At 43.7% G+C, this 144,179-nt stretch overlaps 1 protein-coding gene across 1 annotated transcript; it reads right to left on the bottom strand.

Annotated features, from left to right (window-relative positions):
* Nucleotides 1-10,709: 10,709 nt before the first annotated feature.
* BCAS1 (brain enriched myelin associated protein 1) lies at nucleotides 10,710-107,012 on the bottom strand (the record flags this gene model as incomplete). Its single annotated transcript, XM_082857356.1, has 12 exons — nucleotides 10,710-11,867; nucleotides 14,785-15,045; nucleotides 20,968-21,033; nucleotides 28,988-29,161; nucleotides 36,622-36,663; nucleotides 47,878-48,054; nucleotides 54,534-54,668; nucleotides 57,087-57,131; nucleotides 58,151-58,297; nucleotides 78,708-79,279; nucleotides 104,352-104,430; nucleotides 106,941-107,012. The coding sequence occupies 12 exons, from the start codon at nucleotides 107,010-107,012 to the stop codon at nucleotides 11,793-11,795; spliced, it is 1,845 nt and encodes a 614-aa protein (XP_082713482.1). The 3' UTR covers nucleotides 10,710-11,792.
* Nucleotides 107,013-144,179: the final 37,167 nt, after the last annotated feature.

The following is a 144,179-nucleotide window of genomic DNA, read 5'->3' on the forward strand; positions in this document are numbered from 1 at the left end:
ATACTACTCAGCCATAACAAAGAGTGAAATTTTGCCATTTGCAACATGGAAGGACTTGGAGGGTATTATGCCAAGTGTAATAAGCCAGACAAAAACGAATGTTGTATGATACCACTTATATGTGGAATCTAAAAAGTACAACAGGGACTTCCCTGGCGGTCCAGTGGTTAAGAATCTGCCTTCCAATGCAGGGGCCATGGGTTCAATCCGTGGTCAGCGAACTAAGATCCCACATGCCGAGGGGCAATTAAGCCCAGACGCCGCAACTAGAGAAGCCCTCACACCGCATTGAAAGATCCCACATGCCACAAAGAAGATCCCACCCGCTGCAACTAAGACCAATGCAGCCAAATAAATAAATATTAAAAAAAAAATACAACAAGCACGGGCTTCCCTGGTGGCGCAGTGGTTGAGAGTCCGCCTGCCAATTCAGGGGACAAGGGTTCGTTCCCCGGTCCGGGAAGATACCACATGCCGCAGAGCGGCTGGGCCCGTGAGCCACGGCCGCTGAGCCTGCGCGTCCGGAGCCTGTGCTCCGCAACGGGAGAGGCCACAGCAGTGACAGGCCCGCATACCGAAAAAAAAAAACAAAACAAAAAAACAAGGTAGTGAATATAGCAAAAAAGAAACAGACTCACGGATATAGAGAACAAAGTAGTGGTTACCAGTAGGGAGAGGGAAGCGGGGAGGGGGGCAATAGAAGGGTAGGGGATTAAGAGGTATAAAACATTGTGTATTGGGCTGGCCAAAAATTTCGTTCGGGTTTTCCATAAGCTCTTGCAGCAAATCCGAAAGAACTTTTGGGCCAATCCAACATTAAGTGAGCTACGAGGATATACTGTACAACATGGGGAATATCACCAATATTTTATAATTATAAATGGAGTATAATCTTTAAAGAAATATATGATTTCACAAATTTTTTTTTAAAAGGATAAAAATGTTTGAAGCAGCATAACGATAAGAGCTGCAAATGCTAATTTTGTGCTAACTTAATCCCAGGTACTGCTCTGAGCAGGCTGGGAATTTCATCTGGTTACTTCTACAATGATGGTATTGTCAACATCACTGCCATTTTACAGTGAAGAAACTGAGACGTGATGTTTTATACAAGCCCAATGTCTTAGGGATAGTTCATAGGAGAACTGAGTCCTAGAATGTTCTTCATTACTACTCCAAACATATCACACAAGGGTACGACACACAACTATGCATGTGGGATTTCCTACAGCATTTCCTTGATATATGGCCTTGGGAATGGATCCCTCCTTAGCCATACTGGAGTGTCCTCTGCTTTTCTTGTTTACCACTCTCCCAGGCCCAGACTCACAACTGATACTCAATCGGTCAATGAATAAACCAATCCCACATTGATAAAGGCGGCCAGGAATCGGGTCATCCACTCCTTTTTTCAGAAGTGTCTGTCAACGTCATGGGACTTTCATAGATTTATTTCTGTGTGTCCACCATTCCAAGTTGAAACAGATAATGTCAACCCAGTTCACAAGACAAGCAAACACTTAAACTGAGAAGACGATGATAAAACCAGGGACTTATTTCGCCCTGGGAATATTCCAGAAACCAAGTTTGAATAATTGGTTCATGTTCAGTTGGACACAGGTTCACTCCCAGGTTGACTCACACATAGAAATACTCCGGACTCTCTTATGACTGCTACACACACACACACACACACACACACACACACACACACACACCATCTTTCCAAAATGGTAATTATGCAGCATGAACCAGTCACCCTTGACTTCAGAGCACCGAGTCCTTCAATGTCAACCTTGATTTCCGTCTCTTTCTGATACTCTTATCCAATCTAACAGCAAACACTGCCTGCCCCATCTTCTAAATTTTAGGCCTACTGTATGGCCAGCACATACAGTCAATTTTGGTAAATATTCCATATGTACTTCAAAAACATTATATATTCTGCAGTTATTGGTTGCTTTGTTCTATAAATGTCAGTTCAACCAACTGTGTAAATAGTGCTGGTCAAATTTTTTTTTTAATTTTTTTTTTTTTAATTCCTACTAATTTGCTTTTGTTGGTTTGTTTATTAGTTACTGATAGAGGAATGGTGAAGCTTACAACTACCATGGTGGATTTCTTTATTTCCCCTTCTAGACCTGGGGGTTTCTGCTTTATACATATCACAGCTATATTAGCAAGAGTTTCTAGATTTAAAATTGTTCTGTCTTTCTCCTTGTCTCTGTACAGAACAAGGGCAGAATAGGCCCTCCACAAATGTTTGCTGTCTGTGTCAAATAAAGGGTCAGATGGAGACGATTCAGAGTCTCTCTGCTTCTCGTCTCTAATAGTCTCTGATAGTCTCTCTCTTTTTTTTTTTAATTGGATCCAATAGTCTCTATTTAGCCCCTGAATGAAGAAGCCTACGTTTCCCTCTGAGTCAGAGTCAACAGCAAAAAAAAAAAAAAAAAAAATTCCTGGCTTGGTCATTTTTCCAGAGTTGCTATCCAAGGCTGCTATGGCATCGAGGGATGAAAGAAACATCACCACCGGCCCCCATTCCAGAATTTCCTGTCTTGTCTTGTGGTTAACTTAAAACCTTTCACCTCCCGCCTCCCTCTTTCTCACCATCTCTTCTTTATGGTTAAAGAAGTTATAATTCTGCAAAGGGCATGATTAAGCAAATCCAGAGATCTTGGCTAGGGGACCTGATTTTTCAAGGCCCTATTTTTTTGTGAGCTGAAGAAATCTGTATGTTGCAGAGTTTGCACATGAGTGTTTTAGCCTCAGTCAGGACTGGTGCACAATTTCCTGTTTTTGTGTCCTCAAAACTGCTAAGCTACTTGTGAACAACTGGCCAAGAGAGGGAGGGGACAGGGGCTGTGGAGAGAGGGTTTTGAGCCAAGAGGGGTGGAGAAGGCTGCTTCTCCCCGGGTTCTGGCAGAACTTCTGTGAAAGTGGAAAAGTTCCTTGGTGTTTTATTTTTGTTGTTTAAAGGCAGGGAAGTAGAGACTGGAGGCAGAGTCTCAGATTCTAGACTTGAAGTTGGGGGTTTGTGTGGTTAAGAGAAGAAGAAACAGGTCTGAGCAGGAATTTTAATCAGTTTCCAAATACTCAAATGACAGTTGAATCTCATAATGTTCTGATAAACGTGAACATTTACTAAGCACTTATTATGCGCCAGGCACCGTGTTAACTGCTTTGCAGGGAGTGTGCTGTTAAATCCCCGTAGCAACCCCAGGAGGTGGATTCCACTCTCAGCTCCATTTTATGGATGTGAAAGTGAGCCTGGGAGAAGTGAAGTGATCTGGAATTCCAACCCAGGCCCTTGGACCCAGAGCCTGTGTCCTTAACCACTCCTCTGTCCTGAAGAGACAGAAGGTGACAGGGCTGTCACAGAGACCATAGTAGATGTGCTCTTGTCTGTGGAAACAGGGGAGGGGATGGGTCCCTGACCAAAGCTGCTCCCTGCCTTTTTCTTTTTCTCTCTCAAAGCAGGGCCTCTGATCGGGCTGGGCATTTGCCTATCTGCTCCTACTTCCTCTCTCCATGCTGCCCTTCACACTGCCTTTCCCAGGTTCCATTGCCAACTGGCTCCTGGTTTGCTTCAGCCAGTGGAAGGCTCTGGCACCACGATACTTTTCCCTCCCATCAGCAGAAAAACACTGCTTCCGGACCCCCGTCCCCACAGCTGCCCTCAGGCAGTCTTTCCCCTCCCGCACCTCCCCACATGGCGCTCCATTTCCCACAGGACCACCGGGTTCCCTGGTCTGGTAACACCACCTCTTCCTTTTATCTGTCTGGCCCTAATAGTGGTTGTGGCTTCCTTCTGTGTCTCATCTCTGGATGGCCTCCTTGTCACATGCTTGCCTTGTCAGCTCTTCCAGCACCTTTAAAACCACTCCCCATATTAATCCTCCTCTATTAGACTACTGGCACAAGCGAGGTTCCCTGAGAGAACCCTAAGTGAGACACAGACGTTTGCGCTTTAGATACAGACCCTGAGACAAGAAGTTGGACGCAGGTTGTTTATTTGGGAAGGGGTCCCCGGGAGCGTGAATGAGGGAGAGTGTGTTTCTGAGTGTTACTACTGGGGCAGTTGGGTTCAGTCTTGCTGGGGACACTGTGGGAGCATGCGGAAGACCCACCCCAAAAGATGGCGAAGCTGAGATATTTATCCACCGTTTTCTACCCCTCACTGGTTGAGGGTAGCCTCTGGGGACATGAACTTTCAGGCATTTCCAGGATGCCCTGCATGTGGGCTGAACAAGTTCTCACAGCCCCTGGAGGAAGCCACCAGGAAGAAAAGCAAATCATGGAGGGATCACTGAGGTAGGAAGTTATCAGTACCGGTGAACTCAGAGCTGGACTGAGGAGCAATGAGGCGGGGCAGCCATAGCATCTGTTACTATAGCAACCTGGCTAACAGTATAAGTAGATACAACCAAGGAAAGTCAAAGGCAGACCTGAGTTCCCTCCCCCACCCACCCCCAATTCTACTTTATTTTAGAAGGGGATGGACACCAGGGAAGATCAGCATTTTTCTCCCTCTCTCCTCCCTCCTTTCTCTTTTCTTGGATGAGCCAGACAGACAAGTGGTTACCAGGACGGGGAAAGACAGGGATGCGGCTTAAGGGTGTCCCAAAGATTGGATGGGCTTTGAGCCCTTGAAAGAGAAGACGTACACTCTACCTTGCACAGGTGTCACCAGCCTCATCAATAATGCTGACTGAGTACTTAACACTCGCCGGGCACTATGCTAGCAAGCCATAAATGCGTCGTCTCATTTACCCTTCTCAGCAAGTCTCTGAGTTAAGTTCCATTATTATTCCCATTCTACAGATGAGCAAACTAAGGTAAAGTAACTGACTCAAGATCTCACAGCCTTGGTTCATAGATGTGGGTAATCTGGATGGACTGTGGGACAAAATTCCAAATTCACACTTAACGGCGCTTGGGAAGAAGCATTGAAGCATTCTTTTACGGACCAGTGCCATTTAGAGGTTTTATCTGAGTATTTCTTACACTCGTTAAAGAGTCTTAAAAACAAAATGATTATACTTTATGGTATCTAGTAGTTCAGGTCACTCAAGGAATCCAATGAATATTAGTTGAATTGAGTTTGCATTATTAGATATGCCTGCAACAAAATACAAATCTGATTATGTAACCCTCCAGCTCAGATCTCTTCCATGGCTCCCTACTGCCCTCAGGAGAAAGTTTAAACTTCTTACCATGGGCTCCTTACTGCGTGTCCCTGTTGACCTGGTCTGGCCTTCTCCCCAGCCTTCACCATCTTATCTATCCTCCCCCCGCAGCCTCACTCCAGCCATGCTGAGCTACTTGCCATTCTCTCTGTAGACTCCGGGCTTTTGAACTTCTGTTCTGCTGGAAACCCCTTTGGCCATTCTTTGAGAGTTAGCTCAACTGTCGCCTCCTCCAATGGCCATCCCCTGTAGTCTTGTAGCAGTGCCTTCCTCTGAGTTCCACAATGCCCTGCATTTACTTATCTTACATTATATTATGATTGTCTTTTTGTCTGCCTGTCTTTCCCACAGCTATGAAGACATGCATTTAAGAGCTTAGGCTGGGTTTCAACCTTGGTTCTGACCTGCGTGTCCTTGGGCAAGGTTGCTTCTCCTCTCTGAGCCTTGGTTTTCTCATCTGCAAAATGGGCAATAAACAAGGGAATTCATGTGAAGCACAATACCTGCATATAGTAAAGTCCAGTGTTAGCGAGCATCATCTTTGCATCTCCTGCTCTCTTTTAGTTGATGCTCAGTGAAGTAAGAGCTCAACCTAGACCAGTGGTTTTCAATTTTTTCTGCATCAGAACCACCTGGAGCACTTGTGAAAACCCACATTTGATCCAGTGGGTCTGGAGGGGGCTTGAGAATTTGCATTTCTAATTGGTTCTCAGGCGATGCTGATACTGATAGTTATGGGACCACACTTTGAGGACCACTCAGCTGGGCACCTGAGGAGGGAAGATGTCTGATTAGAGTGATCAAACACTTGCAGCTCAAATAAACTCATACTAGAGCATAGGGCAACCCTCTTCCCAATGGACGTGGCCATAGAATATTTATCTATCAATTTACCCATTTGGTTGCCATTTATTGAGTATCTACTATGCCCAGGCATTGTGCTAGACACTGACGATAGAGCAGTGAATGAGACAAGAAGGTCCCCGGTGTTGACGAGCCCACGGTCTAATGGCCCTGGTTTGCAGGGCAGGCATCATAATTGCTCAGGTCCCATCAATTTGAATTGAAGGGGCCTGGTTGTTTTGGGGAACGGCTACCTTTAAAAATACTGAGATTAGGGCTTCCCTGGTGGCACGGTGGTTGGGAGTCCGCCTGCCCATGCAGGGGACGCGGGTTCGTGCCCCGGTCCGGGAAGATCCCCCATGCCGCGGAGCGGCTGGGCCCGTGAGCCATGGCCGCTGAGCCTGTGCGTCCAGAGCCTGTGCTCCGCAACGGGAGAGGCCACGACAGTGAGAGGCCCGCGTACCGGAAAAAAAAAAAAAAAAAAAAAAAAAAAAAAAAAACACTGAGATTAATGCTTGCTTTACTGTTTACTGCATTATCCTAGTTGCCGTCTCAATATTGATTTCACCAAAATGATAAATCAAAACTGATGATGGTAATCCCGTCATTCCCTTGTCTGGCACTGCAGCCATCATCCGGCACTGGTTTTAGGATGAGGTCAGCTCATGGGACATGGCAGAGCAGAGTCCCAGAGAATCAGAGGCAGGCTGTGACAAAACACCTGTTATATGAACTGATAAATATCCCTACTGTTTTTATTATTAATTAGCCACTTTGAGCAGGAGTTTTCAGCTACTTGGTGCTAAAATGCCCTGTGCTCTATCAGCCCTCCTGTACTGTTTTTTATGCACCAGCCACTGCAACGAAGCGTTTGCCTTGCTCCAACATGCTCCATGCTCACAGCAACTCCATGAAGTTGGCACTTTTATTATCCTCCTGTTTAGGGAGGAAACTGACGAGGTAAGTCACTCGCCCTCTCCCCTAGTTGGGTGTGGAGATGAGAGAGGCAAGGCTGCTTTGTGGAGCGTGGTGAGCTGGTGAGGGTGACTTACATGCTTAGCAATGACACCAACTTAAACGGTTTGCAATCACACTACCCTTCCTCAAGCTTCTTCCAAGACTGAGCTGATAAGAATGGAAAAACCAACCAACAACCAACTTTACCTTTGCTTGGGGGACTGAGAATCACAGAAGGCAATTGACTTACCCGGTTTGGCCCTCTTTTTCTAGTTCTCTTCATTCAACTTGACCACTTTCTAGAAGTTACTTAAGAGTAACATATTCTTAAAGAGTTGCTTCAGCCCAGCCTCCTGGTCGGGCAGTCAGGGAAAAGGACCAGGCTAGAGACTGTGGGACGCCAGCTCTTGGAACTCCCGGCTGTGGCCAGATTTAAAGGGAAATGTCCTTCAACGAGAATAAATCACGTGAGCAGTGAGCAATCATTGCCAGAGATCCAGCTGGAGGCCATTTTGTTAAGGAGTGCGCCTCTGGGGGGAAAAGCCATACAGGTGCACACCAGTCCCCCTCATAATAAAATATAACAAAGGAGGCAATTAAGTTCAGTTAGGGGCATACAGCTTTAAATTAGATAATGTATTCAAAAGGCAGTCTATAAACTGTGAAGTGTGTTAATGTAAGGCCTTATTATTATTACCCTTACTTCTGTGAAATTGCACGGGTTGCTACCCAGGCACGGGCTATGGCTAGTTAAAGGGCCAGGGGATAGAGAGGCTTGAGTGAATAGGTTTCTGGGGAAGGGAAACAGAGGCGAAAGAGTTAAGCTCCCCAGAAAACCAATTTATGCAAAGGGCTGGATCCTGACTGGCATTCAGGCCAGGGCTAAGATCTGAATTACAAATTTACAGAATTTGCTGCTCTGTAAGTAATTTCTTTTCTTCCTAATGGAGCCTGTAATTTCCAGGGGGGCTGGACTCCCTTTATTTCCACTGATAGAGTGAACAAGATCTAGACCACAGAGGAACCTAATCCTACTCACCGAGCAAACTGCCTTTTTAAAAGGCCGAAAAAGGGACATTGGGAGGATAAAAGCTGATAAGAATCATCTTACATTTCTGCAAAGCGCATTCCCTGCATTTGCAACCTGGGTGAGTTAATAATGGAAATCATTTTGCTTTCCTTCTAAGGTAGGGTGGCGATCTGATTTTATTTTGTAAGGCTTAAGATCAACTTGGGATTATTTGACAAAAGAAATGATACTCGTCAGGTCTGCTCCCTTCCAGGCACTTTGAGAGAGAGCCAGCAGAACACAGATTCTAGCCTCTTGGAATCTAATTAAAGGGGACCCCAGTGCATCTGTTTGCAAACAAACAACAACAGTCCAGCTAGAGAGTCTGCGTGTGTGTGTGTGTGTGTGTGTGTGTGTGTGTGTGTGTATTTAAATCCCCGATAATTTGTTTAAAGGGCAGGGGGGTACAATAAAACCAGTTTGGCATTTCCTTGGGTGGTATGTGTCCCTTTCCCCAAGAGGATGAATTCATGAGAGACCTCAGGGGCTGCTGAGAACAACTGTGCCTTTGAATGAATTCTTTTATGGATATCAGTCCAGAAGTCGCCGTTGGCTGGAGCTGGAAAGCAGAGTTTTTTGATTTTTGTTTTCCCCGATTGCAGCCATTTCAGCTCAAAGGCCCAGTTCCTGGAAAGGGTACTTCTTCATGACATTGGAGAAGACACTCTTCCATGTGCACCTAAAAATAAAGAAGTCAATAATTTAATGAGTACGTCAACTTCAAAAAGGTACCTTTGCCCCCTCCTCCAGGTCTTAATTTCTCTTTCAGTTTCAGGGTGTTCTTAACATTTTACTGTGTGCCGTTTTGCTATCCAAATGGCATTCCTGGGTTCTGTAGTTTGAAGAACTTCAGTCCTTCTGTGAATCCGTGTCCTGGGAGCTTTCCTGAGCTCACTTGGGAACTGTGTGCTCTTTTCACACTAGGTCAGCAGGAGCATGGAAATTAGTATTTATTGTAAACGCATCAGGAATTGGCTCGCCAGTCAAAACCAAACAAACTCCACAAAACTCAAAAATGGAGTTTGAACTTGCTTCTCAGGCTACAACTGGCTTTAGAATCCCCCCAATAAGCCATTTATTTGAGTCCTATCTGGCTTAAATTTTCTTAAAAAAAAAAAAAAGCAATTTCATTACAAGATTGTTCTCTTTTTTGGCCAGGAGGATGGGAAACCAGTTACAGAAACTGTTGGCATGCTTTCCAGCAAGATTCGCAGCAGAGAACTTCTTTTTAAAAATTAAAAAATGTTTTTCTGGGGCGGGAGAGGGTGGGAGGGCTCCTTCTGCATTAGTGACTCAGCCCTGCCTGGGGACATTTCTCTTCAGGGCAAAAAGCCCCTGTGTCCAGTGAGGTGAAGCTTGCAAATAATACTGTCACCTTTCTCAATAGACTGGTATGGTCTGGAGCCCAAAGGTCACACCAGGCAACCCCCCTGGTGTTTAGAGACAAAGCAGTAACCAGCTGCCTGTTTGCCTTGAATCATCCCATGTACTGTAATGGCGATGGTGGAGGTGGAGGGAAAGTCACCCCCCACCAAGGGCTTCCCCAATGTTTTTTTTTTTTTCCTTCATTTGGGCAAAGTTAAGCATGCAGACATGAAGCAGCATGAGGTCATTCTCAGCTGGGTGAGTCACAGACACTGAGGACTCTCCAGGTTCGGGCAGGAGGGATGAAGAAACCAACCCCTCTGCAAGGAAAAGGCCTCTGGTCTTTACTGGAAACTGAGCATTCAGGCAGCCCAAGCTGGGAGCCAGCGGGTTCCAGGAGCCAAGGATCTCCCAATTTGTTCTTTTAGAAACATTTTTGTCCCGAACACATTTTCCAAAGGCCTTTTTGCCTAAGCCATTGTTTTATTTGCCTAAGGTATAGACTTGTCAGGAGAGGATGTTCAATGTTATTTCTAATCACTGTGATGGATTGTACATGCAATGGACTTGTATGAGTCAGTGTATGCATGTGGTTCTGTCAGTTACACGTGTCTGTGTATGATTATGAATGTGTGCATGCACTTATCTGTTCCTGTATAGAAGTAACTATGTTTATAAGTATGAATGTGTGCATATGTGGGTATAAATACACGCTTGGACGTATACATGTGTACCTGTAGTGGACACTTGGGATGACCCTCATCCTCTAGCCGGTAAGGGATCCAGCTTCTCAGCTCAGTGGGAGCAGCTTGCCTGTCCTGACACCTGCCAGGGTGGCCCATGTCTCACCAACAAGTGGACAAACCCTGCCTTGTAGGTATGACCAACTTTATGGTGCAATTCATGCTCCAGGGCCCCCTGGCAGATCAGGACGAAACTCAACTCCAGCTGAGACCAATCCCTGCCCTGTCCTTCTCTTCTTCCCTTTCCCCTGGGAGCCCTCCTTCAGCCTAACACGTGCATCTGAATCCCTGTCTCAGGCTCTGCTCTAGGCGGCGTGGCCTAAGAAAGTGTTTGTATATATGTGCATGTGTGCGTATATACAAATATACATGTGCACACATTTGTATGTGCACGTGCCCACATACAAGGAAATTGAGAAGGATCTGGGAGAAGAGATAAGATGGAAAAAGAGCACTGATTTTCTACTGTGGAAGATAAAGGCATCTCAGACATAGAGCACGAGAGACCTGCTTTCAAAGTTGAAAATTAAAAGATCCTTCAGATGTAAATGTACTTTTTATTAAATCAGAGAAAGATACAGTATACATGGTATCAGTCAATCATATGGCTACTTTGGATTACATTCTAATACACTCATCGTTCTATGTACTCCTCTGTACAAGTATTAAAAAAAACTCAGGTATTTGAATAATCTTCTGTAAATTTTTATTATTAACTGGGGTTATAGGGAGGGTTTTATCAGAGCACATCCTGAGAACATTAGGAAATTACAGACAGACTTGAGATAAGTGTCAGACAGAACAGATGAAGCAAGCCCCTCAGCCATCTGAGAAACATTAATAATGTAAGATTGCAGAGACCGAAATCTTTGTTAGGGATGCAGGATGCGGGATGAAAATGGAGACCTTGGCGCCCCCTAGTGTTGAAAAATAAACTCGCAACTTCACTTATTCGGTTTGGTTTGTTTTTTTTTGAAGTTGTAATCCCCGCCCTTGTCACTGAGCCCCAAAAAGCAATTGTTTTCCCAAATTATGTCAAGCCCTCTCCAGTCAATCTTTTCCCGCTCGTCAGTAACGTTCAAGAACCCTATTTGAAAAACAACTCTTATTCATTCCTTTGTCATTCCCCACACATTCCGTTCCAGAAAATTGGCAACCTCCCAACACAGAGCCCACGTTTTCCCTCCTTGAGACATGAACTTAAACAAACGGATTCTTGTCTCTCCTCTTCAAGCTGAGAGGATGAGCGTGTATTTACTACAAAGCTTAATCCCTTCAGGCAGGCGTTTTCCTTCTGCAACTTACTCATCACCGGCCATTTTTCATAACTTCACCAGAACGCAGTCCTCGGCCCCCTCCCCCTACCTGCTTGGCAACCATCGACTCTTCTGACCTGGCTCGTTAACCTGCTAAACCATCTTGACAGTTATATTTACCAGGAAAGACTGGACCAGAGACAGAAATAATACACCTCAATATACAACAGCTCAGGCTTAATGTGTAAGCAGAATTTCATTTCGTGGCCATCAGAAGAAGAAATATATACATGGAGCGGGGCTGGGGAGGAGACTGAGTGGGGAGAAGACCTCTTGGTGGCGGAACTTGGTGGGAACCGTGGTGATTTGTTTACTTGGATTTGCCAACTGGTCCGATGGATACGGGGTCTGTTTGCACTTGAGCGTCCAACATCCGCTTGGGTCCCTGGAGAGAAATATACAAGAAGTTGCACCCTAGTGAAGAGCTGTAGTATCAACAGCAACTGCCATTTATTCAGCACCGACTCTGTGCCACATAAATACACCTCATTCGTGGGCAGTGGGTAAGAGGACGGTTTCCAATGAGATGCCCGAGTTCAGTGCCCAGTTATATCACTTTCTAGCGTTGTGAAATCCTGGACAAATGGCTGAACTCTTTCTGCTTCAGTTTCCTCATCTTTAGAATGGAGGTGATAACATTTATCTCGGAGGGGTTGTTCCAAGATAAAGTGAGTCCTGACTTGTAATGTACTTAGTACCTGGGGTGTAGAAAACCTGCCACAGTTAGAGCTCACTTCCGTCACCCTCTCTAATCACTTTCTAATCACACTGCCTGTTTGCTTTTCTTACAAAACGTATCTTTGCAAAGTTTTCATGTAATGCCAAGTAGGCTGCTTTCTGTTAGAATCCAAGCAGCATATGGAGGAGGAGGGAAAAAGGGGCAGAATGAAGGGGATGTCACTAGGAGGGCAAAGGTCACGCAGGGAGTGGTTGGCGGTGCAGTCTCTGAGAAGCTGACCTGAGGGCTGAGGCTGGGCTGGGCGGGGATGAGGGGGGCCAGAAGCTCATTTCCTGTAGGTGACAGGGCCTCGATGGGTCCCTGGCTGGTGCCAGTCCCGCTGCCGGCACTGCCCTCTCAGGAAAGGGGTCAGACAACCCCAGGGAAATGTGTCCAGCCTGACAGTCCTCAGTGCTTGATCGGATCCTTGCAAAATGGCAGGAAACCCCTCCCTCCTTCTCCACCACTGTCGGGAGTCTCCTAACAATGGGAAGATGGAGGACTTGAAGAATAAGCACTTCCACCTCAGAGGGACGTTGCCGTAATTAAAGAGATGATGAATATAAGTGAAGCACAGCCTCAGAGGAAGGGCTCGGTGACTTGAATTGTAATTATTATCTAGAACCTGCCCACATCTTGGCATCTCTGCAGGCATCACAATGCCACACCGCCACTGGCTCTCCCAGGTAACCCTAGAAGTGTTACCCTGGGCATCTGTTTCTGCTCTTGCCACTCTATAAGCCATTTCTGCACTATAGCAGCAAAATAGTCTTTAAAGGCTATAAACAAAGGTCCTTGCTTAACACCCTTTAATAGCTTCCCAATTTAAGTAGGATTATGTCAACATTCTTTGCACAGCCTGTACAGCCAGCCTGAGCTGCCCACTGCTCCAACCTTAGCGACTTTTATTATTCACCTAGCTCACCAGCTCCCAGCAACGGGGCCTCAAACATACAAAGCTCATTCCCACCCCAGGGCCCTTGCACATGCTGTTCCCTCCTGCTGGAACAAAGAGCCTTGCTCTCTTCCTGTCTGGCACCGATAATCAATCCTGTCTCATCTCAAATATTATCTCCTCAGAAACACTTTCTGGATCCACAGATTCCAAGCTGCACACGTACTGCTGTCCTCATCCCCAGCGTAACCCGTCACATTACCATGTTTATTTCCCCTCCGTGACTTCCCACACTAACATTTTTGTGTTTTAATTTATCTACTTTATAGTTCCATGTGTCCCAGTAGAAAGTGAGCCTCAAACTGAAGTTCTACACACAAACTCAAGGACACAAAGACGAGACAGAAATAGATGACACTGATGATAAAATTTTAAACTTGGCGCCTGAGAGTCTGTATTTCTAATAAACTCCCCAGACATGCTTCTAAAGACCCAACTGGGGCCAGAGGAATCACAGCCCTCGCCTAACCTCTACTATAATATTAGAGGGCACCAATGTCTACAGATACTCATGAAACGGCATAGTTAGGAGTGATTAGGGCAGTTTGCTTCACGTAACTACCCCATCTTCACTGCAACATGAAGGTGAACCCCGGTTCACTGGCCCCATAGCTGATGCCAGTAGTATTGCCTTGCCTGGCCCTCCTGGCTCAACTCACGTTCCCACGGGCCCTGGGTATGATTTCACTTGTCTCTCTTTCTTATTATTTGGGTGATGATTCTTCTCCCTGTTTGCCAGGATTTACGTTATCCCAGATATAATGAAACCTTTACTAGTAGCGTATTTCACTCCATCTATTCGTTCATCAACAGACACTGCTGGGGTGTCGACTGTGTTCTAGCCACACGCTGGCGGGATGGAGGGGACAGCACATCTGCCTGTGACAGGTCTGGTCACTGCCTTCCCTAAGCTAACAGTCTGAAGAAGGAGACAGAGAAGAACCAAATGGACACAAATAAAGAACCCCAAGCTTAATTCATTATTTAATGTCTGGCCTCCACTCACCCCTCACTGGACTTCCCCAGAGGGAAGGCGCTAATAAGTTTTAGCCTGGTCTGTATACCCACCACCCAGGGCCAGGCTCACAGCAGCTTCCCTGGTGCAAACTCCACAAGGCTGACTTTGGCCACAGATGAGTATCCCTGCTTCTCATCATCACCTGTTCCTGCCAACCTACCCCATCCTTGTATTCCCTCTCCTCCAGCCAGACTGAGCCTCAGATCCGTGCTGTCTCCTCCCCACACCTTTGTTCCCATGGCCTGGACCTCACCTGCCTTCAGACTTCCCCTTGCCTCATCCCTCTACAGGTTAACTTAAGTTACCTCCTCACATGGAACCTCTGAGAAGCCCCCGCCCCCCTCCTCCCAAACCCAAGGCCAGGCCACGTCCTCACCCTCAGGCTCCCTTGCCGTGCCCGCCCCTGCCTCCCACCCCCCACCCCCCCACCCCCACCCCCGCCATCAGCGTCACACCTGCCTGTGGCCGCGGAAAAGCGATGCCTGCGCCCACCTTGCTCTGTGCGCCTGGCACACAGCAGGTCCTCGGTGTTTGGCCAAGGCCCAGCCACCCCCTGGCCAGCCGGTCCCCTTTGGAAAAGCCCAGAAAGAAGAGCCGAACCGTCCACCCACCAGGCCCTTGAAGAAGCCCCCGAGGGGCGGTCGCCGCTTCTCGAGCCTCTTCTGGGACTTGTCCCCGTCCCGCAGCGAGTTCGCCTCCCCCGGGGCCTCCACGCGCGGGGCCGGCTCGTTGGCTTCCTGCTTGCTGCTCTTCTGCTTCTCGGTCTCGGCAGACGCCTTCTTGTCCTTGCAGGCGCCCTCTTTGCCCTTCTGGCCGGCGGCTGCCGGTTCTGACTCCGGCGGCACCACCGCCTTCTCAGTGGCCTCTGGGGCCTAGAGCAAGTTCAAACAAAATGCGTTTTTAGTGGCTGCAAGACAACGCTCAGTGGCAGGTGAGTAAACATGTTAAAACAGAGATGTTCAAAGGTTGGATGGTGCCTACGTGTTCAGGATTCCTGGGTGAGATGGAAAAAAGTAAGAAAAATGTGTAAATACTTTTTATGGTATGAGGTCACAGTGGGGACATTTATTTACCAATCTGGTCATTCATTCATTAATGAAAACTTCCCCAGCAAGCATTCTTTACTCCTTCTTCGGGAACTAGAACCTGGGTTTTCCCTGGAGAACCACCCTTCTCGCTGGTTTATTCCCTGTGGTTTCGACACACTCATTTCATCCCTGGACAAAGGGCACACGACTCAGGCCTGGCCGGTCAGAGCACTGCATGTGATTGGGCTGCTGGGATTGGTTCCAGCTGGCCAAAGGCAGCTAAACCTGGGCTAATCTCAGGGCTTTGCTAAAGCAACCGAGAGAGAGGTCAGTTCCCTTTCCATGAACTTGAAGCTGGGAAGATGAAAGCCTGGAGCTTCCAGAACCACCACCATTTCCAAAGAAAAATCCTGGAAGTGGAATTTCTTTTTTCTTGAAAAATGAACCATGAGGCACAGAGGAAAGCAGAGCTGAGAGATGAAGAGAGAGAAAGGGGAAAAAAGAGCCCTCGTATGGATGGCATTACGCATGCCCCTGGATCTAGCCGTTCCTGAAGTCCCTTTTTGTATGAGCCAGCTTTGAGGGGATTTCTCCCACTTGCAACCACACGTCACTCTTCTTGGGATGCCTGGTCTTTTCTTCATGATTATGTCTATCAATTTCTAGTGTGAAACTGTCATTTCATAAAACAGTGGTAAAAGAAGATAATGGTTTTAGTTGTGAACATACATCTTTTCACGGTAGAGTGAAATGTTTGCATTCCTACTTGGTTCCTACAATTTGGAGGAATAAGGCTGTAAAATCCAAAATTCTAGGTAAATTACAGACAACCAAAAATCTGTTAGGAAGTAAAAGACTTTTTCCCATAATTTGCTTGAACTGAAATGACTCTGGGGGTCAGACAGATAAAACGAAAGCATGAAAGAGCCTAGGGGTAAGAATAATCATATGGTGAACTTATTTCCCCAGTTGTGAAAGCAGCATAAGGCCAAAGAAATATTTCTCTAGTGTACGAAAAACAGTTCAAGCTCTGCTGGCTTTGATGCTGGGGAGACAATTTGCAGTAGGGGGCACTGTGGTGAATTGAATGCCACATGCCTTGTCTAAAGGGGCCACAACTGCTCAGACCCACCAAAGATACGATGTGGGATTACAGCCCCAGTGCTGTCATATCTTCTATGTTTTCAGATGGAAGCTTGAAATCGAATTATTTCAAATGCAAAATATGTCAGTTTAAAAATATTGACATCGAAAGTTTTAAAGCCCTGTTCACAGCAAACAACCACAGCACAGTTATCCCTGTGGGCTGCATTTGGCCCACTGGATACATATTGACAACTTATGATTCATAAAATGTATGTGTTGTCCCCAAGTCACAAAGTTCTAGGACAAAGTGACAGTTTTGATTCAGAGGGCATAGAACTGTCATTTCACATCAGTGAATCAAACACACCCCTTAGAAATGAGCAGGAAGACAGAGAAAATTCCCCTGTCCCGAAGGCCTCCCCAGGCTGCAGCGCCCTCCTGGAGGGCAGAACTCCTTGGAGAACAAAGCCTCAGACATCCAGTGCAGCCCAAGAAGATGTTTTACAAGCACATATCCTGAATATTTCTGTTGGATCCCAGTTGCCAAAGTTGTAGCAAATGCTAAGATACAGATGTCGAGTATAACAGAGGGCCTAGAGCAGATACTCGCCTTAGAAAGAGACAGAAACTCCCACCGTGCTGCTCTGCACAAAGGCCAGAAACCAGTGACCCTGCTCAAACACCCTGTTAACTGTTTTTGTTGCATAGAAGATTTTAAGATACAGTGAGTAGCTAAAAGCTCAGTGTCTGGAGTCAAAAGAACATGGTGTGGGGAATTCCCTGGTGGCGCAGTGGTTGAGAATCCGCCTGCCAATGCAGGGGACACAGGTTCGAGCCCTGGTCCGGGAAGATCTCACATGCCGCGGAACAACTAAGTCCGTGTGCCACAACTACTGAGCCTGCGCTCTAGAGCCCGCGAGCCACAACTACTGAAGCCCATGTGCCACAACTACTGAAGCCCGTGCGCCTAGAGCCCGTGCTCCACAACAAGAGAAACCACCGTGGTGAGAAGCCTGCGCACCGCAACAAAGAGTAGCCCCTGCTCGCCGCAACTAGAGGAAGCCCGCGTGCAGCAACGAAGACCCAACGCAGCCAAAATAAATAAATAAATAATAAAATGAAAAATTAAAAACAAAAACAAAAACATGGTGTGGTTCTGGTTTCATCACATCCTTGCTGTATGACCTGGAATAAGTGGTGTGATCTCTCAGCTTCCTCTTCTCTATGGGAGTAACAAACAAACAAACCATACTTCATGGTGTTGCGAGGATGAAATTAGCTAGTAATGGAAAGCCCACTGCACAGTGTCTGGATGCCAAGCATAAAGGGACCAACCGTCTTGGTCTGTCTGGGAGTGAGGGGGTTCTAGGACATGGAACCTGCCTTTTTAAAACCAGGAACGTCCCGGGCCCACTGGCATGAGTTGGTGGTCCTGGCTTAACACTAGCAGCAGCGACTCTGAGTGGCTAAGCATCCGAGCTGCGGGTGTAGACAAGGCGCTCAAGAAATACACACACCTGCTGAATCGAGTCCCTGTGTCTCTCCAGCCTCATCTTCTATCCCGCCCCACCCCCCATCCCCCCACTTATTCTGCTCCAGCCACACGGTGCTTTTTTTTCTTGAACAAACTTATTCTCAATTCAGAGCTTCCTACTGGCTGTGCTTCTGCTCGGTCTGTCTCCAGGGCTTCAGATGACTGCTTCTTTCCCAGAAGGTCTCAGCTCAAATGTCATCACCTCCTTGGAGACACAGTCCCTGATTAGAGGGTCTAAAGATGCCTGACCCCCCTTCTTGTGGAACACTGCTGAATTTTCTTTTCTTTTCTTTTTAACTACCTTTCCCTATTGTATTTTTTAAAAAATATTTATTTATTTATTCAGCTGCGTTGGGTCTTCGTTGCTGCACGCGGGCTTTCTCCAGTTGGGGCGGGGGGGGGGGCTACTCTTCCTTGTGGTGCGCAGGCTTCTCATTGCTGTGGCTTCTCTTGTTGCAGAGCATGGGCTTCAGTAGTTGTGGCACATGGGCTCAGTAGTTGTGGTACGCAGGCTCAGTAGTTGTGGCTCGCGAGCTCTAGAGCACCGGCTCAGTAGTTATAGCGCAGGGGCTTCGTTGTGCTGCAACACGTGGGGTCTTCCCGGACCAGGGCTGGAACCTGTGTCTCCTGCGTTGGCAGGTGGATTCCTAACCCCTGCACCACCAGGGAAGCCCCTGAATTTTCTTTATGTTTGCAGTCATCACGGGGATTTCTTTGCTCACCTGGAAATGTTCTGATTCCCTCCGGAGCACGAAACTCCTCTGTGTCTCTTCCATTGCTTTATCCCCAGCACCTCACCTGACACATGGTAAGTCGCCATCAAAATGGGCTGGATAAATGGCCAGCAACTCGCCTTCCAAGTGTTCCCAAAATACTTCCCTTAGCACATCACTCGGGTGTGAAGTGGGAAGTCCCTACAAACCAACAGCTCTCATGGGACACTGATTTTTTTTCAAGAGGGGAGCTTTCAATGGGTCATATCCATTTACCACATGGTTATTACTCCATCCCTATTAGGCCTAATTTTTTTTTTTAAATGGCTTAGAAACGAACTTCTGGAAACAATACATGGCCGGTTCCTTACCTTCAGAGTGAGCTAAGAATCGGAACTGTGCGTGACTGCTTTGTCATGAAATGCAGAAGATTTAGAACCTTTGCTTGGGGCTTGACGCTGTCTCAAATTTATAACGAAAATGATTCCCATCTGAATAATCCGAGTGTCTCCTCTCCTAGAACCCAGGGATGCTGGCAGGAAGCTGGAGGACAAGGTTACTGGAGCATCCCGCTTGATTCAGACACTGGAAGCCAACCCAGGCTGGGAATTTCTTGGACTTTTTTTCATGGAAACATCAACTAAGGCTTTTATAACTCAGAGGGCAAATCTAACAGGAGCAGAGAATGTCGGTTCCCACCCCCCAAAGTTAAACGAAGCATTTGTCATCTCCCAATAGTACACACCAATCTTCTCACGTCTGGATCCAAAGCCCTGGAAAATAGAATGCTCAAAACATTTCTAGATGAGTGTAAATAGAATGACGTTTCCAGCTCATTCAAATTTCCACTGACTGTTTTCAGATTTTAGAATCACCAAAATGACTGGCATAACTGTTTCACTGTCAGATTCCAGACAAAATGTACAAACATATTTCAGTGTTTCATGGTGAATGACGTAAGTTTATCATGTTTCCAAGGTAGTAACCTTTGGGATTTTTGGTTCCAAAGTGGTCCAGAGTATGGGTTTGGGGGGGCAGGTATAGTAATAAGTTAAAAAAGAAAAATGAAAATAATTTGAATGCACTAAAAAGCGATATATTCCGTGTCGAAATATACAGGATAAACTAATTATTATGGCAGGAGAAATATCATAAATTATTTAGTAATTGCTGGAATTTGTGTGTGTGTGGGATATGAACAACATTACAGGGTGATAATTTCTCATCAGAAGCACAATAATAATAGTAATAAAACAACAGCAACAGCTATGGCTTTATATGGTGAAGCCATATAAAGCCAATGTGGAAGTATTTGGAGTAAGGAAGTAATTAAGGTTAATTGAGGTCATAAAGATGGGGCCTTGATCCAATAGGATTAGTGTCTTTGTAAGAAGAGACACCAAAATACTCATTCTCTCTCCTCTCTATGGTATTTTGTTATGGCAGCTCATGCTGATAAACACAGCAACTAACACTTGTTGAGTCCCTATACCAGGAATGTTCTAAGTGCTTTACATGTATGGATTCACCTAAACATGACAGCCCTATAAGGCAGCACTTTTCCTAGCTCCATTATACACATGAGAAACTGAGGCATGGAGAGATTGGTAATTTGCCTTTGGTCACACAGCTAAAAACTAGCTGAGCCAGGATTCAAACCCAGGCAGTTTGAGTCTGCAACCCGTGCTCTTAACTACATCTCTGTATTACCAAAATTAGAACAAGAATATTTGATGACATTTTTGTGGAGGTATATTTTGAAGTTAAAAAAGAGTGCAGGTTATAAAATAGGGTGTTGAGCATGAGATGATCCCACTGGGGAAAAAACAATACATATATTTATAAAAATGTCATAGCTGTCTCTTTAGGATAGAGAAAATGATAGAAACGAACCACCTGACCCCATGTCTTTCACACATCTATTCCAGAAAAAGCTCCTACTATGTACCAGGCACCATGCAGTGTGATTAAAAAAAAAAAATAGAAGAGGCCCCTTCCCTGCTCTACAAATACTCCAGACAGGGGCGGGAAGGGGTAGGGGAGACAGATAACGAATGGACAAATGACTTATTTCAATGTGTGACAAGTGCCATGAAGTAAAAGGACAGAACGCAGGGATGATGGGTGGAAAGGGAACAGCTTTTTGAGGAGGTGACATTTAGGCCAAGATGTGAAGAATGGGAAAGAATTGTCCATGTGGAGAGAGGGAAGAGCACATGAAGGTGCTTTGCGGTAAGAAATAGCTGAGGAACTCTAGCTTGTTCGTGCTTGCATCTGCAAAGCCCAAGATGGTGCCTGGTATACAGCAGGCACCCAACCTAGAGGCATCAAATGAGTTGGCTGCGGTTGAGAATTGCATCAGAAATGAGGCTGCAGAGACCCAAGAACATGCCAGCTAAACCCACCATTGAACCGAGTTCACAGATCACTTACTTGGTAGCTGGAGTCTTTCCCATTTATTTCTTCTGAGTGGGTGATCCCTCCATCCCCTTTCACTGACTAAAATAACAAACAGACAATGGCCTTTCAGCTACCACAAGCACAGCAACATGGAGAATGCAAGGGAGGTTGTGAACTGGATAACCTCAGTCATTCATTGTTGAGGTTTAAGGTCAGGACAAATGGAAGACCAACTAGAAACGCATTCCTCATGAGTCACATGATTTCTATGTGGTCTATAACCAGAGTCTGATTAAATTCAACTGTTGGTCTCCAAAAATAACTACAATAAAAGTCTTAAACCCTGGGATTAGGTAATTCTGGGATAAATAAATGATGATGAAAATACTGATGTTGGAACCAGAAGGTAGCTGAACATGTAGAATGAATGAATAAGTAAATAAACAATTAAACCATTGGTAGCTATCTATTGGTAACATTTAAGTGGTGGGTGTTTTGCTGTAGTATTTTTTGCCCCTGGCGGAGTGATGGACTGTCGAACATTCTATTTTCCAATCTTTAGTGCCCCCTGTGGCCGGCGGCATCAGGGACAGGGCTGAATGGGGCTGACGTCACAGATTTGGGTCCTTAAATCAAAACTCTAAGCTAAAGGTTCTACAAGTGTGACACCGGGACCAGCAGCTTCAGCGTCACCTGGGAATCTGATAGAAATACAAACCCTGAGAACGACACCAGATCTACTGAGTCAATAACTCTCGGGGTTGGGACCCAGCAATCTGTGTTTTAATAAGCCCTCCAGGCGATTCTGAGGCATCACTGCTTTAAGCTAACTGGCCATAGACAAATACAGACCAATGCTGGAGTCTGCAGTTTTAGCTGTGGATTTAGTAATGTTCTATGCTTGACGCTTGATAAAAGACCTAAGAAATCTGGCAATGAATTGTTCAGTTATTAACAATTTGGACTCAGGTCTAACCCCACATATGTTTTCAATGCTTATGGTCTCCTCCTCCTGGCTAGAGGGAGGGATTGTAGAAGTGGAGGTTAAGCTCTGTGGCACAAAGAGGAAGACTTTAGATTCCACTGTTATTATCTTGGCTGTTCTGCTTGCGGACAGCAAGAACCTATATAACACCTGCACGGAGAACAGTTACAAACATTAAAGCATTCAGTACTTTTTTTTACTGGTTAATATTATGCGCCTCTATAATCTGAGATAGGGTACTCATATTAGCAGAGGTAATAAAAATTATTATTTATGAAGGCTAACTTTTAGTGGAGTGCTAAGTGCCCGAACTGTACCAAATGAGATAATAACATGCGTTAGTTCATTTATTTATCACTCCACAGTCTTCAGATAGAGGAACAATTTTATTGCTCTTGTTTTACCAGCAAGAAAGTGGAAGCTTCGAGAAACTAACATGGGTCATGGAAGTAGCAGGTTGGGAGCCATGATTTGGCACTATGGCAATGAGTCCATCTTCTATATTCTTATTTATTTTTTTATTTCTGGCTGCTTTTGGGTCTTTGTTGCTGCACGCGGGCTTTTCTCTGGTTGCGACTTCATTGTAGCGTGCAGGCTTCTCATTGCGGTGGCTTCTCTTGTTGTGGAGCACCGGCTCTAGGCGCGCGGGCTTCAGTAGCTGTGGCTCGTGGGCTCTAGAGCGTAGGCTCAGTAGTTGTGGCACACGGGCTTAGTTGTTCCGCGGCATGTGGGATCTTCCCGGACCAGGGCTTGAACCCGTGTCTCCTGCATTGGCAGGCGGATTCTTAACCACTGCACCACCAGGGAAGCCCCATCTTCTACATTCTTAACCTCCTCCCCACACTGCCCGTAGAAGGTAGGAGGTACCATTTAACGAACAAACACTTATTGAGCATCTACTATGAAGCTACCTAATTAGGAAAAATGATAAGGGCTTGGATAAGGTGGAGGTTGAAAATCTCAGATAGGGATATTTATGGGACATGCCTATCATCAGGGCACAAATATGCTTATCTTTACTGCTTGGTGCTGTTCTCTGATTCAGAAGACTTGACTAGGACTGTCTATGATTGAACACAGTATGAGAATTCCAATATCCTTCCTACCCCCAAAGCAACCTTTCCAGAGCTAGGCTACTAGGACCTTGATACCTACTTCTTCATTGATTAGGAATGGAGAAGCCATTCCTGAACTCTTTTCTTCAGCCTGACCTCCCGGTGTCTGTAAGTTCCATGCACTTTTCTTAGAGAGATCATTGTCATGGGTTTCCCCAAGCTGCTCAACCCAAAGGCCAATAAGGATCTGTTCTCTTTGTACAATTTAGACCCATTCAGATGGAAGGTGGTTTTTTTTCTTCCTCTAGGTCTTCTGCATTGTTCTATTTCTTGAGAACAATTTAGAAAATTTCTTGAGAACATTTAGAAAAAGAAAGGGCTCTCAGTTATTATTTCTCTCCCTGCAACTAGCTCTTTCAGCTCTCACCCAAGAGTTTTACCACTTTGGGATTTCACGGGGCCTCCAGAATTCAGGCTGTGTTGTAACTGCCCTGCCTACTCAAACATACTCCCTAGGGTCCTGTAGAACACAGGGTCCTGTCCTCATGAGGCGGCCTTTAGGGAATGCTGAAAGGCAAAAACCAACCAACCAACATGGTTTTTTAAAGCAAAACCTGAATGGATAATTAGGAGTCATGTTACACCCGCTAAGAGAGAGAGATTTTTAACTTCCCTTTAATTGTTTCAATTTGCTTAGTGTTAGGTACCTGCCCGTTTAAGGTTAAAATTGATTTTCTTCTTCCTTCCTTTCCTAGCTAGCCCTTGAGGGAGAATTTGGATTGAATCAGAAGGCTCCCTTGACAGTAGTGGATCTAGGCTACTACCATCCTGAAAACAGACCGTCATGCTGCCAGGGAAATCATTGCAAATAGGTTAAAAGTCTTTTAAAAAAAAAAAAAAAAAAGAATACCTCGAGTTTTTCTATGATTTTTCTCTGTTGTTCACTTTGAGGCATATAAAACGGTATTTATGCAAAGGTGGCTGTATGCTGAGTTTAGACTAAGGGTCTTATTAAGTCCATCTGAGGTCTCTTCAATACCTGCAGTTATTAACAATTCCTCCCCTCCTTCCTCCCTCCTTCCTTCCCTTCTTTCCTTTCTCCTTCCCTCTCTCCCTCTCTCCTTTGTTTTCTTTCTACCCCTCCTCTTTCCTCTTTGCAGAGCCCTCTTTCAGTGACAAATTAAAATAGTTCCTGTTGGGCTTTCTATTCAAAGGACCATAACCTCAGAAGCTTATTTTTCCCAGCTGTCACAAAAAACAGAGTTGCTGTTTAAAGAGACAAAAATGCTTTCAGAGACTATTTAGTACTTTAAAGAACAGTTTGAAGACTATTAAGTAATTGTGGAGATTTCCCAGTATGATACTGAGCAAGTTTCTTTACAAAGAGTTTATTTTTATTCACGAGAATCCAAGATGAAGCATCTCAGGGCGTCCAGCCTGCGGTGCTGAAATGGGATCTGGTTGTGAATCCAAGCCTTGCATATTAATGAAATCACTTTTAAATTTCTTTCATTGTGTCATGCATTCCTATAGCTTGATACTCTGAAGAATGTTGGAAGCATCTCTGATATATATCACTTAGGTACTTAAAATTCTAGTGGAAGTGTTTGATGGTCAGTTCAAATCTCTTTGAAAGGAATACAAATGTATTTTGATAGAGATCTATCCCAACTGAAGTTGCGATTTAAAGGAAGAATTGGGATATTTTAATTTAGTGTGAGTAGAGGAGCCCGACTGTTTACTAAATCAACCTCGTTACAACAAATCTAAAGAACTGGACCTGCTAGAAAGTTCCAGGATAAACAAAGGTTGAGTCCAATCTTTGTGTTTTACCAAGACGCTCACCTGAAATGGAATTGGACAATTCACACAAAATGACACAGCCAAGGTATATCTCGCTTTAGTGACAAGTATATTCAGAAAACTTTCGTCCAAGCTTTATGTAAGACATGTATGAATTCTGCTTTCTTGCGCTTTGTTGTAATTTCAGGTGGAGAATCACAAAAATGGAGCTCTGGTTGTTCTATTTACTCTCAGAGAAAATGGCTGCCAGAAGCAGCACAGGAGGCGGCAGGAACAAGGCTCAGCTTTCGAAGCAACAAAAGCCTGACTCTGACTTCTGGATCTGCTGTCGACCAGCTCCGCGACCTTGGGCAGGTCACTTAAACACTGAGTCTTCGTGCCCTCATCTGCACAGTGGGGCAGGAAGAGTGTTTGTTTCACAGGGTTTTTAGAACAGTAGCTATTATTATTATTACTATTAATAGCTGAGACCCACCAAATGACTCCAGAGTCCCCTTTTAGGGTAGGAAAGAATGCAAGTCGCTGATGGAGACAGGAATTGCCCCCAACAAATGCTACTTTCAGAAACCTTACCTTAAAGAACAACTCAATATTCATATCTTAACACTCAGGGAAGAAGTTGAGATCAGAAACTTTGGCTAAAAGACTCCTGTTTGTTGTTTTATAATTATCCTTACAAACGATTCTCCTTCTTCCACAAGACAGTCAATTTCAGCAGGTTTTCTTAGATTTATTAGATTGAGTGTAATTAACAAAATCCCTCTGATTTCATGGCTGTCTCACTTGGGCCTTTAATTTGCCCAGTATTAAAGTTCAAGAGTCTTTCTTATCTAAGCCTGAGAAGGTTATTCCAACAAAGAGTTTCTTACAAAACTAATGGTCTAGAGAAAGAGACAGGAGGAGGATTAAATGAAACCATGTATGTGACAATGGTTTGCAGGAGAAAGCACTTTTCAAGTGTCAGGTGTTATTAATATTGACAAAGTATAAATCTATTATCTTTGTACTTCCATCCACCACCTTTTCTGGTTTCATCTGCCTACCTGGTTTGTGGGTACATGAATACAGTTCTCCACCCACGCACTTTGTAAAAATATACTAGTGCTTCAGATAGCCAATTTCTTGACATACCGTTGAATTAATACACATAAGACTCTTTTTCTATTTAGGGCGTGACAGATGTCTTTGCTATTCCTTGCAATTTTTTCGAAAGTCTGTAGGAGCCCATAGGATTTTTGTGAAGTGCTATATCTACATGTGCCCAATGCAATGTTAGGACTTATATGACTCTATTTTCTTTTCCCTGAAATATAATTATTTGAAAAATGATCTTCTTTCTATTTTTAGGAAAGATTAATTTCTGGAAAGAAAAAGATCACTTTAGAAATGAACTGGGAAATGCATTTATTTAAAAAAAATATTCAACCAAGAAGTACTTTGCCATGGGATAGTAAAATACGCTATCTGAAAGAAATTTAAGGGAAGGGAAGGCTAGAAAGTAGAAAATCAATGATCAGATGAATGGAAACCCTGATTACAAAACAAGGGTGATGTGTTTGCAATTGAGTTTTCTCTTCTATTAAATCAATTACTTTTAAAAACTATATTTTGCTAAAAATACTTAAAATCAGCTTAAAACATTCACTTATTCAATTATAATGCTCAGGCACATACTAAAAGAAATAGAAAATAAAAATCCCACAGCGATGGGCCAGATGCTGCCTCTATCTTCAAGCCCTTAAAGCAGTTTTTTGTTTGTTTGTTTTTTTCCCTACATAAGTCCAAAGACTTTAGTTTGAAAGCTATGAAATATTACCCAAAAGTGTTTCCTGAGAAAAACGGCTGAAGCTGACTTGCAGGATTCTACACTATGGGGATATTAACACCTGGGCAAAAAGTAGACGTATAACAATATTCATGCAGGTTAGTGAAGCCGCTGAGATCACGTGTGGAAGATGCATGGTGCACGCTCACTGAATACGGCACAGACTTCAAAATAAGTCTGTTCTCCTTACTAGGCTTTGTTCTCCATGAGGACAGGGACCACGTCTATTTACGTATCTGTATCGTCTAGAATATAGTGAGAGCTTAATAATTATTTGTTGAATAAGTGAATAAATGAAATGCAGAAAGTTGGAAACCAAATGTCCATCCACAGCGCAACGGTTAATCAGAACATGATAAACCCAGACAACGTGATTCAATGAAGTTCTCATGAAGAGTGAGATGGCTCTGTATCTGGGGCTGCAAACTCAAATACCCACGGGATAGACCAGAAATGTCAACGAGGGAGGTGGCCTGGGTGGGGCAATAGGGAGTGGTGGGAATTGTGGTAAACTTGAAAAAACCCCTGTCTTTTGTGTATCTGAATTAACTGCAATGGGAATATAATGTTCTAATGAAAACAAAACAGAATGCAAGACCAGAATAATTAAGAAATCTGGAATTTTAGGGGAAATCTCAACAATCATGGAAGCTTGGGGGTTTAAAAATTAAAAGGAAGCAATAATATTCAAGCTCCCAGGTATAACCCTTTTAGTGGGCAACAGGAAATAAGAACAATGGACATTATAAGACCTGGCACTGTGAAGTGACGGAGGATTACTTGGGGAAATGTGTCCTTTTCTACCCCATCCCTATCCTATGGAGAATCAATTCCAAACGACGCTTGTTTCCAATTTGTTCAGACTTACACAGTTTCTACTGCTAGAAAATATCCCCAAACAACATCTAATGGATAACTCCAGAGGATGAATTTAAGTATGGAACCTCACTTGAATTTAAGGACTTGTTTTGAATGGATGCATTGGGTGGTTTAGAGGTCTTTCATGCTTTACTTGGAGGCTCTTGTATTTTCCTCCCTTTTAAACGAAGAAGTCTCATGTTGATTATTTGGAAGAGAAAGTCATTCTGTTTGCTTTTTTTTTTGTATCTCTCAACTCCATCCAGAAACGAGAAAGCTGGACCATCCTCAATGTTGTGATGAGCTATTTGGGGATCCCATTTGTAATGTAGATGGGTTGCCAGAAAGAGGCCAAATGTTCTTTTCTTTCCTGATGTCATGTAAAAATTGATTTAAAAATCTCAAATCTTGATGCCCATTTTCAGTGCCAAATTGCAGAATAAATGGCCAGGAATACAGATGGGGTTCCAGCCATGCAGGCTGCCCAGTACTTCTTACTCCATGAGAATTCAGCAATAAAAGAAAATGATTCCTGTCAACAGTTTCTAACAGTGATTTCTAATATTCCTCATCTCCCACTGGCAAGGGTTTTGTTCTGTTTTGTTTTGTGGACTAGAAAGAATTCCTTAACAGATTGAGCTTGTGAAATTAGAGAGTTGCTTTCTCAAAGGATTAATTCCCAAATACTCCTGAAAATAAAGGCACACTATAATGAAATTCTTGTTTTTCATTAAAAGAGAATTAAACCAATGACCTTTTACATGGTTTTTTGTTTTTTTGTCTTCTAGCCGATTGGGGTTTGATTGCATTATATTAAGTTCCTGGATGTTTAGATATTTTATGCACATGACTCTTCACAGACGCCCAAAGATGTCTGCCCAGATTCTTTCCATTCTATAGAAATTAAAAACATGGCAAATTCACCAACTAAACTATACACCCTCACTATTAGGAAATCGTCATTTCCTTTCATATCATACCCTTTCTGGAATTATCTATAAACAAGCTTTGCCCAAATTTGTGTCACTCATACATCCCCTTCAGAAGTTTTCCAACATCAAAATATAACTTGAACTATTAATTACTTAATCCTTTAAAAATACCTTATGTTCTTTATGTAAATAAACGTATTTTCAAAGGAAACTGCATATTATTACCATAACGAGGAAAATGGGATCATTTGCCAAATACACAGCGAAACTTTTAAAAATAAATAAAATTAAAAGTAAGCAACACTATTAACTTCCAGGTTGGTATTGTTGTCTGCCACAGCTCAGGAGCCCAGGCCAGCTCCTCCTTTGTTAAGAAGGCAGTTAGCAGGGGTTAAAGGTTAAGGAAAATTAGCAATAAAGAGAGACATTCTCTGTGATTAAATCAGGAGGACGAAAGGGAATTTTCTCAACTCCTATTTGGTTTATATTCCATCTATACTACCTAGAATCATGTCTCACCGCCTGACCTGGGCTCTTTGGTCTCAGAAGCTGATGTATGTATTTCAGTTTCCCTGAACTGGAAGCAAGGGCTTACCATCTGTCTGAGAAACGCCATCAGAGAGGGTCTTGGTGTTTTGCGTTCTGCGCTCTTGAGCGTTTCTTCTGTGGGTTCAGGTGTGCGATCTCCTTCTTCGCTGAGATCCACTGTTTGTAAGGCTGATTCTACTTCTTCGGACTTTACAGCCTCTACCTGTGATTCACACACCACCTGGATTGTTTTGCCAGGTAATAAGACAGTGGGAAAAAAACCCCATCCCCCAGACATGTTTTATAAAGTGGGGTCCCGGTTCTCCCCTCAACCACATGGTAGCTACAGTTTGGAGTCTAGGTTATACACAGGCACATCTTGAAGAAGTAATACTTACATCATATCATGTGCTCTCCAAATATGCTGAAGTGGAAGAGACAAAATTCCTGCCCTGTGAAACTACAAGGCTTGGATAGGGAGTCCCTTTTAAGGACTGCCCTTCAGAGCATGCTCAATACCCCTTCCAATCAATCTATCAGACCCACCTGTTTGGTCTCCCATAAAGGTAAATCACACCTGGCCTGTGTAATTATGTCCTTAAGAGTACAATCTTAGGACAGTGGCCGGGATGTTTTCCACTGCACATCCTAGCTCGCTGCAGCTGTGGAGAAACCGTCCTCTTTGCAAGAAAGGATAGCGTGAAAGCTTCTCAGTTTAATGGGCTTGACTTCCTTGTTAACTCATTTTCCCACTTCTCCCCAGACCAGTCACTTGTTCTTGTTACTTAACTGAAGTTCCTGCTTTCAGAAACAGGATGAACTTGGCAAGAGAACCCCGGCTAAGTTCCTGTGGCCCCCAGCAGGGTACCTCGTGAGCTCAGCGCCCCTTGAATGTCTGAAGGGATGGCCACCAGTGGGGGGCTGAGATGGAAGCCCTGCCCTTAGATGGTTCACCTGCGCTCTGATTCCAGATTTTGTTCGTTTGCATCGCCTCACTCCGTTTGGGCTGTGCCCCAGTCACACCTGGGACAGCTTTTGTGTTTGCACTGGTCCCTGCAACGCGACAGAGTTAGTTGGCCTGGAGTTTTATAATTTCCTTTTCGTTTCCTCAGGCAGGGGTTGGCAAACTACTACCAAATTCATCCCAGAGCCTGTTTGAGGATGGCCCATGAGCTAAGAATAGATTCTAGATTTTTTAAAGGGTTGGAAAAATTGTTTAAAAAGATGAAGAATTGGCAACGGAGACTCCACGTAGCCGGCAAAGTCTAAAACATTTACTATCTGGCCCTTTACACAAACACTTGTCATCTCTGCCGCAGAGAGAAGTCCTCTAGAGCCAAAGGCATCTTTGCATTTGTTTTGGCTGGTGCCAGACCCCCAGCTTCCTCCGAATCCTGTTCTTGCTCTTAGGGAGGAGGGGAAGGGAACTTAGTCATTTCTAAAAACACAGGATGACTGTGGAGAAATCATTTTCCGTTCCTCCATGCGGAATATACCATTGGTTTGCAAATAACCCAAATGATCCAAATTGAGAAGGACCCTTCATCTTTATATTGTCAGCTGAAGCAGGAAGGTGCCCATCAACGAATCAGCATATAGAACCATCCCCAAACCTGGCAATTAAATCATAGCATTCTCTCCCCACCTTCCGTTTCTTAAGGTATTGACACAACTTGCAGCATTTTCCCTTTGTAATCTAAGATCTAGGTTGGGGAGTTATAAAGTCAAAAGTCCCCAGAATGCAAGGCAGGTGAAGTCAGCATGGATTGACCAGGTTTAAGACAAAAAGGAGTGGTGGGAACTACAACAAACGAAAGTTAAGTCGTCCCACTGAAAGACACTAAAACACTAAAACCACTGGACAGTCAAACAAAGCACGACTGGGAGGAGGCTTCTGCTGCTGGGCTGTCTGTCTTCAACCCAGGCCTGTCTTTAGGAAACCAGGCAGAGACTAGAGCCAGATAAGAGGCTGGATTAGTGGTCAAATGTGGTCCTGGGTTTCCGCATCCAGGCCTGACTTAATTTAATTGCATTTCTGAAAAATAAGCTTCAGCCACAAGAGCCCTGGGGTACATCTGAAATGTAGGCAGCCTGGTAGAGTGACCAGCCTGCCTGGGCCTAAATCTTGACCCTACCCCTTCCAGGGGCTCTAATCCAAGTTTCCTACTCCCCATGTCTATGCTTTCATTTCTCATTTCTCGATGGGGATAGTAAGCACATCAGAAAGTTGTTTTGAGAATTAAATCAGGCAACACATGTGAAGTTCTTGGAACCGTGCCTGACATATAATAAGCACTTAATTAACACTAGCGGTTGTTACTTAGGCTATTTGAGAGCCATTTACTCCACGGGCATGAATTATCTGGAATCACCCACCATGCACATGTCCACTATTTAGAGAAGATATCAATAACTATCTCTTACTATGTCAGACATTGTACAAGGTATTTTTAATATATTACCTCAATAAAGAGTTACTGAGTTACTCAAGACAGCTCAGAGTAGGTAACATTATCCCTATTCTATAGATCAAGAATCATAATGAGTGAATGGCTTAGCCAAAGTCACACCACAGGCAAGTAGTCATTTCAATGAGGATGGAGTTGTTTACCAGTAACTGAATATCTAATAGTGACTTAACCAATAACAATATGGAAGAAGAAGGTTGAAAGTAGGAAGTTATGGGGTTGGTTCGGCGGCTCCACAGTGTTTCTATAACCTGCCTTTGGCTCTGCCATCCTTGTCATGCTGAATTTTCATCCTTTTATCTGCTGCCTCCTGGATATAAAGTAGTTGCCACAGTTCCATGCATCACATCCTCAATCCAATGCCCTAAGAAGGAAGGACAGTCACAGCAAAAGAGTGGCTTCAAATGAACTTCTGTATTTTGATCCTCTACTCAGGGTACATTTCATTGACCAAAAGTAGGTCACATCCTTACCCCTTGACTAATTATTGGTGAAGAAAATGGGATTGTTGGTTTAGACAAATCACAGTGAAATACTTTGGGGTTGCCAACCTTACCTAAGATCAAGAGAAAGAGGGTGGAGGAATGGGAAATGGCCCATAGGTAGGTAACGAACAGAGTCTGACTCACTGACTCTGGGTTCAGATTTATTTGCGATTGAAGCAGCAAGTTCATTTTTTGTGTGGAGAGCCTGGTGGGCCATTTACTCATATGATAAAATGATTGTATGGGAATAACTTTGCACATCAACTTTACTTGAGTGCCAATGGTTTTCTTACTGGACCTTTCCAAATGTCAAGGGGTGTCAACTTATAAATCCTAGCCCAGAGTCCATTCTTCAAAACACAACTATTTCTGTAGGAAGAAAAAAAGGGACTTCTAGGGACTCTCATTAGCTTTGAAGTCAGGCCAAGAAGTTGGCTTTCAGCAGCCAAGAAAAAAAAAAAATCCACTGACATCCAGTGTGGAAATCTAGAAGGATTCGAGCTAAGTGAGGATCTGATTTGCATATACAGACATAAGAATTTGATTTTTATTTGGATAGCTTTCTGATTCCTTTCCAGGCCAGAGCTTTGGAAAAAGTTGTTCCTTATTCAGAATACATGACTGCATCTGCACACTTTAACTTTGGGTACAGTGGACAAGGTGAAAATCAGATTTGTGCTACATTTTAGAATTAAGTCTCCCTTGCTTGATTTCAGTAGGGGATATTGTATGTTGCATGTAGATGGCTAGTACAATTAACACGGACAATACACATTTCAGCAAAAGGTTTCACTTTTTGCCCCTAGTAATATACCATATTTACTCTTAAAATTTGGTTTACACAGTTTTTACTAGAGCTGTGAGTTTCAGAAACTGATTTATAGCAAAATGGATTTCCTCCACTTAAACTTCACCCATGACATAATAATATTGATATTAAATTTTTAAATTATAGAATCTTATTTGGATTTGTTCTGATTTGATTTATAACATGATTATTTAATTGCAAAGACACTGTAGAGATTTTATTTTTATACCCAGTAACTCTTTCACATTCTTCCTCATTCTTAGCCCCCTAGGTTTTCTTTGGGAGGACAATCCTCCCTAACTTTAATACTATGTAATACGGATGAAGCTGGTTGAGCAGGTCTAAGCCAATTAACATGGTCTAGCTCCTTGGTCATATGAGTTCAGGGATGGGAATATGTGGCAGAAAGTAGAATTTTCCCAATTATTCATTCTGCCTTCCTATAAAAGAATTACACATGCATGCCCACTGCTGTGTGACTTGCTTTGGAGAATGGAATGTGAGTGGACATGATATAAACCTCGACTGAGTGAAAGTTTTAAGAGCTATTCCATGGCTCAGCCATGGCACTATTTTCTCTCTGCCATTCCAGCTGCACCTCCTTGTTGAAGGGGCTGCTTTTTCCATCTAGATTTCAGTAGGAAGAGGCCATAAGGATCACCCACAAGCCAACTTACAGCTGATATGCAGCATGAGTGAGGAAAAAAAAAAAAAAAAAGAATCTGTGCTGTTGAAAACCACTGGAATTTGGGGCTTGGTTGTTATTGCAACACAACCTGGCAGATGCTGACTAACAGAGCATGGGAACCCGTTTAAGTCAATGAACAGGAACAAATTCCAGGACGTGCAGGGTTGCTGCTGGACCAGTTTCTCCTTTACTCTGCACTGGCTGACGTGATGTTGGAAGGCAGAGGACGTAGCCAGGCCAAGAAGGCTGAGCCAAGGGAGAGCATGAGAGCCAATAAATTCCACTTTCTTTTTAATCCAGGTAGAGATGGGTTTTCTTTCACTTGCAACTGAGAAGTTCATCACTAAGAAAGAGAAATACCTGTTTCCCTGATCTAATAGGTCACTGGGAAGGAAAGCTCCCACCCCCGCCCCCAGCCCCCCACCATTAATTAGAACATTACCTCAATTAACCAGTGGTCAAAACATTTTCAGGTTACAACAAAAGAATTCAATATTTTCCATAGTCAGGATAAACAGATTTTTTTTCCTGTTAGGACCAAAGGCTCATTCTAGGAAAAGCGTTAAAACTTCCAGGGGCTTTAAGCACCTTATTTTTCTTTTCATTAAACATTTTGAAAAATGTTGACATCAGCCTGCTCTTTACTTTGCACTGGGTGATAGATCAGTTTTGGAAATTCTCGGTAGAGAAACTTTAAAAACTAAACTCAATCACATTTCAGCCAGAAGAAGTTGAGACTGTTTCAGGACTCTTGTAATATGGTTAATGACACCTAATTGTCCTGTTCTGAAGGATTAGAGTATTATCCATTGTTTGGATTAACACCATCTCTCTTACTTGGGAAAAGGAAATTAAACTAGTTGTTTTACACATACCTTGACTCCACGTGGACACTGAGTCAGCTGTGAGGTGTGTAATTTCATGAGGAAATATAATCCCTGATTACTGGGAAGCACTCACTTCCTGTTGTTACAACTCCTATGCATTGACATGCCCGCAGGGGGAGGCAAACTCTTCCTGCAAAGGGCCTTGCAATTACTCAGCTCTGCCCTTGTAGCATGAAAGCTGCCATAGACTGTGTAAAGGAAGGAGGGTGTCTGTGTTCTAATAAAACTTTATTCATAAACACTGAAATTTGAATTTTGTATAATTTTCACGCATCACAAAATATTATTCTTCTTTTGATTTTTCTTCAACCATTCAAAATGTAAGAACCATTCTTAGCTCATGGGCCATACAAACACAGGTGATGGGCTATATTTGGCCCATTAATGGTAGTTTGCCAACCCTGAATTACTGAGTTCTTCCTGTGTTTCCGGCACTGAAATACGCATACTACCTGCATTACTCATTTAATTCTCACAAGAATCCTAAGGGGTAGGTAATATTATTACGGCTATTTAAGAGATGAGTAAACTGAGGTCCAAGAGGCAGCACAGCCTGGGGATGATGGGGCCAAGATCACAACATTTTAGCCTCGCTCTTTCCAACTAACAGGAGATGAAATGTGAAAGCTTAGAAATAGAAACATCATTTGTAGGACTAAGCAATTTAAAGCGATCTTTAAATGCTTCTTTATTTTCTTGACAAAAATATTGGGTTGGCCAAAAAGTTCGTTTGGGCTTTTCCATAAGATATTACAGAAAAACCTGAATGTACTTTTTGGCCATCCCAATATTTTGCTTTCATTTGTATCTCTATCTGATTTTGTGTTATCTTTCAGTATCAATCATTTAACTAATTCATGTTATTTTTCTGTTTCAAATTTGAAAATAAAACACATTCTGTTTGCCTGCTGGAGATCAACTCTGCATTTTCACGTGCGAGCTGCAAGAGACACGAGGTTCCTCGGATAGGCAACTACACACGAATATCCAAAAAGAAGTTTCTCTTCAGAAAACCTGGAACTTCGAAGCTAACAACTGCCCTGGATTTAACCTGCAGCTTTTAAATTTAAAGTTCATGGGAAGAGGTCCCTCTTGTAGGCTGCTGAAACAGAGACCTAGGCTTGCTAGAAAATAGCCAGCAAACTCATGAGAATTTGAATTACCAGAGACCTGAGCTTTGTGAGCTACTAAATTTGGCTACAAAAAGAAACGGGGGGGGGGGGGGGGAGAAGAAGAAGGAGGGGGAGACAGGAGGGGGAGGGGGAGGGAGAGGAAGGGGAAGAAGGGGAAGAAGAAGGTGGGGGGGCAGAGAAAGAAGGGAGAGATGGAGAGAAGGAAAGAGAAATAACAACAGTAACAACAACAACAGAGCAGATTCCGAAGGGTTTTCTCCCAACAAGAATTACGACATAGCCATTCTAATTTTTATTCCACATCACAGACATCCTTTCTGGAACATATTGGATTTTCAACTTCTGCTCAGTTCCAGCAATTAAATAAAGGTGAAAACACAAGTCCCATCCATGGCAAGCAAACAAGAGACACCTCGGAAGAGCCAAACATATTTTGCCTTGGTGAAATGATAACAAACAGTTTCTATCTTAAGGGGCTGTGAACTTCGCCCACTTAGAACATTTTCCAAAGACTGTACTTCTTTCAGAGCAGAAAGCTGCTGTTTTGGGTCTGAAACTCATAAGGCCAATGTATTCATCTCCCTGGAAGATGTTTTGGAAAGATACATTTTTGTGGTGTCTCACAGGGAGCCATCTCCTTCAGACATGAACGCAACGTCTTGAAAGTTTTGACCATCATTCTCGGAAATTAAAGGCCAAAAAGAGAGTGAGGCTCAACCTATGTCTGTCAAGTGTAGACACACACAGTTGGCTCTCCTGCCCGAGACCAAGAGTCTCACAGCAACTATTGCAGCAATCTGCCATCATATCTGATGCAACTACCTGTCCTGGGTACCACCCACTGTTAGTGGAGAATCTAGGTTGCCATGGAAATAAAGGCGCAAGAGCGATCGAAGTAAGATGAAGCAGAGGGTGCAGCATCATTGTCCCTTAAGGAAGCGGCAAGATGTTCTTATGTTTAGTAGACTCTTTCAGCCCCTTAAGGGTAACAAATGCTAAAAATGTGTGCTCTGATTTTGCATTTTATTTGCATTGGTTCAATGGGCTTTACAAATATTTATCCAAAGTTGTTCCCCCATGGTCCCTACTTACGTGAAAGGCAGAAAGAGTCTACAGCGGATGAATAACACTTGGAACATGCAAGAACCCAGGACCCCAGAGCTGACACCCCCAGTGGTCCATCATGCCGGAGATGAGTATGGAATGATTCTGTCATTTAATGCGTAACTTACATTCTCCTCTGCACCTGTGGGAACTGAATCCTCTTTAACTGACTAAAGGGAAGATAAAAACAAAAGTAAGAGTCAGACTGTTACCAAAACCAGGGCTAACAGCTCTCGGGTGCCATTCTTGGACATAGCTTATGCTACCTTGTTCCAAGAAGAAACTCAAGGAGCTTTACACAAATGTAAACAGTGTAAATTAAGTTATGTATTTTAAAATGTAACAAAGGAAAAATAAACATACAGATGCAGGCAGAATACAAATGGAGTAAGGAGAAGGGATGCGACAGAAAACACAAACTACAGTCTTGGCTGTGGGCAAGGAACACGTTTGCCTTGACAGTTTCTGGTAGCTGATGAAAAGAGGGATCTATGATTGGTCACACGATACAGTCATTGTTAGGCAAGATACATGAGCTTCTCAGGAAAATTCTGGTAACGTGTCCAGAGACATACATCCCATGGTCCTCAGAGAGCAAGCAGTACTCAGCCTTACCCTGGCAGTCGGGCAGTGGCCAGCATCCGAAGCTCCATCTTACATCAGCGTTCAACGTAGGCCAAGGTCACCATGCCAAAGTACAATCTGGTTAAAATACTTCTATGAAGGGCCAGAGGGCTGGGGTCCAACACACCCAGCTTCAAACCCTGTTAATCCCTGCAGTAATTCTGGCATCTACAGTCCTGCCCCAAATAGGAGTGGAGTTATCCAAATCCTATCAAAGGTCAATGTCACAATCATTATATCAGTTTGCCAAGCTCCAACTTGGGAGGTCATCTTTGCATATTTTTTGCAGTTGTTCTGAAGGATTTTTAGGTGGGTGGGTGGTGGTGTTTACAGACCACTTTGAGACTCACTTGACAGAGCTGGTCTCTCTTCTCAGAAAAGTAAACATGAACAAAATATTTTGCAAATAATTTCAGGGTGTTCATAGACCCTTGTCTTTCTTTTGGATTCCAGGGTAAGAACTCTTATCTATGTTGATTTTGTTCCAAGTCCTGCCTTTATTTTTGCTTTAAAAACATGCAGTGGGAGAGGAAGAAGGGACCTGACATTTGCAAATATATCTTCTTCATGTGGTGCTCTGCATACACCATGTCACTTAAAGTAGCCCCAAGCGGTCAGCATGGTGACCTTCACTTACACGACAAGAGACGGAAGTACAGAGAGGTAAAGTCACTTGTTCAGGATGGTACAACTAGAAAGTGGTGAGGGCTTCCCTGGTGGCGCAGTGGTTGAGAGTCCGCCTGCCGATGCAGGGGACACGGGTTCGTGCCCCGGTCTGGGAAGATCCCACATGCCGCAGAGCGGCTGGGCCCGTGAGCCATGGCCCGTGAGCCATGGCCGCTGAGCCTGCGCGTCCGGAGCCTGTGCTCCGCAACGGGAGAGGCCACAACAGTGAGACGCCCGCGTACCGCAAAAAAAAAAGTGGTGAAAATGGTTCCAAAAGCCAGGTTTTCCCCCTGCCGTGATAAGTTGAAGGATCAGAATCACTTTGTGTGGGGCTTCCCTGGTGGCGCAGTGATAAAGAATCCGCCTGCCAATGCAGGTGACATGGGTTTGAGACCTGGTCCGGGAAGATCCCACATGCCACGGAGCAAATAAGCCCGTGCGCCACAACTACTGAGCCCATGTGCCACAATTACTGAAGCCTCTGCACCTAGAGCCCATGCTCTGCAACAAGAGAAGCCACCACAATGAGAAGCCCGTGCACGGCAGCGAAGAGTAGCCCCCGCTTGCCCAACTAGAGAAAGCCTGCACGCAGCAACGAAGACCCAATGCAGCCAAAAATTAAAATAAATAAAATACATAAATTTATTTTAAAAAAAAAAGAATCACTGTGTGTGTGTGTGTGTGTGTGTGTGTGTGTGTGACTGTGTGGGCTTCTTTCTCCTCTACCAGACTTGCTCTCTCGCTAGATGAGATCTTCAGCTTGGACCATTTATTTTTCCTTATCTTCTCATACTGAAGCTTACCTGCGCACAAAATATGTCCCTAAAATGGACTGTGGGTTTTCTGGAAGCTTCTGATTGTCAGAAAATTATAGCACATTCAGAAGGAATTGCAAGCAGTGTAGCTTTCTTGGAACTACACCCCTTCTCCCGAGACCACCTGGATGCTATTTAATCCCATGAAAAGGCAAGAGTTAAATGATATTTTAAAAGCCAGGCGTCCTTAAACCTGACCCACAAAAGTTTCAAGAGTCAATATACTGTCTACGTTAGGCTGAGAAAACCCGCCCACTATGTAAGAACGGCACTTTTAGGTTTTCAAGGCCTCTTTCCTGTCCCAGTTGGTTGTAAGGAGACTAGTTTGTGCTTTGGTTTCCTGTGTCTGGCAAGTTCTTGGCTGTTGACTGCTCACTGTTTTCTAGAGGAAACTGAGAACTGGGTGTAGGCGATGGTGCGGCGTGGAAGGAGCTATTCTCAACAGCGATGTTTCCATCATCTTTGTTACGGCTTCAGACATCCAGATCCTTCTGATGTTTTAAAGTTGGCATTATAAGTACCGTCTGTTTCAAAAGCAATGACTATTTCCCACTTCAAAGTTCTACTACCCAGCAAAACACTCCTTATTTTGGGAATTAGCCCAGTGGGACATTTCTCAAAAGTCAGTAATTTGCATACCATTTTCACGATTCTTGACCTGCCCGTGTACCATCTGTATTTACGTGATATTTGTCTTTGACTATCTTTTTACTTAAACAAATATATTTTAAAAGAAAGCATCTTATCATTATCATGAATGTAATATCAACATCCTCCCTGTAACCAAAAGTATGTATCAAAACTACTGCAATGAATAAAACAAAAATGCTCATTAAATTCTAATTATTTTTAAGTTTTTGTTAAAAAGAGAGACCAGCAAGTGTTATTAGCACAGTAAAAAGTGCCTATTAATATCATGAAGAGATTTTATAATTAAGGTCACCAAAGGAAACGGAGTAGAATGGCGAGAAGATAACTTTGCATTACCTGACTGATGAAATGTTTAGGGCTGTCTTCAAGAACCACTCAAAATCATTTTGCACATTTTTGTACATTTGCACACTGGCCTAAGGGCACAGCCTTCATGTTGGGGTGGCTGAAATCCAGTTAAAAGAAGGACCCAAAATTGGATAATGAGACGCCAGGTTCTTGTTTCCCTTTTGTGTTCGGCACATGTAAGGAAAACCTGCTCAGAACCCAAGTCTAGAGCATCTTGGGCTATGGAGTCAGGTTCAAATTCACTGTTTTAGCTGTGCAACCTTGGGCCAGTCAACCACAGCTCTCTGAGCCTCAGTTCACTTACTCAAAAGTGGGCTATTGGACTGTTACCAATCAGAGAGTTTTCTAAGGAATAGATACAATAAAGCCTGTGACGGGAAAGTCATGCCTGAGGAGAGCTGAGACTCACCTACATCTGGTGGCTGGGGTCAGGCCACACAGCTCCTCCCCGTACGTATGTGAAGACCTCCCTTTCCAAGGGCATTAGAGACTCTGGAAGGTGTGTGTATGGTGGGAGGGACAACTTAAGCCATGTTTGCAATGAGGGGTCAGTTGTCTACAGTCTTTTCTAGAAGTCAGAAGGCATGGGAGGAGAAGAAATAAAGACTTTAAGAAAAGGACATCAGAAAGAGAATTCACCGATGGAAGTTAGGACTCCAGGCAAGCCAGCTACCTGCAGGAGGAGTTCTGGGTAGGATGCTGGTGGCTGGTAGACCAACTCAGACCAGCTCAGCTACCCTCGAGTTGGGCGTCCACTGGGGAGAAAAGGGCTGCGTGGATGCCGAGGGTGGGTCTTGTTAAATGGCGTCACTCTGTGTCCCGAGCCAGAGCTGAGCACCACACAGAAAGAGAGTTTTCTCCTACTGCTTTGCAAGTGGCAGGGGAACTATGGCAGGCTCGTGAGGACATCAGTGAGGCGTCGGATAAGTTGGTGTGGACCTTCTCCTTGGTGGCTCTGGTGACAGTGGTGTGGTTTGGGAGTGATCACCCAGTAGAGACATATGGGGGCCTGGACTGATTGGTGATCACATTCCTTAGATTCCTAGAACTGTGTGAATGGGATGAGGAGGGGTGTGGATTGACGTGCTTCAGGTGATGAAAACTGCTGACGTTAATCTCATATGTGTAAAGCACTTAGCACAGTGCCCGCACATAGGATGTGTTCAATTAGTGGAAACGATTTTTGTGAATGCTGAGGAAAAGTGGCATAAATTAGGCCTACGTGACCTATTTAAGACTTTTCTTAGGGAACCCTCCTACATTGTTGATGGGAATGTAAATTGGTGCAGCCACTATGGAAAACAGTATGGAGGTTCCTCACAGAACTAAAAATAGAGTTGCCATACGATCCAGCAATCCTACTCCTGGGCATATATGTGGACAAAGCTACAATTCAAAAAGATACCTGCACTGCTATGTTCATAGCAGCACTATTCACAATAGCCAAGATATGGAAACAGCCTAAATGCCCATCGACAGATGAATGGATAAAGAAGATGTGGTACATATATGTATGCAACGGAATACTACTCAGCCATAAAAAAGAATGAAATAATGCCATTTGCAGCAACATGGATGGACCCTGAAATGATCATACTAAATGAAGTAAGTCAGAAAGAGAAAGACAAATACCATACATCACTCTTCTGTGGAGTCTAAAATATGACAGAAATGAACTTATCAACAAAACAGATAGACTCACAGACATAGAGAACAGACTTGTGGTTGCCAAGGGGGAAAGGGAGTGGGGGAGGGATGGATTGGGAATTTGGAATTAGCAGATGCAAACTATTATATAGAGAATGCATAAACAACAAAGTCCTACTGTATAGCACAGGGAAATATATTTAATATCCTGTGATAAACCATAATGGAAAAGAATATGATAAAGAATGTGTATATATGTATAACTGAATCACTTTGCTGTACAGCAGAAATTAACATTGGAAATCAACTATACTTCAATAAAATATATTAAAAAAAACTTTTCTTGACTAATTCCATGTTGCTTTCAAAATTTCCTTATATCTATCTCAGATATACGTTTGCTCCTGAATCCCTTAGGAGCAGACATTTTTAACGTTGCTCTTAGGTTATACTGGGTTCCAGCATTGGAATGGGGTACAGGATGGTGTGGGTCTCAGTTAAAATCGTGATGATCTGCTCCCTACAGGATAAGTGGCACATTGACCTTCGTACAACAAAAATCCCAGGACATCCTAACTTCAGCCCATTGTGCCAGTATTTTGAGATCCTTATTGTTTATATTTTGTTATATTGTTTATATTTTGGATTGCATTAATGAGCCCACCCAGCCTGTAAACTTGACAAATGCCCTTCACAGTTTATTGACCAAGTTACAAATAAAAACTCTGAATAAACAGGCCTGAGGCCAGATTCCAGAGGCCATCCCAAAGACAGCTTCTTGCATGTGGTTTTGATCCTCTAATAAATATCCTTTGTTGGCTTGCATCTACCCATCTTGTGAACATGCCTTAGATGCGACACTACAGAACTGAAGAAAAGCAGTAATACTATCAAAGATAATAACAATGATAACAACCCACATTATTGGGCTCTGCGTTAGGCAGCAGGTTAAGTTTTTACGTTAGTATTCCACGTCAGTCTTCAAAATGGAAGCAGATCTCCCCTAATTTCTAGGCCTCTGCTCCAATACCTATTACATTTTGCTCTTATTCTAAAACAATACCTCCCTTTGACGTTTGAGGTGTGTCTCTAATTCTCCTTCAAAGCTGACATCCTGGATCTCACATTTAATGTGTATCTGTAACCACGATGGTTTCCACGTTCAAGACACAACTACAGACAAAGACATCGGACAACTTCTTCCTTTTCTCCCCATCTTTTCCACACAGCAGAAAGCCTGTGAGCTGAGGACCCAGCAGAACCAGATTCCAATTCATCATTTCCACTGCCAGCGAGTACGCCGTGATGGGTGATCTCTAAGGAGGAGGAGAGAAGACTAACTCTTCCACACTGGGAATATGTTTGGGAAAGGAATTTCAGAGACGGGAAGGAAAATCGGACGGCACAGCAACTCACTTCAAAGCGAATGAGAGAGAATGATTGTAAAGTGCAAGGTCGATTTCTGCAGACCAGAGGCATTTATTAGGTTCTCAAGTCCTTCAGCCAGAGGAGCATGATAAGGTGTGGGGCTGGTCAGGAAACACACAGAGCATGGGATTCTCATTCGAATCTCAAAACCAGGAACACTTCAATCTTTTTCAATAAACTGGACATCTGGCTGTTATCTGGCGAAGTCTAAAAATTGTCCAATCTCATTAGCAGCAACAACAAAAATCCAGTTTGAAATCTAAAGGATCTTGTCTGGACATTTATATTGCCAAGAATAAGGATCTAAATAGCATATGTACTTATCATATAAACGTGATTAACGAGCTCCTCTCCTTTAAACAGCACATTTCAATTCTTAAAGGAATGTTTCTTTAAAATGCTGTCACATGGTAGCACTTAAGCCAGAAGACACCCTGTTGCTACCAAGTCTTCCAGAAGCACCATTTGGATCACGTGACGGCTGTTCTGAGTTCACTGATTTCACGGTGGACCTAAGACTTTTTCTATCAAGGCTGGATACTTCATCCCATCTTTCAAGTGCTTCCATAATTGTCCAGCCCTGTGCCGGGCTTTCTAAACCAGGATCCCCATGGATTCTGGGATCACACACAAGATTCTGTATTTGAAACAAATAACCCAGATGAGTCAAAGGAATTTTTAAGTTCTCTTAGTCTGTTTTGACCTACACTGACTGCTCCCTTGTCTGAACAGCCGCAGCGTTTTTAAGCTGTATTCCACGGATTAACACTGGATTCCACACTTGACTGTTTTGTAATTCACTCACTGAATGCCACTCACTTTGCATTCACTTTCCAACTCAGTTCTTCCCCACATCATGAAAGGTAGGTACCACCTCCTACTTTCAGAGCTGAGGAAAGTAAGGCTTGGAGGGTTTAGGTCTCTGCTCACATTCAGACAGCCAGCAACCCTCAGAGCCGAGATTTGACCATGTGTCTCTTTGGCTTCAGAACTCACATTATTTCTCTACTTCATCATTTGTCTCTCCCAAAGGAAATCAGGAAAAAGGCTGTTTTGAAGGTGCTCCAAATGTATCATTTACTAATTGTGTGCAGGCACATACACATACACACGCACGCGTGCATGCATGCGTGTATATCCTATTCCTCCAAATGGATTTCAAGGTTTTGATGGTAGTAAATATGTCTTAGACTTGTTTTGTACCTCGGGTGCTATTGGCACTTGAAGCCCCACGTGGCTTTTCAGATCATAACCAGCAATGTCATACTTGAAGAAATGAGGGTAACACCGTTCACTGAGCCCTTAGTATGTCTCAGATGCTCTCCATGTAAATGATTGGATTCTCATAACAACACTGTGAGATAAACACAGTGCCTATTTTACAGATGAGAAAATAAAGGCTCTGAGTGATCAAGTAATTTGCCCAAGGTTACATAGTCCCACCTTTCTGATTCTGACTGTTACGCAAACTCGCCGTCCCCAAGATTTTTTAAGATAATCTACTCCAATCGTTTTACTCAACAGAGGAGGAAAAAGAAACCCAAACAGAGTAAATAACTTTTGTGAGGTCACAGAGCAAATGGTATTCCAGTTAACCCTGAACAATCAAGGGTGCAGTTAGGCCATATAACTGGATTTAAACATTTTCTGGCAAGCACAACATAATTTGAAATTAATTTTCTCAAAGGTTATTTTTGTTTATAATAAGAACTACTTTAGCAATCAAGACTATAAATCAAAATAATGCATAGTTTCATACTGACAGCCTGTTAGGGGAAAAATTCATTTCTGATGTTCATAATTGCAAACTTCAAAATGTGTTTGTTTAAAAGCTTTTCAATTAAAAGAGAAGAAAGCGAGCTTAGGGTTAGTTAGTGGAAATATCAGCATTTTCTGGTGTTTCCCTTTGTTTGTTTTTCAAAATTTTTACAAGAATGGTTTTATAGCCAAAGCTTATTCTAATTTAAAGAAAAGAAAACAAAGACTTTCATTTTGTTTCCTACTAGAAATAAGTTCCTTCATGAGAATGTAAGCTACCAGAGGACAGCAATCTGCTCACTGATATTTTTTCAATGCCTAAAACGTAGCACACACACACCCCCCAAAAAAATTAGCACAAAGAAAGTGATTAAAACCACTGCTGAATGAGTGACTCTCCCCTTTTTCACTTCCATATAATCTATTCTTTCAGATTGGGTGAAAGAAGGAAAGACAAGATTTACAGGAGACTTGGTTTTTAGTTTCTCTTAACCTCACTGTTTTTATGATCTACTAAAGAAATAAAAGTCAGATAATGGTGAAAAACCAGTGAGACTGAAATAAATGAATAGATGAATGCCCAGTGGTCCTGACTTTTATTTTCAATGGAAAGAGCCGGAATTTCAGAGAGGAACCAACACATCCCTTATAGATGCCAAAGATAAGGAAAGATAAAGCATGTGAAGTTTAGAAGCCCCCCCAGACTGGATGGCACAGAAAGATGCAGAAGTGGACATGTTAGTGTCCCAGCCCTCTGAGCATAAATGACGGAAGGAGGACGGACCACTCATCAGACGCTGTTGTGTGAACCGCGGTGGTGGTGATGGTGGCGGGGAGGCGTTTACTGGCCTTTTAAAATTTAATCCTCGCTCATTTCCATGGCATGGGTACTATTATCACTTGCATTTCACAAATGAGGAAAATGAGGCTCATGGAGGTGGACTGGGACTCAGAGTGGGATCTGACTCTAAGCTTTTAACCCTGCATCAGTGTTCCTCCAACTTCAGTCGTTTGCTGACCTCCAGTATAGTTCTGCCACGTTGTACGCACCATCTGTGGCAGCCGTGGCCGTGTGCTGGTCAGATTTCCCTGCAAGAAAGGCAGGCTTCGATTGTCACGCCTTCAGCATCTGCTACCGCTGAGATCTCCTCACTGCTCCCCGGAAACGACTGAGCACAGAGGGTGCTGGGCTGGTCCTGCCCAATGCAGGACTTCCCCCGGGGCACGCTCTGCTCTGGGGGATACCTTCCGCCCAGCTCAGCACCACAGCCACCCTGAGGTCTTTCCAACCCTCTCCTCCTTCCCTCTCTCCCTGCACAGAGGTGTCAGCCCCTCGCTGCGGTCTGCAGCCTCTCGCCATCCACTCCTGCCCCCTTCCCTTTATCCTCCACAGTCGGTTTCCTCCGATACATCTCCTGCACATCAATTCTGTCTTAGTGTCCGCTTCCTGGAGGACCCCGATTTACCGTTATTTACTTATTATCCGTACCATTAATTACATAACACTTTCCTTTTAATTGCATTACCTTTTTAAACTAAATCTATATAGTCTCACCTTGACCAAAATATATGTTAAATCTTGACTTTAATGTGCTAGTTTTATTTTTCCTAATACACTTTGAATATACGTATATGTGGCTATTTAAGTAAAAATATTTGAATATGAGTCACTTAAGTCTCCCCCTTGCCACCAATATATGGATGTAACTTTCTTGGAAATTTTCCCCTTTATTATATTGCTGATAAAATATTTTTGTAAAAAAAGACTGGTGAAGAAGGAGGATTCGAACAGAATGCCAAGTGACATCATCCCAAGTTTTCATTAAGTATTAAGAGTTTGTGTTCTGGGCAGAACCTAGAAGGGAGATTTCTGTACAACAGAAAACAAACAGGAGAACATTTCAGAAATCCAGCTGGCTCCTGACAAGAGCATAAACTGACAGCACAGCGGCATCTGTATTTATCACCTTCCTTGCATTGCGTGCCAAGTGGCATGGATGTTTTGTGGAAACGGCTGAGTTAGATTTTTCCAGCTCTATCTTACACCTGCCCCCACCACCTCCCCCTGCCCCATCCCTGACTTCTCGCTCATCTTTTGGCCACATTTAAAACAGGCAAGAGTTCTGCACCTGTCTGGCAGCTGAGGTTTGCTCAGCAATGAGATCAGGGAATAGCTCTCAGAATTGCTCAGCCCTACCCACCTCATTTCCTTACTTGGCACCTTAATTCTCAAGGGAAAAGAATTCAGACAGCGGTTTGAATTCTCCTCTCACAGAGCACCTTGTGGGCTTGCCCTGGTGGTGAACTGGTTGACAACCAAGGAGATGGAGACCTTGGGGCTGCTGATGGCTGCTTCCATCTGGCTGCGGTAGGAGGGGCAGAGAGCCCAGAGGCGGTTCATCTCGCCAGGCTGGGAGAGCTCAGAGAAAGCCAGGAGGAAACCAGAGTAACCCACATTTTATTAGTTTCGTTTGTTTGTTCTGGAACTAAAAATATATTCACAAGTCTTAAATCTAAGGAAGACTGAAGATACAAGAATGGCCAAAGATATACCGTGAGCAAAACAGCATTGATGTTAAATAAATATACTAACAGCCCCAAGCTGTTAAGGGGACAAAGAGAAATACTGTGCTGTGATGAAAGGAACAATCTACCCAACGATCCCAGTTTTAGGAAATGGGCAAAACTTATGAATAAACAATTCACAGAAAAACATTAATGGTTCTTAACACAGATAAAAAAAAGGCACCCTGGGCTTCCCTGGTGGCGCAGTGGTTGAGAGTCCGCCTGCCTATGCGGGGGACACGGGTTCGTGACCCGGTCCGGGAGGATCCCACATGCCGCTGAGCGGCTGGGCCCATGAGCCATGGCCGCTGAGCCTGCGCGTCCGGAGCCTGTGCTCCACAACGGGAGAGGCCACAACAGTGAGAGGCCCGTGTACCACAAAAAAAAATAAAAATAAAAAAAGGCACCCTACCTCATTCACAAACTATACATAATTTAAAATTACACTTGAGTACCATTTTTCACTCTGTAAGACTGACGAGTATTAAGAAGTTTGATAAAACGCTGTTGTCAAGGGTGTAGGATAATGTGCTCCCTTATACTGCTGGTGGGGGCATAACCTTCATGTAACCCACCATTTTAGAAAGAAAATGAAATCACGAAATACCATAAACCCTCTGTCATGAACCGGATTAATTCCAAGAATGAAAAATTCGACTTGTTCACTTCCTTTTCTTTCCCACAAAACACATGCTTCTAACGCGATAGGTATTTCATTTTTCCCAGGGGTGAGCTACAAGTCTTCAACTCAATGGCAAGATGAGTCATTCTGGAGAACAAGAAACTCCATGCATTGCTGAATACATCCGTTGGCCCAATAGAAACCATATCTCAAGTCATCCTGGCCCCAAGGACTCTCCAAATCTTGAAACTAGGACTTACCTTTTTCCAGAACAGTTTGCCCAGAGGCAGAGAGGTGGGGCCCCCCTTTTCCTTCGCACCTTCCTTTGCTATTTCAGTGGATGTAGAATTCTTGGCAGCCCCTTGGGGCTCCTGGGGCGTAACATTGCCTTTGTCTGACTTGAGGTCGGCTGAAGTGGTGGGTGACTTTTCGGCACCCTATAAGAGTTCAAAAAAATTAAAATGATCTCAGGATTTCAAAAGCAAAAGATCTCTTTTTTTTACAAATATGGACTGGGGTTATGCAAGTTAAGTGTCTTCTTCATAATTTTCTGTATTTTCCAAATATTCTACATGGATGTGGATTTGTGTTAAAATCTTGGAAAAAGATCAAGATATATTCCTTTTGCAGAAAAAAAAATATAGAGAACCATTATGTAACATGTTTATGTAAGTAACGCATTAGGACTTCCAAAGTGATTGGAAGAGGCACTTGGCTGTTAGAATGTTAGGTTGTGTCGAGGACCCTGGTCTTCTTTCGACCATGGTCATGGCAGTAAAAATAGTCTGAACATGCACCTCCAATACACACGTATTTGTTTACATGATAAAGATGTATTGTTTTACTAATCCGAATTTGAAATGAAAGATGGGTTCTAATAAATATACTTCCAAAGAGAAGTGCTGAAGTTTTCCTCTCACACTCTGCTTTAGAGATTACTATAGTGATCTACAGTCTACAAAGTTTAGTCTATAAAGATCTATAGATCTATAGTCTATAGAGTTTGTGTAAGGAACTCAGGGAAGAGGTTCGAGCTTGAACAGCATCCACAAGCCCCATTTCTTCACTTTCAGATGCAGCCTCCACATCTAAATTAGATGGGACTGGATGGATTGTCATTGATACAAAACTCCAAATGCTATTCACTCAGTCCCTATTCTCTTTCTCTCCCCCACCTTCTCTCCACGCCACTGCCCCCCATCTCTCCCCACTCCGAGCGGCCAGGCTGAGGTCCACTTCCGGGACATCTGATCTCTTCAGTGACTGGGCTGTTACTTCCATGCTCTGCCACCTCCTGACTCATGGGACAAAGGAAGAGTTAGGAGACTTACCGTCTCCATTTACCTCGACGTGAGTGAACATTGCATTAAAATTTTTAACACTGGGCTCACCTGACCTAACCTCGTCATCTTAAGCATCTTCATTTTAATGATCCTTGGTCCAGGGACTTGTGACACAACCCTTTAAATTCCCAGGGAGGTCAGATCTTTGACTACATTTTCTGAATAAAAGAAAAAAAAAATCTGGCAGTAAAAACAGGGTGTGGAAAAATTCAGGACGTTTCAGAGTATTTTTGATGTTGGAAAGAGTCTTAGAGACCACCTAATCGAATGCCCGAATTTTCATGGATGGGGAAATTGAGGTCTACGATCTGCCCTACACTAACCAGGGCCACAGTCTGGTCTCAGATCCAGACTTCCGGCTCCTATCTGGTGCTCTTTCCACACTGCACGTTGCCCCTCCAAAGGGAGTTCACAAATAATGTGAACTTTACTATCTGATGTAAGACAATATCTTCTGTGCTGACTTCTTTGATACTAAGAGGGAGTCATTTATTGAACAGATTCTATGTTCGAATCAGGAGCTACAGGGCCAATGTATAGAAATGACTTTTGTGATAGGTGATCCTGGAATAATCCCAGTTCCATTTAAAAATGTATAAAACCGCATAATGCTAGGGTTTAAAATAACCTCTGCCTTGTATCAACAGTGCAATCAAAATGGCTGAGCTCAGACGGTTCTGCATTTATGCATGTTCCAAATGGTCTCGGACACCTGGTGCTGTTTTAGCTCTAAATGGTAATTAAATTAACAAGCACTGGTTGAAGGGGAAGTGCCCTCCACCAACTAGCTTGCTTGCTTTTCCAGAAAACAGGAGGAAAGTATTATGATTTATTCATGTACTCATAAAAAATGCATCGACTGCCTTCTATGACCTGCGATGGGTACTGAGTGCTGGGGTTACGTGTCCTCAGAGAGAGAGAGAGACCAAACAAATAATTCCACAAATGTATGTAAAATTTCAACTATGATAAGTGCTGTGGGGTGGAGAGAAGGATTTGGTGCTAAAAAAAAAGGCTAAACTAGGGAATTAGATCCATCATGGCAATCAGGAAGGCTTGATAGAGAAAGGGATGCTGTGTCCTGACCTGAAGGGTGACTAGAAATTAGCTGCAGGAGGGAGGAGAAGCACACCAGGCACAGCGAACAGCGTGCTCTCAGCGCCCTCGGAAAGCATCAGAGAGCCGTGATGGAAGCAGGAAGGAAAGGAGTGGCCACGCGTGGTCCCCAACATCAACTCCCCTTCTGCTTTCTTGGGAAAATCCCCACTTGTTCAAGGGGTCCATGTTAGGCCAAGAATCTGGGGGCGGGGTGAGGCTGACCTCACTTCTATCTCTAAGAAAGGGTTCTTGTTGGCTTAAGTAAACCATCCGTTCTGCTCACGTCATTACAGGAGATGCTCCGTTGCGCCACACTGCTTTGATTTAAATTCTGCTGCTTTGCTTTCTATACTTAGAGATGCCGCGTTACCTAACCAGCTCCTGGACACCCCTTCGCATGCGCTCAGCCTACCCAGCCAAAGCCACATGGGGGTTACCAAAAAAAGCTAGTTCTGGAGTTCTAGAATTCCAGACAGGACAGGTCTAGTTTGCTTAGCCCATCACACGCCTCTGCTTTGGCTGGTTTGACCCTTTCCTTTTGTTCCCCTCAGCCTCCTTTCTCTCTCAGCCTCTTGAAGAGAGACTAGGGTCCAAGGAGACTAGGCACAGAGATGGCCAACTTTTAACTCTGATTTAATAGTGACAGTAAAAGGTACCAGTGCCAGGCACTGTTTTAAGCAACTGAATGTTCGAACAACAGTCCTATGAGGAAGGAATTGTTATGTCCATTTTATTGTTAGGGAAATTTTGGTCCCAGGTGGTTAAATAACTTGCCTGTGATTGCACTTATAAGGCGACAGGGTTGGCATCTGAATCCAGGGAGTCTGATACCCAAACCCAGACTCTGAATAGCTACTCTGTCTACACTGCTTCCAACAGACCAAGGTCTCCCCACTCCATGTGCTGTTGTGCCCATCAGGGGATGGAACCGTCTACGCCATATGCCTTCTCAGCCACGGCAATCTTAACTCCACGTGGGGGAAAGCTGGGGGATGAGATTGCCCTTGTTCTTGGGGCGGTGCGTTATGGGCAATTTTTAGATGTTTATATGGCCTATGGCCCTACTAAGGGCCACGGTACATCAACAGATAAACAGTGTAGCTGTTGTACTAAAATTCCATGGGGAGAAGGGCAATTAGGGAGAAAATATCTAAAGAAGCTTCATGGTGGGGGGGTGATAACAGGAAAAAGGTTGAGGAACACATCTATACTGACCGGTTTTGTTGGGAAATGGCCAGTTCTCTTTGCCCTGGGAAGATACCCTGAGATCTTCGAAAAACACGACAAGGACATGACTCTATCATATGTATAGTAAGAAAATATAACGAATATATCTGTGTAACTGTTGAGTATGCATTTCTCTGGCCAGAGTGTGAGTTCTGTGAAGGTAAGAGCTGTTATGTCTTAGTCACCATTACACTCCTACCACCCATCAGACCCAGTGTCTGGCTCAAAACAGGCATTAAATAAATAACAAATTAATTTTACGAGAGGGACCACAGAGAGCTACCCACATAGCACCCTGCCATGTCATGTTTCCGTCCACCCACCCCCTCCTTACAGGGCTGTGGAGTCACACACACCCATTAGTCATCCTTTCCCTGCCTACTCATCTCCTCGCTTCCCAGAGAAGTGCCCCACATGGTGTTCTGCCAGCATCAACTGAATTCATGCTCTTTGTCTCCATGACGGAGGAGACTACGAAAATTCTATCCATGTTTTCTGGAGACAATCGCCAGAGTAGGGCTGCCAGATTTAGCAAATAACAGTGAGACTATAGGATGTCCTGTTAAATCTGAATTTCAGATCAACAAAGAATAAGTTTTTTGCCTAAGGATGTCCCAAATATTGCCTGGGACATACTTAGATTTATACTCAAAAATTATTTGCCGTGTATCCGAAATTTGAATTTAACTGGGTATTTGTTATTTATCTGGCAACCCTACCCATGAAATTCTAATGTATTAGATTTGGAGATTGCATATCAGATGACCTTACCTTCTTCCACAAGAAGTTTTCATCATTTTCACATTTGAGGGCGGGAGAGGGGACGTGTTAGTAAGATGGAAACATTGTACCAAGAGCCAGAAAACAATGAATGTGTGGCATAAGCTTATGAACCCTATGAGGTAGCTGCTAATATTTTAGCTGCCTTGTGAAGAGGGTGGGCATTGAGCAAACCTGAGTGGGGAGGGGAACATTTCTGGGCGTGGCAAAGACATTCTAAAACAATGTCCTGCTCTGCGTACATGTGTCATGTCCAACGTTTGCAGGTCGTGTGAAAAGGTTTTATTCTGAGGAACCGCATGTGATTAAGCCAAGAAAAAAAAAATTCAGATTCAGCAAAGAAACGCTGATCCCCTCGTTATTCATAATAAACTTATTTCATTGATTAATGTCAGCCTTTCCTCCTCTTTGAAACTAAGCAAATTCTTTTTATAGGAAGGAAAATTGACATACAAAGAAATGAAAGGAGGAGTTAACCAGAATTGGTAACCACTGTATTTTTTTTTTAAGAGCAGAACTAGAAGATAACGTTTTACCCTTGAATTTGCTTGGATATCTTTTTTCTGTCTTAGGTCACGCTGAAATCAAGGAGGATGAGTATCATACCTCCCATAATCACGCAACAAGGTTCACTGATGGACTCTGGCTGGTCAATTTTAATGGCCCTGTTTTCCTATCTTTTGGGATGACAGAACAACCAATTGAGGAAAAGAAAAACACTGTCCTAGGCATGAAGGTAAAAGCCAATGAGATCTACCACACTGCTGTATAAATGAGAATTAAGAACATCTGGGAATTGTCCCCTTCCTTTACTTTAACGTAAAAAAATAGACCGAATGTAACTCAAGGCAAAACCTTAGTCTGTGTTACAGTATCCCAGAAAGGGTCGTTTCTTCTCCATCGTCCCAGTGGTTTTAGAATCCTCTCCTACCCCCAAAGTCAACTCAGTTGGCAGGATGTGAAGCCAACAATTCGGGGAAGCCCCAGGAATACTGAACTTGGGTGGTCCACTTGTGGGAGGGGAGAGATTCTGGAGGCACGAAATGAATGTCGTGATGAAATGCAGATCTGTGGGGGTCGGGGGAGGGGGAGTCATAGCGTCTTAAACTTTCAAGGCCCCCTACTCACCGAAGCACCCGTGGGAATTCAGCTAGATTCCTTCGTACCAGATCCATGACAGATTTCACTAGCAGTTACCAAATTGTCGCCCACATACAGTCGTACCACTTTTTAACGTTCCCTCCCCCACTGCAGTGTCTCTCATCCACCCCCTTGTCTCGTTACAGGACAAAATAACCCTGTATGGAAATCGAAGGGTGGCTTCATAACCTAGTTTGTTTATGCAAATATAGATTCCGCCGGGAGAGCTTTCTACGGAGCTTTTATCTGCATACACAATCCTGGGACTATTACATCCAGCTGGGGAAGTTTTTCAAATAAGTTCATTCAACTTAGTGGAGAATGGTGGATATTTTAAACAAATTTACAAGCATGCTGGCCCAAGTCAGGGATCCTTTTAATTGATGGTTTCAGACAAATACTGGCATTTTCGTAGACATTAGAAGAGTGAAATCTCCGAAACTCACTTCTCTGTTTTTACTTTCCAAGAACGTGGAGACAGAACTTGCTCTGCCTTCATTCATTGTTTTGTTCTGCCTGGGCTTCCATTTGGGCTCAGTATAAGTTTAGTTAATACAGGGAAGAGATGGAACGGACCACAGGAAGATAGAATTGTTATCTTGAGGTTAGAAGAGCATTTCCCAAAGTATAGCAAGCATACCATTGGTGGGATCAGAGATGGCCTCAGATTGTGCTATGATATTAAATAATATTAAAATCGTGAAAATACTTTTCCTTTTTCAATTCTCATCTTTCTAAGACCATTGGGGGAAAATCTCAGTCTGGTGCCGGTAGAGAAATCTTTAACATTTCCCTACTGCTGGCTAATTGCCTTTTCATAAAGCTAGAAATGGCAATAGATTCAGAGCTTAACACAAGCGAGACAGCTAGAATGTAATCTCTTTTTTTATTGCCCATATAATGGTACATTCCTCTTATGAAAAATGATCTGCTTTTCCAAGTGTGATGTAATACAAAGTTTCTTTTACAGATATCTTTAAATAGGAAGTGAGTCAATTTCAATATAAAAATATCAAGTAAATAGTGGTATATCTGCCAAAAACGATGAAGGCGGTATGCAAACATTCAACATTTGGGAAACACTAGGTTAGAAGAATAATCTCAGAACCCTGGTCCACACTAGGAAAGTAGCTGAGATGTTTACAATTATGGGGACTTAGAATCTCTGAAATTTGATTCACATAGTACTTAATTCCCCTCTAATGATTTCTACCACCCAAGGCTCTGTCTTCACTGAAGTGGAGCAGGCTGAATACAGGATGGGCACATGTGTCATGTGGTGAAGACCAGGGTTCTTATTTTTCCTTCTATTTTAACAAGATACAGACCTTATGCCTAAAGAACTTTCTAAAGGCGAGTCCTAGCCTGGGGCTATGCAGATGCTTTTTCTTGGTGCCTTTAGCCTGGATCTCGGATGTCTTCTGCCCAGCTTGTCCATCACAGACACTTTCTGCTTTAGATGCCTTTTGGGCAACAGCAGTCACAGCTTAGAACTTTGTTTTTAAACAGAATGCATTTTTTTCCTGTTGTTTTTAAGCGCAGTAATCCACTTTGTCAATTAGCTGCCGGTATATCACCCCCATCTCCCAATCACAAGACATCATGTGAATGCTTATCTTTTTCAAACTCTCAAAGACGATTTGTTAAAGTGCAAATTCACAGTCTATTTCAGGTACATGTTGATTTTCAACACAGCAACCTATTTAAATGACCCAGATTAATGCAGCTCCATTTGCTAAAGACAATGACAAGATATTTAAGCTTTGTCTACAGGACATGTAATATCCAGGTGAAAAAAATTAAAAAATAAAAACGATAATGCAGTCCCTACCCGATGATTTTTAAAAATCTAAATGCTATTGTCACGTGAAACAGAAGAAAAAAATACCTGAAGACAAGCAATTTATTTTTGCATCCTGGAGTCAAGTACTGCCACTAAATGGCTTTCATTCTCAAACTGATCTCCTCTTGTGCAGTATTAGAAACTTCAGGGAAGCAGTATCACCCACAAAAATCTCAACTGACTTCTAGATAGGCAGATCTCCTGGGCAAAAGATGTTTCTAGAGTGAGTCAGTCCACTGAGCCAAAGTGAGGGGAAATTGGAACTAAAATAGACCAGCTACAACCATTCAGAATTGTTGACTCAAGTCACAAATGGCAGGGGATTTTGTGTGTGCAGCAGTGGAGTGTGCTAAAAATTGCCCAGGGCCAAATGAGAAGATGGACAAAAGTGTTGACATTTCAAAAGCATGAATCCAAGAACTTCAGTAGAAAAGATGTCAAGAAGGCAAGTATGAGAACCAGGCTGGTAGAAAGAGGTCTGTTTGTGGGCATCACGGACAACCTACATTCACAAAACCTGCTTTTGAGATCCAGTTCCATCAGCGCTGAGCGCATAGCTCTCTGGGCAGGGCCATGAGATTTTACCACTGGGTACTTTCAGCTGGGACCACATTCTGGGTGGGGGAAGAGCCTTGATGCCGTGAGCAGCTAAAGGGAGCGAGGGCATCAGGTCACTCGGGGAGCCACACAACACACCCACATACCCCACTGTTTACAGCCTATTGTGCTGACTCTGTGATTTCCAACAATGCAGGACACAGAACCCAAAGAGAAACATTTGGACCCAACCACTCATTGAACTTGACCCTAGCTGCCTTGTAGCAAATAAATAACCTTATGGGAAAATGCACGTAGATACCTCAGATATATCTTTTTTTCAATGGAAGAAGAAAATTCTAGAGGAACCAATCAGTACAATACAGATGTAATCCTGATGTTCAGTCTGTCCTGCTGTGATTATGGAAATAGGGATCACCTACATTTGAACAGAGCTCCAGGGTTTACCAGGCACTGTCACACCTTCATTCAGTCCTGGGGTTGGGGAGGCAGAATTTTTATTGCCCCAGTTTTACAGATGTGGAAATTTGGGTTCAGACAGGTTAGGATCACACAGCTATCAAGTAGCAGGACTGCGGCTCGAACACAGGTCTTCTGAGACAAATTCTAGGATCCTTTTCACAACTTAGCCCCTTCAAATACGGGGAGCAGATATACTGGGTTGGCCAAGCCATTTGTTTGGTCCCAGTGCCTTTCAAAGCGCTTTCAGTTATCAAAAGGAGGACACAAGACATTTATCTGTCACCAAGTTAAATTTCCCTCATGATTCCCGTGAAATTTAAACCACGTGTTCTACGAAAGGAAATCGGTTCTCTCAAGTGCAAAGGGAAAACATCTCTAGAAAGTAGTCATTCCAAACAAAATGTACTTTGAGGGGAACTGGCTGAATTTCTAGGATGACGGCGAAAAAGCACACACTCTCTAGGGCATCCTAACCCCTCTACTTGTTCCTTCATTTGGCAAGTGTCGACTGGTGACTATTTCATGCACCAAGCAACTGCCATTGCAGTGGAGACTAATTTTTTTCAAATTACATGAAAAACAAAGCAAGACATATTTTTTAAAAACCAAAATCTAGCAGCTCACATCTGCTTTAAATTGAGTCTCATGACTTTCGCATTTCCAGTGGCTAACTTTTACCATATTCCCTGGGTCTCTCTACACACAGCTAAAAAGACTAAGATGATATATAATAATGAGTATTCTGTTCTTATTCTGTATAAGAAATTGGTTTTTATGACATTATTTAGCCAGAATTGGCACATATTTCAAGCTTCCCACCAAAATTTTCATTAAAATACCATTAATGTAAGTGGAACATTTTAAAGACAATCTAACAGCACTATTAAATTGCTAAATATGTAGATATGTGTGTATGTATATCCCACGCACACAAAATTCCAAAAACAAAGACGCATACGTAAATCCAAATCCAATTCTACGCACAAACCCAAACCCAAACACACTTCAAATGACCTACCGTGTCTTCCAGATCTTTTTTTGTTTCAGCTTTGTTAGGCGAAACCTTAAAAGTTTGAGAAAAACCAAATGTTAAAAACCATAGCTCTGTAGGGTGTTTCTCTTTCTTTCTTTCTTTTTATTTTAGTTCCCCGACCAGGGACTGAACCTGGGCCCCGGCAGTGAAAGTACCAAGTCCTAACCACTGCACCACCAGAGAATTCCCTATTTCATATTTTTATTTAGGGTGGTCCACTTCACTCTACAAGTAAGGAATGTAATGAGAAGTCCTTTTAATTTAGTAGAAACCCATGGACTTCTGGGTAATACCTAAGTTAACAAAATTAATATTTTATAATGAAATGCATCAGATCTTATACATTCACTAAGAGCTTGACCACATTCGAAACTGTCTCCTGGAATGGCTACACACTTTCCACCAAGTCCACCACTAATCCAAACAAATGTACAAGCCTTTGGTGTTTGTGGCACATTCGGTTGACTTTTTCTGTTTTATCTTTTGAAGTTGGTCTTGGCCTTTGGGAATAGCCCAAACACTTGGAGATGTCTGTTTAATTATGCATTCACTCATTCGGCCCTTTTTTGAGTGTCTGGCAGGTGCCAAGCTGCGGGGTCTGAAGAGTCAGACAGGAGCAAGCAATGCAAGATGTGAGTCCCTGCCTCCACCCAGTCAAATGGGAGCTTTAGATGTAATAAGATAGAAAGTGATTTCTACAGTTTTATTTGCCATTTGAGTGGCAAAAATGCTTTGATAGGTCAGCAACTCAAGGAAGTATTTTCCAATTATTTTTATGATCAATGACCATAAGATATCCAATTGCAGTAGCGTTCTACTACCACATAGCTCATGTCGCATAGTTAATCTCACAGTTCGCAGCAACTAAAGACTCCTTCACTGAAAGCCAATTCCCTTACGAAGCACATCTTGTCCCTGTTCTCCAATGTCCCAGCTGCATCAAGCCGTTTAGAGCAGTAACATTCAAGTATGCATCATTCTTAGATCTAACAAAACTTTTGAGCAATAAAATTGAGGAATAGAATAGAAAAGGAGATGAAACTGCTTACCAGAGTTTTAAGGAAGCTCATGATGGAATTATTATTCTCTGTCTGGGGGTCCTCCTTTGCAATCTCCAGTTCTTCAGGGACCCCGGGGACAGAGCAACTCACAGTTGGGATTTCCTGTCCTTCTTTTCCCGTGCCGTCAGCTATGTCCTAGGAACAAGACAGAGTTTTCATGGTTGCAACTTGTTGAATGTGGACTCTCAAAGTAATATGTTTGCTTCGCGCCCCTGTCTCCCTTACCCCCTAATTCCAGCCATACTTCTTCTGCCCACGGGGGTGTAGAACAATCAGGAGCTTATGAGAGTCACTCTTCCTTCCCCGCCCCCTCTTTCTAACATAATCAGCATTTGCAGTTAGTTGGAGGGACATTGTTTGGAGCCAGAGGCTAACAAACGCAGCAGTGCACGTTGCATCCCAAACAAAAACCCTTTTCTCCCAATTCTGCACAGAGGTTATGTATGATGCCAATATTTTGTGGTCTTCCAGTTTAATCGTGGAAGATGCCTCTATCTGATTTCCCACAATCCCCGCAGTGCTGAATTGTATCAACTGAAAAAAAAGTACTGATGTTTTAAAATAATAATTCCGCTTTCAGGATCTGGGAGTTAACTGTGTGAAGGATGTGCTATTGGGACGGATTTTCCTCTCTAACTCAGCCAGGAGGGTGGGATGCAGGCTGAATATCCTCCTTTTTTTCACGTTCACTCCCATGACCTTGGCCCAAGCCAGGTTACCTCAAACCCATTCATTCTTCAGGCTTGGGCTCAAGTGTACTTTCTCCACTGAAGTCTTTCTGGGCCACAGCGCCCATGGAATCTATTCCCTTCTCTGAGTTTCTAGACCACCTTCTCCGGCACACTCATTTGGCATGTGGGTTACCCTAATGCCAAGGACTGGGCCAGAAGAACCTGCATTAAAAACGGGGTTATTGGGCTTCCCTGGTGGCGCAGTGGTTGAGAGTCTGCCTGCCGACGCAGGGGACACGGGTTCGTGCCCCGGTCCGGGAAGATCCCACATGCCGCGGAGCGGCTGGGCCCGTGAGCCATGGCCGCTGAGCCTGCGCGTCCGGAGCCTGTGCTCCGCAACGGGAGAGGCCACAGCAGTGAGAGGCCCGCGTACCGCAAACAACAACAACAACAACAACAACAACAACAACGGGGTTATTGTGGAACAGTGATAAAAATGCATAAACACGCTTCAGTGAATATTTTAAAAAGTAATAATAATGCTTGTATCCCACAGGGTTTCCCTCAGCCCCAGCACTCCCTCTAAATGGAGCAGTGCTTCCTGTGAAATGCCTCTTAAAGAGCTGGAACTTCATAAAGCCCAACGCAGATAGAAGCCAGGGCCTTAACAAGCTTCTCGGCTTTTCTAGTTAATTCCAGGCAAAACGTGTTTTACTTGGGAAGAGATGAACTTTTAAACAGGTTCTAAAATAACTTACTGTTCATATTAGAATAGAACTCTAATGAGTGGAACTTTTTATAATTCCTATAGGTATAATTCGGATCCAGGTTGTTAAGTAGGTTGACAAGGAGGATGGCTGAAAATTCTGTTTATAGCAGATGAGTGTGGTATACCTACAGGGGTGGTGAGTTTACTTTAGGTGGTGCACACACATGCACACATACACGTGCACATACACGCACGAGGTTATTCTTTAAAAGTGCTTTTTGGAAACATATTTCTTTGGTACAATGGATATTTTTGCTTGGATAAAGTTGAGTAGAAAATTTTTAGATAAAATGTTAAATTAAAAATATTACATGGGCTTCCCCGGTGGCGCAGTGGTTGAGAGTCCGCTTGCCGATGCAGGGGACACGGGTTCATGCCCCGGTCCGGGAAGATCCCACATGCCGCGGAGCGGCTGGGCCCGTGAGCCATGGCCGCTGAGCCTGTGCGTCCAGAGCCTGTGCTCTGCAACGGGAGAGGCCACAGCAGTGAGAGGCCCACGTACCACAAAAAAAAAAAAAAAAAAAAAAAATTACATAAGTCAGGACTTCCCTGGTGGCGCAGTGGTTAAGAATCCACCTGCCAATGAAGGGGACATGGGTTTGAGCCCTAGTCCGGGAAGATCCCACATGCCGCAGAGCAACTAAACCCATGCGCCACAAGTACTGAGCCTGCGCTCTAGAGCCCACAAGCCACAACTACTGAGCCTGTGTGCCACAACTACTGAAGCCCACACGCCTAGAGGCCGTGCTCCACAGCAAGAGAAGCCACCGCAATGAGAAGCCCATGCACCACGACGAAGAGCAGCCCCTGCTTGCCGCAACTAGAGAAAGCCCGCACACAGCAACGAAGACCCAATGTAGCCAAAAATAAATAAATGAATTAATTAATTTAAAAAATATTACACAAATCATCAAGCAGGTGTTTGGAACATGAGCCATTATGAAAGTGGTACCAGGACTAAATCTAATGGAGAGGTGCCCCACTAGGCCTGACGGAGCTATTGCCTAGGAAATAGTTATTTATTTCCAATCACTCATTTACTCACCTTCACTCAATAGCTTGCTGGGGGAATTCTGACCATGTACAAACTGTATCGAGGCAAAATGATATTAGCACGGGCTCTGAGGCCAGCCCGCCCAGATTCCACTCTCTGTTCCATCCTTCACACCAGTGCGATCCTGGGCATGTTCCCTGACATCTGCGCCTGGGTTTGCTCACTTGTAAAAGGGGAATCAGTAGCACCTGCCTCTCAGAGTGGTCGGGGCGTAAACGGGATAATCCATCCACAGGATTTAGCATGGTGTGTAGCACATAGTAAACATGCAGTGAATGCTAGCTATTATTATCATTATCATTATTGTTACTATCATAGTTTACGTTACTGAGCCTTGTTCTGAGCCCGGTGAGATTAACAAAAATGAATCAGACACGTTCCTCTCTCGAGATGCTTACAGTCTCACAGTGGATAAAGGCCAGCAGAGGGGGATAAGTACTCGGATAAAGAGATAAAAGAATTCCACTAGCCCACTTAGCCCTGCACAGCGTTTTCAACCAGTATTAATGCCCAGATGCCACCCGAACCAATTCGATCAGAATGTCTGGAGGTGGGGCTCAGGCGTCAATATTTTTAGAGCCCCTGGGTGATTCCAATGTGCACCAAGGTTGAGAACAGCTGAAGTACAGGGACAAGAAAGGTGTGAAGATGAGGCGGCGTCTGCCCTCGGCCCTGGAGCCTGAGCTACAGGTCGACGTGCGGAGGTGGGGGAAGGATGGCGTGCTGAGGAATTTCAGACAGAGGAAAGGGCGTGAAAAACATGTAGAAAAGGATGAGGTGGGGAGGGGGGTGGGGAGGGTTTCGGGGTAGATTGTTTAGGTCAACTGAGATACAGATAAACGCAAGGTGGTTAGAGAAGACCACCGTCAGTCACACTGAGCTTCCTCTCAATCTGCTGGGCGGCAGCTTATAAAGTAGGCGCTTTCTAGGTGGAAGGTTTCTGGGCTGGGGGTGGAGTATGGGGCAAGGAGCCCCCGTAGCAGAAGAAGCAGTTGAGGGGCTTCCCTGGTGGCGCAGTGGTTGGAGTCCGCCTGCCGATGCAGGGGACACGGGTTCGTGCCCCGGTCCGGGAAGATCCCACATGCCGCGGAGAGGCTGGGCCCGTGAGCCATGGCCGCTGAGCCTGCGCGTCCGGAGCCTGTGCTCCGCAACGGGAGAGGCCACAGCAGTGAGAGGCCCGCGTACCGCAAAATATATAAATAAATAAAAAATAAAAAAAAAATAAAAAAAAAAAGAACGTAAGACTCTGCTTTCAGGAAGAAGGAGGATATAGACTTTCCTTCATTCCTCCCAGTAAACACAGTGGAAAATCCTGGACATTATGTAGAAAACAAACACAAAAGGACTCCGAGTGGTGGAGAGGAGAAGGCAGGCCAGCTAGGTACCTCAACAACAAGATGGTGGTGAGTTCCCTGGGTTTTCCTTTAGCCGCAGATATCCTGGACTTGGAGTTGGAGAAGCCAATGACCAGGAAACACCGATGGGCAAACCCTCCCGAAACGCCTGCTCGAACCAAAGGGCCAGGAAAGGGCCAGTCTAGCATTTGACAGAAAGCTTTTAGGCAATAACTGCTCTCCACCAGCCAAACACCGTAGAAATGCAAATAAAAACCACAATGTAATATCACCTCACACCTGTCAAAATGGCTATCATCACACAACGAGAGATAACAATGTTGGCGAGGATGTGGGGAAAAGGGACCCTCGTGCTTTGTTTGTGGGAACCTAAACTGCTGCAGCCACTATGGAAAACAGTGTGGGGTTCCTCAAAAAATTAAAAATAGGCCTACTATATGATCCCACAATCCCATTTGTGGGAAAGAAAATGAAAGCAGAATCTTGAAGAGATGTCTCTACTCCCATGTTCATTGCAGCATTATTCACAATAGCCAAGATATGGAAACAACAAGTGTGTCTGTCTACAGATAAATGGATAAAGAAGACTGTATATAATATATATTATTCAGCCGTGAAAAAAGAAGATAATCCTGCCATTTGTGACAACATGAATGGACCTTGAGGGCATTATGCTAAGAGATAAATGTCAGAGAAAGACAAATACTGTATGATATCACTTATATGTGAAATTTTAAAAAGCTGAACTCATAGAAATAGAGAATGGAAAAGTGATTGCCAGTGGCTGGGGGGTGGGAGAAATGGGGAGATGTCGGTCAAAGGGTACCAACTTCCACTTATTAGATGAATAAGTTCTGGGGAATCTAATATACAGCATGGTGACTATAATTTACAATACTGTATTATATACTTGAAAGTTTCTAAGAGAGTAGATCTTAAATGTCCTCATCACAAGAAAGAGATGGAAATCATATGAGGTGATGGAGTTGTTAACTAACCCTACTGTGGTAATCATTTTGCAGTATATACGTGTATCAAATCATCAAGTTGTACACTTTAAACTTACACAAAAATTATATTTCAGTTACATGTCAATAAAGTTAGAAAATAATACCATTTATACTTGTACCAAAAATGAAATACAAAATATGTACAGGACTTATATGCAGAAAACTATACAATACTGATGAAAGGAATTAAAGAACATATAAACAGAGAGACATACAGTGTTCCTGAACTGGAAGACTCAACACAATAAAGATGTCAATCCTCCCAAGGTGATATACAGGTTTAATGCAATTCCTATCAAAATCCCAGCAAGATGTTTTGTAGAGATAGATGAGATTGTTCTAAAATTTGTAAGTCAAAGGAATTAGAATATCTAAAGCAATTTTGAAAAAAAAGAATTAAGTGGGAAGAAGCAGCCTTCCTGATTTCAAGCCTTGTTATTTAGCTATAGTAAGCAAGGCTGTGTGGTACTGGTGGGTAGAAGCATAGACACATAGTTGACTGGGCCAGAAGAGAGAACCCAGAAATAGACCCACACAAAATGTGCCCAACTGATTTCTGAGAAAGGTGCAAAAGCAATTCAATAGAGGAAAGATCATCTTTTCAATAAAAGGTGCTGGAACAATTTGACATGCACGGGACGGGAAAAAAAAAAGAACTTCAATCTAAGCCTTATACCTTATACAAAAATTAACTCAAAATGGACCAAGGACTTAAATACAAAATGTAAAGTATAAAACTTTCAGGGGAATTCCCTGGTAGTCCAGTGGTTAGGACCCTGTGCTTCCCCTGCAGGGCGCACGGGTTCAATCCCTGTTCAGGGAACTAAGATCTCACATGCTGTGCAGCAAGGTCAAAAAACAAACAAACAAAAAACAAAACAAAACAAAAATCCTTTAGAAGAAAATAAGAGAAAATTTCTGGGATCTATAGCAAAGAGTTCTTAGACTTGACATCAAAAGCATAATCCGTAAAAGGAAAAAATGATGAACTGGTCTTCATCCAAATTAAAAGATTTTGCTTTGTGAAAGATCCTATTTAAAAAAATGGAAAAAATGGGACTTCCCTGGTGGCGTAGTGGTTAAGACTCCGCGCTCCCAGTCCAGGGGGCCCGGGTTCAATCCCTGGTCAGGGAACTAGATCCCACACGCCGCAGCCAAGAGTTTGCATGCCACAATTAAGGAGCCCGCGTGCCACAACTAAGAACCAGTGCAACCAAATAAATAAATACATTTTTTTAATGGAAAAAAAGCTAGAAAGGGGGAGAAAGTATTTGCAAACCACTTATCTGACAAAGGACTAGAATCTAGAATAAATAAAGAATTCTCGAAGCTCAACAGTAAAACAAACAAAAAATTCAAGCAATCCAATTAGAGAATGGCAAAGACATGAAGAGACATTTCACTGGACAAAAGATATAGATGGCGGGCTCCCCTGGTGGCGCAGTTGAGAGTCCGCCTGCCGATGAAGGGGACACGGGTTCTTGCCCCGGTCCGGGAAGATCCCACATGCCGTGGAGCGGCTGGGCCCGTGAGCCATGGCCGCTGAGCCTGCGCATCCGGAGCCTGTGCTCCGCAACGGGAGAGGCCACAGCAGTGAGAGGCCCGCGTACCGCAAAAAAAAAAAAAAAAAAAAAAGATATAGATGGCAAATAAGCAAACGAAAGATGTTCAATTTCATTAGCCATTAGGGAAATGCAAAGTAAAACTACAATAAGATGTCACCACACACCTATCAGAACGGGTAAAGTGAAAAACAGTGACAGTTTCAAATTCTGGCAAGGATGCAGAACAACTAGATCACTCATACTCTGCTGACGGGAATGCAGAACGGTACAGCCAAACGGGAAAAGTTTAGCGGTTTCTTAAAAACCTGAATATGCAACTCCAATATAACCTAGCAATTACACTCCTGGCTTTTTTTTCCCCCAGAGAAATGAAGACTGACATTCACACAAAACCCCATACATTAACGTTTATAAAAACTTTATTGTAACGGCTGAAAACTGGAAATGACCAAATGTTTTTCAATGGCCCTCATATTTTACTGATTGAAGTATATACTATTTCAGTCCTGATGCAGGGCTGAAATTTTGGCATTATCAACTAAAATTTAAAAAAGAGGGGCTTCCCTGGTGGCGCAGTGCTTGAGAGTCCACCTGCCGATGGTTGAGAGTCCACCTGCGGCTGGGCCCGTGAGCCATGGCCGCTGAGCCTGCGCGTCCGGAGCCTGTGCTCCGCAACGGGAGAGGCCACAACAGTGAGAGGCCTGCGTACCGCAAAAAAAAAAAAAAGAATATATTCTTTTACCAAGCGATTCCACTCCTAAGAGTTGGTTTTAAACCTCAACTCACATAAGTGTGAAATAACAAATACACGAGCTTATTCACTACAATGAGGTCATGGCAAACGTCTGGAAACCTGCCAAATGTCATTAATAAGGTCCTGGGTAAATAAATCATGGTACAACCATTCATTGGAAAACTATGCAAGTGTTACAAATGAGGAAGCTGTACAGATATAGAAAGTAGTGTTAACTGGAAAAAAAAAGCATGGGATAGAACAGAGTGTATATTATATTACCATTTGCTTAAAAAAGAAGGAATGTGAATTTATACTTATCTTTTGCTTAATATATGCTCAAGAAAGACTCATTTAAAAATACAAACAGTGATTATCTATTGCGGGTGGCATTGGTAGAAAAGTATACCGTTTCATAATTTCTTATTTTGAGCCATGTGAATGTATTATCTATTAAAAATTAAAACAAAATGTGGGCAACTAATTCCAAATTTTAAAAACATCCAGAGGGCCACACTCAACGCAGTTTGGAAGACGATCCAGCCCAAGGCCACCAGTTTGTGGCCTATGCCTTAAATATTGGGTTATTTGTAGGAGCTTTGTCCTTCACTACAAATACGTCTGTGCTATTCTTATGAGGCCTGCAGATCATTCTCAGCAAACAGAAATTTTAGATAGAAACACAGGCGTTCTCCAGGAAATATCTGGAAACTTCTTTTTAAGCAAACAGGTGTCCATGGTGTCAGCTTGTTTTTCATCCATATGGAAGAGGCCTGTATTTTTTTCCTTTCTGTTGGCTTCCAAGGGCAAACAGATAGGAACACTAGTTAAGTGATCACAATTTGTCATGTTGAAAAATTGTGCTGCCTCATCCTAATTTGATTGCCTATAATAAAACGCATATGGAACTTCTGGTACCTTCCTTCCACTGTAAATTGTCAATTGGCTTTCGTCTTTCTCTAAGCAAGGTCTGCATTGTCCAAGTGAAAATACAAGCGAAGGCAGGACGATCAAGGCTAAAAAAAGCTTTGTCTGGAACTATTTGTGATGAATGTCTACCTCATCTAGATGTCCCCACCGATTGTGCATACCGGTTTCATTTTGAATCTTTGTACCGAGAAATCAGTGTCTAACAGGCAGTTTAACACAGGAAAATTTGTCTAAAAAAATGTTGACTGGTACAGAAACCCATTACTCTTTTCCATCTGTTGGAAATTCAATCCACAGGCTGTCTGGGATTAAAGGGAGGAGCTATGTTTCCTCTCCCACTTGGTTGCCCCAGCGGCACAAAGGGCATCATCTGCTCAGCAACAATGTTCTCTAGACATACATCACGTCTTTACTTTTTTTCTTCTGGGAGCACATCACCTGCATACACCCATTGTCAGACTGGGGATGAAAAATGGGATTTGGTTAATTCTTAAAAATAAAAATTTATCCTCCAATTTCCATAGAAGGGGAAGCAAATTACTGAAACAAGCAGGAAGGAACTCTAAGAACAAAGTCTACCAATAATATTTAACGGAACGTCAACATTTCCGAAAGAGTTGGGCTTTTTTTGTTTTAAACTTTGTTTTACTACAAAGCCCAAAACCACCGAAGGAAGGTCTACCCCGGTAGCTAATTTTGTATTTTTATTTTTTCCCACTATAGCTGCCCAATGCACATCAACGGATAAAAATGCACTCACATCTTTTAAGCAAAAATTAGGAAAGAACGCAAGTAGCACAACCTTAAGAAGTGCCAATTACGAAAGGGCTTTGAAAACTGCCACCCACGACAAAATTCCTCTTTCCAAAATACACATGAGCTATACGTGTTAAAAATCAGTGTTATTTCTGAGCAGGAAATTGCCACACAAGCTCTGGACTGCACAGTTCCGGAATTACCGTGAGCGAAAATAACCTGTTAAACCGCTTGTTACTACTGCAGTTTCTAATACAGTTCAGGATGCTGCAAGCTTCATAGCGCTATCTAGTGGAGGAATCAGGAAATTACCTAGATTGTAGTATTTTCCTTATACTTAGGCAGTACTCAGTGCTTACTTGCTCTATTTCTAAAAAAGAGAAAATCTAGATGAGCAAAGAGTAAAAATATAACATGCACCCATTATCCCGTTACAGAAAATAACTACTACTAACAATCCGCAATTTTTCTTTCCACACCCCTCTTTGGGTGGAAGGATGAATATGTGTGGGCAGGCAAGGCAAATATGATTTTTACCCAAAAGGGACCTTTCTGTATATACTATTTTGAAAGCTGCTTTTTCCTTTTTTTTTTTTTTTTTTTTTTGGCCACACCACATGGCATGTGGAACTTCCCCAACCAGGGATGGAACCCACACCCTCTGCAGTGGAAGCACAGAGGCTTAACCACTGGACCACCAGGGAAGTCCAGAACCTGCTTTTCTTATTTAACATTATGTTATAACCATCTTCACATGTCAATACTGCTATTTCTATGTCATCTTTGTTATGATGTCCAGTGTAAGGGTGTACCACAATCAGTACAAAAACCCTGCAATTAGATCTTTTAGATCTTCCCAACTTTTCTCTTACAGACAATGCCAGACTTAAAAAAAAAAAAGCTTGTGGATAAAATGTTGCCCATTTTCTCAATAAATTCCTAGATGTCAAATTGCCTTTTCAAACCTTCTTAAGGCTTTAAAATTGTGTACTGCCAAAGTGCCACGGTTGAAATAAACTTCCTAGTGATGCAGGTAGTTAAGAAATTATCAGACACTTCAGAGGGCAATAAAAAGAACATAAAAATATTGAAACATGAAATCCAGATTTTCATATTGTCTTCTGGCATGTTTTCTAATTGGGGAATCTGCATGACACAGATCTAAAAATGCTCCACCTACCTATTTTTCTCTCCTCTTTTTGGGAGGAGAGAGAGGCAACTGTTCATTTTAGCTGCTTATACTAACTGAATCAAGCGAGGTTGGACCAATTATCCAGTATGATGCTCTTTATTAAAAATCATAAGATCACCACCTGTTTTAATACTCTGTAGACATAACCTCAGGATGTTAAAAACTCATATTCTATCTTGGTGGCAGAAGTGTAACATAGCACCTTGACATGGTAGAGCCTCATTAGCCCATGATATTGACGGATGCAGAGATGTTTTAGTTAAAAGATTAAATAAACCAGTTGTTCATTGTAGTCATAGGTGGAGAGTGGAAAGAAATCTATCAGAGAAAGCAATTCACACTTTCTTCCTATAAATAAGGGTTTTCCATTTTCTGTCTCAGTAACTCCTCTGCTTGAGGGGTAAGTGAATTTGTCAACTTGATTTCCAATGGCAAGTGAAATGTGGGTCGAGGATTAAGCAATACAATGTTCTTTCCTTGCTTCTGTTTTTGGCAACAGTAATTACTTTGAGGATATTCCTAAGAACACATAAGTTGGCACACTTTTTTTTTTAATTTATTTATTTTTGGTTGCATTGGGTCTTCCTTGCTGCGCAGTGTGCGGGCTTCTCACTGCGGTGGCTTCTAGTTGTGGCACGCCGGCTCAGTAGTTGTGGCGCACAGGCCTAGTTGCTCCACGGCATGTGGGATCCTCCCGGACCAGGGCTCAAACCCGTGTCCCCTGCATTGGCAGGCGGATTCTTAACAACTGCGCCACCAGGGAAGCCCTGGCACACTCTTAAATAGAGTCCATTATATATGATATAAAATTGAAAAATACATTTACTGTGGGCAAAGGGTGGGTGGAGAGTGATTCCCACTTCACATCAGGCAAAAAAAGAATCTGTGGTAGATTCTTCTGTTCTATGATCAGTTCCAACATGTGCAACCTCCAGACTGATAATGACAATTTACATTTATTAGAGAAAAAAATATCCAACATCAAAAAAACCACTTCAAAATACAAAAGCAAATAACCCACAGTCTAGAACGAGTTTGTCATCTGTTTAACAAACACTTCCCAGGAGTGAGAAAACTGTTTTGAATGCTGCCAAAATTAAGCTGCAGATTTTCTAAGAATGGTTTGGCCTTATGCAGAAAAAAGAAAAGTCACATCCTTTTTCCTGAAGTTTTACATGAGACCAAATCCTTCCTGACCCTACCCCCTACCCAATCCTAATTACCAGCCCCTTCTCTTCTCTGCTTTCTCAAAACTCTGTTTATTTCATTTGTAACCCTTTTAATACACTGGAACTCTTTGTGTATTTATTTTCATGTCTATTGCTGGTCTTTCCACTAGAATGAAAGCTCCCATGAGGTACATCATTCTATCCATCCTAAAATCATTCCTGGCCCAAAGCAAGCACTCAGATGTTTGTTGAATGAATAAATTAAAGTATCAATGCCTCCCATTTACTGTTCAACACCTGCCGACAAACTGACTCTTGGGCTGGATTTATAGTTTATTAGCCAGATGGTCACCTAAATTGCTTCAAATTGCCTTATGTGCTATGAAGGATGCAAAGTGGTCTCTGATGGAATTACTCTCAACTCTACCACAAGAAAATAACAGTGCAAGCGTTATAGTGAAGGACAACTCACACGCTGTACTCTCAGGAACCAACAGGGAGGGGTGGGGACTTGGGTGAACTGGGGAGTGAATGCCCCATCTCGAGGGGCAGTCACAACTGACATCCCACCTGGGAATATAGGATGAAACTTCCCATTTTTCAGAAATTTCTGAAATACGGAATTCTATTGAAATCTCATAATTTAAAACTATTGTGAACTTTGTCAATTTCAAAATGTTATCACTTAATTAAAATATTATTTAAGACGCTGTGTAGGTCAAATAAAACCCATCTGTGGCATGATGCATCCTACAAGAGCCCATTTTCCAACTTTGGTCTACATGCGTAGCTCAGCATTTCCTAGAAGAACTATTCCTTGGAAGATGCAACTGTTCTATGGATAATTGAGTCTGAGAAGCAGTTAAAGTGAAGCAGGTGTGCTTCTGCTGCAGGACTTTTCAGAGGCTTTAGTAGGCTGGCATCACTGTGAATCTTCAGGAGAGTATAAAGCAAGTACTATTTTCTGAAACTATTTGACAGTGGCACCCTATTTCTAGGCTGATCTCACTGGACTGCTGAGTCCACAGAATGTCAGTTTGGGAAATACTAGCTTCAGGAGTTTTAAAAAGATATGTTTCCAAAGGTTCTAAACGTTCCCTCTTTTTAAACTCACAGGCACAGTGACTAAGCCTGTAGGTGACAAATTCCAGCTCTGCCGCTTTCTAGCCACTTTATCTTATGCAAGTTACTGCACTCCTCTGCGAGTCAGTAAATGCTCAATAAATCAGGACTGTTATTATAACCTTGGAAGGAGAGAATCAGACTGGATAATGCCAAAGGGAGAGTAAACTCAAAATTTATTTTGCAAATTCACTGCAAAACACAATTCACTTGATACTCAACGGTGATGATTAACACCCTAACATGTTAAAGGCTGAATGAAAAATACCAAATAAATAGTAGAGATTCATGATTCTACATAGTTTATCTATGAGAAAACATCTATAGCGTACATGTATTTCGAAATCATTTTTATTTAAAGTTGTGTTAGGCAGAGGTGATAATGAGATTGCAATAATATATTCTAACATTCTTTGAAAAATTGTAACATGATGTGTACGTACCACCTTCATCCTTGTCAAGTTCATCTAACGAACATTACTGCCTGCCAGGGTGTGCCAGGCAGGGTGCACTGGGGACACCCAGTTGCATAAGAAACAGTCACATCCCTCAAGATCACTGTCTCCCTATGTGAAAAGGGTGATGGTGGTAGAAAAGAGTTTTTCAAACTTCAGATTGTGACTACGGGTGGACTGGAACATAATTTAATGGATCAAAACAAGCACTGAAACCATCAAATGAAATAGACTGGAAAGAATAGAAAATACCAGCCTGTGTTACGTGCGGTAAGAATACTACTATTTGGTGAATTCTTTGTTTCATGTACATGCACATGTATCACATCAAGATGTAAAATCTATTTCTTACTGTGGATCATAGTCAAGTTAAAGAGCTATTTATTGGGCTTCCCTGGTGGCGCAGTGGTTGAGAGTCCGCCTGCCGATGCAGGGGACGCGGGCTCGTGCCCTGGTCTGCGAAGATCCCACATGCCGCGGAGTGGCTGGGCCCATGAGCCATGGCCGCTGAGCCTGCACGTCCGGAGCCTGTGCTCCACGCAACGGGAGAGGCCACAACAGCGAGAGGCCCGCGTACCACAAAAAAAAAAAAAAAAAAAAAAAAAGAGCTATTTATTTAAATAAATTACCATAGGGGGATACTGCAGTAGCCTTTAGCAGCTCCATCCACTTAATGTTTTTCTCACATAAAGTTGGATAGAAAATAATATATCTGGTTTCTATCTGTGACATATCTTCTTTGAGGGCAGAGCCTGCTTTCTACTGAAGAAACTTTCCAACCCCCCCATTGTACCTCCACCCAGATATGTGACTTTGTTTCACCAATGAGTAAATTTTAGGAAACTCCTATTTTGTTTGATAGAACATTATGACTCTATACACTGCTTGGAACTATGGCAACCTTCTTAAAACCACAAAGCCAATATTTTACAATAACTATAAATGGAGTATAACCTTTAAAAATTGTGAATCACTGTCTTGTACACCCGAAACTTATATAATATTGTACATCAACTATACCACAAAAAATAAAAAAGAAAGAAAAAGAAAAACCACAAGGGATCAAGCCTGTGAACCAAGCCAATACACAGAGGGCACTGAAGACTGATGCATTCTGGGGCTGTGAAGATGCTGAACCAGACTAAACAACCCACTTCTCGAATTCTTATTATGTACAAGAAATAGTACATTTCCTTTCATTAACGAAGCCACTACTGATTGAGTTTTTTTTTTCTTTACTTGCAACCAAAGGTACCATAGATGATATACTATCCAAACTCCATCATACTGGAAGACCATTTGCTCTATTTCATTATTCTTTATTTCTAAGTTTCTGACAATTTAGAAAATATACTATTTCATTTAGCATTATTATTACTGACTGCCCATGTCATCTCTGTCCTTGCAATAGCGTCTAGGGCAGGCAGTATCTTCCTCTTGTGAATGAAAACACAAGGTTTTGAAATGAGTGAGTGTAACAGGCTTTGGTCACTGCCAGATCTTGATTCCAGTTCTGCCACTAATTTAGCTGTGTGGCCTTGAGCCAGTAACTTAACTTCTCTGAGCCCTGGCTTCCTCATTTGTTAAATGGCAATAAAAATATCTACCTTGTTGTGTTGTTATAAGAATCAAAGCCATTAAGGTGTGACAAATGCTTACTACACAGCCAAGGAATAACCAATTATTAAAAACTGGGGCAATTGTTATTTGACTCTACCACACGGCTAGTAAGTGGTAAAATCTGAACTCATTCCTGTGTCAATCAGGCTCCTAACACTTGCACCTCTGCTACAGTAAATGTTTCACATCAAATGTTTCTTAGTGCTAATTTATAAAGTTCATAAAAATTATAGCGTTATAGCTGAAAACCTTGCTTACTCCATAACCTGTATAATTTAAGACAGGTTTTCCCTCTTTACTGACAAACACTTTTGGGTGGATAGTTCTCTCTACCTGTTGAAATGTCATGGCCTTCTGGTCACAGGTAAACAGGATGAAATAAAAAACACACCTTGTAATTCACTTGGCCTTCAAATGCTGGAATGAGGGGATTTTTTTTCTTTTTGATTTGAGATTAACTTGATATCTCCAATATTGCATGTACTAAAATTTTTAAAAGCACTTCCTCACATCATTATTTAATTTTTCATAGTTGCAACGTTATTGCAGTTTCAAATAATTGGTAAAAACATAATATCGAGCATGAGAAGTATGGGCTTTGGAGACGGACACATATTCTTTTTTAGCTGTGTAACTTGGAGTGAGTGACTTGATTTCTCTAAAGCTTTGATTTCTTCATCTGTAAAATGGTAAAGATACAAAAATTCCCTTGTAAGTTTTGATGTTTCAGTGAGATGATTCCTTCAAAGTGATTTTATCACAGAATTTCACTTAACATATAGAATACCAAAAAAAAAGAAAAGAAACACTAGAGGGATTCACGTCATCAGAAACCAACCAGGAGTGGGGACATCTGGTCAGCTTCATGGAGAACTTGGCACTTGAAGGTGAAGCAGATTTCTGATAAACAGAGAGAGAAGGAGATACAGGTAGAGAAAATCCTGGGGAGCAGATGGCATCTGCACAGGTCATATGTTGGCCATTTTGACCAGATAAATTTAGAGGAATAGGGGAAAATACAGTTAGACAAACAGACAAAGGAAAGCTTATAGAGACCCTTGAATGTCAGACAAAGAAAATGGGGCTTGCAGGTATGGGTATAGAATAAATTCTATTATTTCTAAAAATAATTTTACAACTCCAGCATCTTTTTTTTTAACCCAAATTAGGACTTATGCCTTTGGTTATGTAGCTTTCAAATTAGATTCAATTGTGCTGTCTCTGCAGGTTTTGGTTGAAGACTATGGAGGGGAAGGGTAAAAAGACTAAAATGTGAAGTAAGAGGGAGAAAAACCGTGATACTGATAATATTTCTCAAAATGCAATAGCTCTGTGTTAAGTACTTTACATGACTTATTTAATTTTCAGAAGTGTGAATAATGTGAAAATGTGCTTGATATTATTATTATCCCCATTTTACAGATGAAGAAACTGAGGCTCAGAGTGGTTAAGTAACTTGCCCAAGGTCACACAGCCAGTAGGTGACAGACACAGAGTTGAAACCTAGGCTACTTGACTTCAATGCTTATGTTCTAATTCACTACTTTATACCATGTAGAAAAGGACTGTAGAGATCTTGGTTCTTTCATTCCAGTTCTACCACTAAAGAGCAGTGGTAGGATGGAGTTGCCAGTAACTGAGATGAGAAGCTTGTGGATTAAACAAGTGGGTATGTTGTCAGTGGTGGTGGTGTTGAGTGTGAATGAAGAGTTCAGTTTTGGACCTATCGAGGTCCAGATGTCCAGCAAACATTCAAACAGCGGTGTAGAAATCCAAGTAGACAGGTACCAGAGGCAGCTAGATACTCAAGTCTGGACTTCAGGGGTAGATCTAGGCTAGAGACATCAATCTGGGACTTGTCAGCAGATGGCTATATTTAACCCTTGGGACTGGGGGAGATCTCCAAGGAAGGAAGGAAGTGTAGTTAAAGACGAAGACATCCAAGAACTGAACGATGGGGACTCCGATGTTTAGAGGGTAAGACTTAGCACGAGAGATTAAGGAAGAGCAGCCAGGGAGGTGGGGAGCCTGCAAACCAAGTGAGGATGCTGCTTCAAGAAGGAGGGGATGGTGGGCTGTGTCAGGTGTGACCCGCAAGTAGGGTAGGATAAGGATGGAGATGTACTCAGTTTGGCAGCTGAGGTGAGGCGGGAGGTGTGACATCGTGGCAGCTTTGACAAGAGCAGGTTTTATGGAGGACAAAGCCTGAATGGCATGTGTTCAAGGGAGAAAAGAAGAGGAGGAAGCAAAACACTGAGTACTTCTCTAAAAATCCGTAGCCTGAATGAATTTCAGGATCAATGCACTTATCACAACCTCCCTTAAAAATGTGTGTCTCGGGACTTCCCTGGTGGCACAGTGGTTAAGAATCCGCTTGCCGGTGCAGGGGACACGGGTTCGAGCCCTGGTCCGGGAAGATCCCACCTGCCGCGGAGCAACGAAGCCCGTGCGCCACAACTACTGAGCCTGAGCACTAGAGCCCACGAGCCACAACTACTGAGCCCGAGAGCCACAACTACTGAAGCCCACGCGCCTAGAGCCCGTGCTCCACAACAAGAGAAGCCACCACAATGAGAAGGCCGCGCACTGCAACAAAGAGTAGCCCCCGCTCGCTGCAACTAGAGAAAGCCCGCGCGCAGCAACTAAGACCCAACACAGCCCAAAATAAAATAAACAAATTAATTAATTAATTTGAAAAAAGAGTGAATTGAAAACAAATACCATACGATTTAAAAAAAAATAGTGTGCCCCTTACTAGATCACATGATCTTTGAAGGTCTAGGACCATAATTTATCTTTTAAGTGCCTTGCACAAGGTTGGTGTTTAAATAACACAGAATTTAATTAAACTTTTAAAAGAAAAGGGATATTCTTGTTTAAATCTCCTGAATCTGTGCTTGGCAACACTTAAAGCACCCGTACCCCCAACATAAAGACACTTCTGGAATTAACCAGTGACAATAGAAATTTAGTGTTGCTTTTTTTTTTACCCACTAAAGATCAAGTTTTCACGATGCGATCAATTTTGAGAGGGCTGAATCTGTTAAATGCGTATTTATAATTCTGGTTCAATTGTTGGGGTGAGAGAAAAATTACAAAAAACCCACCTCATCCCTGCCAACACATTGGTTTGTGTGAATCACAGCTCAGTGAAACCTTTCAGGCATATAATTTATCTTTTCTTTGGCCTATGTAGTAAATGCTTCATTTGTTCATGAATTCTGGCCTTGTTTTAATTATGCTATGCTCTGAATGTAGTTTTATAAGGCACAAAAATAAGATTGTCGTTCTGAAAACACAGAAGATTTGTGTGTTTCCCCCAGAATGAAATGGTGGCATCTTTCTCCCAATTCACGGCTCTGTGGGTTTGTGGTTGGAATTCCAATCCAGTAAGAGACACACAGTGAAACCGGGTGGTGGCGGGGGAGGACTGAGTGGGTGGGAGAGGAGAGACAGCTGACACCGCTGAGCCGAAGGCATAATTTACCCTAAGAATTCTCAATCGATACATTGACGGCCACTTATGCATAATGTGCTACTCCCACCAAGAAAGCCATTGATTGAGAAGTTTTATTCCTGTTACTTTCTGAGGGCTGGACCCTTTCATTACACTTCCAGGACAATTGATTTTTCCCCAAAATACAGACTGTGCAGCCAGGGATCAGAACAGAAATCTTAACAATCAGAAGGCTGTGGCTGTTAAAAACCTTTACAGATGTATGTATTTGAATATCCACAAGTTTACAGACTGGAGGAGAAATGAGTGGCTATTTCATAACTTTTCCATGTTTTATAAGCACGTAGGGCAGAGTGAGCACTCCATATTTCAAATTCCAATGATACAACCAACCAAAAATGGAAACTTGTAGTGGAACAAACACAGATGCAAATTTCATGGGTGAATCTAGGGAAACAAATTCACTTATTCCAAAAGGAAGATAAGTGACAATTTTTAGATTTTCTGAGGTTACTATAACTTCAGGCTTGACTATATTAAATACCTTCCATGTTCCCAACACAGACCCCATCTTCTGAACCTAATCTCATTCTGGAACTCATTCCACTCCAGTTGAGGTGCTGCCCCAGAGCACTCAATTAAAAAAACACTGAGTTGATAAAGCACAATTCTAAACCTTTCTGCGCTCTTCTTAGGATAGGAATGGATGGATCACATTAAGTTTTTAAGGTTAAATACTTTCAAGGGTCAGTTATCGGAGGCTGAACGGGTTTACTTAATTAGGATGGAGAGTTGGATGCATCACAGACACCTATCCCAAGACGGGGAAAGCTCAGTCCTTCATTCTCTTTCCATAAATAACTCAGTCTTTTCCTAACTCAAGCAATGGGCTGGCTTTGGATGCCCATGAAAATGAAACATGTGACTATTCAAAAACTCAGCATGGCCTTAGTAGCCCATGACCAATAACAAGAAGGCAACAAGAGTTTCCCCACTCAAAGTAAAGTAGTAAATAGCTTCTCAAATATTCATGAATATTGATGACCAGTTTATAGCCCCAAGACAAGGATCTTTGCGGCTCCAGGTTTATACATTTGATGGAAGGTTCCCTGGGCCAGGTAGGCTAATTCTCCTTGTGTCTGGACATCCTCTCCAACACTTGGCCTTCCCCACCAGAGCACTGGGCACCTTGCATTGTAACTGTGAGGTTTTTGTACCTCTTCTCTCTCTAGACCAAAAACTCCCTGAGCACCGGGACCCTGTCCTGTCCACCACTGTGGCCGTGCTTCACCTGCACCTGGCAGCGTCACCCTCAGTAAAGATGTGACGCCAGCATACATTTGAAGACTCACTTTGAATTAAACAGAAAGCTATTCAATTGGCTCCTGAACTGCTGCATTTGGGGAAGTGGGCGTTTAAAGGGCAATTTTTCTAACTTTTGAAAGAAGATACAAGAATCAGTTCTTAGAGTAAAAATTTACAGAAATGACAAGAATGCTGATAGCATGAGCCTAAACATACGAGCCTCATCATCTGTGCCTCAATTCTAACAGTCCAGAATTTTCAGTTGGTGTCTAATATTTACAGTATAATTTTTGACAGTGTCCTGGATACATTAAAACCTCAGATTAATGTGATACTCATTTTCCTGAAGGAAAGTAATATCTGGACAGTGCTTAGAACAGAGCCTGGCACATCGTAAAGGCTAAATAAATGACAGCCAGTGTTATCATTAGCAACTTGGCAGGGAAGCTGGTTGTCATGAAGACAAATATATTGACAGCAACGATACACGAACATGTAATAAAAAACAACCCAGTTAATTTTTTCCTGGGTCTAAGCTCGAGTAGAGGCACTTTACTCCCAAATTTTGAAAAATCCTGTTGTTTAAATCCATTAACTAAGGGAATAAGTGCCTTAAAATACAATGTATCTACTTTTATTTCCTTCTTCATTCAAGGAGTTCTTTTCTTGGTCCCCAATACAAACAAACTCTCAAGGTTAAAATCAAACGCTCTTTTTAAGATCAAAAGGACTTGCCTTTCTTTGCGCAGGAAAGAAAGCAACCGGTTCAGATGCCTCCTTTAAAAAAAAAAAAAAATCTCATTTTTTACAAAGGTATTACTCCAGCGTGTTGAAAAATAATTTGTACATAAAAGAGTCTGCCCAGAGCTGTAAAAGCTCTTTCTTGAAACGCACCCTTTAGTGCAAAAGATAGTTAAAGATCAGTCCAAGCTATTAAACGGAAGAAGTGAACTGCATTCCAACAAAAGCCCATAAACATTCTGTATATGAAACCAGCTACTGAGACGGCAGGTATTTAAGTCTTCTAGGAACCGTTTTTATTCTGCTAATGCTTTTCCCTCCAGACTCCATTTGATCATAAATGCAACCTGTCCACCTCTGCCTTTGATAAATGGAAGGACAGATTCATCTGTATGTGACTCACCTCCTCTTTTCTTTTACGTGAAATAGATGCCACAGCTGTTGTTGTTCTTCCAACAGATGTTTCTGCCCCGCAGAAACCCTGGCGAGCACCGCGCTGCAATGTGCTGCTGGTTCTAGAGGGATCCGCGGCTTGAGACCTTGTCAGGACCCCTCCGTGATGGCACAGCAACACACGTGCAATCGTCTTGCCCCACAAGTGCCCCCCGAGCCTGCATTAAGAACAAAACGGATTGTCTTACCCTCTCTGCAGGGGCATCGTCCGACTGCGTGGAGAATTCAGGAGTTTCGGCGGTGGGGTGGTGATGCTCTGCACTCTTGGCTTCCTGTTGGCGGTCCACGAGGGCCTTGTCCCGTCCCTTGTCCAGTTTGAAGAGTCTGTCAAAGAAGCTGGAGTCCTTGGGCTTGGAGGGGGCTACCCCTCCGGACTCAGATAGACGAGACTCTGGTCCCCAAGTGGCAGAGGGCCCCTCGGCTTGGGCCGGGGTCTGCACGGGGGTTTTATCTGGGTCGCAACCCAGTGCAGCTGCCACCGGAAGCGCCATGGGCTCACTCGGGTCTTTGTTCCCTAGAGCTTTATCGGAGCTGACATCAAGCTTCACTGGTCCAGTGGATGAATCCGTGGCTTGGTCTCCGGTACGTCCTGGTACAGGCCGAGAGAGTGTCAAGAAAAAACGAGATTTAGCAGCTGGTGTCTGGGGTTTGGCCTCCTTCCCAAGATTCTTCCCGTTGGCATCCGCAACAGCGCTTATCTCCATTGTCTTGGGGGAAGAAGTGGCCACATTATCCTCCTGGACACTTGTTTCCAAATCAACTGTAAACACAAACATCAACAGCGGTCATTCAGCCCAGCGAGGAAATTCAAGGATAGCTAATGGACTCCCAACGTCTCCTACACAGAGGCTGTGATGCAGTCTGGGACTCTGCTGTGCCTGGGTCCCTCTGCGGAGCAGAAGTCAGCTATCGAGGTGTCTTCTGACCCTGCTTTTCTCTGGAGAGAGGAATGGAAGATTAGGGAAGAGGAAAGCCAAGTTACTGGAAAGCATGCACCAGGTGCTGTGTTAGTGACACATGAATTATCTTCTTTATCTCCGTGGGAATCCTGTGAGAAGCTAATTATCATGATTTCACCTGGGAGGCAGGACAGCAGTTATGGGGTTAGGAGAACAAGTTTCCCAGCCTCGGGACTTATTGCTGTTTGGGGCCGTATCATTCTTTGTTCCAGGGTCCACCTTGTGCCTTGCAGGGTGTACGGCAGCATCCCTGGCCTCTACCCACCAGATGCCCATAGCATCCTCTAGTGGTGACAACCAGAAATGTCTCCGGAAGTTGCCAAATGTCCCCTGGGGGCAAAACTCACATTCGAGAACCACTGAGCCAGACTATCAATTTGAATCTGAGTTACTTAACTTTTCTGTGCCTCAATTTTCTGGTAAAATGAGGCAAATAGTAGAACCTACACCCATAATTTTGTCATGAAGATTCCATGACTTAATATTTTTAAAGCACATCAAACAGTGCCTGGAATATAGTAAATGCTCAATGAATGTTATGAACGTTAGTTATTGTCATTATTCATGAGTGAGAAGATGGACAGCCAGAGAGGTTGATCCACCTTCCCACAGCTGGCCAACAAGCAGAATCTGGTTATGGGCAGAAATCTGACTCCAAAGTTCATGCTCTCTCTATCTTATATTCTAGAAAGTTTCCACTGTGAAGTCTGGAAGTTCAGATGTCGACACAGGAAAGTGGATTAGACCTTGGGCCGCATGGAGGCAGAGTGTAGCGTTACCTGTGCAAGACTGTGGGTGCAGGTTCTGCCCCCTCCAGGGAGGGGTGCTGCTTCCAGAATCCACCTGTTTCTGTTTTGAACTCTGCATCGACCTAACTGAACTGCATCCTTTTCGAGGGCCCTTTTCTAAAGCAGTGCAATATTAAGGAAAAAAGATACACTACAAAATTGGAAATCACAGCTAAAGATCAAGATTCTCCACCGATAAGCTGTGTGACCTTGGGCAGGTCACTAAAACTCTTTGAATTTTCTCATTTGTAAAATGGGAAAAATAGAAGCTCCCTTGCAGGGTTGTTCTGATGTTTAAAGGAGAAAACTCATGCAAAGGATCAAGAATCCCGCCTTTTCTGTAGTAGCTGCTTAGTAACTGACAGATACTGTGACTGTGTAGTTTGTCGTCAACCACTTCTTAACATCTGTTTGCAGGATGACAGAAAGAGAAAGAAGAGAACCGAGGTTTATTCAGCTCATCTCATATTGCTCATAGGTAGTGAGAAATACACACATCCATTAGCAATTATTTTTGCCAAACTCTAGTATCTCACAGTGTCTAAAGTCAAGAACAAACAGTAAAGGAGAGAGAGAGGGAGGGAGAGATGGAGAGAGGGCTCTGGATTCCTGTGCAGAGTGGTGGTCTCCTCTTTAAGCTTTGAGGAGCAGAGAAGAAATGGTACTGAAGGCCAGTGACAAGCACTAGGGGCTCCTCATAAACTCAGACCCTTTAGGAACATTGGATATATCCTTTGGCTCTTCTTAACCATTTTTCTTGTGGTCCTGGAATTCATAATTGTGGTAACTATTATACTCAGAAGGGAAGAGGGAGGGAGAGAGTGGGAATAAAGAAGTGATGGATGGATGTGTCAAGATGCCAAATAAGCAACTCAGGCAGTTGAACTGTCAGAGTGAATATAAATGAATTGTGGGGATGCTCCATGCCAGGAGAAGGGGAAGCAGTTGACAAAAAAGGAGGAGATGAAGATTCAAAACAAGGAAGGGCTTTTCAAAATGCCAAGAACATCAACTGATCTCCTCTAGTCTTCCCTACTCTCTGGTGGGAAAACAAGGAGCTAGTGGTAAGTAAGAGTGTTACAGTCAGAGAAAAAGTCTTTGAAAAGAATCTTCCCATGGACAGACTTCCAAAAAAGTGCCAATATATTGCTTCAACAGTGGATCCATCCCTTACATCCAGGTATCTAAACTAGACTTCAGTGCATGAAGAGTTACAGCAGATACAAACCATAGCTCTTGATATCAGAGAACGGGTAAAGTATTTTTGATAACTTGTAAGAACTAGGACCTCTTAGATGGGGCAACGCATTTCCATGAAGCTCTGTCCCCCAAACTTGGGTGGGTGCATATCCAAGTCCATCATCTGGAGCTTCTATTTCCCTTGCTAAAATGCTCACCTCCTAGGTGGGCACATGACCTAAGCTACACTAACAAAAACCAGTCTTGCGACTTTTGCTGAACCTACTAGAACAGAGTTACAAATCTCTGTGCTTGGGTTGGCAAACCAGTAGGAGGTACAACTGGAGCTGGTGGCCTTGGCTGTCACCTTTCAGAGTGCTTGCCTGAGAGCTAACATAGATGAAAGCAGAGCCAAGAGGTCCATGGGAGCATTTGGACACCTGGATCCAGCTGTCCCTGAAGCTGGTTTACAATTACATAGCCAGAGCCAGCAAGTTTTTTGTTTTTTTTTTTCACTTACGCCAGTTCAAATTAAGTACATACTCAGTGACTTGCAGGGAATTTCAGGGAATTGGTCAGTACCTATTTCACCTGTTAATTAATAGCAATCAATCCTCTCCTTGAGAAGTGGTCTCCGGGCTCTTCAAATATGTCTAGGAGGCATTTAATATGGGATGGAGGAGGGGAAGGAAAATGAAATGGGAGAAAGTGAGCTCTAAGAAGCTGGATAGAAACAAAAAAATACCCGCCAACACTTTGTTTTCTCAGTAAAAGTGAAGGAAAAAAATCCAAGTGGGCAAAGAGATTACAGTCATTTGAGACCTTAGATAAGCATTAAAAAACAAATACATTATGTTCGGAAGCATTAACACACACACACACACACACACCCCCAATCTGTGTGAATGAGTAGGAAGAAAACCCATTGGAGTTCCAGGTCTTATATTCTTGCAAAGATGGGGATAATTTACAAGCCTTCCTCACATTATTATGGAAAGAATAAAAAGTTCCTTCTAGATGACTGGAACTAAGCTTTCTGTTCCTATGAAAAATCTTGGGAGAAGCCCATCTGGAATCTGGTTTCAATAAAAAGTTTTCTCTTAAAGCAGACAAACAGATGACATACCAAAGAGATTTTACTTTCCATGAAAAAAATGTGTAAGAGTTTAAGGAAGATAAAAAGAAATCGAGTAAGAATGTAAATGGTAGCTCCCAAATATTTAGGAGAGTTGAAAATTTTGATCTCCTTAATGCAGAAAATACATTTTGGGGTGTGTGTGTGTGTGTGTGTGTGTGTGTGTTTTAAGAAAGTCTTTTTTTTTTTTAATTATTTTTTGGCTGCGTTGGGTCTTCGTTGCTGCGCGCGGGCTTTCTCTAGTTGTGGTGAGCAGGGGCCACTCCTCTCTGCGGTGCACAGGCTTCTCACTGTGGTGGCCTCTCTCACTGCAGAGCACAGGCTCTAGGCGTGTGGGCTTCAGTAGTTGAAGCATGCGGGCTCAGGAGTTGTGGCTCGTGGGCTCTAGAGCGCAGGCTCAGTAGTTGCGGCACACGGGCTTAGTTGCTCCGCAGCATGTGGGATCTTCCCGCACCAGGGCTCAAACCCACGTCCCCTGCATTGGCAGGCGGATTCCTAACCACTGCGCCACCAGGGAAGCCCTAAGAAAGCCATTTTATCTAGACATGTGATGGAGATGAATGGCATCTTAGCGTAATTGTTAAGTACTTAGATTGTGGATCAGAGGGACCTGGGTTTAACCTCTAAAATATTAAATATGTGCCCTGGACAAGTTACTTTATATCTCTATGCCTCAATTTTCTTATAAAATGGACAAGAAAATAAGGGTCTTCTTCAAAGAGTGAGGATTAAATGAAATACTTCCTACATGGTGCTTAACATAGGCGGGTACGTGGTGGATAGTTAATAACTATTAGTTGTTTTGTTATATTTATATATTATTACTACAATTACTATTTAATTTTCTAAATAGAAGCATAAGGAAAGGAATTATTCCAATGGTTTAACCTCTAAATTTGGGTGCTCTGGAAGGACTTTTAAAATAGTAATTATATGAATTAATTTATCTTCAGAAATCTAAGAACCTGGGCCAGAGAAGTTTCAAGAATGCTTTTTCCAAGCACCAAGTATTCTCAGTTAAAACAAACTGCTTCATCAGATTTCTATCACATATTTAAGACACACACATACACACGCACACAGGTTTGTGTCACACTATTCAGAACTTCTGAGTAAGGGCTATCTTTTGTTCTGTTTTTTTCATGTGCCAAAGCTACAATTTTCACTTGGTACAACTGTAATCACAATAGCTAATATTCATGGAATGTTTCCCAGGTGCCAGGCATTATAGTAAATGCTGTATGTAACAAGATACATTTTATTTATGTATTATAGCAAATCTATGCTAGATACCGTCAGCACTCCCATTTTACAGGTGTGGAAACTGTGGCTCTGAGAATAAAGTCACTTTTCTAACATTATTCTGCTCACAAGTGGTGGAGTCAGGATTTAAACACGTGTTTGCCTGATTTCAAAGCTCAAATTCCTAACAATGTAATGTAGTAGAAGCAAGAACAGAAGAGCAAAGGAGGAAAGATGAGTGGAACAAAGTCTGGTTAACAGAATTAGTGGATTTTCAAGGAAAAAAAAAAAACTCTGCACAAGGCGGAATAAAAGCCTGTGCTTTCTCATATCTGGGCAACACTGGCGTATGATTTTTGTTTATTTGTTTTAAATAAAAATCAGATCATATCATTAATCTGCATAAAACTATCCAAAGAGGGCCTCATCACATTAAAATCAAGTCCAAATACAACAGAGAAGAACAAGCCTGACTCCATATTGGATCTATCGCTTTAGCTCTAACCCTTGCGCTCTGTTGCCTGTGCTTAGTCATGCTGGCTCTGCATCTTTGTATAAAAAATGCTGCCTAGAAAAAAAAAAAGTTGCCTAGAGCCTGAAATATACAGGAGAGCCCATCTTCAGTTGGGCTCTGACCTTTAAAGGTATAACACTTTTCCATTCATATAGAGATAGAAAGTTGCAGAACAGAAAATAACATTTGTCCTGGTGGAGGCTTATAGGAACATTATAACCAGACGTACATGGACAGCTGCAAGAACAAAGGATTCTGTCACCAAGAAGTTTGCAGCAACCAGCCACAGCCCCATTTAGTATAAAAGAAGCCTGAATTCTAACTCGGGGACGATGGTTCTTTGGGACACTAATCCACCATCTTCTTGGTCTACTGGCTTTCCGAATAAAGTCGCTATTCCTTGCCCCAATGCCTCATCTCTCAAATTACTGGTCTGTCGTGCAGCACAAACTTGGACTCAGTAATACAAACTGTACGGTAGACCACACCCACCACAACCTCAGCTCATACTGTGTGCTTCCTCTCACCTCTCAGCTCACCAATTGTAGTCCCACCCGAGGCCCTTCACACTACTTGTCCTTTCCACCTGGGAACGCTTTCCCTAAGATCTTCCATGGCTACCTCGTCATCATTCAGGCCCCAGGTCAGGCCTTCCTAGACCACCCTCTCTAAAGTAACCCCTCCCACTCACCCCACTCACTCCATGGATTTTGCAGAGCATTCATTGGTCTCTGAAACGATCTCATTAATTCATCGTTTACTTGTTTCTTCCCCAGTAGAACGTAAGCCCTGAATGGACAGACTTGGTGTGTTTTGATTACAGCTGCATCCCCAGTGCCCCCAGCAGTGCTTGGCATATAGTAGGATTAAGTCAGGGAACACAGTGAGGCAGGGAGAAGAGCCAGGGGCATAGCACATGCTCAGCAGCCATGATTCTAACAACGGCAAAAATAGCAACCCAAGTAATAATGGCGGCGGCAGAGATGGAGTTTTTTTTTTTAACTTTTATGTATATTTTTTATTGAAGTATAGTTGATTTACATTATATTGGCTTCAGGTATACAACATAATGCTTCAATATTTTTTTTTTTTTTTTTGTGGTACGCGGTCCTCTCACTGTTGTGGCCTCTCCCGTTGCGAAGCACAGGCTCCGGATGCGCAGGCTCAGCGGCCGTGGCCCACGGGCCAAGCCGCTCCGCGGCATGTGGGATCTTCCCGGACTGGGGCACGAACCCGCGTCCCCAGCATCGGCAGGCGGACTCTCAACCACTGCGCCACCAGGGAAGCCCAATGCTTCAATATTTTTATAGCTTATACTCCATTTAAAGTTATTACAAAACAATGGCTATATTTCCTTGTGCTGTACAATACATGCTTTTGTTTATGTATTTTATACAAAGTAGTTTGTATCTCTTAATTCCTTACCCCTATGTTTCCCCTCCCTGCCACTTTCATTTTAAAATGGCTAAACTTATTTTGGACTTCTTTTAAGAATTCATTATCTAAACATTCCTAGTTCTTAAGGTTAAAGAGGAAAACAGAAACTGTCATCATAATTTTATCCACAAATGAAGTGTCCACTTACGATTCCCCACTCAGACATCCCTTCCTACGCGACACTGTCCCTTCCTATGCGACACTGTCAATATGATGGTCAGTCAGCATAAAAGCTAAATAAAGAGGAAATACAATGCACACTAATTGTAAAGGGAAATTGCAAATCTTGCAAACGATGGAAGAGTTCATAGTCATATAAAGATCACACACATGGTTATTGTTGGATGGGGATCCGGCAGAGTTAAAGTAGTTCGCCAAAGAAGAAGGAAAAATAGAAGGGAAAGTAGATGATGACACACTAAATTCTTCAAAAGGGGACTGTAGTTGAATATCAAAGGATTACAATAGGCCCTAGGGAAGACCGATGAAGACCTCAAAAAGTTTTGCAAAAATGACCCTTTTGCGGTCAGCCTGCAGGAGTCAAATGACACTTCAAACAACTGTGGCTTTCTGTGTTGTGTAAATGCATTTGTTGTTTTAAAGGTCTTGAAATAAGGATTCACGTGGCAGCTGCTTATGGCTTGGAGGGAGATGTTAGATTTCAAAACTTCACTGAATGATCAGATTTCATGCTCTCCATCTCAATATGAAAAAGCCAGGTTATCTTCTCCAAGAGATTCTAGCATAAATAAAAGAAAGGAACGGGTTTGGGGGGCAGGTGGGAAGAATTCTCAACTGTCAGCTGGATACAATGTGTCTAAACATTTGGTGATGAAAATGTTGGGTTCAAACATTATGTGGGCAGAAGGTAACTCACCCCACGCTCTCCCGGAAGCATCCTCTAAAGTCAGCAGTGACTGTTAGTCACTGTGGGGCAAGACTACACCAGTGACTTAAGGATTTTTCCTCTCCTCTTTACTCACACATTTCCTATCATTCATATGCCTATAAAAGTCTGGAACATACAAAGATAATTTACCTGTAGAGCCAGGCTTTGCTCCAACATGAGCAAATATTTCACTCAAAGACACATGAGATGTTTGATTTTTTCTCCGTTTGATAATAATACACACTTAACATGTGTTTACCTCCCATATGATTAATCTTTCAACCCTTTCCTTTCCCTATCTCTACCCTCTACCCTCACTGCAGTATAATGAACATCTGCAAGCCGGGTGGCTTATCAAACTTTGTTCATGCTCAGACAAATACATACAAGCCTCCCAGACACATGTACATATATCCTGGTTGGTTTTTATAAAAATACAATTATGTTAGATTTTTGGGGGTTTTGTTTTGTTTTGTTTTGTTTCGTTTTTAACATCTTTACTGGAGTATAATTGCTTTATAATGGTGTGTTAGTTTCTGCGGTATCACAAAGTGAATCAGCTATACGTATACATATGTCCCCATATCCCCTCCCTCTTGCATTTCCCTCCCACCCTCCTTATCCCACTGCTCTAGGTGGACACAAAGCACCGAGCTGATCTCCCTGTGCTATGCGGCTGCTTCCCACTAGCTATCTATTTTACATTTGGTGGTGTATATATGTCCATGCCACCCTCTCACTTCGTCCCAGCTTACCCTTTCCCCTCCCTGTGTCCTGAAGTCCATTCTCTACGTCTGCGCCTTTATTCCTGTCCTGCCCCTAGGTTCATCAGAACCTTTTTTTTAAGATTCCATATATATGTGTTAGCATATGGTATTTGGATATTGTTTTTGATTGCTTTTATATATCACTGTTATGGATTGAATGTTTGTGTCTGCCCCCCACCCCCCACCCCAAAGTTCATAAGCTGAATCTTAACCTCCACTGTGATGGTATTAGGAGGTGGGGGCTTTGGGAGGTAATTAGGTCATGAGGGTGGAGCCCTCATGAATGGGATTAGTGCCTTTAGAACGGAGGCACTAAAGAGCTCTTTTGCTTCCTCCACTGTGTGAGGACACAGTGAAAAGATGGCTGACTGTGAACCAGGAACCTGTCCCTCACCAGACAAAGAATCTGCTGGCACCCTGATTTTGGACTTCTCAGCCTCTAGCATGGTGAGAAATAAATGGTTATTGTTTAAGCCACCCAGTCTATGGTATTTTTGTTAGCGCATTCCAAATGGACTAAGACATCAATAGTTCTCCCTCCCAATCAATATATCCAAATCTATCTTATCTTCTTTTCAATAGCTGCAAAATATTCCTTAATATGGATACACCAAAAGACATGTATGCCATTGCCTAATTAATGAACATTCTGATAGCTTCCAAACCTTTATTTTTCCATTTCCATTATAAACAAATTTGGGGAAAACTTCCATGTTCAAAAATCCTAAACTAGTGCTTTATTTCTATGGAATAGAGGTACAGATGTAGAATTGCTGCACCCAAATTAATGTGCATTTAACTTCTAAAAGAGACACTGCCAGATTACTTCCCCAAAAGAGGCTCTAGAGATTCACATTTCCAGCAGCAACGTGATGAGTGGCTCCCACCCCCAAGGGTAGCAGTGATGCAAAGCAGCAGGAACACTGATCACATATATTTACAATATTAAACACCTTTTAAATGGAAAAAAAAATCAACAGGAAAATCATATAACATTCTATTAGTGCCCTCAGCTCTTAGGATACAAAGGGTAAGCTTTGGAGATGCTAGGTGGGGGTAGGTTGAATTCAGGCCACAAAGAACACTGCTAAAAAGTGACAGTTATTAGCTTGGGGCCCCAGGGCACTGAGAGTAGCTAGCCAGAAAGTCATATGAAACAAGGGGCTAGAGGAGAAGGATGCGGAAAAGAGCCAAATCAAGAAGACATTATAGGACTTCCCTGGTGGCGCAGTGGTTAAGAACCCGCCTGCCAATGCAGGAGACATGGGTTCGAGCCCTGATCCGGGAAGATCCCACATGCTGCAGAGCAACTAAGCCTGTGCGCCACAACTACTGAGCCTGCGCTCTAGAGCCCGTGAGCCACAACTACTGAGCCCGCGAGCTGCAACTACTGAAGCCCACATGCCTAGAGCCCGTGCTCCCAACAAGAGAAGCCACCACAATGAGAAGCCCACGCACTGCAACGAAGAGTAGCCCCCGCTCGCCGAACCAGAGAAAAACCCGCGTGCAGCAACGAAGACCCAACGCGGCCAAATATAAAATAAAATAAAATAAATTTATAAAAAAACAGAAGACATTATATTCTGCAGAGCAGAGATACAAATGATCAATAAGCGCATAAAAAGATGCTCAACATCATCAGTCATTAGGGAAAGGCAATCGAAACCACAATATGTTACCACTTCACACCCACTAGGATGGCCATAATCAAAAAGACAGGCAATGACCAGCGTTGAGGAGAATGTGGAGAAATCGGAACCCCCATACATTCCTGCTGGGATGTAAAATGGTGCGACTGCTTTGCAGTTCCTTAAAAAGTTAGACATCAGGTTGCTACATGACCCAGTAATTCCCTTCCTAGGTACATAACCAAGAGAATGAAAACATATGTTCACGCAAAAACTGGCATACAACTCAAATGTCCATCAGCTGATGACTGGATAAACAAAATGTGGCATATCCATACAGTGGAGTATTACTTAGCCATATAGAACAATGACGTGCTGCTACCTGCTACAACATGGGGGAACACTGAAAACATCATGCTAAGTGAAAGAACCCAAACACAAAAAGCCACATATTGTATGATTCTCTTTATATAAAATGTCCGGAATAGGCAAATCCACAGAGACAGAAAGCAGATTAGTGGTTGCCAGGGGCTTGGGGAGGAGAACGAGAGATGAACTGCTCAAGGAACTTCTTTATGAGGTGATGAAAATGTTCTGGAATCAGGTCGTGGCAATGGTCGCACTACCTCGTGAATACACTAGAAAGCGCTACACTGTACGCTCGAAAAGCGTGAATTTTATGGTGTATGAATTATATCTCAATTTTGAAAATGAAGACATTATATAAACACCAGCACAGCAGGGGACGGCTCAACACCAAACGTGAGCAGAGAGTCCACAGAAAAGACAGAGGGTTGGCTTTTAAGCCAATGAAAAGATGTGCAACCTGATGAGTAGTAAAATGTAAGCAAAATAAAATTATGAGACTTAGCTCTCCTCCTATCAACTTGGTAAAACGGGAAACATGCAGTAACCGGCAGTGGAGAAAGGATGAGGAAGAATGCCCGCATCTCTTGTGGGTGGAGGCGTAATCTGGCTGTCTCTCTGGAGGATAATTCAGGAATATATATATCAATATTTAAAAATTCACAAACTCTGGGAGCTCTGATTTCTACTTCTGGAATGTTACCCTATAAATACAATCGCACAGAGCCACAGAGATACATGTAACAGATACACATCATCTGCTGGACTATTGCTGTGGTGGCAAAATAGTAAAACACCCTAATGGCTTAGCAATAGGGACCTGGTTAAATAAATGATCATTTGACCACACGGTGAATTGCTCCACAGGCATTAACATTCTCCAAGACATACAGTAAGTGAAATACAGCCATGTTCGACGGTCTGTATAGTATGTTCCCGTTTGTTTTTTTAATGGTGTCAAGAGGTAGCGGGGAGGATTTAAAAATATACACACGTGGAATACCTCGGGCCACAAGAAACTGTAAAGAGTTCCGGCCTCTAAGAAAGGAAATTTGGGGATGGAGATTGGGGAGTGATCAGAATTGGGGGTGGGAAGGTGTTCCCTGTCCTATCTTATTATGTAAACTGTTGAGAATGTTTGCTAGGTATACCTCCCAGGTCACTTAAAAATGTAAAGTAATGAAAAGAAAAAATAAAGGGAAAGGTGAGGTCTAGAAAAGAGAGGTGGGATTTAAAGCCAACTGGAGGAATGTTTGACCTGTTTCCGGTTTGCCTGGGGCTGCCCAGCGGTGATGGCAGGCTCTGCAAGAGACAAGGTGCAGCTCTGATTGGAGGAGTTGCCAGGCCAAGTGGGTCCTGCATCCTGGAGTGAGGGGCATGACCTCTGGGGCACCTCCATATTCCAGAGTCTGACCCTTTGCTCAGCAAACTCAGAAACTCAAACTTTTTAAGTCACCTGGAATCCCTGTACCTCCCAAGGTCATTCTAAAAAGGACTCGTGAATTAACCACAGGCAGCTTCTTGGTTTAAGACAGGACAGCTGCAGAGGGGACGGGTCACAGGCGACCTCCCGCCCACTTGGTCCCTCCCTGTGGGAAACTCACATGGGATCCCATCATCATGGGCAGGGTGCCCAGTGAGCCGAGAGGTCAAGCCAGCACACTGGGAGTTGGCTGTAGGATTTAAATGTTTAATTGTTTCAGGCTGGGATAACCTGATGACAATGATGATGATTTAAAAAGGCTTTGCTGAGAGATGCGCTTTAGGGAGAAAAACTTTACAGAATCAGAGGTTGGCAAATATGAGATCCACTGACAGCTTGGCGTTGGGCCAGCAGAATGTTTAGATGTTTCTGAATTGGGGAATTTCATTTGCAAATCCTAAAATGGGGCTTTCACTGAAATATCCTCTTGTCTGCTGAGGGATTCTCACAGGGCAGCCGGGCCGAGGGCTGACACAGGGAGAGTTTCCAGTTTCCTGCAGCCTCCACATCTCGTGCCAGTTCTCAGCTGCAGTGGTCCTTGCTTCTGGGGGAGTGTCAGAATCTCCAGGAAGGCTTGTGAGAACAGAGGGCCAGCCCCACCCACAGCATTGGATTCTGGAGGTCTGAACTGGGCTGCAGGTCTAACTAGTTTGAGGTGACGGGATGATGCTGGTCCAGGGACCACTCTGAGAATCACTGATACACATCCCAGCTTCTGTACTGACAAATGGAGCCAGACTCCGCTTATGTCTTCCTGCTCTCATTCCCAGAAGTATTTGGTCTTTGAGGTATGTTTGCATATATCAGATCTCACCCACTAATGTTCTGTTTCAATTGTTAAACTTCTAGCAATCTGGAGGGCACCTTACCTTTTATTTGGTCTAAGTGATTTATTATTTTTATTTTTGTTAACTGAAAAGTTGTTGGCAAGCGGGTGTGTTTATTCCATTTCCAGATCTGGTGAAAATGCGCCCTGGGGAAATGAGATGATGTGCAGTTGTCACAGGACGATACTGTTTCTCTTCTTGCCGTTTTTTTGTTTTCCCTTGGTCTCTCCCTGGCTCTCTTGGCCTTCCCTTTAAGAGAGGGACAGGTTCATATCGCTCAAGCTGCAGGAACCGTGTGCATGTTTCTATCTTTAGAGAGGAGTGTGCTGGTTGTCTTCTTGGTCCAGAGAGGCAAAGAGCAGGCTGTGTGTTACTTGACAGCTGCGTGGAAGTTAATGCACCCAGACGGTCTGCGCCCTGGAACGGAAAGCTGTGCCCCGGGCGTCAGCCATGGCAGGGACAAAAATGTTCCCAAACAAATTAAAACAGAGATGCCAATGTTTCACTTTTGAAAAATGTGAATAAGGAATTTTCTATCGGAGTGTGTTTCAAAGGGTTTTCAACGCTGGCAGAACACGAGGCACTTTAAAAATACTTAGCCCAGGGAAACTTGAAAAAAGACATGCCCGGGCCCTACACTCCAGGGCTTCTGATTGTAATATTCCAGGTGAGGCCTGGGTATGAGGATTTAAAAATTCCCCAGCAGATTCTAATGTGCATTCAAGTTTGGGAACCACTATTTTCAGGAGTCTATATAAGTATAATGGCCATCATTTATTGTTCCAGGCACCAGGTAAAGGGGTTTGCAAGCACTATCTGATTTTCTCTACCATCAGGTCACAAAGTCTCTTGTTTATCCTCACACAGCCGCTGAGAGGTGGGGTGAGGCCTCAGACACAAGTGGTTTGTCCAAAAGCACCTGTCTATCTAACCATTGTACAGGCAGACCCTGGAGATTTGGTTTGGCACCAGATCACAGCAATAAAATAAATATTGTAATAAAGTGAGTCACACACAGTTTCTGGTTTCTCAGTGCATATCAAAGTTATGTTTACACTATACTGTAGTCTATTAAGTGTGCAGTAGCACTAGGTCTAAAAAAAGTGCATACCTTAATCTAAAAATACTCGATTGCTAAAAACGCTAAGCATCATCTGAGCCTTCCGAGAGTCGTATGCTTTTTGCTGGTGGAGGGTCTTTCCTCGAAGTAGATACTGCTGACTGATCAGGGTGATGGTCGCTGAAGGTTGGGAGGCCGTGGCAATGTCATAAATAAGACAGCCATGAAGTTTGCCCCTTTCCCGAATGATTTTTCTGCAGCATGTGATGCTGTCTGACAGCACTTTACCCACAGTAGACGTTCTTTCAAAATTGGAGCCAATCCTCTCAAACCCTGCCGCTGTTTTATCAACTAAGTTTATGTAATATTCTAAATTCTTTGTTGTCATTTCAACAATCTTCAGAGGTTCATCGCCAGGTTCATCTCAAGAAACCATTTCTGGGGCTTCCCTGGTGGTGCAGTGGTTGAGGGTCCGCCTGCCGATGCAGGGGACGCAGTTTCATGCCCCGGTCCGGGAGGACCCCATGCCACGGAGCGGCTGGGCCCGTGAGCCATGGCCGCCGAGCCTGCGCGTCCGGAGCCTGTGCTCCCCGGCAGGAGAGGCCACAACAGTGAGAGGCCCGTGTACCACAAAAAAAAAAAAAAAAAAAAATTCAGTAAATCATGTAAATAGACGTGCTGTCATCCAGGCTTTGCTCTTCCACATATGGAGCACGGGCAGAGCAGAGTTAGCCCTTGAGGGCCCTAGGATTTTCAGAACTGTAACTGAACACTGGCATCGACTTAACGTCACCAGCTGCATTAATCCCTAACAAGAGTCAGCCTGCCCTCTGAAACTTTGAAGCCGGGCGTTGACTTCTCCTCTCTAGCTATGCATGTCCTAAATGGCATCTTCTTCCAATAGAAAGCTGTTTCATCTACATGGAAAATCTCTTGTTTAGTGTCACCTTCACTAATTATCTCAGCTAGATCTTCTGGATAACTTGCTGCAGCTTCTATGTCAGCACTTGCTGCTTCACCCTGTACTTTTATGTTACAGAAACGGCTTCTTTCCCTAAACCTCATGAACCAACCTCTGCTGGCTTCAAACTTTTCTTCTGCAGTTTCCTCACTTCTTTCAGGCTTCACAGAACTGAAGAGAGTGAAGGCTTTCTCTGGATTAGGCTTTTTTTTTTTTTTTTGCTCAAGCTAATGTTGTGACTGATTTGACCTTCTATCCAGACCACTAAAACTTTCTCCATGTCAGCAATAAGGCTGTTTTACTTTCTTACCATTCATGTGCTCACTGCAATAGCACTTTTCATTTCCTTCAAGAACTTCTCCTTTGCGTTCACAACTTGGCTAACAATTTGGCACAAGCTTTCGGTTTGTCTTATCTTTCAACACGCCTTCCTCACTACACTTATTCATTTCTAGCGTTTGATTTAAAGTGAGAGATGTGTGACTCTTCCTTTCACTTGAACACTTAGAGGCCACCATAGTGTTATTAATTGTCCTAATTTCAACAGTTGGTGTGTCTCAGGGAAAAGGGAGGCCTGAGGACAGGGAGAGAGATGGGGAAACAGCTGGTCGGTGGAGCAGACAGAAGACACGACACTTATTAAGCTCACTGTCTTACATGGGCGAGGTTTGCAGCACCCCAAAACAATTACAATAGTAACACCAAAGATCACAGATCACCATAAAGAGTTTGCAATATTGTGAGAATTACCAAAATGTGATACAGAGACATGCAGTGAGCAAATGCGGTTGGAAAAATGGCCTCCATAGACTGGCTCAACACGGAGTTGCCACAAACCTTCAATTTGCAAAAAATGCAATATCTGCAAAGCACAATCAAGTGAAGCGCAATAAAACAACACGTGCCTGCATTACACGGCTTCCCTCCTGAAGAAGCTATCTAAAATACAAAGAATAAAAAACATGTACAAGAATGTTTATTGCAACATTGCTCAGAGTAGAGAAAAATAGAAAAAAAAAGCCCAACATCAGGGTAATGGCTGAATGAATTACAGTACATCCACACCTTAAAATACCTTGTAGCTGTTACAAAACAATGAATTAAAGATGTACCAGTTGAATGGAAGGGATTTGCACACGTCTGTGGAGCTCAAGGATCTGTCCCGGCCTGGGATGGCCGGAACATTTGGGGACTAGCTGAGCATTTCTTTCTTGTCACATGGCTTCTTCATGTGACTAGCTTGGGCTCCCTTCCACCATGGCAGTCTGAGTCGTTCTGACATGGTGGTTAGCTTTTCCCAGAGCTAGTGCTTTGAAAGACAAAGGCAGAGGCTGGAAGGCTTCTTAAGACTTAGGCTTGGAAGTCATGCATCATCCCTTCCACTACATATTATTGGTTCTACAGGGTCATCTCAGATATCAAGGGAAAAGACTTCAGGGGTGTGAATACTGGGAAGCCTTGATTATTGGGGGGAGGGGAGGGATGTGCAATTTTGGAGACTGTTTATCACAACAGAGTAACAGGGAGGCTACATGTACCAGACAGAAATTCTCCACTAGAATTTTTTTTTTTTTTCCGGTACGCGGGCCTCTCACTGCTGTGGCCTCTCCCGTTGCGGAGCACAGGCTCCGGATGCGCAGGCTCAGTGGCCATGGCTCACGGGCTCAGCCGCTCCGCGGCATGTGGGATCTTCCCGGACTGGGGCACGAACCCATGTCCCCTTCATCGGCAGGTGGACTCCCAACCACTGCGCCACCAGGGAAGCCCTCCACTAGAATTTTTGATGAGAAGAAGCACTAAGAGGTTGAGAAGTATTAGATTTCACAGGGGCTTCTGCCTACTTCCAAGGACAGAGGAGCAAGGAGCTGTCAGGCCACCTGGCAGAGCCAGTTTTCAGGATTCTCTGTAACCACTTTAAGTAGAGAGCTGACGCAGTGCAACCCAGAGGAAGTGCCTGTGTGGGTGGCATGTCTAGCAGGGTTGCAGGGTGGAGAACTGAAGATAAGGAGCTTATTTATTGAGTGAGATATATACAGCAAGATGGTGGAAGGAGAGAGAAAACGGGCGTTCAGGAAATGAGCTAGATCCCTTTAATGACTTTTGAAAGGCCTGAGTAAACATATGTGGCTACTTTCGGTTGCTCAATTGTAATTCTTTGAAATCAAAACACTGGCAGACACTGGGGACTGCCTGTCCAGTGGCCAATCCACTCCAACCCGTTTTCTTTGCTTGCTGCCCAGAGAAGTACCTGACTTCCCAGCATCCCCTGCAGCTAGTGGTGGTCATGTGACCTCACTCCGGCCAGTGAGATATAAGTGGATGCCTACTTGAGGCAGGGGCTTCTAGGAAGGACCTTCCTTTCTTTTCTAATAAAAGGAGAAAAAAGAGTAGCAAATCGTGGCTCTTCCCTTCTGGCTTTTGGGCCCCATCATGTGAGGATGTGATGTGTGGGTCTGTGGCATCTTGTGAGCCACAGTACATAACTGGCACACTTATTTGGTGTCTTGATAATGCCGTCAAGATGCAGCACCGAGCTTGGAACTGCCAACCCCCAGACTCCTCGTTATAATTAAAAGTGCTATTTACTTAGGGCTGTATTATCGCAGCAGATAGATCAGGATCTACAACTCTCTCTGCAGCCGCATTTTCTTGCTCTGCTGCCACTAGTCTGATGTGCCACCGTTCATTTGTTTATCAGTCATTTTCAAGACCTTTGTGTATCTCAGAGCCTGTGTTAACTTTGGGATTATTGCAACAACAAAGGAAATGCTCTGTTCTCAGGAAGTTTTACTCAAGTGGGCGAAACATTAAAAAAGCCGGCCAATTGTGGGGAGATAGAGGATGCTAAGAGGACACGTGTGTCTGCTCCCTTCCCAACCAGTGAGGCTGGTCCCATGTCTTTCTCTCTATCAGGTAGCTATGAGTTTTGGCACCAGGTCTCCCATCACACTTTGCCCAGGCATCATGATTGGCATATTCTTTTCCTCTCATTCATCACGTTACAGCATCGGCAGGAGCACTGTTTACTCAAGGATTTTCAATCCAGTGAAATGATTCCAATTCTTCTTTTAAAAAAAGCAAAATCAGGCAATTCTTTTTAGAAAAAAATCAACTAAGAACAAAAAAAGGAAAGATTAATTTTTTAGAAACTTCTTACCCAGGTGAAACAGAGACGGTCCTCTGTTTCTGAAAAATGGCGTTTTCTGGCAGATAAATCATGCCTTAGTCTCCACCATTCATCAGCAGTGAGAACTGAACAATTTTTTTAAAAGGGGGAACTAATGGGATAAATTTGATAGAAGGAATCAAAGAAGGAGAAAAATGAGGCATTTTTATTTCCCTAAAAACTGGTGAGGTTTTAGGCATAAATACACACAGGTGGGAAGGTCTGGGCAGGTGATACAACAGGGGGAAAGGCCAATGATAAGGGCCACTCATGACAGTGGACTCTGCTTGTAGATTTCCCTGTCTTTTTATTTCGTCACATTTACCCTGTGCCAGCCACTGTTCTTGGAGCCACCCTACACAGTTAATGTTATTATTCTTCCCATTTTCTAGATGAGTGTCTGAGAGTACACATTTCTTGCCAAGGTTACAAAGCTAGTGAGCGGCAGAGCCAGGACCTGGTCTGTGAGCCTCGGAAGCTTCAGTGTGCTCGTATTAGTTTCCTTTTGCTGCTGTAACAAATTACCATAATTTTTGTGCCTTAAAACACCACAAACTATCTTACAGTTCTAAAGGTCAGACATCAAAAATGGGTCAACTCCTGGAAGCTTGGGGGGAGAATCTGCTTCCTTGCTCTGAAATCGAGCAGGACCCTACAGGACCTTCTAGGGGACAGACCTCTGTGTCCCCCGCCTCTTGTTTATAGAAAACCTTTAGCCTCCTAGGCCTTCCCCAAGTTCCCAAGAGCAAGTTTAATCACAGAAATGAGAAAATGCAGAAACAAAGCAAGACAAAAGAATTATAGTTTAGCCACAAAACAAAGTCCAGACCTTTAGTTCCTCTTCAAGGGCTACAGATAATATCCTGAGCCATATCCTTGAGTTGGTTTGCAGATACTAAACACCCCACAGGTGGAGGAAGTTAACTACATGATGACCACCAGCACGGAGACCCCAGACCAGTTAGAACCAGAAGGCTGATGACTGAAATTTCTGAAATACCTCCCAGTTACCTCACCACCAACCAATCAGAAGAATGTCCACGAGCTGATCAGGCAGCCTGCAACCCTCTCCCTCAGCTTGCTTTTAAAAACCCTTCCCCAAAAGCCAGGGGAGAGTTCAAGTCTTTTGAGCCTAAGCTGCCCATTCTCCATGCTGGGTGCCTTGCAATAAACACTGTACTTTCCTTCACCACAATCCAGTGTCAGTATATTGGCTTTGCTGTGCATGGGGCGAGTGGACCCAAGTTTGGTTTGGTAATCCACATTCCTTGCCTCATGGCCCATTCCTCCATATTCAAGGCCAGCAATGGAGCATCTTGAAGTCTCCCTCTCTCTGTGACATCCACTCCATCATTACATCTCTTTCTCTGACTCTGACCCTCCTGCCTCCTGTTACCATGGCTGTTAGTCTTGAGCTCTAACCCTCTGCCTTGCTTGAGGGGATGTAAGCTGCAGAGAAGTGTTATCCTCATCTTACAGGAGACCACCAGAAGAGAAAAACAAGAGCCCACCAGAACTGGTTCGAATCAGCAAGGGCCAAGATGGCAGAAGCCCCAACCTCCAGCAGACCGTGAACTTCATTATATGCTCACTGTAATACATTAGCAGCTAAATGACACCCGCCAGCACCGTGACTGTTGACAGTTGCCATGGCAACAGCCGGAGGAGGGCACACAAGGACTGAAAAGGGGTGTTGTTCCAGTACTGAGCATGCCACACCCCTATTCTCGGAGGAGTCATGTACATTTCTCCCTCTCTTTATTCAATTCCCTCCCTTTTGCCTCGACCCTCCTATATATACGGTGTCTCAGACCAAGGCGGGTTGAGAAGTTGATTTTTGAACTAAGTCCCCGCTTCTCCATTCTCCGGCCATGGAATAAAGCTTGTGCTGTTTCAGCCTCAGCGTCAGTTTCGTCATTGGCTGTGTGAATCCGAACAGAAAAAGCACCTTCCCCACCAAGGCAGGGGGCTTCAGCCTGGCTAGGGCCTAAGTGGTGACCCATACGACCAACCTGGCAACACTGCCTCTTATAAGGACCCTGTGGTTCCATTAGGCCCGCCTGGATAATCCAGGATCAGCTCCCCATCTCAAGATCCTTAATTTAATTACCTCTGCAAACCTGCTTTTGACAAGCAAGGTAACATATTCACAGGTTCAGGAGATTCAGATGTGGCCATCTGGCCTCCTTTTCTTAACAGGATAGTTTTGAGATCCCTCACGGTGCTGTATTTGTGGTAGCTCATTCCTATTTTTGCTGAGGACTGTGTGTGTCTGCCCTAACTGATGCAACCACTCTACCAATGGACATTTTGCTCTGCTGGAAGTACTTCCCCAGCTACTCTGGAATTCAAATCAACATGTACTGGAAAAAGAAAGGGAGAAACCGAAGATATGAATTTAAACAATCACGTTTTGGTAGAGCAAACACACTAGCCTCTAACCCGAAGTTGCAAGACAACGTGTTGCTCTCTGTGGCACTGCAGGTAAATCACGCTGTGCGTGGCTTTGGCATCATTACCAGCTTTCTCGGACACAAGACTTTCAAATGGCATCTGAAATTGGCAAATTAAGCTAGAAATATAATGTGGCAATAAAAATGAGACATTTTGATTTTCTAAGATATTGTTATTGAAGATGAATTATAATGCTAAGCTTTGGAGAGAAAGCCCTCATTCACATGAGCTGTACTAATTAACGTTTGTTTGATATCAAAATCCCCTGGTCTCTTGCCCTTCCCAAGAAAAAATACTGTGCGAAATAAATTTATTTCTATGAAGAAACAGAATGTAATTTCATGAATCACTTTAAAAGAGGTGTTTTGCCTGAGTGCTCTCTCCCACAGTGTCTCTGGAAGACAAATAAGTAAAACATTGAAAAAGAATAAGGGATATAGGAAAAACAAATTTTAAGGTCAGATTTTAAATTTCTAAGCGCTATGCTAGACAGAGATAATACAGTTAACTTCAAACTGTAATGACAGCCTTTATTAACATTAAATCCAACACAGAAAAATAAACTTTCCTCACATGTTGACCACGTGCCAGGCACTCTTCCAAATATTGTAGGTGTATCAACTCCTTTAAGCTTCCCAGTGATCTTCGAAGCTCTGGCCTACTGTTATTATGATTCCCATTTTACAGATGTGAGAACAGAGAGGCTGAGCAACTTGCCTAAGGTCACACAGCAGAGCCACAAATTGAATTTAGGATCCTGACTCCCTAGGCTGTGTGCTCAGCCACTGTGCCATCACTGCTTCTCAATAAGTCTTCACAGGAAACATTCCCTCATGGCAATGAACAGTTTTAATTATAATAGGAAAAAGTATAGATGGAAAGAAGGAAAACAGTCACCCAGCATCCCACTTAGCTATTTTTCTGGTGACTTTTCTCTATGTGCATACATATATGCAAACAGCAAGAGAGATGAACACAAATGTGCATCAAAAGACCCAGTCAGAAAATTCTGTCCAAAGGACAAAGAAAGTCACCCAGAATCCCACTTTCATACCCCTTTAAAAACTGCATCGAGGGCTTCCCTGGTGGCGCAGTGGTTGAGAGTCCGCCTGCCAATGCAGGGGACGCGGGTTCGTGCCCCGGTCAGGGAAGATCCCACATGCCGTGGAGCGGCTGGGCCCGTGAGCCATGGCCGCTGAGCCTGCGCGTCCGGAGCCTGTGCTCCGCAACGGGAGAGGCCACGGCAGTGAGAGGCCCGCGTACCGAAAAAAAAAAAAAAACTGCATCGAAAATTATAATAACCTAGGGGAAAGAGCATGAGGATGATAAGCTGCCTTCCTCATTAAATGAGATAATCATTCCAAAGTGAGTTGCAGAGACCTGGGTTGTCAGCGAACGTAGGCAGAGTTTTTGACTTCAGAGGATTAACTTAAACCCTTCACAGATTCTCAAGCCGGTGCTGATGCAAGGCTGCAGGGTATGAGAGCTACGTGCAACCAACCTACGACTCATTCAAACCAGATTCTCTTTTCCCTTGTGTGTAGGTATCCACACAGCAATACACTGTCCTAGACTGTTACCCTATATTTCTGTTACTTATTTTCCTCTTTCCAGGAAGACTGCCTCTTATATAAAAATAAATGTTGGGAGCAGGGAGGAAAGGAGGGAAGGAGGGAGAAAAAAAGGGAGGGAGGGGCAGAGAAAGAGAGAGACAGAAAGAGAGAGAAAGGTTTTTTCAATTTTCAAGTTTGTTCCTATGCCCTTCCTACACACTCCTTGCCCTTGTGCCCCATATTAAATAGGGGCATAAAAACAACAACAACAGTAATAATACAGATAAAATGATGATAAAGAAAACCATTTCTGTAGGGCATATTATATTCTCAGTGCCTCTCAATTTTTTGAGAGCACCTACAGTTTGCAAATTATAAAAACAATATGATTCTCATTTCAAAGTCTGTGCATCTCAACAGCCAGCTTTACACTGTTCTCATCAAAGGCCGCTGCTGTCAGTACAATCCATTTTGTGCACATCAAAGTAGAAGCTTGACTCACAAGGTTGAAAGGCAGGAAGAGACTTGTGACATGATCTCATCCTGTGGTTGCCAATCCTGGCTATGCGTCAGAATCTTCTAGAAAGCTTTGAACAGTTCAGATCCCCAGGCCTCAACCTTAGGGTATTCTAGACAGAGGCTATGGGCTGGGACCTGGGCATCTAAGTTTTTAACAAGCAACCTAGGGGTATAATGTATTAAGAAATACAGGACTGCCCTGGATGTCCAGTGGTTAAGACGCTACGCTTCCACTGCAGGGGGCATGGGTTTGATCCCTAGTCGAGGAACTAAGATCCCACAAGCAGTGCAGCGTGGCCAAAAAATAAATTAAAAAATAAATCTATATTTGGCCTTCATCTCTGTTCCTGGCACAGAGCTCCTAAAACTTAACTTTAAGAGCCATGAAGAAGACTTTTATCATTCATAACAAGCCAGCCCCTTTAACCACATCTGAATTTATGTTATTGAGGTGACTCTGGAAAAGCCCCTAAGGATGGGGGCCCCGGTTGCCAGGGGAACAAGTCATGTGATTAGAGGGCTGGGACTTTCAGCCTCACCGCCCCCCATCTCCAGGGAGGGGAGAGTAGCTGGATATTGAGTTCCAGCATCAATGGTCAATGATTTAATCAAGCATGCCTACATAATAAAGCCTCCACAAATGTCCCTAAAGAACAGGGTTCAGAGGGCTTCTGGGTTGGTGACCACGGGGAGGTGCTGGGAGGGTGGCTTGTCCAGAGAGGGCATGGAAGATCCACTGCCCCATCCACTGCCCCCAGGATCCCCTCCCCCACACCTTCCCCTATGCATCTCTTCCATCTGGCCATTGCTGAGTTGCATCCTCTTATAATGAACCGGTAATCTAATAAGTACGTTGTTTTCCTGTGTTCTGTGAGCAATTCTAGCAAATGACTGAATCTGAGGAGGAGATCGTGAGAACCTCTGATTTGTAGCCAAGTAGGAACAGAAGTTGTGGGTAACCTGGGGACTCCCCACTTGCCATTGGCAACTGAAGTGGGAGGTAGTCTTGTGGGAGTGAGCCCTTTACCTGTGGGAGCTGCTGCTAACTCTGGGTTGATGGTGTCAGAACCGAACTGAATTGTGGGACACCCAGCTGGTGTCACAGAATCACTTGTATGGAAAACCCACACATCTGGTGTCAGATGTGGTGTGGGTAGCAGAGCATAGCGAGGGGAAACAGAGAGCAGTTATTTTTCTTACACTAGGAAATTCTAAAGCCTCTGGAACCAATGCTATGATTCATCTCATTGTTCAGGAAATGAAGCTGAAGCCCAGAAACTTACATGTAGAGGACAGCAACCATAACTATCATATAATCATGATAGCTGATACATACATAGCACTCACTATGTGCCAGGCACTGAAAGATACACTTGTATTATATCTGATATCTGTGTTGTAGGTACTGTTATTATCCCACTTCACAGACAAGGAGGCTGAGGTTCAGAGAGGTTAATTAACTGGCTCAAGGTCACACAGCTGGCAGGTGGCAAAACCAGCAGTCTGATTCCAGAGTTCATACCCTCAACCACTGGGCTATACTGCCTCATATAATTTATAGATATTCCTCACATCGTAGGACTCAGTCATTTTTGATGCTTTGAATTTATAGCCTTATACTCCAGAATGAAATCAAATAGGTAAGTTACATTGTCCAGTTTTAATACTGCCCTCTGTTGTCTTCTATATTTTACTTGTTTCTTTGGAATTCCTAAGTGCTGGGTAATATGTAAAATGCTTGGTGAATGACCTCCTTGAGTCCTCTCAGCAATTCTGTGAGCTAGGTGTTCTTATCCCCACTTTACAGATGAGAAAACCGAGGCTTAGAAAGCCAAACGACTTGCTCCAGGTCACACAGCTAGTAAGTTGCAGGACAGGGATTTTCACTTTGGTCTGTCGACTCTGAAGAGGCCAGACTCTTAGTGTTTCTACTCTATTGCTTTTAACTCATTGCTGTAAAGCCTCGGCCTCTTCCAGGCATCACACATACTCAAGAGAGATGAGTACTGTTAAGAGTTGAATTGCCGAGGAGCTTCCCTGGTGGCGCAGTGGTTGAGAATCCGCCTGCCAATGCAGGAGACACGGGTTCGAGCCCTGGTCCGGGAGGATCCCACATGCCATGAAGCAACTGGGCCCGTGTGCCACAACTGCTGAGCCTGCGCTCTGGAGCCCACGGGCCACAACTGCTGAGGCCCGTGAGCCTAGAGCCCGTGCTTTGCAACGGGAGAGGCCGCCGTGGTGAGAGGACTGCACACCACTGCCAAGAGTGGCCCCCACTTGCCTCAACTAGAGAAAAGCCCATGTGCAGCAACGAGGACCCAATGCAGCCCAAAATAAATTTAAATAAATAAATAAATAAATAATTAACAACAATAAAAAAGAGTTGAATTGCCAAGAAGATGAAGTCCTAGCCCCCAGTTCCTATGACCTCATTTGGAAAGAGGGTCTTTACAGAGGACCAAGTTAAGATGAGGCCAGTGGGGGTGTGCCCAATCCCACAGGGCTGTGTCCTCATAAAAGGGGGAGGTTTGGACACAGAGCGGAGAAGGAAGATGCTATGAAGACACAGGGAGAGCACCACATAGAAGCCAAGGAGTGCTTGAGGCCACCAGGAGCCAGGGCACAGGCAGGGGAACAGATTCTTCCGCAAAATCTCAGAAGGCACCAACCCTGCCCACACCTTGATTTCCAACTTCTGGCCCCAACACGGTGAGACAATACATTTCTGTTGCTTAAGCCACCTGATTTGTGACACTGTGTTTGCAGCCCCAGGAACTAATACAAGTGTCTTCCACGTGAGTCTGTGGCTTCAACTCTTCCATCTTGTTTCACCATCAACAGGGATCAGCAGACCCTTCACCATACCCCCAACCCCCAGGAGGAGCAGTCCCCACGTGACACTGACCTTCATGGTAGAGTTGAACGGAGTGGGTGGATACCATCACCGGCATCCCATTTTGACCACACTTGTCGCCAGATGCCACCTGGAACAGAACATGTGGCAGTATTAGCCGAGTCTTTGGGGAAAGTTGGAAAAACTCAAGGAAGAACTTCAAGGCCACAAGGGTGCCTCACAAAATTAAAGTCTGCATTTCTAGGAACTACCCCGTTTTCTATCACGCCTCAGAGAAACTCTATAACCCGCTGCAAGGACTGGACTCCTGTGTTGATAAGAGCTTTGAATGGTCTCTACCTCCTTTCAATGAGCCCCACAGCACGAGCAGGACAGACACCCTCGTACAGATGGGACACACAGGCAAACTGGGGTGCTGGTCTGACCAGGGAGGGGACAAGAACTTGACATGCTGTGAGGTTAACCACACTCCAGGGTCCTGCACACAAGCACAGGCGTCTCTCGTCAAATACAGGAAGTTCGCTGTTGCTATTTTTCTGCTCCGTGTCCACTCCTTCCCCTGCACTGTTACAACCCCCTTCCGATTTTAGACCACTGCCCTGAATTTTTTTCTCTTCTGTTATTTACTGTAGACATTTAAAAAGATTATACATATATATGTATGCACAGATGTACAGATATATACACACGCACATATACACATACACTCACATGGAAAGGAAAAAAGGTTGCAAAAAAGAATGTATGTTATATAATGTCATTTTAGTAATAAAATAAATTATACCTCTAATAGTTGGCATTAACTGAATATTGATTATATGCTAAGTACTTTGCATATCGTGTCTTATTTTGCCAATACTATTAGTAGTATAATATATGTTAATAAGTGAAGAGAGAAAAAAAACCTAAAAGACTAAATACTCACCTCCTGATGATGGGAAACTACTGGGGAGATGTGGAAGATGTTTCTTTTCTTTATATTTTTGTAACAGTTTTGCTTAAAAGAAACCTGTGTTGGGAGTTCCCTGGCAGTCCAGTGGTTAGGACTCGGTGCTTTCACTGCCGGGGCCCAGGTTCAATCCCTGGTCGGGGAATTAAGATCCCCCCAAGCCACATGGTGTGGCAAAAAATAAATAAATAAAAATAAAAGAAGCCTGTGTTCCTGAATTTATCATTAACCCCACCAAGAAATCATAAAATTGAAATATCAAACTCATGAGATCATTTGGGTCTGAGGTCATAACAGGCATCCCTGGGGTAATACTTGGTGTGCAAATTGATTTACTTGGCTCACAGAAGTCTTGTTTGTTTGTTTTTTTTTTAAGTATTTTGGAATCAGTTGCCAATATTTAAAAAATCAGGAGGTTGCATTAACACCATTTTCCAGCTTCACATGAAAAATAAGTCTCTGGGAACGTGCTGAGGGTGAAGTTGTCAGAATCAGCTGTCTGCAAACGGGCTTCACCCTCCTGCTTTGCTCATTTTTGTCACTGCCTGGTCCTGGAGGCCAGAGGCTCCCAGACTCGGAATCATTTGCGGATCTTGGGAAACTACTGATGGCAGGGCCCCTACCCAGAGGTTCTGTTTTAGTTGGTCTCAGGTGGTGCTGGGCATCGGGCGTTTTCACCATTTCCCAGGGATTCTAGTACATGGTCAGGTGTGAGAACCTTCTCTGACTGCAGCCTTCTGTTCTGAGCAGGAATTCCCTCTATGCTGTGATCAATATCAGTTCGTAGGTATTACCTCCTCCTACAATGATCTCCATGTCTAACTGGGCTCTAGATCTTAAACTGAATTGATTGCAGAAGCACTGGTGGTGGACATTTAGCTTCTCTGCTGCCTGCTTGTAGATCTAAGGTCTAAGGAGAAGCATTTGAGTGTCCCTGGCCCCAGCCCTCCAGAGCAATCTTCTAAAGGAGGGATTCACAAACAAGAAGTTCTACACGCTGGCTGAACACGCAACAGCCGAGGAGCCTTGAAAACCCAGGTGCCGCCCTGGTTCCCACACACAAATTCTGATTTCATTGGTCTAGGGTACAATTCCAGCCTCACGATTTATTTTTAAGTTTCCCAGATGATTCTAATGTCCAGCCACGGCTGCAAACTGCTGATCAAAAACTGGGTTTCTCATCCTCAGCACTGCTGATACTTTGGGCTGGATCATTCTCTGCTGTGGGGCCGTCCTGTGCATTGCAGGGTGTCTAGTAGCATCCCTGGCTCTACCCACTAGATGCCAGTAGCACTACCCGAGTTGTGACAATCAAGAAACATCTCCAAACACTGCCAAGTGTCCCCTGGTGGGGAGGCAAGATCACCCACAGTTGAGAACCCCTGGTCTAAACCCACCTGGGAACAGAGATCAGATTGGCCCCAGGGGAACCAATCACCATGGAGACAGGTTTCATAGGCTCCCAGCCCTGCAATTTCTGACTCAGCAGGCCTTGAGCGGGGCCTAAGGGCCTGCACTCTTAACAAGCTCCTTGATGGGTTTTGGAGGTTTGAATACAACCGAACAACCCCTGGGAAAAGCAGCATCAATCACGCCTCTGTGATGAGCCCTGGGCAGGCTGTTTATTCTGCCGTTACCCCCCCGACTCTCCCAACTAGTAGCTAATGACCCAGTGACCATAAATACACCACCTTGTGAGTGTCCGCTTCCGAGTCGTTCTCTTGGTCCTCGACTCTTTGGGGGACACTCATTTGGTTACCCATTGTTCCTGCAACAGAGAAAAAGAGAGACACAGAGAAAAATGAAAACCCAAGACCAGCAGAAGTCTCACTCCTGCCTATAAAACTAAGGTGCAGAGAATGCCAAGGTATTGTGGGTATATAATCACAAGCCCCAGGTAGACCAATTGCTTGTGTTTATTTTGGGGAATGAGGGGAGATTTGGGGCTCATAAATCCAACAGAATTAAAGTCAAATGCAGCCCCAATTTTCAATTACATTTCATTGCTGGGAGAATATTATCATCTCAAAAATGATACTCCGTGTAGATAACATTTTCTTCTTTCTTAGCCAGTCACAACTATTATATCAAGGAGATTTTAGAATGGGGACAGTTAAAATAATACTTATAATTTGTAGTATTCTCTGATCCTCAAACTAAATTTAGTCCCTTTAAAACCTCTCATAGGACTGGCTTTGTTTTTCATAGCACTTAGCACTACGTGTAATTATATGTTTATTTGGCTATATCTTCATTCATTGATTCAACAAATATATAGTGAGTGCCAGCTCTGTACCTTACGCTGTGCCACACACTAGAGTTACAGCTGTGAATTAAATGGATGAGGCCCCCGACTTCATGGAGCTGAAATCTGTTGGGTGGACAGACAATAAACAAATAGACAGTAAATCCACAAATCAGGCCGTTTTCGATAGTTCAAGGCAGCATGGTGCAGTGGTTATAAGCACAGACCGGGAGCAAGACAACCTGGGCTTGAACCCTCTCCCTGCCCCTCACTGCTGTGTGTCCTTGGATGAGCTGATTAGCCTCTCTGTGCCTTACAGGACTGCTACAAGGACACAATGAGTTAATGCTTGTAAAGCGGTTAGAATAATGTGTGGCTCTTAAGAAGCAATATATATGTTAATGTGTTATCAAAACACATAGGATTCAGTGCTATGAATAAAAAGGAAATTTGTAACGTAACAAGAGGGGGGCCACAGCAGAGGGCAAGAGGTGGCAGCGCTGAATAGGATGGTTCTGGAACGAAGTAACAATTGATCTAGATTTGGAGGGCAAAACAGAGCATTTAACTTCTGTCTGCCTTCCCCAATAAACTGTAAGCACCACGAAGGCAGGGACTGTCTGTCTTTACCCACTGTTGTATCTCCTATTCTCAGCACTGCATTTGCATTGATCAGGTGCTAAATTATTACTTATTAGTTGAGTGGAGGGAATAATCATTCATAACAACCCCTCACCCGGCAGGCAGGCGCTGAACTAGACACTTACCCACATTATCACTAAACCTCTCAAGAGCCTTGTTAGAACAATAATGGTAATAGTTAACAATAATTTAGCATGTTCTCGGTTCCAAGCACTGTTTTCCAAGAGCGTTTCCTGTACCGTCTCCTGTAGCCCTACACACCCGTGTGAAAGAGGTGTTGCCATCGTGTCCCTCTAGCTGAGAGGAAGCTGAGTCACAAGGAGGTAAATTACTTTCCAAAGGTCAGCCTGTTAAAGATGGCAGAGACTTTGTAAAACAATTATACTCCAATAAAGATGAAAAAAAAAAAGATGGCAGAGACTAGATTCAAACACCGGCTGCCTGTGCTCCCAACCACTGGAATGTTCCACATATTACTTTACAAGGGGAGGTAATAATATGTCCCACATATTATTACCTCCCCTTGTAAAGGAGGGAATTGAGTCTCCCAAACTCACCCAGGACACATCCAGAAAATGGCCGAGTGAGGATTTGACCCAGAGTATGTCTGGTTCCAAAAGTGGGACTCTTTCAGCCACTCCAAGCTTCCTTACTACCTAAAAGCTTTTCCACGCACACAAACGATTCCAGCATAGCGTGCGTCTCCAAAGACCTGGCTGCTGGCTCATCTGCCCTGATGGCTCCCAGAATAACAGCCAGGGCGTTTGCTTTCTGGCTGAAAGCAGCCAGTGCATCTCCAAGGATTCCCATGGGCCTCTGGCCCATGGTATGAGTTTTTATGCCCTGGTAATAGACTCAAGTAATCAGAAATTGGGGAGGCCAGAAAAGGGCTTTCTTGGGGGAACCTGGTAGATATCAGAATCTGGGGATTATATATGTTTACTAACTACAACATGTAATCAGGCTGAGCAGTGCTAAAACATACAGGACACTAGTTATGTTGCAATATTTTCTATTTATAAAATCCAAGATATACATACTTACAATAGGCCATCACTTCATCTATAAATGGGACTTTATGAATAATACTGAATATTCAAGGCCAGGGTCAGGAAATGACAGCTGGGGGACAAATCCAGCCTGCCGCCTGTTTTAGTATGGCCAGTGAGCTAAGAATGGGTTTTACATTTATAAGTGGTTGGAGAAAAAATCAGAAGAATCATAGATTGTGACACATTAAAATTATATGAAATTCAAATTTTGGTATCCATAAATAAAATTTTATTGGAAGACGTCCATGCCCATTCATTTATGTATTATCTACGTACGTCTGCTTTCATGTACTGAGGCAGAGTTGAGTAGTTGCAACAGAGACCATATGGCCTGCAAAGCTTAAGATATTTACTGTCTGGCCCTTTCTACAAAGTTTATCACTTCTGCTCAAGATCACCCTGGGTAACATATACCCATTTTGCAAATAAGGAGATTGAAGCAGCTGAGAAGTTAAGTGTTGCCCAAATTGAGACTGACCAGGATTTGAACCCACTGTGTATAAAAATAATGACAACAACACTCTAACCATAGTAATGATAAGATAGTAGTAATAATAATAACAACAAATTTGGTGAGTGCTTACCATGTGCTGAGAAACTGCTCTAAGAGCTTTACTTGCTGTAAATGAATTTATTCCTTATAGCAAATCAACAAGGCAGTGGCATCATCATTCCAGTTTTACAGATGAGAAAACTGAGCTTTGTAGGTTAAATTCCTCGACCAAGGCCACTTGCAAAAATGGACACACACTAGATGACATCTCCATCATCCAGGTTTTATAAAATTAAAAATTATTTACCAAAAGATTTACAAACTTTCAAAGTTCCTGTTATTCAATCTAAATTTAGTCCAATTTGGGGGCTTCCTTCAATAAAAATATTTGAGGTTATGAAAAAATCTTTGGACTGGGAGAGGTGTTATGTGTGCAAGCAGGAGAGAAATTTTTCAACCCACAGAGTTCGAGTTCGAGTTCGGGTTCCATTACCTCAATCATTGCGCTTTTAAGGAGCCTCTTGGCAGATTCAAGGCCAAATGGACTCAGAAAAGGAAAATCCATTTGCACGTCTTTTGCGGGGACAACTTGGACTCAGATAACATTGCTTTCCACCAGCAGTTACAACATATGTGTTGTGAAATTGCTCCTGCCCTTCCTTCAAATTTTGCGAGGAGCTGGATTTCCACGAGACAAAAACAGTTACTGCCACCTATTGGTCAATGTCAGTATCGGCAGAAATGAACATATTCAGCCTCCAGGGCAAGGTCAAAATGTCTGGGGAGGTCAAAGGAAACGGTTTTACATTTAGCAGTTAAACCTTCCGATAAAAGTTGGCAAGACAGTGGCAAGTCCTCTAGCCCCAAAGATAGTACAACTAATAAGACAATAATGATGATCACATCTGCCTTATGACGTGCCAACCCGGTGCTAAGAATTCTGGGTGGAGAGCACTGCAGGAGGATAAAAACGTGGGCTCTGGAGACAAACCACCAAGTTGAGAATCCCTGCTCGGCTACATACTGAAGGAGTGACCCTGAGCCAGTGACTGAGCCTCACTGGGCCTCCGTTTCCTCTTCTGTAAAATGGGGATAATAAGGGCACACACTTAAGAGTTTCATGGGAGTTAAGGCATTAATACGTGGAAGGTGCCCCGAACAGGGTCTGGCAACGCAGTGAGTACCCTGAAGGTGTTCTTCATGATTAGAAGTATCACCATGATCATCACTGAGATTTTCAGTCATTTTCCCCCAGTTGTCTGATATGATCAACTAAAGAACTTTGCAGCACTTCTGATTCCCATGATTGTCTCACCAAAAAGTCAGGTTGGGGCCCTGGATCTGTAATTTTAGCAAATGCACACAGGTGATTCTCACGAGTAGGCACATAAGGGGAAACACCGTGATGGGGAACATCAACCAGGTTGTCCCGGGAATGAGGGCATTCTGGGATGCAGGACTTGCCTGTTAAAGCTAGGAAAGTCCTGAGCAAACCAGGATAAGCTGATCACCCTGGAAGCCAGGTCGGGGACTCTGTGAGGCAAGGGCCCTTTTTATCCCCATTTAGCAGATGGTAAAACCGAGGCTCCAGGTGGTCCAGATGACAATTCCTGTCTGTGATGAAGTTTTCTCCAGTCTCCAACAAAGGAGAAACATAAATTAGATGACAAGTTTTTTCATCAAGAAAAACATATTCTTTGAAAGAGCTAGGTTTTATTTTGGGAAAAAAAAAAAAGTTTGAAGGTGATGTCAAAATGCCCCTTCTTTGATGAACTGATGGTGTGAGTTGTTTTGTTCTTATGACCTTATCTGACATTAAACACACGCCTCCATATGGCAGAGGGGTTTGTTTTTGAAATTGGACTCATGTTTGAGGGCCCAGCATTTGGAGAACATGGGGTAAGTCTTTGGATGGGGCTCATTCAGATGAGAAAGTCCCTTTACTTCTCCGCTTCCCGACTGTGTCCTTGAGGCCAGTCTTCAAACTGGGTTACACATTAGAATCACCGTTGGAGATTTAAATGCCCGGGCCCGGGCTCCAGCCAGACCCATTCCATCAGACTCCCCGGGGTGGGGCCCCGGCATCGGAATATTTTCAAGATCTCTGGGTGACTTCCATGAGAGCTGAGGCCAAGAGGTGCTGTTTTGGATATTCTGGGGAAGTGAGCATCCCCCAGGCCAGGGACCCTTCCGGATGCCGACTACCCTGGTACCCAGAACCAGGCTCGGGATTCTCAGATGGAGGAAGCGCATTGGCTTTCAGGTCCCACAAATCACCATCAGCCTGGGCATTTGAAAACATTCACAACCCTTTCAAAGCACTTCTTTTTTTTTTATTGGCTGCACCGCCCATGTGGCATGTGGGATCTTAGTTCCCCGACTAGGGATGGAACCTGCACCCCCTGCAATGGAAGTATGGAGTCTTAACCACTGGACCACCAGGGAAGTCCCGCACTCCTTTTTGAGCCCTCTGTTTTGTCAGCCCGAAAATCAGAAGAAACCTCCTGGGTCTCCGGCTTTCCTTCCCTGAGAATAGGGGTGCAGGGCACACTTGCTCCTAGACAGCCTCACCTCCTGATTGGTTGTTGAGAAGTGAGGGGCACGTGCCCCGCGGGAGGAGGGTAGAAGGGCAGCCTGAGCGGGGAGCTATCACTCTCCTCCGTTTCTGGGCACCCCCTCTTCCCCCTCATGAAAAAGAGCTCTGGAGTGACACATGCCTCTGTAAACCCCACGATTGTGAGGCTTTGCGCCAAGCACTGGGCCCTTTCAATGCATTTTTCTTGTGGAAAATGACAGTATTCGTAATGGTGACAACAATAAGCATGTTCTGAGTGTTTCCTATGTGCCGAGCACTTCTTTTTTTTTTGCGGTACGCGGGCCTCTCACTGTTGTGGCCTCTCCCGTTGCGGAGCACAGGCTCCGGACGCGCAGGCTCAGCGGCCATGGCTCACGGGCCCAGCCGCTCCGCGGCATGTGGGATCTTCCCGGACCGGGGCACGAACCCGTGTCCCCTGCATCGGCAGGTGGACTCTCAACCACTGCGCCACCAGGGAAGCCCCCGAGCACTTCTGATTTGTGTGTATTGACTTCCCTTGGCCCTTTTGCAACCGCTCTCTGGGTTAGATGCTATTTTCTCAATTTTCTTTTTTTTAATTGAATGAAAGAGTCTTTAAATTCTACAGTGCTTTACAATTTTCAAAAGTTTCACACACATGGTTTCATATAATCCCATAATAACCGTTTCCCCTTACCACTATATTGCCCCTCCCCCGTTCCCTCTCCCTACTGGTAACAATCCGTTTGTTCCCTATCTCTGTGAGTCTGCTTGTTTTTTTGTTTTAGTCACTAGTTTGTTGTATTTTTTAGATTCCACTTATAAGTGATATCATACAGTATTTGTCTTTCTCTGTCTGATTTATTTCACTTAGCAAAATGTTCTCCAAGTCCATCCATGTTGCTATAAATGGCAAAATTTCATTCTTTTTTATGACTGAGTAGTATTCCATTGTATATAAATGTGTGTGTGTGTGTGTGTGTGTGTGTGTGTGTATCACAACTTCTTTATCTATTCATCTGTTGATGGACACTTAGGTTGCTTCCATGCCTTGGCAATTGTAAATAATGCTGCTATGAACACTGGAGGGCATGTATCTTTTTGAATTAGCATTTTTGTCTTTTTCGATATTTTCTCATTTTTTTATGAGAAACTGAGGCACAGGAAGGTTGTGACACTTACCCAACAATCTTTATACATCACAGTAGTGTGTGGGAAAGGCTAAATGAGGTAGGCACGTAGCAGGCACAGAGCTAGTATATTAAATTATATAATGTCTGGTGCATTTGGTCCCACTTATCCAGGACTATATATTTACATTTTATATTTCAGATCTTGTCATATTTCTTGATGAGTTACATTATGATATTAAAATGTTCTCCTTAGGGGCTTCCCTGGTGGTGTAGTGGTTGAGAGTCCGCCTGCCAATGCAGGGGACATAGGTTCGTGCCCTGGTCTGGGAAGATCCCACAGACCACGGAGCGGCTGGGTCTGTGAGCCATGGCCGCTGAGCCTGCACGTCTGGAGCCTGTGCTCCACAATGGGAGAGGCCACAACAGTGAGAGGCCCGTGTACCACAGAAAAAAAAAAAAATTCTCCTTAGAAATATGCTTCTGTTTCTCACAATGATTCAAGAGCAGTGTTTCTCAAACTGCGGGCCCCCCAGGGGACATTTGGAAATGTCTGGAGACATTTTTGATGGTCACGACTCAAGATGGGAGGCTGCTACTGGCATTCAGTGGGGAGAGACCAGAGACACTGCTAAACATCCTGCAATGCACAGGGCAGCACCACAACAGAGTGATGTGGCCCCAATGTCACTACGTGGAGGCTGAGCTGAAAAGAAAGCAGTTCATGCAGGGTTTAGCCCACTGGCTGGTGCACAGCAGTTGAGGAATAAAGATTAGCTATTATTATAAATGGTAAATAAAGTGTGCCATACTTTAAAAACAATAACACCTACTATTTCTACAGTGCCTTCTCTATGCTGGGTATTGCTCTGAATGCTTTTCTGTATTAACTCTCTGTATTAACTTTTCTGTATTAATTTTTTTATGCTTTTCTGTATTACATCCTCCTAAGAACCTCATGAGGCAGATATTCTTTTGGTCCCCATTTTACAGATACAGAACCTAAGCCCAGGGACCCTAAATTTCTTGCCTAAGACCATGCTATGAACTGAATTACATCCCCCTCCAGATTCACATGTGGAAACCCTAGCCCAATGTGACTGTAGTTAGAGATAGATTAGAGGAAGTTATAAGCGTGGGGCCCTAATCCTCTAGGATTAGCGTCCTTATAAGAGGAGACACCCAAGAGCTTGCTCTCTCTCTCCCATGTGAGGACACAGCAAGAGGGCAGAGGTGTGAGGACTGCAAGACAGGAAGAGAACTTTCACCAAAATCAGAATTGGTTAGGATCTTGACCTTGGATTTCCCAGCCTCCAGAATTGTAAGAAAATAAATATGTGTTGTTTAAGCCACCCAGTCTATGGTATTTTTGTTATGCAGCCTGAGCTGACCAATACAGATGATCAGCTAGTAAGAAGAAACATCAGGACTTAACCCTTGGCAGCCTTGTTCCAGAGTTCAAACTCTTAACTTTCTTACCTTTACTGTCTCCTCTGCCATATAAGTTATGCTATATTTTATTTATTAATACAACATAGAATATTAAATATTTATTGCATATGTGTTTTTGCAGTGAGAAATTAAAATCATAACTAGTCAAGGAATGTAGCCAGATCTAAAGTGAGGAATAAAAAATTGAGAAGTCATCAATAATCTTTGGAAAGATTTAGCCCGAGGGCTTGGCAGTAGTCAGATGAGAAAATGTTAGTTTTTACTATTTAGTTCTCATATTAATGTTATGATCCCATTAGCTCTGTGGTCTGATCCACAAGTAAATTGGCCATTCTGGAAGTTTCCTTTGAATCTCTCATTTACTCCAGTGATTTGTGTTCATGTGGCTTCATTTAATTTAATCAATTAATTAATTTTAAAGATTTTTAATTGAATAAATTTGATGTGTAACATTGTGTAAGTTTAAGGTGCAACACGTTACTTTGATACATTTATATATTGCAAGGTAACTGCCGATGTAGTGATATTTATCACATTACACAATTGTAAAGCAATATTATTTTCTATACTCATTTTACTGTGTACTAGATCTCTATGGCTTATTTATGACTCGTTGCAAGTTTGTTCTCTTAGACACCTTCACTTTTATCCCCTCCTAGCCCTCCCACCACCGCCAGCACCTCCTCATTTTAGTTACAGCTTAACAGTATGCCGTCCTCCTGGGAACAGATCAAACACCAAATATGGTACAACCTGCCCTGGAGAAAGAGCATTTCTGCAGCTGCCTTACCAGCCGGCAGCTAAATGACTGTTAAATGAAAGGAGGAGGTCCTCGAATGGTGGAATGGCGACAGAATTAGTCACCAAGTAAACAGAAACACCTTTGATCAATGCAATGCAATGCAGGCCAACTGTGGCCCTTCTCACCACCCATTGAAGGCGGTGTCAACATGGCCAGGCTGGCACACCAGCAGAAGCCCTCTGCCCCCCAACTCCAAAGGCAGGGTCAGGATGAGTAAAGAGAACAGACCTGCTCTGCCAGGTCCCATAGTCCTGCATCTCCCCATGGTCCCCAGCACCGTGCTGGGAAAATGGGCTGCAGTGTGCAGTGGTGCAGGCTGCCACCTGCACGAGGGAGCACATGAGGACTGAAATCCATCCGTCTCTGTGCTCCCCAAGTCCTGTGCCCTGCGCCCTGCCATGGGCCCATGTGGGCCCAGGGGAAGGGGCTTCTTTATCAAAATGGCGCTGAGTGTTTTAGGAACGCTTCGTAACTGATGTCCTGCTATTGGAACACTCCATTGTGTTTGCATCCATTTACGCATTGTTGCTCCTAGAAGGGTCAGAGCTCAGTATCTTATTCTGAGCGTTGCATCAACCATTTTTAAGCTGATAAAGATAGCAGGTAACATTAACTGCAGGCTTACCATGAGCTGGGCAGGGCCAGGAGTAGGGTGGGACAGGAGAGGCATCCGGGTGCAAAATGCAAGGAGGCTTCCCCCTCTTAGGTGCAGATGGGCACCTAAGAGTGAGTGCCTCCCCGAATTTTGCCTCCAAGGTGCCTGGGGCCAGGCACTTTATTTACATTGTCTCTATTTTCTCTTTCAGCAGCCCACATTATTCCCCCATTACACAGATAAAGAAACTGAGGCTTAGTGACACAAGCCCTTCATCCCTAGAATATACGCTCCATGAGGGCAGGCACCTTGCTTTTCCTGCTTGCACAGAGCGAGCCCTCAGTTCACCTTTGCTGATTAAATGGATAAAGGAGAGTAAAGTAATCCTGATCAGAAAGAAAGCTCTGGAGAGGCAGAGCTAAGGTTGAACCTGGTTCCACGTGACTCAGGCACTCAGATCCTTAACCACTTCCAAGCCCAGGTCTGGGCAGCAAAAGAAGCTGCTGACATGGTGACACTCCACAAATGTTTAACCCGCCAGCAGCTCGGGCAGGCCTGTGGGAGCCGAGAGCAGCCCTCCCAGGTCTTTTCCAACCCTCTCCCTGTGCATCCCCCTCACTGGAAACAAGCCAGGATGGGCTTTTCCAGGCCCATTACTCTCCTGAAGCACATGCCTTTTTCCTAAAAAGACAACCCTTCCCAAGTTTCAGAACCCTTTGGAAAAAACACCCACCATGATTTGGGACCCCTTAAATTGAAAACTACATTAGCACAGCCCTCTCTTGCCTTTTATTTAGGGAGAGAGGAAGGATCTATACACCCTAGGCATCTAGGGCAGTGCAATCGGAGCAGAGTGCCATGAGGATGGGGCCAGGTGCCCCCTGGTGTAACATTTAAGGGGCACCAGAAAACTCAGCCATCAAGATAGACAATGTATTTTATCACAATATTTAAAAAAACCAAAGTTAGTGCTGGGACTGATCCTATCTTTACTAAATATGTTGCTACTTTGTTCACAGTGGAGTTTTGGCATTGATCTTAAAATTTTAAACCATTGCCTTAAAATATAATTTATCTCGAAAACTGAGTTTTTTGGTGTCTCTTAAATTTTGCACCCAGGGTGAGTGCCTCACTCCTCTCACTGAAGTTCTGGCCCTGATCGGATCCCAGTTTCACAACTTCCTTTCTGTGAGCTCTAGGAGTTCCTACCCACGCCCTCCTCCAACCTCATTTTCCTAATTATCAGACGGCGATGATGATATAACAACAACAAAAATAACAGCTAACGTGTCAAGCGCACAGGTGTTCCCATGCGTTGGTCCCCTCAGCTCTCATGGCTGTCACTTTGATCTCGGTACTATGATAATGCCCATTTTATAGTTGAGGAAACTGAAGTCCAGAGAGTGAAGTCACCTGCCCCAGAGCAACCAGGTAGCCCAAGGTGGGACTGAGACTGGTCCCACCCTCTCGTCATCATGACTCTTCAAAGCAGGAAAACTTCTGAGGGCAATGCAAATTTCTGCAGTTGTGCTGCTGGGACTTGAATCAGCACCTACCTCAAGGGGCAGTCTTGAATGTTAACTAGGACAATTTGTGTGAACAGCAGGATTCACAAAAGGCACTCAGGGAGTCCTTCTCCCTGTCTCCTTTACTTCCTTAGACAATGGCCCTAGACACAGACTCAAAGTTGGCTTTACTATGGGGGATTCTAGTCCTGATGGTGGTCCCCAAATCACACAGAATACCCTTCCACCTGCTGACTTTCCCCCAAGTTTTACACTTGAAATGATGCTCCATTGTTCCATGCAAATAGGAGCCGTTTCTGTTGCTTTGAACTTGACACTGCCCACATTGCCATTTAATCTTTGTATCCTTTCAGGTAAGGCTATCTTTGGGTCCATTTCACAGATGGTGAAACTGAGGCTCTCACATACCCAACGCCACGCAGTGACTCAGTGGCAGAGCTGGGGTCAGGCGCAACCCTCTCTGACCCCTGGCTTCTACATTTCACTGCCTGCCACAAACAACAAACCCTCCAGTCATGCTTAAAGGATCTGGAAGCAATTACCTGCTGAGCCCCTGGTGGGAGTGTCTTCTGTCCTCTGGTGTCACCTGGAGCTGCTTTTACTTGGAGCGCTGTGTCTCCAGCTGGTGCTGCCCAGTGCCAGGCTGTCAACTGAGCCCGGCGGCTCCCTGCCCTTTGCTTCCTCGTCCGCAGCCTGCTGGCTGAATACACAGAGCAGGGCAAACACAAGTCTGGGTGGAGCCCTCCTCCCCCCGACTGCCCTATAGAAGCAGGTTCTCTTCCTGGATTCAGGGGCTGTCCTCACCTCTCCAATAAAACCCGAGTACCTGATTTCTCTTGTGCTAATGCCTCCCTGGCACCACAAGCATCCTGTCTGGTTGCCCTCACCGGCCGCAGCTGCTCAGGTTGACCTGGGTAGCTAATTCCCCTCCCCGGTAACCACGGGTCATGGGCAGAGCAGGGAAAACACGTTCTGTAAGGTTTTACCGTTCTGCCTTTCACCTTCACTCTTTCTGGAACACCCCCTCCGCCACCACCTAACCACCTAATCGGAAGGAAATAACATCTCACCCACTGCACCGCCCCCAGTCGCATAAACATCACTCCCAAAGGGCTTTGGATACTGGAAGGCAGGTAACCTAAGGGTGGCTTATTGCTCTGGAGACAGAGCATGGCATTGGAAAAGGCATTCTTTTTCTCTGCAGGCCAGAAATTCCAGACAGGCTATTTATTTTATTTAATTCCAGCAAGGATATTTACTAAGGTGTCTTAGAAAGACATACGCAAGGCAGTATGAGAGCATAAATAAAAAGATAACAAAAGAAGATAGAAAAATAAGAGTGCGTACAGCAAATGGGACCAGGACCACATATAAATCTGCATGTGGATTTACAAACTTGCTATGAAGGCTTCACAGATGTGGCTTTGAGCCTCCTGATAGCCATTGCAAAAAGGGAAACATGGTAAGTTATATTATTCAGTGTTCTTGAAAACATTCAGGAGAAATACAAACTAGTAATTATTGTGGCTTTATTCATTAATATGCACATCCAAGCACCCACCATGAATACTTGTTGAGCACTCGGCTATATATAGGCCTGCATTTAGAGTGGTGAGGAAAAGAGGCCCTGTCCCCACCCTGCCCGGGCTCATTATAATTAAACACAGAGTCCTACAAATAGAGTCACAGAGTAGGATCCTCATTATGAAACAAAAGCCGAGGCTGCTAAGAGAGAGAAACAGGGAGAGCTGGAGAAGGCCCCTTTCAGAAAGCCACATTTAAGGGACAAAAATACTATTGAAATAAAAACTGAATTCACAGCTGGATACACCATAATTAGGTCTATAGCCTCAAGTTCAGCTCAGCACTGTACCTTTAAATCTGGAATGTCATAAACCCAATTGCTAAGCAGCTGTCAGGCGCGCACACAGTGCGGACACAAGCACAGAGGCAGGCTGGCCTTGGGGGTCAAGGGCCTGGGCTCCCGGACCCTGGGTTCACACGTCACCAGCTGCTGAGTGGAACAAGCAGCTTGCCCTCCGCCCCCCTCAGTCTCTGCCGCCCCTCTTGGCTGCCAGTGCCTTGGAGCTGATTTGGTGCTGGTTTTTGTATCCCGACTCTCAGCACCCTGCAGAACGGGGTGACCACCTCCCCGCCGTCGAAGAGGTGCTGGGCAAGCACTTCCTGATGGGACCGGCCCCCCCCCCCATCATTACTTATGACAATAAGTGCCCCATGGATGGCATTTCACTCTTTGCAAAGCATTTCACATCCACCCATCTCAGTTACGTCCACGCCATGATTAGGAGTTTGGCATCTGTTTTACAGGAGAATTAATTATGTGAGGTTTAGGGCCGTGAGTGACTCGGGCCACGAAGGAACATCATTCAGGCAGGGCACTTGGCATTGTGGCTGGTGTATCTCAGAATCTCCTCAAGTGTTACTGGGTAGTGGTAACGTGGGCAGGGCTGGCTACATGATGTGCAGGACCCAGTGCAAGAGGAAAATGTTGAGCCCCTCGCTCTAAAAGCAGGAAATAGTACTGGTAGCCATCCTGAGATAGAAAGCGCTTTCCCTTCTTCCACAGTCTCTCGCTACGTGTTATGTATTTTATTTGCTATTCTAAGTCACTCTAAGGAAAGAAAAATTTAAAAAGTTATTAGCATGAGTTTTACCATTCATATTCTATTGTGCAATATCGGTTTTAAATGCAGTGAACTCCTGTGCACAATCTCCCAAATCACACACTCGTATTTCATTTTTTTACTAAAGCAGAGTAAATGCCACACAAACTGACTCCACTGTTTTGATTTTGCTTCTAGACACGCATGCATTCTACCAACACCGTGTACTTTCAGGTTATGGAGGAGTAAGGAAGGGTGGAAAGGAAAAGAAGCTACTGGTTGCTCCATCTTTCCTTTTCTAAGTCATCATTTTTGCACATTGGCAGCGAGGTAACATGAGTAACAACTCATGCAATAGGGTTCTTCTGTTGTTCATACTTCTTAGACTGCATCGCCTTCTTTCTGCATTCGAGACAATTTCTGATTTGAATGGAAACTGTGGCTTCTCAGGGCTGCCAGCACCCCTACAAACTCGGCTGTAGCTACAACACACTGTACTTTATACTCACCTTGAGGCTTGCTAGACACCCACCCATCACGGTCCACTGGGATTCTCTTCCTGTGGGGCACCATGAATGCTATCTGTGAACAGGCAGCAACAGGCAGCAAGCATGTGTGCTGTGCTTCCTCTGCTCACGTACCTGCCGCCTTTTCCATCAGATGTTTTTTAAAGATTCTATTGTTTTAGGTTCACAGCAAAATTGAGAGGAAGGTATGGGGATTCCCCATATACCACCTGCTCCCACACATGCAGGGCTCCCCCTCTATCAGCATCCCACACCAGAGTGATACATTTGTTTCATTCACTGAACCTACACTGACACTTCATAATTACCCCCAATCCATAGTTTTGATTACAGTTCACTCTTGATGTTATACATTCTATGGGTTTGGACAAATGTACAATGATGTGTATCCGCCATTGTAGTATCATACAGACTAATGCCCTGTCCAAAAGATCTTCTGTGATCTGCCTATTCATCCTTCCTTCCCCCTAACCCTGGAAACCATTAATCTTTTTAATGTCTCCATAGTTTTCCTTTTTCCGGGATGTCATATAGTTGGGATCATACAGTTTATAGCCTTTTCAGATGGGCTTCTTTCACTTAGAAATATGAATTTAAGTTTCTTCCATGTCTTTTCATGGCTTGCTAGCTCATTGCTTTTTAGCGCTGGATAATATTCCATTGTCTGGATATACAAGTTTATTTATCCATTCACCTTCTGAAGGACATCTTGGTGACTTCCAAGTTTTGGCAATTATGGATAAAGCTGCTATAAACATCTATGTGCAGGTATTTGTGTGAACACAAGTTTTCCATTCCTTTGGGTAAATGCCAAGGAGTACGATTGTTGGATCACATGGTACGAGCATGTTTACTTTCATAAGAAACTGACAAACTGTCTTCCGAACTGGTCATAACATTTTGCATTCCCACGAGCGATCTAAGAGAGTTCCTGTTGCTCTACATCCTCATCAGCATTTTTATTTATTTATTTATTTTGGCTGCGTTGGGTCTTCGTTGCTGCATGCGGGCTTTCTCTGGTTGCGGCGAGCAGGGGCTACTCTTTGTTGCTGAGCGCAGGTTTCTCACTGCGGTGGCTTCTCTTGTTGCGGAGCACGGGCTCTAGGTGCGCGGGCTTCAGAAGTTGTGGCGCGTGGGCTCAGTATTTGTGGCTCGCAGCCTCCAGCGAGCAGGCTCAGTAGCTGTGGCACACGGGCCTAGTTTCTCCGTGGCATGTGGGATCTTCCCAGAACAGAGCTCGAACCCATGTCCCCTGCATTGGCAGGCGGATTCTTAACCACTGCGCCACCAGGGAAGGGAAGTCCGCTCACCAGCGTCTGATGTTGGCAGTGTTCTGGTTTGACCATTCTAATAGGCTGTCCCATCCAATTTTGCTTCCACAACAGGAGTTCAAAGATAAAATTGTTAATAATTTCAAGATGGTGACCACAGAGTGTTAAACCAAGCTCAGGGCACTGGCTGGAGGTGGCAGTGAGTTGACAGACTTCTTGGTGGAAGAATTCACTTCTGACCGTCCACATGGCAGGAGTTGCTCCTGGCCACGCATATTTTAGGTGGTGTTCATCATCACATCTCATGACCTGGTTCTCCTCTTAATCTTTCTTTACCATCTCCACCCCTCTTCAAATATTACAAACTCATGAAGTTGTCAGCTCCTGTTATCAAACTGCTTTCCTGGAATCTGGACTGGAGCTGGTCCCTCTGCTGAAGATTCATCGGAAATCTGAAATCTGAAGTCTCCCTGGCAACTTTTCCAGGCCTCCTCCGGCCAGCACTGCAGACACTCCTCCTTTCTACCTGCAGGCCTCTCACTCATTCTGAGCTGATTTCAGCCATGTTTTTGATCACTGACCCAGAGGGGGGAATGACCCAGACATCACAGCGTGGTCATGCATGCCCACCCTGCTTTGGCTGAGACACCGAATCTAATACATGTGTCCACTCTTCACTTGGCATTCCTCAGATCACTTTCTTGTACATTACCTGATGTGCTCCTTAGTAAAAGCATATGACATAAGAGGTATCTACTTGGGTAAGGAGGAAACAAATTGAACTACAGACTGACACTGGAGTCAGTTAAAGGCTAACTCCAGGGCCCAGCCTTGATTAGAAACCCAGGCTCTGGAGCCATGCAGTCTAAAAAAGAATCCTGGCTTCGGTAGCTGATTAGCTGTGTGACCTTGAGAAGGCAGATTGCCCTTTCTGTGCTTCAGTTTTATCGTCTGTTAAATGGGGGTATTGGCAGCAGCACCCTGACTTGTGGGAATCAAATGAGATAATTTGATTATTTCAAATGAGAAAATACTTCACACACTGCCTGGCACAAAGTATGGTTCAGAAGGGTTTGGAAAGAAAGGGATGACATTAGCTTCTATATGACAGCACTGATGAGAAGGGAGATCTTGACCTCATGGATCCTAGTCTAGATTTGGGAGCTAGATTTTGAGCATGGACGGGGTAAGGGAGCTCACACAGTCTAACCCATCTGATTCTGCAGACCAGCCTCCAACACCAGCTTTGCAGTGGTCTCCGCACCCACATGCTTATTCAGAGTCTACAGGGACATAAAGGCCGTAGGAGGACCCGCACAGCTACGGAGAGACTGCCGAGAAGGAGCACAATCTACACGGACTGGAATGGAAATTAAACACCATGTTAGATTCCCACAATTTTAGTCATTTGTTTCTTTCTTCTAATCGTTAGAATTAATGGCTTCCCTGCTAACCCCTGTTCTTGAGGATGGCAAGGGGACAGGACTCCCATCTTCCTAGCTCATTCCAAGACTTCATTATCACGAACATAGGATAAAACTGTCTAAATGTCGTACTGTTGTCAATGTACTGTGCTTCAGAGACTTCAGTCAGAAAGCTGTTTTAAATTAGAAGCATCTGTAAATACTTCTGCAAATAGAGTTGGAAATACGGTATTATGAGGTGCTAATAATTTTCCCTCCCTGTGTGATTTCTCGTGGGGTTTTCCTGCTCACACTGAATGAAGTAAGAGGCAGAGAACATAGATCGGAGGGCAGGCAGGGTTTGTTTTGTTTTCTTTTCCTGCTTTCAGAAAGGTGGACGGGGTTTCCTGGGCAGGAGTGTCAGAAAACCACCTCAGGTCTCCCTCTGTATTAGAGCAAACATGAACAATGACACAGATGCCAACTAGAGATTTCCTTCTGTGGGGACTTCCAGAATAGAGAAAAGGTTACTGTGTCAGAGAGACACAGGCCGTTACTGTATTCATTACGGCCGTGTGGGTGTAAGAGGCATCTGTAGCCCCTGTAGCTGGGTACCCGCATCTCCAATCTTATAGATGGGCGTGGATATCCCTACGTCGATTATTTCACTTTCTTAATAGTAGCACTTCAGACTCAGGTGACACTTTCAATTTCTACGGTTTCCTTTCCCCTTCCTGGTCAGTTAGCTTATTCCCATCACCATGGGGAAAGTGTGTGAATCTTCGGGAAAAGTCCTCCATTTTCCCAGAATCCATCCCGCGAGAGCCCAGAGCAAATCGCACGTGGACCTGCTTATCATGTTTGCAAACGACAAGTGGATCAGATTCTCATGCGAGAGGAGCAGAGAGCCCGGGGCCAACTGTACTCGTGCAGGACAGGGTGGTGTGCAGATCCCACCCTTTCTTCTTACGCCGTTAACTTAAGATTTTCTGCTTTGGTCGTCATCCGCAATGTATGGATGGATAGAGCCTTCATTACATGAGGAGAGTGTTCAGAGGGTCTCTTTACAGAGGCTCCAGAGTCCAATGGAAGGACAGGGTTTAATCTCAGCTCTGGCATTGAACTAGCCATGTGGCTGCAGGGAATGCTGCAAGGCCTGCCCGGACGCCCCCTCCAGGACTGAGCTCTCGGTCCCAGCTTCTGGAAGGGCTGGCTGTGGATGGCGCTTTCTCTCTCTGGAACTTGCTCTGCCTCAGATCAGCCCTTCCCTGGGCAGTCAGCATCCTATGACTGGTTAGTATACATATAAAGACCTGGTCACCTTGCTTCAGTGGGGACAGCCCTGAAAGGTGGGCTCAGCTCCAGAGCTCCCTGTCAGATTGACAGTGTTTCCCTTCTCCCTCTGCCCAGCCCCGCCCCCTTTACCCGCCCCCCCCCCCCAACCCCAGGAGTGGTTCACAAGAGCACACCCCAATAAACTCCCGACAGGCAAATCTCCATCTCGGAGTCGGCATCCCATGGAACCAATCTATGATAATGACCTTAGGAAAGTTGATTTTTTAAATTGAAATGCACATGGGAAAAAGTGAAAAAAATAATTCAAAAGGTTACTCAAACAAATGTAAACAAACAAAAAAATGGAGCTATCACTCCAACTCTCCTAGGATGACACCCTAGAGCTACATACTTTTTAAAATAAATAATTAATGTAAAACGTCTTCATTGGAGTATAATTGCTTTACTATGGTGTGTTAGTTTCTGCTTTATAACAAAGTGAATCAGCTGTATGTATACATATACCCCCATATCTCCTCCGTCTTGCATCTCCCTCCCACCCTCCCTATCCCACCCTTCTAGGTGGACACAAAGCACCGAGCTGATCTCCTTGTGCTATGAGGCTGCTTCCCACTAGCTATCTATTTCACATTTGGTAGGAGCTACACACTTTCTTGTGGATAATTTATGATGGCGATTCTCAAAGTGTGGTCCAGGAAACTGTGGATGTCTCTGAGCCTTTCAGGTGGTCCAAAAGGTTACACAGTCTTCATAATATCACTAAGATGCTATTTGCCTTTCTCTCGCTCATCCTCTCACATCTATAGAGACAATAAAAAGTTCATTATATGGTTTCAGATTTCACACTACAACTAACCTTAAGAAACTGTCCTTTGTCAAGTTTTGGCGTGGCATCATAGCACACGACCCACAATTATTTGAAGACGCTGTTAAAATACTTCTTCCTTGTCCAGCTACAGAACTGTGTGGGGCTGGATTTTCTTCCTATACTTTAACCAAAGCAACATACGGAAACACATTGAAGTAGAGCAGATATGAGAATCTAGCCGTCTTCTCGGAAGGCAGAAATTAAAAAGACTGGCAAAAATGAAAAACTGTACCATTATTTCTGCCTTTTGTTTTCAGTTTTGGAACAAACCAAATAGTTTTGTTGGAAGCTTTTGGAAAAAGAGTTCTTTTTCATAAAATGTTATTTTTGTTAACATGGAAAGGGTTTATTGTTTTTTAAAAAATGAATTTATAAATATTTTTTAAATTCTTAGCTTTAATTTCTAATACGGCAAATTTTTGTAGCTCTAATCCACATAAATAAAGGCACTCTGGGGTCCTCAGTAGTTTTTAACAGTTTAAAAGGGTTCTAGAGAACAAAACTTCAAAAACTGCTCCTCTCTTTTCTCATTACAGAAGGAATAGATGCTCATTATAAAATATGCAGGGAGCAAACATATAAAAGGAATAATAATCCATAACCCTAGCACTGAGAAATACTCTCTTTTGGTATTTCTCTCATTCCATGTCAATATCACAAACATTACTGATTCTGAAATACTGTTTTGAAGCTAAGATAACTTTTTTTAAAAATCACTGTATATCCTGCCAAATATGTCATTTAAAATAGGGTTTGGAGTGTCTCTGAGTAGCCATGCCCCAGATGAATTAACTACTGGCCATGTTGTACATTTAAGTGTTTGACATATTCCACTATTATACACATGACAGAGATGGACATCCTTGCAGCAGTATTATTGAAGTCATTTCCTAGATTTTTCTTGTAGAAGCATTTCCCAGATGTTGAAGTGTGGGATCAAAGGGATAGTCATGTTTTAAAGGCATTTGATACACATGGCCAAATTCCTCTCCACTAAATGGCCTTCCGTGAGGCCAGGGACTGGGTCGCCAACACTCATGATTATATTCTGTTTTTCCACAGATGAATGAATGAATGAATCAGTGTGTGAGAGGGACAGATTCTTTGTATCCAGGTGAAAATTGGGCATTCACAGTTAAAAAAATTATTTTGTGTTTGCTTAGTGAAAAAAGATGACCTCTCATCAGTATTCCATCTCATAATTTTTCCTGCCTTAGTGAACATGAGGGTGAAAATGTTGTCACATGTTTATTGGACATTTGTCTTTATTCTTTGTCAACTGCCAAAACAATTGACACCCAGTTCCGTTTATCTTCCAGGACTCGGCCTCCTTCCTGATCAGCTTTCATTACTCAACCAAGGCAGAGGTGGAAATAAGTGGCATGAGGGCCATAATCTTAGTGATTAATCTTCCCTGATGTTGTCAGAGGGAAGAGTGTTGGTTTTTTGTTTTTAATTTTTATTGGAGTATAGTTGATTTACAATGTTGTGTTAGTTTCAGATGTACAGCAAAGTGAATCAGTTATACATATATCCACTCTTTTTTAGATTCTTTTCCCATGTAGGCCATTACAGAGTATTGAGTAGAGTTCCCTGCGCTATACAGTAGGTCCTTATTAGTTATCTATTTTATATATAGTAGTGTGTATATGTCAATCCCAATCTCCCAATTTATCCCTCCCCCCTTACATACGCTGGTAACCGTAGGTTTGTTTTCTACATCTGTAACTCTGTTTCTGTTTTGTAGATAAGTTCATTTGTACCTTTTTTGTTTTTTAGATTCCACATATAAGCGATATCATATATTTGTCTTTCTCTGTCTGACTTACTTCACTCAGTATGACAATCTCTCAGTCCATCCATGTTGCTGCAAATGGCATTATTTCGTTTCTTTTATGGCTGAGTAATATTCTATTGTAGATATGCACCACGTCTTCTTTATCCATGTGATCCAGCAATCCCACTCCTGGGCATATATATGGAGAAAACCATAATTCGAAAAGATACATACACCCCAGTGTTCATTGCAGCACTATTTACAATAGCCAGGACATAGAAGCAACCTAAGTGTCCATCAACAGAGGAACGGGTAAAGGGAAGAGTGTTTTTTAAAAGCAGGAATTAATTTAATAATCAGGGAACTGCATATGAAAATTCACAGTTCTAACTTGGAAAGGGCTAGGAAGTAGTCTCTCATCACTGTTGACAGGGATTGGACATTGGCTGTACCTTTTATTTATTTATTTTTAAATAAATTTATTTATTTATTTTTGGCTGCGTTGGGTCTTCATTGCTGCGTGTGGGCTTTCTCTAGTTGCGGTGAGCAGGGGCTTCTCTTTGTTGCGGTGCGCGGGCTTCTCATTGCAGTGGCTTCTCTTGTTGCAGAGCACGGGTTCTAGGCGCAAGGGCTTCAGTAGTTGTGGCACGTGGGCTTCAGTAGTTGTGGCTCGCGGGCTCCAGAGCACAGGCTCAGTAGTTGTGGCACACGGGCTTTGTTGCTCTGCGGCGTGTGGGATCTTCCCAGACCAGGGCTCGAACCCGTGTCCCCCACATTGGCAGGCGGACTCTTAACCACTCTTAATCCCTCTTACAGTACAGGGAAGCCCGGCTGTACCTTTTAAAGAGCCATGTTCCTTGCTCAAGTTTCAATTCACCCTGGTCCCCTCCTCTCCCCCTACCCCGACCTCCCTCTCCCTCTCTCTTTCTCTGGCCCTGAGTCCCAGCATCATTTGCCATTTATCCTCAGCCTCATGCTGCCATTTTTTCTTAGGGTAAATTTAAAAGAACCATGAACTGTTGGAGACGCCATTGTCTCCATTTGTAAGTATCCTTGTGAAAGTGAAATGACATATATTTCATATATGACACATATTTAATGTAATTTGATATACTACATTTTAATGCAATGCATTTAATGCAATGTATAATATGTTATATATTATATGTATATAAATATAGCTGCATATACTTAGTATGCAAAGCATGTGTGTTTAAAGCAGCAGGTATGATTTTTTCATCTAAAACATAACTATTATTTTTTTTAAAAAAACCTCTGGAAAAATGCCCAGGCATCAAGCTCTTTTTAGATGGAGAGTTTATTCCAACATGTGTATCACATGCCCTGGGTCTCTCTGAACTGTAGACACCTGAGTTTGCGAATCCCAACAAGGCTGTCAGATGGTGTCCATCCATCTTCCTCTTGCATTTAGGCAGAAGCTTTAAGCTGAGCTTTGTGAGTGTTTTTCCTTCCCTCGAGAGAAGGAGATTTCTCAACTCACCACGTGCAGTGTTTAGGGATCTGGGCTATTTTAGCCTCTCTAAAGAGCTAGAGCTGAGAATATGAGAAAAGCCATCTCTTAGGAGCTATAACGTACACTGCTCTGACAGATTAAAACAGACGGTTAGGAAAAAAGATGGCAAGTTTTTCATAGGTGGATTTAAACATTATCCATATGGCCATATTTGTATTTTCTCCCTCCTCCTGCAGGGTTTTCCAAACTTCAGTTACTCACTTTTGGTTTTTTGCCATACCTCCTATGCCACCTAAACTATTACTTATATGTTTCTTTTAAATTGACTCACAATTTTATTTGATGTATTTTTTTAATTGGACATGATTACCATAAAAGGAAAACCAATATTACTTCCCACAATTGAAAAGTAACATTAAAAAAATAAACTTGCAACAAATACAAAGAAGGGTCATACATTCTAGCTAGATCCTGTTACCTGCCTAAGACCCACACCTGAGTCCTGCTCATTCTGTTAAAAGATGTTAAAGAAATTCCGGCATCAAACTAAGATTTCCTTCTTGACAAATTAAAAGCAGTAATTCGTAACTGAAAGAAAGTTTCACAGGGAATAACTCTGCCACTTGCTTACTTGGTGAGTTAATGCTATATAAATCTCGTTTTATTTACAATGTAAAGATTTTTCTCTGTCACCACTGATAAGTATTCCATAATTTGTGAAATCCTAGTGTACTATTAATCATTTTTTAATTGAATTGAAAATATTTGTATTACTACTTGGGTTACTTCTACCTACCAGCTACTATGTCAACCTATTATTGACTGAACAATCGCTACAATGTGCTATTTTTTTCAAATCCCGACAAAACTCTTTGAGATATTCTTTCATACTGTTTCTCAATTATTCCTACTGCCTGTTTTACAGATGAGGAAAAGGAGGCTTAGAGAAGTTAAATTTAGCCAGGTTTTCTCACAACTAGAAGTGAGTTGAAATTCAAACCCAGGTGTCATACTACTTGTAATAGTTGGAATTGCTTGCCCTTCAGATCAACAACCAACTTCACTACAGTTTTGCCCCCTCAAACCCCATAGCCCTCACAAGTTAAGAAATCAGTAGTGTTCCAGTGGCTTTCCCCTGCCAGAGGGCTGGAATGGAAAACCCCTAGAAGTGTTCATTTTTTCCTTAGGAACAAGGGCGGCTGTGGTTTCAGCTCTCAGGATCAATCATAGATGTGACCCGTATTGAACTATATCTTTATCCAGGTGAAATCTGCTTACAATTAGCAAATAGACTACCTTGAAGGAGAACAAGTGTCTAAAAATAAGACAACTTACATCCTGAGAAAGGGGGAGTGGGGCCTGTACCTTCTTCTACAGAATTCTGTGGGTCAATTACAGTTGGGAGAAGACTTGATTTCTTTGAATTCCAGAAGATGGAAGCTTTTGTCATTCCTTCATCAGCTGCCTCCTAGAGGTATCTGTCCATCTGTCTACTCACCATCCATCCAGTCATCCCCTTAATCATCCATTCACTTACCTACTCACCCACCCATCCAAATACCCAACCATGCATTTTCCCAGTTATCCACGCTTCCATCCAGCCACCATCCAGCCACTCATCCATGCATCCATCCATTCTTCTTTCCTTTCAACATTTATTAAGCACTTATCCCATGCCAGGCCTTGTGGTAAGTGCTAAGATTACAAGAGGATACAAAGACACAAAAAGTATAGATTTGTCTGGGCCACAGACTAATAGGGAGAAATGCATGTGTATCAACTGAAAAAAAAAAAGTGTTCAAACAGCAGGGGGAATACAAGACTGAGGAGGAGACACCCTAGCTGTGCCTCGGGGGGCAGAAAGCCTTCCTGAAGGAAGCATCTTACACATGAGAGCTGAACAGAAACGTGGCATTGGTCAGGTGAAAATCAGGGGTCTGGAGGGGTGCAGAAAGTTGCTTCTAGCACAGAGAGCTGCATGTGCAAAGGCCCAGCGCACAACACACTGCTAGTAGAAAAGCGCTGGCATATGGGTCCCAAAGTTTAAGTTCTGAGGGGATTGCCCGGCCTTGCTTGCTCTTTCTGGGTATTCAGATTCCTGCTTGGACTCCCTCTGCCTAAGGACTTGGGTTTTCATTTGTGTTTGCATTCTGATGTTGGCTGAACCATGGTCAATATTGTCTCAGTTCGTCTGGCACCAGGATTAAATGCTACAATATTACTCAGAGCAATTAACCTTTAGTGTTCAGCCTGGCGTATCCACCATATCCCTGTGGAAAAAGGGAATGGGTGTTTCTCCAGCTCATTTCTCCTGGCCCAGGGCTGCTTGTTGGGAGCATTTCATACAGAATTATTTTGTCTGCAGACAAACGGCTTGGAGGTTCTCTCGAATCTCTGAGGTTAAACCAGTACAGGGCTTGCTTTCTGACATCTTTTTGGTATCCCCACTGAGGCCATGACCCACCCCAAGCTGTTTTATGGTGAGGCTGAGGATTGAAAACCACTATCTGTTTCCTTCACCCTTTTACAAAGAACACAACTTTATGACATGGGAGTACACATCACTAAGTCTATGGGCAACTCAAACTTGTCACTCCCATCATACTACAGTGCCTGACATTGGTTTCATTTGCAAACTTAAGAAAAAGTGGGTTTGGAATTGGAAAGGTTGTGTGATCTTGGGCAAGTTACTTAACTTCTCTGGGCTTTAGTCTTCTCCACCCATGAAAATGAGATGATAATAGCGCCTACCTCATGAAGTTTTTATGAGGATGAAACAAGTTAATATTTGAAGGGTTCAGACAGTTCCTGGCACAGAGTAAGCAGAGAAATGTTTGTTAAATGCAATAAAGAAAGGTGTGCGGTATAGGATAGGGGATTAGAGCAGCGGTGCAGGAGCCAGGCAGATCTGGGTGCTAATGTGAGTTCTGCTACCTCCTAGCTGTGTGGCCCTGGGCAAGTTACTTCACCTCTCTGGTACTCAGTTTATTCACTGCTCAAATGGGGATAATGATTGTTCCTCCCTCTTAGGATTATGTGGGGTTGAAAGGAGATCTTGCACACAGCACCCTTGGCACAGTCTGGCAAAAAATAAACGTTCAGCATGATTATTATTCCTCAACTATAGCCCCAGCTGAGTTGGCCAAATTAAGAATTACGAAAGCAGATTTGCAAAGGGATGGGAACTCCATGCCCTCACAATGCCAACCTCCTGCCCTTCTCCTGCATGTTCTAGAAAGTCCACTCTGTAACAGGGGTCTCTGTAGGGGGCATAGGGGACCTGGGTTCATTTTGACAACAGCCCTGGGACACAGGTAATATTAGCCTCATTGGATAAACATGGATTCTGAGTTTTGGTGACTTGCCCAAGGCAACCCGAGCACTAAGCAGCAAAGGCAGCATTTGAGCCCATGCCCGCCTCCCAGCCCACGCTTGATGAGCCCCGGGTAGCACTGAAATCAGACAGACCTGGGTTTGACTCCTTTTTGCCATTTACCAGCTGTGTGACCAAGTGAGTGTCACTGCCCTTCTGTCGCCCTCAAATTCTTCACCTGTAAAGTATGAAGAACAGTAGTAGCTACTCTCAGGGCAGTTGGTGAAGATTAAGCGAACCAGTGCCCGGAAAGCTTGGAGCTCGTGCCTGGCACACCGGAAGCACTGAATCGATGTTTGCAACGATTAATTTACTGTCGTTGGTGCTACTCCTATGATTCAGCACACTCTCAACGCTGCTCCAAGTTTCCAAAAGAAGAGAGAGAAGAGGATTTTTGAAAACGGGACCTATAGTTTTCTCAACCTCTCCTGGAATCATTTACTGCTGCTGATTTCCTGGGAATCATGTTTTTTTCCAAGTTACAGTGTGTAAACTCTCATAAAAGGACACTGCCTTGTTTAAAAGCCAAGAACAGCTGTTCGGAGAGCATGTACCATCAGGAACTTCTCAAACTGTCCCACACCCTTGCCTCCAAGCAGATTTCAAGCCTTGACAATTTCTCCTCCTAAAAGGAAAGTATGTCTGTAACCACATCTTTCCCCATCGATTTTCTCCCCCTGTGTCTTTGAAACCGCAAGTCCGTGGCTAGCATCCAAGAGAGCCCTCCAGTGGTGTATCAGTGAGGGTCCGAAGGGAACAGATGGCACGCTCAAATGAGGACAATTCAAGGGAGATTTATCTCCTGAGAGATTCATCCCCAAGGTGTGGGTGGAGTTTAGCAGAAGGACAAGGACAGCGTGGAAACCCAAGGGGTAGCAGCCGTGGACTCAGAAAGAAAGAGAGCGGGAGAAAGCTGGTTGCTTTAAGCAGAACAGTGACTTTCTGTAGAAGGACACGGCCAGCCTGAGGTCACCTCATTCTCCTCCTTTTCTCTAACTTCCTGTCTGGTATCCCCAGGGGCCAAACCCAACCGGAAGCCAAGGGCACAGCACTATGTCAATTGCGTGCTGACGCCGTCCACACAGGCTGGCCTTGGGAGGCAGAGCGCAGGTGGAGAGGGGTGGAAACAGTAAGGCAAACAGAAGAGACACCCCAGGAGAGATGAGGCTCCTGAGCTGCCTGGACGGGAAGGTTCTGGTGAAGCTAGTCCTAAAGACGGACTGTATCACTGATCAGCTTTTGGGCTAGCGACTCAAGGTATCAATTAAGGACTTCCCCGGTGGCGCCGTGGTTAAGAATCCACCTGCCAATGCAGGGCACACAGGTTCGAGCCCTGGTCCGGGAAGATCCCACATGCCACAGAGCAACTAAGCCCCTGAGCCATAACTACTGAGCCTGCGCTCTAGAGCCCGGGAGCCACAACTACTGAGCCCTTGTGCCACATCTATTGAAGCCTGCGCACCTAGAGCCTGTGCACCACAACGAAGAGGAGCCCCCACTCACCGCAACTAGAGAAAGCCTGTGTGCAGCAACGAAGACCCAACGCAGCCAAAAATAAAAATAAATAAATTTATATTAAAAAAAAGTACCAATTAAAGTTCGGCAAGTCTTTTAAAACAAGAATATCATGCTACATTCCAGTCCAAGAACTACTGTATCTATCTCAGGGAAGTACAATATATTTCAAAGCCCAGATAACAGAATGATTGACTAAAGTAAAATAGATCTTATTATTCACCTCTGGATTGATTTTTCCTCCATTCCCTCTATAAATAGACGGTTCTTTTATTTGCACACACACAGACCGTAAAACACAGTGAGGATGCCCACAGCACCTGGCGGCTTGTGGAAGTTGGTTATTCCATGGTCTGCGGGCTCCCTTTGTTCCCGCCTGTTGAATTTTACGTTTATAAGACTCGTTATGTTTGTCCCAATACCCGCTTACAGTAGTAGTACCTGTTAGTGATCATTGAAATAAATAGTAAATAATTCAGTAAACTATCAGGATCAAAATAAAGAGAGTTGAGCTTTCAGTGTTTTCAGTGAGTTTTCACAGTGTTTTCAGTGAGTTTTCAGAGTTTTCAGTGAAAAGTTAGTTAAATTCTTTTGGGGGAAAAAACCTCAGCAAAGGACAACCTAAAAAAACCGCTGTCAAATTAGCTGCAAACAAGGCAACAGTGAATGACAGAGGGAGAACAAGAATCTGGAAGGATCTATTTGTAATTTATGGTTGTCAATCTCATATTTTCCCTGGTCCTCAATTCACGCTATCAGCCAGACTTTTAATATTCCTGCCTTAAGGGATTTTTTTTTTTTAAGAAGGGCAGAAGTTTCTGCTCTGAAGTCACTTGACTAAGCCTCAGTAATTCCCTGGAATCTTCAACATCCCTTTCCTTTCATCCAAAGACTTTTCTCGTCCCCCTTTCCCTCTTGAACCCCAAAGTCACCTGGAGAAATTTCTTCATTCATCTCTTAACATTATCAAGGATGGGACATGCCCTTCACTTCTGACCATTTCTGCTTTATACCAAAATTCTTGAGGGAACTGAAGTAAGAGCATCCCTCCTCTCTGTTCACCTGGAATCTTCTGTATTTGCCATGCTGCATTTGAGACGTTTTCTTTCCAGGCCCATCTCTCCACTAGACAGCAAGCCCCATGAGCACTGGGACTGTGTCTCAGGCACCTTGTACTGCACCTTCCCGCTGCCATCCCCCAGCATCCTTGGGAACATAAATGCTTGTGGAATTATCTGAAAAGTTTTTGAACAGTGCTATCAGAGACACAAAGGGACACAAGGACTTTGCATTTCTAGGTAATAACATATTACCCCAACACTTTAAACCTGAAGGAGCTTCCAGGGCTAAGCTTGTTGAAGATCTAGTCTGAGTAACTCAGCAAAGGCAGAAAAGATCGAAACACTGTTAAGTCAAGGAAGTTGGTACCCTAAAGTTTGTTCAGGTTTTTCTAATGACTTATTTCTCCTCTTTGCCTGAAGGATTCATGCATCTGTAGGGATAGTCTTAGCCGCAAGTAGCAGAATGTCCAAAAACAGTGGCTTAAATCACAAGTACACTTACTTATTACTTAAGAAGTACACAAATTTGCAGCCCCAGGGATGATACTGGTTTAATAATGTCATCAAGGAAAGTAGGACTTTCCACCTTTCCACTGAACTGTCCTTGGAACATTGACTTTTGTCCTTAGGCTATTATCCCATGGTTGTACTGATCTAAATATCGCATCCTGGCATGGTAGCTTCCAAAGCAGGATGGAGCATCACTTTTGAGTGGCTCTCTCAGATGCAGGGAGAAAAATAGCTCCAAGAACCCCTCACCTGCAGACAAATCACTGGCAAATTGTAACACGTTGCCACGTGTGGCAGTAGGCTTGAAGCAAGCATGGCTCGCTCCCCAGGGCTGGACGCATCGCTGTCTGGAAAAATAAACAGGGTTCTGTTTGCAAATTAGTGGGGAACCAACGGTGTCAGTGAAAGTGATTTGTTACCGTGGAACACCTCAAATATTGAGATACTTATTTTTAATGTAGGACTTTTGAAATCATGAGAGGTTCCTTAAGGAATTAGCCAAACTGTCTGTGTTTAGTGTTTGTGCTTCCCTGAGACGTGGTTTTTGTGTCTCAAGCTCAAAGACAGAGGTTTCTAAACACTCCAAGGACAAGATTTAGGTTTTTCTTAAAGAAAAAGAAAGAGGTGCATAGAGGATCCCAGGAGGGAAGCTGGGGCTGGTGGTTGAAAAAGGGGGAGTGATTCTACCCTGGTAGACAGAGGGTTATGCCCAGTTCCAAGGAAGGGGCAACACTTCTTTTGGGTGGTTGCTGTTTTTGTTAGTGCCAGAGACCAGTGCCACCTTTGCTTTCATGTTCCCTGGAGGGCAGCTATGGGACGCCAGTGGAATCTAGCTTCTGAGAGCAGAGGTTCTAAGAGTAACAATGAGGGTTACAGTCTGAGCCTGTGGTCAGGGGAAAGGGGAGAATCTTTGAGCCCACTTGAAGCATCTGGGCTCTGCAGACGGAAGAAGAACAGGTCGGTAAGGGGGGTAATTAGCAGAAACAGCAGCTGTAACTTCAAAGTGAATCCCTGGAGATGCTGACTCCCCAGTTTCCAATTTGGAAAATAGAGATTGTAATAGGAAGTATCTCATAGGTAGGATTAAACAATACAGTGTGCGTAAGTGCTTAGCACAGTGCCTGGCACATAATAAGGTTCATAAATCACAGCTGTTTTATTATTATTATTATTTTCTATTATTCTTTGATTATATATAAAAAAAAGAGCAGTGACCCCATAACCAGGACTGAGATTGAATTTCTAGGCAATCAAGTTAGTGAAGGTTTTCAGCTGGATTCATTTGATAACGAGGAAAAGAAGAGATGTGAATTTCTTGAATCTGAATGTGATGGAGCAAATTCCCATTCATCACACAGGGAATCGATCGAGGGTTTGAGTCCCTTTCAAAATCATGCTCTCTTAGGACACAGACCTTCCAATTCTACCACTAACAGAACCACAGCTGAAGTGGCCCCACTTTCACCCAGCTGGTTCCGTCATCTGTGCACCAAATTAGACGTATTTTGCTGTAGATTGCTTGTCTATCAATCTACTGATCTATCAATCTACCTAATCTGTATAATATGTGATGTGCACTACATACGCGACGTGCACTGCAACATTATCTCATTTTATCCTCCCGAAAACCCTGTAGGTGAGAACACAGGCTTTCAAACTTTTCCAATGGTCATTTACAATTAAGACACACATTTTTTCATTAGGACCGTGGTCACCGAAACACACACACACAGGCATCTGAAAAAAAAAAATGCTCTTACTTACTCTATGTAGTACATTCTATTTCAATTATATTCTACTGCATTCTATCCTGGTCCTCTTAAAAAGTATTTCTTGTGAGCCACGCTATTGATTTTATGAATCATTAGTAGAATGAGTTCTTTTCCTCGGTCCACAGAACAGAAATTGAGAGAAGTTCAGGGAGATTACAGAAAAGGCCTGAAAAAACACAGCCAATCAGAGTCAGACTGGAATTAGACCAATGACTTCTCTGATGTCCGAACATCCACCATGATGCCTGCATCCTCCCACAGTGCATCTCCTTGAGGACAGAGAGCCTGCCTGCTTCATGATGGAGAGCTGTCCGGCCCTGCCCACCTGTCTGCTTGCTCAGTGGTTCTCAGCCCTGGCTGTACACTGGGCTCACCTAAGCCGCCCGCCCAGCAATTAAGTTTCCGTAGGTTCCGGGTGTGCCCGGGCAGAGGTACTTTGTATTATTTTAAGGCTACTCAGGTAGTTTCAATGTATACCCAGAGCAAGAATCCCTGTAGTGGGGAGCCCTGTCAGGCTCTCGCTTCTCCCTATTTTGGTGAGGGCTGAGACTGCAGCTTTGTTAATTTGCTGGGGCATTTCTAACCAGAGAAGATCCAATAATATGAACAAGCAGAAACACAAAGCATATTATTAAATCAAGCGTGTGTGCAAAGCAGTGTTCTTTCAATTGCAGTATTGTTTCCCTCTTCCCCCAGCTGGCTCCCAACTATGTAATTCCACTGCATAACTGGCTGTGGGGAGAAAAAAGTGGAGTGTGCTTTCCTGATTTTGACTGGAACCATCCACTTTCACTCAACCTTCCCTGGAGGAGAAAAGAACAATGCCCCCATTGAACGGGATTTGTAGCTTGAATCTGAATCTTCTTTAATAATTCCGGCTTTTCTGTTTGTGTAAAATTACTTAAACGCTCTGGGTCATAAGGTCCTCTCTAAATTGAAAAGCTGCTTTATTTTTATGTCTATGGCATAAGAAGCCCAAAGAATACAGTCAAACTGAATTTCCTCCTCCTGAATAGATGCAAGAATTTATGAACTCTAAGTGGTTTCTCCGTATGCACAATTTATTCTTGAAGCAAGAGAACTGTCCTCCATGAATCACGGCGGAGACCATGCTCAGTTAGGTAGAGTCCATTCCCTTCTTAGGAAGCAGCATTAAGAATTCCTGGTTTGTTTGTTCCCTGACACGGAAAAAGGATGCACCTTTTTAAATAGCATAAACTCCCAAGCCACATATTTAGAAAATAAACAAGAATGAAAACCTCCTACTAAGTTCAAGGCTTGAAGATGCCTGTATTCCTGTTGAGTCATGCAACGACTTTAGGGAATTCACGATAATGACTTTTTCCTAAGCCTCAGTGTGTCCAGCTGTTAAATGGGAAACAAGTCCCTCTTCCAAAGAAAGGTCTATATTCTCAAAGAAAACGATGACATGCCACCTTTATGACTAGCCTTGAGATTCATGGTTCTTCATTTTGAAAAAATACACTGTCATGCCTCATTAGAGCAATGATTGTAGCTCATTATAATAGCTGGCGTTGATTGGATACTTGCTATGAGTGGGGCATCTTGTCAAATTCTGGATTTTCTCATTTAATCCCAATAATTATATTGGATGGGAAATGATATTAATCCCGCTTTTCAGATGACAAAACCAGGGTTCAGTGAGGTTAATAACCTGCCCCACATCACATGACCTACAGGTATCATTGAGAAGAGAAGGATACAGGTCCCAGAGCTACTGAGGACCCAGTCACTTCTGCCCAAAACATGGTGGTGCGTCACTGGTGGAGAGGAAGATGCTATTAGGCTTTACAGAAGTAAATTCCGTGTAGTCCACATGACTAAGTCAAACAACAGACTTATCAAGTAATGTCATACACATGCTTTGACAGATATTACTTTGGACAAGGACAAATGAACATGGATTACAGGAAAAATATTGAGTAAATAATATCCAGGTAGCACATGGCAAAAATTTTAATAGCTTATTTGAATAGATAGAAAATAATTTTTTAAACAGTGGAAGAGAGAATGTAGTGGGCCCTTGATTATATTTTTTAATGAGTTATTATTTCTAGAATCATAGTCCCCAAATGGAATCAGAGCCCCTACCTGTCCAAAAATGGGCGTTTAGTCACAATTCTGCTTTTCCCATGGCACACCGCCTCGTGCTAGAGACTTGGCAATTTACCCTCAGTAAATGTTACTGCAAGGGTGATACGGCTGAAGGAGCCCAAGTGGCCTTGCTGATCTGTCATCAAGTTGCTGTGTGACCTCAGGCAAGTCACCTCACCTCTCTGTGCCCCAGATTGTTGTTGTCTTCTTTTTATAAAATGAAAGGGATGGAAAAGTTTGGATCTGAGGCATATTCCAGTGCTACATTTCTGGGTGGGGTGAGTTAACTAACCTAAAACATATTTACTGGGCACTTCCTCCAGCTGTTTTTGGGAGGTAGCATGGCATGGAGATTTAGAGCAGGCAACTCTGGAGGCACATTACCTGGTCTGAATTCCGTCTCCACCACTTTTTGCTGTGTAACTTTAAGCAAGTTACTTAAATTCCCTGCACCGGTTCCTGTAGGAAGCACGGGAGCAGCAGAGTTCATAGGCACACATTGCCGAAGCGTGGCTACCCTGTATGTTACAAATGTTAGCTATCACTTCTTTTATCTCAATGTGCCAGGCACCGTTTAGGTGAGAATCAAGGGACTGATTTATTAACTACGCAAATCATGTTTATGCTCTAAATAAAGGCGAGGAGGATGGTGGTTAGTGAGTGTCTCGCGTCCTGTTGTGTTTGCCAAGATTAATTTGCAGCAAGCTGTTTTCAAACAGGACAGACACCTTTTTTGCACTTCCTGAGATCACCAGCAGGTGGTGGAGTTGGATTATATTTTAGATGGTCAGGGCCTGGGGCTCTTTCAGCTGGGGGTTTTGTGGGAAGATAAATACTTGTCTTTTTTTTCTTTATCAACACCCGGGATCATTAGCATCTGGAATAAATTACAGTTATCTTGGTCACTTAATGCTAAAAAACATCAAAGAAAAAGTTCCGCTAGTTAAGAGCACCAGTTCTCAAAATGTCAGCATCATTTGTACCACCTGGGGGACTTGTAGAAATGCAAACTCTCCAGCAGGGCTGAGTCAGAAACTCGGGTGTGTGCATAGGGGCAAGGGGCACAGTGATTGTGATTTGCACGCACTCAGGTAGGAGAACTCCCCCCCCCCCCCCCCCCCCGCTAGGGCTGTGCCTAGGACAGCCAGGTCTCGGTTCTGACTCCAAAGCTGAGTGCATAAAGAGGGGGCATTTGCTGAGTCCAGGTTTTGACTGCAACATGGCAGTTGTTAGAAATGCAGTCTCAGGACCCACCCAGACATGCTGGACCAGAATCTGCATTTTAACCAGATCCCGGAGATTCCGCACAATCGCCTTCTTTTCCTTTCCCCTCCCTTCCCCCTCCTCCTCCCTTGGCTAGCCTCACCTCTCACCTTTTCAGCAACAATTCTGACCACGACCACATGACACCTGCCGCCCCACCCTGTGGTACAAGCTGCCAAGGAGGGAAAGGACCAAAGAATGGAGAAAAAAAGACCTTTCCGCTTCCTGTCCTGAAAGAACTTGAGAACAATGTCCCTCACCTGAAACTCACACGCTGTCTGAGTTTGCTCGCAAGGAGCGTGGTTGGTAATGGCTTGAGCTGGCAACCGACAGTTTCTGCCACCATCTAAAGCTGGGGGTCTCTAGCCACAGTGTCCATCAGGATCTTCTGGGGAGCTTGTTAAACGCAGTTGCTGACTCGGTAGGTCTGGAGTGGGTCTGAGAATTTTTCACAAGTTTCCAGATGCTGGAGGCTGCCGGTCCAGGGACTATACTTTGAGACCCACAGCTACAGTTGGCCCAAAAGTTCGTGCAGGTTTTTCTGTAACATCTTATAGAAAAACCCTAATGAACTTTTTGGCCAGCCCAATATTTTAGATTCGAAATCAGCTTTGTGATGCTGAGTTGTGTGAATAAACCGCTCACGAGTGAAAACCGGTGAAGTAGAAAAAGAGCAACAGCTGACAGAGGGAGAGAGGGATGGAGAGAAAAGTGAAGGAAGACCTCTACTTGGGTTTCTAGAGGTTGTCACCCTCTCTGTGAAGCTTTCGGACATGGATACATCTGCCCCCAAGGGTCCTGCCCTCCTTTTGGCCTGCAGCTCATGGCACACGCTGCCTTGTGTTGTACGTTTAGCCCCTCAGAAAGAGCAGACCCTTCTCCTGGCCCCAGGGGAACGAAATAGGGTTGGTCTACACCATGATTCTTCTTTGGAAATGGCAAGTTGTAGCACATCAGGCCCCCAAGAAGCAACAGATGGCATCAAGTGATTTAGGAGGGGTTATTAAAATAGAGTATTTATAGAGGCATGAACATATGGGACTCCGAAAGGATAGTGACTAGCAGCGACAGAGCTGTACCTTCCTCAGGCCAAAGGCATCAGTAGCGTCATCATAGAATTGAGGAGAGAGTCAAGTAGGGAGGACCCTCTTGAGAGCAGAAAAGTCCCCAGCCAGCCTGAGGTCACATCCAGAGAAGACATCTGGGGACTCGTCCCCCTCCCCCATCACTGTCTTTTCTTCCTCTGACCTTCTGCAGGGATCCCGCCTGGGCTGAAACCAGGCAGGGAATTTGGGAGCCCTGAAGTCCTTATAGGTAGCCCTCACTGGTCTACTTAGAATGTTGAAGAAAGGATGCAGAGCTGGGGGGAACTGGAAGACATCCAGCTCACAGGTCTGGGGGTGGGCAGATGACCCAGGCTGGCCAGTGAGATATGGGAAAGTCTGGTGGGTGCTTCTGGGAAAGATTTTCTTCTCTGTTACAGGAAGAAGGCTCGTCCTCTTCCTTCCTGCTTGGGACGTTGTTGAGAGGATGTGCTTTTTGGACATTTGGGCAGCCAGCTTGTGACTACAAGGGGGACGTAGAGAGAACTGAAAGAATATGGGAGGTGAGGTCAGCAAGGCAGAGAAGGAGTGGGTAAAAGTGGAGCCTTGCTTGAATGTCCGCTGCTTCCAGCACATGGGACTCATCTCTCCATGCATTCTGCCTGCCGGTCCCTGTCTGCTCCACACTGTACCATTTATGCTGCTGAATCCAACTACCCATCTGTCTTCCCGCCCCCCCTTGACTGTGAACTCCCTTATGACTGTGGAGAAATCTATGTAAAAATCGGAAATTCTTTTTCCACAGCAGATCGTGTTTCTTGCACTCCTTTCTGAGGCTGAACTATGTGGGCCATGATTTAATGGGGTTTCATTGTACTGTTTCAATCCAATCATCACCAGTATAAACTGTAAGAACCCAACCCATAACTGACTCCCTGTGATGCTGACCATGTGATTAAAGAGCTTGGGCTCTGTGTCTTGTGGACCTGGGGCCAAATCCTAGGAGCCTCAATGACTACTTGTGTCCTTAGGCACCTTAACTGACTTCTCTGAGCAAAATGAGGATAATAATACCCAGCACAATGAGTGAATATGAGGATTAACTGTGTTTAATACGTCCTAGCACAAAACCCACAGACACCCCTCCATAATATTTCCCTTTTTCTCTACTTCCCTTTTCCTTCTCGTTAAAGATACAACAAAGCCCCAAGACGATCCTTGGAAATTACATAACTAATAAAATTAACAGCCTGAAAGCTGAGTGAAGTCTCACCCGAAGATGCAGAAGTGATGAATGTGATGCTATTTATACCAAGCTTCAAGCTGAGTGAATTCAGAGCACAGGGGACCACTCACACGCTGCGGCATTAATCACTTGGATAAGCTTAAAACGTGAAAAATTTTCAGAGGTTTTGAAAATTCCAGGCAGGCGACTCCCAAAGAAACAGGATCAAGTGCCCAACAAACGCTGAGCTTCCCTTTGACCTTTGGACGCTGGCTGACCGTCTGCTTTCCTTCTGCAGGTGTGGAGGCCAGCGAGGACGGCCCGATGATGGATGTGCTACAGCTGTGAGCGCGGCACATCCCCAGCCGGGTCACTGAGGGCTCTTGAGTCATCCTTCTTGCCAGGTGTCTGTGGTCACCGAGGGCACAGGCGGTAGAGCGCCCCAGCCTGTAGCTGGTCTAGATTGACCTGAAGAAGCATTCCCATCGTCAGTGCCCGCAGGCTGGAGGGGACATGCCAGCTGGCAGGGGCATGGCAGGTAACACCAGTGGATGATCCAATGGGGCAAGGATCACCAGGTGCATCAGAAGAGAAACAACTGCAATTTACTGAAGGTCAATTATGTGCCAAGCGTCAGGCTAGACGCTCCTTTTGCAAATGAGGAAACCGAGTCTCAAAGAGGTTCCATGACTTCCCCAAGGGTGGCACCAGGATGCAAGTCTAGATCTACCACCAAACTCAAGTTGCTTCCACTATGTGAGGCTAAAAACTGGCCTAGCAAATGGCAATAATATGGCTTAGGTAAGCCCTATCATGCTGGAAAAGCAGAACTTTTGATCAAGCAAGAGGCAGGCTATGCCTTTAACTTTCGTGAAATCTTGAGACTGGCCTACTCTCTCTGAGTCTTTCCATCACCTGTACATTGAGATGGCATTATCTTTGCTTGGCAGAATAATTAGTAAAAATTATAAAGTTCTTTGCCTCTTCCAGAGGCTTCTATTGTAGGCCTTCCTGCTCATCACTAATAAACAGGCTAAGTTAGTTTACCGCCACACACAGAAGGGGCAGAGCTTCCCAAGAGACAAGGGCAGCTCTGCTGGTTTTCTCATTAAACCTCAGTTAGTTCATCTATAAAATGGGGGTAATAACCACAGGCTGTAAAAATTAAATTAATAATTTAAGCCATTTAGTTCAGTGCTTAGTAGGTGCCAACAGATGGTGGCTATGATAACATTCGTGTAGAAGAGCAGGGGCCACAGATGCTGAGATCCGTAAGAAATGTGACTTGTTTTTCCTGGGCAGTGGGATGAGGCCAGAGTTAG

Source organism: Leucopleurus acutus, assembly GCF_964270905.1.
Source record: "Leucopleurus acutus genome assembly, chromosome: 16".
In the NCBI taxonomy this organism is placed as follows: domain Eukaryota; kingdom Metazoa; phylum Chordata; class Mammalia; order Artiodactyla; family Delphinidae; genus Leucopleurus; species Leucopleurus acutus.